This window comes from Hyperolius riggenbachi, chromosome 6 (genome assembly GCF_040937935.1).
Source record: "Hyperolius riggenbachi isolate aHypRig1 chromosome 6, aHypRig1.pri, whole genome shotgun sequence".
NCBI lineage: Eukaryota > Metazoa > Chordata > Amphibia > Anura > Hyperoliidae > Hyperolius > Hyperolius riggenbachi.
Window position 1 is genome coordinate 56,597,647 of NC_090651.1, and position 121,896 is coordinate 56,719,542.

At 45.3% G+C, this 121,896-nt stretch overlaps 1 protein-coding gene and 1 long non-coding RNA gene across 3 annotated transcripts in view; one reads left to right on the forward strand and one right to left on the reverse strand.

Moving 5' to 3' along the window:
- LOC137520852 (uncharacterized) overlaps positions 1-3,165 on the forward strand; it is a 66,663-nt gene extending 63,498 nt beyond the window's left edge. The window contains exon 3 of the long non-coding RNA XR_011021952.1: positions 2,999-3,165. This is a non-coding gene — a long non-coding RNA (uncharacterized lncRNA). The remainder of the gene's footprint in view (positions 1-2,998) is intronic.
- A 25,640-nt stretch (positions 3,166-28,805) lies between these two features.
- PGM1 (phosphoglucomutase 1) lies at positions 28,806-121,400 on the reverse strand. 2 transcript variants are annotated; one of them, XM_068239327.1, is made up of 11 exons: positions 121,027-121,400; positions 65,355-65,517; positions 59,591-59,737; positions 56,238-56,363; positions 53,284-53,474; positions 50,963-51,117; positions 48,225-48,340; positions 42,477-42,612; positions 38,312-38,495; positions 35,338-35,472; positions 28,806-29,052 (listed from the first exon to the last, which is right to left on the reverse strand). In XM_068239327.1, the coding sequence occupies exons 1-11, from the start codon at positions 121,273-121,275 to the stop codon at positions 28,963-28,965; spliced, it is 1,692 nt and encodes a 563-aa protein (XP_068095428.1). In that variant the 5' UTR covers positions 121,276-121,400; the 3' UTR covers positions 28,806-28,962. The 2 variants fall into 2 exon arrangements, with proteins under 2 accessions (XP_068095428.1, XP_068095427.1); XM_068239326.1 differs by lacking the exon at positions 121,027-121,400 and adding an exon at positions 70,634-71,243.
- Positions 121,401-121,896: the final 496 nt, after the last annotated feature.

A 121,896-nucleotide genomic window follows, 5' to 3' on the forward strand; every position in this document is an offset into this window, starting at 1 on the left:
CGGCCGCTGTGATGACGCAAGGCGGCCGGCGTGTGACGTAATCCGCGTCATATGCGGAAGGAGCAGCCCGACACTCGGGAGAGTGTCGCCCGGGCTGCGGCCTGTCAGCAATTCCGGAGCGGGGAGAAGGAGAGGAGCCAGGACGCCGGCGTGGGACCTCCCGACCAGCACTGGGCTGGAGAAAGCCCCTGGTGAGTACAACTTTTATTTTTTAGTTGAGCTCGGAGTCACTTTAAATAATAATATGTATTTTGTACCTACCAGACATTAAACCTGAACCGATGAAAACCCCTTAAAAAGGTTATTTCCCCAGAAGATGAGCCTCTTACAAGCAGAATTATGTACCTGTTTAGTAAACTTTAATATTCGACTGATTAAAAAAATTAAAAGCAACATTTTTTAAAGTATGGTTTTAGAACTGACAGTAATAAATAAATATGTAAAGCTCAGCTAGTTTGAATTTCAAAATCATATTTTTCAATACTGTGAAAAGGGTTAGATACTAAGTTTGATTTCTATTGCTGTCTGTGCCTCCAGTGAGGAGATCTTTCTGTCCTTGGGAGCTTCATGGCTTGACACATGCTGGAATTAAAATATCTGTCAGGAATATTAACAATCCGAGAAATTATATCACTCTGATGGCTGAAACTGAGGAAGAATTAAAGAGCTTAATCATGAATGTCAAACAAGAAAGTGCTAAAGCTGGTCTTCTGTTTAACATCAAAAAAACTTAAAGAGGAACTGTCGCGAAAATCTTACATTTTAAAACGCATACAAATAAGAAGTACATTTCTTCCAGAGTAAAATGAGCCATACCATGCTGTCACTTACAGTAAGTAGTAGAAATCTGACATTACTGACAGGTTTTGGGTTAGTCCATCTCTTCATAGGGGATGCTCAGCATGGCCTTTATCCTTTATAAAGATATTCCCTGAAAAAGATTTATACAAAGATGCTGGCCAGCCTCCCTGTTTGCCGCACACTTTTATGGCAGTTGGACGGAGCAACTGCTATTTATTTATTTAATTTATTTATTTAGGTATTTATATAGCACCGACATATTACGCAGCGCTGTACAGAGTATATTGTCTTGTCACTAACTGTCCCTCAGAGGGGCTCACAATCTAGTCCCTACCATAGTGATATGTCTATAAAGTATGTATCGTGTAGCGCATGTATCATAGTCTAGGGCCAATTTTAGGGGGAAGCCAATTAACTTATCTGTATGTTTTTGGAATGTGGGAGGAAACCAGAGTGCCTGGAGGAAACCCACACAGACACAGGGAGAACATACAACTCCTTGCAGATGTTGACCTTGCTAGGATTTGAACCGGGAACCCAGAGTTGCGAGGCAAGAGCGCTAACCACTATGCCACTGTGATGCATTTAAAAATAAAGAAAACCCTGAGAATCTTACTACTTACTGTAAGTGACTTTTACTCTGGAGGAAACGTACGTCTTATTTGTATATGTTTACATGTATTTTAAATTTGAAGATTTTTGCGACAGAGGTCCTTTAAGTCATGTCATCTGCTCCAGTGAACAATCTACAAATAGATGGAGAAAAAGTAGACGTAACAGATCGTGTCTTCCTGGGATTGAAAATATCTGTAGATGGTGACAGCAGCCATACGATTGGGAGGAAAGCTATGGCTCTATGGACAAGATACTAAAGGATAGAGATGTCACTTTACAAAGATCAGGATAGTTTAAGCTATGGTCTTAACAGTAGTAACATATGGCTTTGAAAGTTGAACTATAAATAAGGCCATGCACAGAAAAATGGATGCTTTTGAATTGTGGATTTGGAGAAAGCTACTGAGAGTTCCCTGGACTGCCGGAAGATCCAACCAGTCAATACTTAAAGAAATAAGGCCAGAGTTTTCAGTAGAAGGGCTTATACTACTATTAATACTCAAATACTTTGGACACATAGGCCCATATCCAATTTACTTTTTCACCTGAGTTTTCTCCTTGGTGATAATTTTAAACTTGTCAATAAAATGCCTTTTAAGCCACCAGAAACCAAGAAAATACTTAAAATAATTTTGAAAGTACTTTTTCACCTACTTTTTGGTACTCTTTTAGTTGAAAAGTGCTGGAAAGTTATTTTAAATCGAAGAAGAAAAATTATCTCCTAGGAGAAAACTCAGGTGAAAAAGTGAATTGCATATGGCCCATAATGAGAAAGCCAAGTTCTTTGGAGAAATCCTTCATGCTTTGAAAAATGTAGGGCAAAAGCAGAAGAGGACAACAGAGGCTAGATGGATAGATAGTATATGTACTATAAAGCTATGAACATGCCTATGCAACACCTGATAGAAGCCGTAATTGGCAGGCACATCTGGCATGCAGAAGTACATATGGTCATGAAGAGTTGGAGTTGACTAAATGAATGAGGAGAAGGAAAGTAGCTATTGTTCTCTAATTCGCCTTCAAAATCTTGGTGTTCACCATTTTTGAAATGTGTGGCACATGTCCAAACAGTGGGAGATTCCTCAGGCCAAAAACTGTTTCAAAAGTATGGCAAAAGTAACTCTCTCTCTTTAGGGTCGGTTCACAAAGGCAATTACGGGACATTTACCGCTGGCCATGGTGCTCCTTGTTAAAGTGCTGCCCATTCAAGTGAATGGACAGTGTGTGTACTGTCATTTACCACTGTTTGTGTGAATGCTACATTCCGATCCTGATTCTTCCCAACTTTTAGCTGATCCTGGAAGCAGCACGTTGCTTCCAGGGTTGACTATTGCAGTTTTTCCGTGCCCCCCTGCGACGGTGAAAAAGGATGAAAGCCACCGGAAGCTGTCAAATGCTTTTCTGCACTCCTGCAGAAAAGCAATTGACCAACAAGCCACCAGTAGCCTGTTTGAACCAACCCTTATCTGGACAGCAATTTACAATGCTTTTACATACACATAAACATTGTCTTTAATGTACCTAGTATTGGTTCCTTCATTCATTTTTTTTTCAGACCTCATGTTGTTTCTCCTCTTTCTAGACCCCTCGAAGCACTTTAAGTGATTATGAAGTTGATGCCATTAGTGAGGACTTGTAGCCAGCAGAGGAAAATCATCAACAGACAACACCGTCATTTACAGGAAATACAATTTTAAAAAGTCATTTTATCCAAAATTCAGCTGTTCTCCACAAAAAATGTAACTTAGTCTCGCTGGCTGTTATATTTTTAACCATAAATTTAAATCATATTTCATTGACCGTAATGTTTAAAACTTTTTCTGCACCGCACTGACGTCTGTGATAAATAAAGTTAGTGTGCCATTTACGTTGATCAGAACCAGAGGCAGAAAAGCGACCGCCATCTGATAACCGGGATGAAGTCACTACGAAGACGCATTATTTTATTTCCATTTTTATTTTTGAAGGATTTCTCTTGCTTGAGATCCTCGCCGCCCCGGGGAGTTCATGTGTTCGACGACGCAACTTTCTATGCAGAACGCTCTACTCGCTGGTCTGGGTTTGATTACTTCAGTCCGACAGACTGGCAGAGGGGAAAAGTGCAGCCTTGCTGGGTCACTGTGTGTAACCTGAGATCCCTCAAACTTTCTGAAGTTTTATGGGAACGAGAATGAAACTTTATCCAGTTCAAAAGATGGATTTAGCGTTGCATCATGTGAAAACAATTGAGGGCCCTTAATCCTCCGCTCTGGATTTTAATAACCGGCCTCGCCATCTATCATAGGCCGAAAATGAATTTAATTTGGCTGATTGGAAACTCAATTATTTTGACAATGCCCCAGTTTTAGGGCGGCACAATATGGGATAATATTTGCTGGTGTGCCAAACAGGAAGGCTCGTTCGTTGAAACAGCGTTTTTATGGCACAGGGCATGAAATTTACGGACTGCAGATCTCACTAATATTATAAATGAGAACGTTTGGATGTTTGTTACTCAATCATGCAACAATGGCTGAATGGATTTGAATGAAATTTGGCTCACACATAGTACATTACTTGGAATAACATATAGGATAATTTTTATCCCCATAAACTAAAAGTGGGTGGAGACAAATACAAATTTCACTGGGAAAATGTAAACTGCAGCCATTCTTACACTGTTTATTGTAGAGTTCTCAAACTTTGCACAATTGGTCACTGGGTGACTGGGATTAATATTCAGAAAAGTGGGTGGAGCCTACAAAAGCCAATCAAAATTCACCTATTTATTTTCAATGGGAATATTTAATTGCTGCCATTCTTGCACTGTTATTGGCACAAGCCTCAAACCTGGTACAGTTGGCCATTGGGTGACTGTCTGGGGTTCAAAATCAGAAATGAGGGTGGCGCCACAGCCAATCAGATTTGTTTCATTTTAATGCAAATTATTGATGCCAAAAACAGCAAAGCTCACAAACTATGTAATTGAGTAATTGTGTGTTAGGGTTAGGTCGGAGGACAGGGCCAACACCAGCCAAATACATACCTGGCGTAACGATTGGTGTCAACAAGTAACAGAATTCTGATTATTAGGTGATCTGCAGTATCACCTATAATGCAGATATATACCTGATTATATGATGATCTGCAGAATCACCAATAATACAAGTATACCAACAGCTAATGTGATAGCAAAGTATAATCAGAATCAGAATCAGTTTATTTCGCCAAGCATGAGCGATCATGCCCGGAATTATTTTTGGCACATACCAATAGCTCAGGAAGAAGACAGAGAAGAATGCATAGCAACAGAGGTAACATTACATTGTGCATTTAACATCATACAAACATCAGAGTTCATATAGTGGCCTGAAGATGACCAGCAGTTAGCCTTGTGAGGTGGTTGCTTCAGTTGACTGATCGGGCGTGGCGCCGCCCGCCCCCCAGCTTGTTTGGGCTTGCACTGATGGGAGTATGTGGAGGGAATTCAGGTGGCTGACAGCCGATGGGAAGAAGGAGTTTCTGTGTCTCGCAGTCTTTGTGGGGATGGCTCGAAGTCTCCGGCCCAGAGGGAACAAACTGAAGTAACGGTGGCCTGGGTGCGAGGGATCATTGGCGATCCTCAATGCCCTGGATTTCAATCTCTTGCTGTGCAGTAGTGCAAGTGAGGGAAGGGGGCACCCGATGACCCTCTCCGCCGACCTGATAATGCTTGGTGCAACAGTAGTACTGATAGGTTTAGCTATGCCACACCAGCTAACACGAACATTCCAGGTGTCCCCATTTGGGGCATTTATGGGTTTTGCCCAGAGAGAAGAATTTGGCTATTCTCTACCTCATGTAGCCAGCTCTTCCTGCACAGATGTGTGTGGGTGGCTGATTGTTCTATAGACACATTAATATCACACTGAATAGATACATGAGGCACAGACTTAGATACATGTATGCTTGTATATGAAATTGATCTATATACTAATATATATACATACATATATATATATATATACATATATACCTACATATCCTTTCAATAATGCTTGGTGCAACAGTAGTACTGATAGGTTTAGCTATGCCACACCAGCTAACACGAAGTATTCGCAACAGCAGACAAGTTGCGAGTGATTCAGGAAAGCTTAAGAAGCAGAGGAAACCCCTCCGGCACGCACCCTCTCATCAACCAATGAGGAGCGGCGAGCATCTTCTCTGACGTCAGCCGACCGGCCGGTCAGCTGGCGCGCCTCCTCCCCGCATAAAGGTCTCGTCTGTGCACACGCGACAATGCAACCCTATGTGCTGCTGACAAACCCGTCCTCGGCGTGCTAACGCCCGAGGACCGGATAGATCGCTAGGCAGGGAGATGGAGGCAGCTGCGGTGGTATCGCTGTTCACCGCAGCTGTCTCTTCCGTGTTTGTTACACCTGGGCAACGCCGGGCCATCAGCTAGTAAAAAATAACCAAAAAAAAATAAATGAAAAGGGTTGTACTGAAAGTAATGCCATTTTTTCAACACTATTAACCCAAATATGAAGTTTTTAAACCATCAGATAAAGTAACCCTTACTGCAAGGGTGGCATCATTTCTGTATTTCTAGATATTACTCATACCCACTAGAAGATTTTTGCACTGAATCGCTAACGACGAACGATATTGCATAACATCGCTTAACGAAAGTTTTTGAAGCAAAAGGCTGATTACCCACCTCAATCGTTCGTTTTTCTTTTAAAGTTAGACAATAAATGGTATCATCCTGATTCAAACTTCCTGCTTCTGCTGTAATGTCCCTTTGTAACATGCGGACCTGACCTCTTGCACAGGACAAATGGAAAACGGAGAGAAACGCACCAAGTATGTACTTAGAGAGTTTAGCCTGTCTGATCTGTGACTAATCACAACTGTAATTTGATCTCTCAACTGTGTCAGCCAGCTGCCTCTGCAGACCAGCTGATTTGTAAACACAGGAGGCGCTCGACTGAGACATAGACACTTGTTACTGTTACTGATGAAGTGGGGCCACACCTGCGAAACGCGTTGCAACTGTTTTCTGGAGTATATTAATAAATCTAAACCTTTGAAAATTGACAGTTTCATGTCTGCTTAGAGGAGGTAAGTCCACCACTGCCTCATCATCAATTTTAACGTTTTTAGCATATTTCATCCTGTTGGTGCCTCTGTTTAATTCCTGTAAAAACAGGATGTTCACCCTATGCCTGCTTCCATGAAAGCAGGAAGTAAACACACTGTAACAATGAAATGTTTTTTTTCTTTAAAGGTTATTATGCTATTGCTTATCTTTTAGAGCAGAGAGGTGTTCTGAGTTCAGGTCCCCTTTAATATTGTAATCTCTCTCTGTCTATTGTACGGCCTTGTGTTATTTGTTAGCACTTTATAAATACAGTTTATCAATAATAATAACTGTCACAGATTAGCGGTGGATGGTGGGGAATGGAATACAGGAAGTCCCAGGAATTCAGTTTGAACCACCATGTTTATTACATCTTCTTCAGCGTTGACAAACTTGGAACTCTGGCTTGGAGCACAAAACGTTTTTGCTTTTTTTTGCCCAACAAAGGACTCCACTAAAGACTTTAGGCAAAGATAAATAATTAATTGGACAGTTTGTCCAAAGCCAGCGAGTGAAAACACAGATGTCTCTCCTGGATGAAAACTTTGCCCGTTAATCAGCAAATTCATTTTTTACCGCATTCATCTGCAGGATGTTTTGCCTGGCTCAATAAACACGGGCCCATCGATCACTTTTAAAAACGACATCGCTGCACATGCTCAGCCCTTGTTTACTAGCCTGGGAGCTGGGATATATTGAATTAAACTGAATTAAACATCTACAATGGACTCTGGTAACTGAACAGTGAAAGCGATGCTGCCGCTGTTTGACGGGGTTTTGTGATGTGTGTTGTGTGTGTGTGATTATATGTGTGTGTATGATGTGTGTGTGCATGTGTGAGTGTGCGTGTGTGAGTGTGTGTGTGTGTAATTGCGTGTGTATGTGTGTGTGTTGTATGTGTGTATTGCGTGTGTGTGTGTGTGTGTTATATGTGTGTGTTATATGTGTGTATTGCGAGTGTGTGTGTGTTATATTGTGTGTGTGTAATTGTGTGTGTATGTGCAGGGCCGGCGCTACCATAGAGGCAAAGGAGGCAATTGCCCCAGGGCCCCAGAGCTTTTAGGGGCCCCCAGTGGCTACAAACGGAAAAACATTTTTCAAATCGACCTTATCGTTTTTGAGAAAATCGATTTTAAAGTTTCAAAGGAAAAAAAAATACACATTTAAAAACCCGCTGACTGTAATGGTTCTTGTGCTGGGCAGCGGAGCCTCTGCGAAACTTGACTGCTCAGTGCGCCATCTTGGCCACGCCCCCTGACTGTAATGGTTAATAGCAAATACACCTTAAATGCTAGAAACCCTAAATCTGCAGGATGTGTTAAGGAGATCATTGGGAATAAGAGGAAAACATTTTTTTTCAAAAAGACCTTATAGTTTTTGAGAAAATCGATTTTAAAGTTTCGAAGGAAAAAAGTATACTTTTAAATGCGGTAAATGTCACTTTTAGTAGCAAACCTAACAGTAGTGTAATTTTACAGGCATCAAAAGAAAGAGCAATAAATTTCCTGACGGGGTTTCCAGGGCAGGGGGTCCATACGCAGCTGCAGCGCTTTGGCCAGGGATCACTATACAGCCGCAATATGGCTGTATGAAGATCCCTGGCATTTTTTCCTATTTTCCCAAAAAATTTTTATGTTTAGAGTGTGGGAATTTTTTTTTTTTAAATTATGTGGGGCCCCCCCTCCTGAAACTTTTTAACCCCTTGTCCCCCATGCAGACTGGGGTAGCTAGAATGTGGAGCTCCGACCGATTGGGGCTTCACACCCTGACTATACCAGCTGCAAAAAAGGTCCCTTAATGCCGATTTTTGTTTCGGGGTATCTGTTGGGGGGGGGGCAGGTTTATTTTGCCCTGGGGCCCTATTGTTGCTTAAACCGAGTGTGTGTGTGTGTGTGTGCGTGCGTGCGTGCGTGCGTGCGTGCGTGCGTGTGTGTGTGTGTGTGTGTATGTTATATGTGTGTGTGTGAGAGAGCTGTGTTGGATTCAAAGAGACAAAGTGCAGCTGATGTGAGGGACTGCTAGCAGCATCTGGCAGTTAAATACTTTTATGGTGATGTGCTCCTTTTAAACAAACACTTTGCTTAATTAGGAGGAAACCGCTCATAAAAAAGTATTCTTTAAAGAATAATTACAGCTATTGCCAGTGGTTAACCAACTAGCGCTAATTGTCAATTTTACCATCGGTTTAAGGTGTTTACAAGTTAATTGAGGAATTTAGGGGAGGTGAGACAGTATAAAAAAGCCATAGGTTTCAGGACATTGGAGTGCTGGCTAATCCTTGCTGTGCATTTTATGGGTTACAGGCCACCCCGTATCTATGTGCATGTGGCTGTACCTAGTGCTGCTACTAGTAGCCGATTGCAGACAAGGGCCTTTGTGAGGGCTGGGACCCACTACAAATCGCACAGCGCTATCGCAATCACTAGCGTTTTGTGTATAACACTTTATAAGCCATTTTAGAAACGATTTCCCTGCTCCTATATAATAGATTAGAGCACAAACATTCTGAGGCCTGGAACCCACTACAAATCGCAAATTGCTAGCATTTTTAAGTAGCGTTTTGTAAGCGATTTCATGAGCGTTTTCCGGCGCTTTTGGGAGCGATTTTAAAAAGTGTAAGCTTTTTGCCAGCGATTGTGTCGCGATTTGCGATTTTAATTCTGATTGGTCCTTTCAATGTATCAGATTTTTTCTACAGTTTACAATCATTTAAAATTTCACTCAAATTGCTATGTGTAGTGATTCATGAGCAATTTGCCAGCGCTTCAATACTTTACATTGAAGCGCAAACGCTACCAAAATGATGCATGTTCTGCAATTGCAATTTTGCTAATCGCGATCACTACTGTGGAATTTGTTACATGTATTAACATTGGCAGAGCGTTTAGGGAAATCGTTAGCGATTTAAAGCGCTTCCTAAACGCTAAAAAAAAAAATCGCTCTAGTGGGTTGCAGCCCTAAATTTTGCATGTCCTGCGATTATAATTCCCCTAATCGCAATCGTTTCAGTGGGTTCCACTCCATCCACTGACATTGCTGTATTACTGCATGCTTCATGCTGTGTTGCTTTGTGCTGTATTACTGCATGCTTCATGCTGTGTTGCTTTGTGCTGTATTACTGCATGCTTCATGCTGTGTTGCTTTGTGCTGCATTACTGCATGCTTCATGCTGTGTTGCTTTGTGCTGTATTACTGCTTGCTTCATGCTGTGTTGCTTTGTGCTGTATTACTGCATGCTTCATGCTGTGTTGCTTTGTGCTGTATTACTGCATGCTTTGTGCTGGATTGTTCTGTGCTGCATTACTGCATGCTTTGTGCTGTATTACTGCATGCTTCATGCTGTGTTGCTTTGTGCTGTATTACTGCATGCTTCATGCTGTGTTGCTATGTGCTGTATTACTGCATGCTTCATGCTGTGTTGATTTGTGCTGTATTACTGCATGCTCTGTGCTGTGTTGTTTTGTGCTGTATGCATGCTTCATGTTGTGTTGCTTTGTGCTGTATTACTGCGTGCTTCATGCTGTGTTTCTTTGTGCTGCATTACTGCATGCTTCATGCTGTGCTGCATTACTGCATGCTTTGTGCTGGATTGCTCTGTGCTGTATTACTGCATGCTTTGTGCTGTGTTGCTTTGTGCTGTATTACTGCATGCTTCATGCTGTGTTGCTTTGTGCTGTATTACTGCATGCTTTGTGCTGGATTGCTCTGTGCTGCATTACTGCATGCTTTGTGCTGTGTTGCTTTGTGCTGTATTACTGCATGCTTCATGCTGTGTTGCTTTGTGCTATATTACTGCATGCTTTGTGCGGTTTTGCTTTGTGCTGCATTACTGCATGCTTCATGCTGTGTTGCTTTGTGCTGTATTACTGCATGCTTCATGCTGTGTTGCTTTGTGCTGTATTACTGCATGCTTCATGCTGTGTTGATTTGTGCTGTATTACTGCATGCTCTGTGCTGTGTTGTTTTGTGCTGTATGCATGCTTCATGTTGTGTTGCTTTGTGCTGTATTACTGCGTGCTTCATGCTGTGTTGCTTTGTGCTGCATTACTGCATGCTTCATGCTGTGCTGCATTACTGCATGCTTTGTGCTGGATTTCTCTGTGCTGTATTACTGCATGCTTTGTGCTGTGTTGCTTTGTGCTGTATTACTGCATGCTTCATGCTGTGTTGCTTTGTGCTGTATTACTGCATGCTTTGTGCTGGATTGCTCTGTGCTGCATTACTGCATGCTTTGTGCTGTGTTGCTTTGTGCTGTATTACTGCATGCTTCATGCTGTGTTGCTTTGTGCTGTATTACTGCATGCTTCATGCTGTGTTGCTTTGTGCTATATTACTGCATGCTTTGTGCGGTTTTGCTTTGTGCTGCATTACTGCATGCTTCATGCTGTGCTGCTTTGTGCTGTATTACTCCTTGCTTCATGCTGTGTTGCTTTGTGCTGTATTACTGCATGCTTCATGCTGTGTTGCTTTGTGCTGTATTACTGCATGCTTCATGCTGTGTTGCTTTGTGCTGTATTACTGCATGCTTCATGCTGTGTTGCTTTGTGCTGTATTACTGCATGCTTCATGCTGTTTTGCTTTGTGCTGTATTACTGCATGCTTCATGCTGTTTTGCTTTGTGCTGTATTACCACATGCTTCATGCTGTGTTGCTTTGTGCTGCATTACTGCATGCTTTGTGCTGGGTTGCTCTGTGCTGTATTACTGAATGCTTTGTGCTGGATTGCTTTGTGCTGCATTACTGCATGCTTCATGCTGTTTTGCTTTGTGCTGCATTATTGCATGCTTCATGCTGTTTTGCTTTGTGCTGTATTACTGCATGCTTCATGCTGTGTTGCTTTGTGCTGTATTACTGCATGCTTCATGCTGTGTTACTTTGTGCTGCATTACTGCATGCTTTGTGCTGGATTGCTCTGTGCTGCATTACTGCATGCTTTGTGCTGAATTGCTCTGTGCTGCATTACTGCATGCTTTGTGCTGAATTGCTCTGTGCTGCATTACAGCATACTTTGTGCTGGATTGCTTTGTGCTGCATTACTGCATGCTTTGTGCTGGATTGCTCTGTACTGCGTTGTTTTATGTTGCATTGCTGCAAGTGAACGCACTGCCCATACAATTGTATGTGCATGTACGCATCTGTGAATTGTAACGGACCATAAACACACATTCTACAATATGTTTCTGGATAACTGTAACGATAGGTGTCAGCAACCAGAGAGAGAATCTGATTCTTGGCGATCTGCAGTATCCCCAAGAATACAGATATATCTGATTATTGGGGATCTGCAGAATCGCCAATAATCAGATATGACTAACCTCTAGACACCTGAGAGTGTAAGTGTTTTGGTGCAACAGTAACCTTTGGACCACCGGGGTAGCAGGTGGTCCAATAAGTAGAGAAGACTCTACAGCAGTCAAGGACACCTGGAGAGGGAGTCCCTGACTGATAAGAAACAGTGTCCCCTCTGTAGAGCCGAGGACCCCTGCGGAAAGGCTGGACACCCTGCGGGGGGGGTGACAGCCAGAAGGTCAGGCAGGCCGGGTCGGCAACAGAGAATCAGATATGCAAGGTACCAAATCAGAGATCAGAAGAATAGTCAGGAACGCTATAGGTCATAACAGATAACAGAACAAGGCCTAGTCTGAGGTGTGAGGTCCGTGATCTCAACATCCTGGAACTATGCTAGAGAATAACACAGATGATATACAGTATTCCTAGTCTGGGGTGTGAGGACCATGATCTCAACACCCTGGAACTATGCTAGAGAATAACACAGATGATATACAGTATTCCTAGTCTGGGGTGTGAGGGCCGTGATCTCAACACCCTGGAACTATGCTAGAGAATAATACAGATGATATACAGTAACTGGCTAAGTGTGGATTCCCAGGTCCACCTGGTTCCACCACACTGAAGGATCTGACTAAGGTCTGAGTGCTAACACGTAAGCATTCGCAACGCCAGACAACCAGCAACTGAACAGCAGGAGATATATATAGTAAAAGCGCCCCACAGCGCCGCCCAGTTCCCATCAACCAATCACTGACTGAGCAGGAATCAGCTGACCGCCCTGATCAGCTGATCTTTCTCCTATTGGTATAAAGAGCTTGTCTTGCAGCGCACGTGCGCGTAGCTCTCCATCTGTGTGCACTACTAGTTCCAGACAGCCCAGACACATGTTGCTGCGGGGAAACCACCGCACTGGACGCGGAATCCGCCGCCTTACCGTCAGAACACGCGGCGGCCCCCACGCCATCCTTCCCTTGTGCACCAGTAGTTCCAGAAAACCCAGACGCATGCCGACGCGGACAAACCGCCGCGTCAGACGCGGAATCAGCCGCCTTACTGTCAGAAAACGCAGCGGCTTTTCCGCTATTCATCACAATAACGTTTATGGTAATTACCATGTAACCACAGCAATTCTATATGCTATGAAAAATAATGTGCTATACGGTATGTTATGGCCATATTCATTTTTCACTTCCTGATGTCAGTCAGGAAGTCAACTTTTGTACCCAGAAATGAATAAATACAATGGGCTTGATTCACAAAAGGGTGCTAACTTAGTTAGCATGCCTAAAAGCCTCTTAGCACTCTGAAGCTCTTTAAAACGCGATAAGCTTTGCATGCTAAGTTAGCGCGTGTAAAGTTTAGCACTGCGCGAAACGTCGCGCACCCGGTGCGGTGCAACGTTTTAGGGGCACACGGTGCAACGGTTTAGTCGCACCCGGTGCAACGGTTTAGTCGCACCCGGTGCAACGTTTTAGGGACACACGGTGTGACGTTTCGCACGCACCGGACAACGCTAAACTTTGCGCTTGATCAATAAAAGCTTTTGGCGTGCTAATGCTAACTGCTTAGCAACCTAGTTAGCAGGCCCAAAGCTTTTAGGGCTCTTTTCCACTATGAAATGCAATCGCAATCGCATTTCGATTTCCACTATGCGATTGCGATTTAGCTACTATACTCATAGTACAGCTCAATCGCATACAAAACGCGGCAGGACGACGATTGCGCTTTGACCAAAATCGGATCGCAATCGGATCGCACTAATGGAAAATGCTGCTGCAGTTTCCATTAGTTTAATGTACCTTGCGATTTGCAATCAGAATCAAATCGCAAATCGCAGGGTAGTGGGAAAAGGCCCTTAGGCGTGCTAACTGAGTTAGCACCCTTTTTGTGAATCGAGCCCAATTTATTTATGAAAGCCCTGGGGCAATCGCGATACAAATCGCTTTTTCAAGCGCTTTGCGATTTCCCTATACCTTCCATTGAGACAAATCGAACCGAAAATGGTACAGGCAGCGCTTTGCCGAGCGGATGTGAATCGAACTGCTCATATGTGAACACTCTCATAGGGAATCATTTCACTAGCGCTTTTATGCTCCTTGCACACTGCAAATCCGTTTTGCGATTCCGTTTCCAATTCCGATTTGCAATTCCAATTTTCCCTGAATACAATCGACAGAAAAACGGAGGAAAAAATGCATCGGAATTGGAATCTGAATCGCATGCAGTGTGCAGGGAGCCTTAGGGCGATTTACAAAATCGCTGTTGCTTAAAAAAACAAAACGAAAGCGTGAACAAGCCCCCTTAGAGTTTTTGGAGGCAAGTTTCTTTTTTAATTAATAATGGGGGGAAAATAAATACTGGGTCATCCACTCAGTCTAACATTCCTTCCCCTCAACTGCTAAATAACAGCAAATACACCTCACTAATCACAGGCAGGGAACACAGTTGTCCTAGCATTTTTTTTGCGTTTCTTTGCGATATACCTTATTGCCTTGTGCATCAAAATGCCCACGGATCTAATAAGTGTGTTCCCTGCCTTAATCTGAGTACTCGCCTGATGACGCAGGAAGATGGATCCCAGCGATGTCCCCCAACGACGAGCATTCCCCGATCCACCTTTCTGCCGATGGACACACACAAGAGCACACGATGGGCGCGAAAGAGAGTTCAAACGATTGCGGCACTTTGTGTGGAGGTTGTCAAGAATCTTGAAGAGACACTGTAAAGTTAAAAACATCCCCTGGGGGGTACTTGGGAGGGGGAGCCCTTGGATCCTATCGAGGCTTCCCGCATCCTTCTCCATCCCACAGTGGCAGCGCTGGCCCCCCTGAAACCATAGCAGCCAGAGTCGGTGGTGGCGCAGTAGTGCCTGCAATTTACACAGTAGCGACTCCCCGATGGGCTCAGGCAGAAATAGCTGAGCCAGTTCGGTTTCGCTCTACTGTGCAGTGCAGGTGCAGGCGACTCGCGCCATTGTGCAGTAGAGTGGACCTGATCGAGCTCGGCTATTTCTGCTGAGCCCGAGGGGATTGCCGCTACTGTGCCTGCACTGGAGCTGGGAAGGTAAATGTTTACATGCCCGCTGTTTGGAGACCTCCAGTGCTGCCACTGCGGAGGACAGGGGAAGCCACGGTTGGATCCAGAGCCTTCCTCCTCCCGAGGCAAGTACCCCCCGGGGACGTTTTTAACTTTACAGATTCTCTTTAAAGATCAGATCCGTCGTGACATTTGTAATCACTGCGCCTTGCTAAATGTTAGCACACGCCCGTAACCATGCTGCAAGATTGTGGAAACAAAGGCTCGTCGCGCAAAAAAAAAACATAAGTCGTCGTAAAATTTGTCGTAGAAATCACATAGTGGTTACGGGCCTTTAGACCTCTGATGTTTTGTAAAATATGCCAGATGGCAGCCTCCATGTTCCTCTGTCCACTCTCCTTGCATACCGCTTGCATTCCCAGCTAATTACAGTGGCGGACGCAGGTACACACAGTGTGCTGAGGGAGGTGGGGTGATTAGTCAGGTGAGCACACACTGCAGTGTTTGTGCATTGCTCCTGCTGTTCACCAGTAAATATCACACAATGGGAAGAATGGCCTTGTTTGTGGAGGTGTTCCCTCCACAACCCAACATTTGTGTAAAGCCAAATTATACATAATTAACATGCAGACGAAAGTGCTTCAGGGTTCCCTGCAGAGGAGCTGTAGTGCAAAGAACATAATTAATAAAATGGCTTATTTTTTTTACTATATTCATTTATAAATTATTTAGGCAGTGTTTTGCCAATTATAACATCTTTCCTCTCCCTGATTTACATTCTGAGATTTATCACAGGTAGTGACATCTTCAGTCCTGTCAGGTGATCTGTACAGAATGTTCGTTACTGAGAGTTCTATGCACAGAGGGAGATATTGCTTGCTTGGCCGATGAAACAGCCATTATTTCCCACAATGCAATGAGGTTCACAGACAGCAAATTATCAGGACCTTGGTCATGACATCACACTGTGGGAGGGGTTTCACCATAATATCAGCCATACAGCCCATCTGATGATCTAGTTGAGAAAAGGTAAAGACTTCTCATGGGAAAGGGGGTATCAGCTATTGATTGGGATGGAGTTCAATTCATGGTTAAAGTGCCCAGCTTCATACTTGGCTTGATATAGGTCCATTTTCCGCAGCGCACCACAATGGACGTGTTGACAAGTCCTGTAAGAAATATCCGTTCAGACATGTTCTGACATTTACTAATGTCCCATTTCACAAAACCCATAAGGATCCACTCCATCAAGATTCAGATGGGTAAAAAGTATACAGTATATTGTGTAATTCAGACTTTCCCACATCCTAGATTATCAATCAGTGAAATAAAGGGGACAGAAGAGAGGGGCATTAAAGGGGAATTTTTTTAATTGCTTTCGGACCTTGCTAATTGAATTCTATGCCGTTTGGGATCTGTTATCCCTGCCAGGGCGTAGATTTCAATTAGCGTGCCGCACAGACCCGCCGCTACTGCAAATTGTGCTGCTCTCCTGCCACATTGGCTCGCAGTACTCACAGAATCCGGAGCCAATGAAATTGGCTCCTGACTGGCTCACGGAGCTCTGCTGTCATAATGACGGCAGGGCGAGTGGGCTTAAGCGACGGGAGAGTTGCGTGAATGACAAGAGCGATGTGTCCATGCAGCAAGCCATCGCGAGCCCAGTTTTTTGTACTAGCAGTCTCCGGTCCATGAAGCAGGGTCGTCACCGTAAAAAACAACAGCAACAGGTCTAAGTGTATTAAGTGATAAAGATGCTAATCCTGCATTCAAAACTTTTTCTGCTGTTATGGTTTAGAGTTATCACCTACCTTAGGAGCACTGGCCCTTTAATAGCCATTGCCATTCAGTTGCATGCTGGGGGTTCTTTTTATCTATAATATATGCCTCCTCTTCCTTTTATTTACCTGCCTAGTTGCCTAGTTGAAACATGATCCTCTGCTCACTTGTGTTTACAAGCAAGGCTGAGGTGATTCAATGATTGGAGGAGAAAATAAAAAAAGTTCAGGGAAGAGATGACATCAGTATTTAGCATCAAACTGTGGGCAAAAGACATGGTTCCCACCAGGAACAGAATTCTCTTCATTTACTATATAAAAGTCACTGAAATCAAAATGTGGACAGTACAATAGATGTGTTATGTAAGTAGATCAAGTATTTATCTACTTATATATGTTTTTTTTCCCTGGCCTAGTATGGCTGTCCCTGCTGCTTTAAGGGGCCAGAGACTGCTGGTACTGAAGTGGTTTAATGAATTAAATCTGTCCAAGAGATGTCATTTGTTTACATATGTCCTTTTATTCAAAAGAGACAACCCTATAAATAACATACAAATGTGAAAAGCACTGGACAGTGTACATACTTATATACTTATATGTATCCCTTTACCTACCAAAACAAACAAAGAGATATTAACCCATATTTGATTCACTTTTTCTCCTAAGTTTTCTCCTAGGTGATATTTTCCCACCTTATCAATAAAAGGTCTTTTAACCTACCAGCATGCAAGAAAACACTTAAGGAAAATACTTAATACTTAAACTGAAGATGAAAAATTATCTACTTTGTTCTGTCATTTAAGTGTCATCGGTACGATCACTTAGGCCCAGTGCACACCGAGCGGATCCGCCTGAAAATCCGCTTGGCTAATGTATTTGAATGGGCTGGTGCACACTGGTGGTTTGAGGTTTTTAGCAAACCGCAAACGTGCCCCCCTGCTGCACGTTTGCGGTTTGCTAAAAACCTCAAACCGCCAGTGTGCACCAGCCCTTTGAAATACAACAGCCACGCGGATTAACAGGCGGATGCGGCCGGCGGATCGCATCCAAATCCGCTCGGTGTGCACTGCGCCTTTATCTCATACTCCGCACCCAAAACAGCTAGCGCTTTGTGGATCTGCTAGCGGTTTTGGTGTGCACTGGGCCTTACTGTCATTTTTGCAAGAGCCGCAGTTGATCCCATCGTTTTTTGTTGTCTCTGTTTTTTTTCTGGATGCAATCTGTAGCATCCAGGATCGGTAACTGTGGCCAAATGCTATTCTACACGCTTGCTAGTGGCTTGCAAAGCTTCCCTGGTGTTCTAGTGGTTCCCTCTTCCCCCCCCAATAGAGCTTCCTTGTGACCTAGTAGTTCTCCTGCTACCCCAATAAAGGTTCAGTGATGATCTATTAGTTTCTCCCCTCCTCCAATACAGCTTCCCTGGTGGTCTAGTGGTTTCTCCTGCCACCCCCAATAAAGATTCCCTGGTGGTCTAGTGGTTTCCCCCCTCCCTCCATAAAGCTTTCCTGGTGGTCTAGTGGTTTCCCACCCACCTGTGGTGTTGTTAGTGGCCCCTGTTCTGTTCTGTTTCTGTGCTGTCCCCAGCATATATTGTGGAGTATGCGCGTGCGGAACCAGTGCACATGCCCCGCTGAAGTCCAGCAATGTCCAACCTCCTTTCGCCACTCAGCTCTCCTCCTAGTGCCACCTTCTCTTCCTGCATTGCGTGTAACATGAGGAGGTGGAGATGCCGGGCACTAGGGAGAGAGCTGAGCGGTGACATGAGCACACACACTGCTGGACTCTGGCGGAGCAGGTGAGATAACAGCACGGCTTCTGCATGCGCATACTCTGCAATATATGCTGGAGGGAGCACAGGATGGTGGAGGGGTGCGTGATGGGACACAGGACCATATCTCCCAACCCGGGACAGTCCTGAGCAAATCGGGATGGTTGGAAGGTATGATGTAAGTGGTAAAATTGGCCAATCATAATTGGATGTCTGTAACAGGTTTAAGGACTGATTTATCAAGATCAGTGCATAGACTTTTAGGGCAGTTGTCCAAAGCAACCAATAAGAATCCTGTAACAGATGAAGCCTTAATGGGTAATCTGTTCCAACTTTTCTCCCTATTCTAATGCACCTGTCTTGATAAATCCTCCCCTCTGTATCTTAATGACAATTAGAGACAGGACAGGTCCTCTTGCTGGCTTTATGCGGTACTAAAAAATGAACATCCCATGGACCAGATGCTGCCTTGGCAGGCCTTCACGCAAAATGCTTCTTTGAAGAAAATAAAATGTCATTTTTTTTCATTGCAGTTTATATCCACTCCAGTGCAGTCCTTTTTATTAGCTGTGGCTATAGAGAGAAATGGCTCACGATTAAGCTTTTAACGAGTCAACATCATATTGTTTAGTGAAATTAATCATGCGTTCGGAGCATTAACGTGTTTAATAGACTTCCAGCCTCTTCCTCCAGGCGAATGAGTGTAATTACCAGCCAGTTGCTCTCTCTCAGGCACGATGCTGATTGGGTTACAAGTATTGGCCTGTGCAGAACTCAATCACACATTTCCATTAGGGCTGGTTCACACGAACGACAGGCAGCGTTGAGGCGGCTGGGAAGCCGCGTCATCCTGTGACGTTTCGTTTGGGGCGGCGGTACGGCGATCGTCGGCTTCCCGTCGCGAGCGGCGTTTCTCGTCCCCACAAGGGGACATGAAGCCGTGGCGGCTAGCCGACCCTAGATGCCGCATGCTGCTTCTAGGGTCGAGCGAACAGACGCGTTAAATCGGATTCGGGAACGCCGCGTTTGCGCAATCGACGGCAATCGCCAGTAACCGCATGACGTTAAACGCTCCCATTCATTTAAATGGGAGCGTTTACCCAACGAGTCCCAAACGCTTGGCGGTAAACGCTGCCAAGCGTCCGCGTGAACCAGCCATTAAGAAGTCACTGTGAGTTATTATTGTATATGGTAAAGGAAAGGTGAGCTCATGACATGAATACGCTAAACTGCTACCAAACTTCCCATTATCAAAATGCAACTATAAGAACTGGGACCCACTAAGGCATTTTTGGCAACGTTTTAGGATCGCCGACAACTCCCAAAAATGTTGCCAATATATTTGAATGGGACTGAACCCAACAGTGCGATTGCGATTAGGAGTAAATGCAATCGCAGGACATGCAGCATTTTCAGTGCGCTTGATGCTAAGTATAGAAGCGCTGCAAAATCACTTTGAAAAACGATTTTGCAGCGATTTGGGGGGCTGAGCGAGTATTTTTAAATAAACTTCATTATACTCACAAGGTGTCCGGATTTCTGAGTTCCAACCATAGCCCCACCCCTAAAGGAAGGTCGCAGGCGCTTCTCTGATTGGTCCTACAATACCATCTATGACCTCTTCCTTTAGGGGACAGGGCTACGGACAGAAGCCAGACACCTGGTGAGAATGATGGAGTTTATTTAAAAAAAAAAAAAAACTAAACAAAACCCTGAATCGCTAATCGCAGGGAAAGCACAAGTGCAATCTCCTAGGAATTGTTGCACACAGCTCTGCAGCGATTCCTAGTGGGTCCCAGCCCTTAAGGCATATTATGTTCTCAATTATTATCCATTTATATAGCGCCAGCACCTTCTGTAGTGATTTGTCCCCTCTTGTCACCCATTCTGTTTTCCACTGCTACAGGTCAATGCTGAGGTTATGTTAGGCTCCAAATACATGTTTTTGCTTTATTGTCCAGCTGCAGTGTTTATGTACTATTCTATGCATTCGCAATGCAAGGCCGTTTCTAGCCTTTTTTGTCACCCCAGGCAAGAGGTTCTGTGTAGGGCTGCTCAAATCCGATCCGGATGTCATTCGGATAGTAGCTATCCGGATTTCTCCCAGTAACTCTTTGAGGGCTGGGCGGGGGGTTTAATCTTACCTATCATGACGTCTTCTTCGTCCGTCCCTCGGCGCCCCCCACGATGCGGTCCAATCCGGCGTCACGTGACTATACACTTTCTCCTTCAACCCGGAAGGAGTGTTTTTAGTCACGTGACGCCAGATTGGAGCGCATCGTGGGAGGCGCAGAGGCACGGACGAAGAAGACATCATGTTAGGTAAGATTAAACCCCCCGCCCAGCCCTCAAAGATTTACTGGGAGAAATCCGGATAGCTACTATCCGAATGGCATCCAGATCGGATTTGACTAGCCCTAGTTCTGTGTCACCCTTTCCCCTTAAAAAAAAAAAAAATCCCCACAAACGCAAACCCTAGAGTATATAGACCATGTGCCATATATGGTGGATGAATAATACAGAGAGTTCCTGAGATACAAACAACCCATCACATTTCGCTGTACACCCCCTTCCTCCACTCCCTCCGCACTGTGTGTAAATGAAGAGTATAGCACAGAAGAAGCTTTGCTCACCTCTCTGGCAGAGTCCAGTGCTGCGCTTCCGCCTGTCCGCTCACTGCTCGGTCTAGTGCCCGGCGTCTACTACCACATTTTAGGGTAGATTCACAAACGCGTGATAACTGCTATCACAGCAGTTATCACACGTGATAAGCGAAGGTTATCGCGCAATCACGTGTGCTTTTCACATAAAGCGCGCACGTGATCGCGCAATAACCTTTGCTTATCGTGTGAACTAATGCTGTGCGCGTGATAAGCACTGTGTGTGGTAGAGCGTGTGATAACGGCTGTGATAGCAGTTATCACTCGTTTGTGAATCTACCCCGTTGTGCGAGTACGTGTACATGAGGAAAGTGAGATGCCAGCACTAGAGGGAGCAGGAGACAGACAGAATGGTCTGTGCATCACTTCTGCTGGACTATTTAGTGCATTTGCACCCTGGACTGGGGGAGCACAGGGAGTGAATGGAAGGAACCACAGGGGAATGGAGGGAGGCACAAAGGGGGACACAGAAGGAAGCACAGGGGCCAGAAGGAGTCACAAAGGGGGACAGAAAGAGGCACAAAGGGGAGGCACAGGGAGACCACAGAAGGCACAAAGGTGGGACAGAAGAAGTGTTTATGTACGGGCAGATTAGTGTAGGTAGGGAAGGGTTAGTGTGAGGCATAGGTAAGGGAAGCTGATAACATTTCAGACATTCAAACCATTGGCAATACTTAAAGAGACTCCGTAACAAAAATTTCATCCGGTTTTCTTCCATCCGACAAGTTCCAAAATTATTCTAATGTGCTCTGGCTTACTGCAGCACGTTCTACTATCACCATCTCTGTAATAAATCAACTTATCTCTCCTGTCAGACTTGTCGGCCTGTGTCTGGAAGGCTGCCAAGTTCTTAAGTGTTGTGGTTCTGTGATGCATCTCCCCCCTCCAGGCCCCACTCTGCACACTGCCTGTGTGTTATTTAGATTAGTGCAGCTTCTCTCTGCTCTATTATCTTTTACAAGCTGGATAAATCCTCCTCCGAGCTGGCTGGGCTTTCACATACTGAGGAATTACATACAGGCAGAGCTGTCTGCACTCTGCAGTAAGAAACAGCCTGATACTTCAGTGGAAGATAGCTGCAGGGGGAAAGAAACACACAAATGATCTGATGAGATTAAAAAGGAAGGCTGTATACAGCCTGCTTGTGTATGGATGTATTTTCTATGGCCTGGTGCACACCAAAAACCGCTAGCAGATCCGCAAAACGCTAGCAGATTTTGAAACGCTTTTTCTTATTTTTCTGCAGCGTTTCAGCTAGCGTTTTGCGGTTTTGTGTAGCGGTTTTGGTATAGTAGATTTCATGTATTGTTACAGTAAAGCTGTTACTGAACAGCTACTGTAACAAAAACCGCCTGGCAAACCGCTCTGAAGTGCCGTTTTTCAGAGCGGTTTGCGGTTTTTCCTATACTTAACATTGAGGCAGAAACGCATCCGCAATCCAAAATCTGCAGCAGCCCGGGAGTATGCGTTTCTTCAAAACGCCTCCCGCTCTGGTGTGCACCAGCCCATTGAAATACATTACCCTAGCGGATCCGCACCCGCAAGCGGATCGCAAACTGCAGCCGAACCGCTCTGGTGTGCACTAGGCCTATCTGTGGACATACTGTACATCAACCTACTTCCTGTTTTGGTGGCCATTTTGTTTGTTTATAAACAAACTTTTTTAAACTGTTTTTAACCACTTTTAATGCGGCGAGGAGCGGCAAAATTGTGTCAGAGGGTAATAGGAGATGTCCCCTAACACACTGGTATGTTTACTTTTGTGCGATTTTAACAATACAGATTCTCTTTAACTGCACGAGCCGGCGTCCAAATCACCAAACGCCTCTTCCATGAACGCATCATGGAATGCCTGCGACACAGCCCAAGGAGTATGCAAGTGCCGCTTACCAAATGTGATTTCAATGTCTGACATCAGTGCGAATGCTGATATTGAAACCCCATGTATGTATTTTTGCTTACCCAGCAATGGTGACCACACAACCTCGTGTGCATGCTTGTTAAGACTTAAAACTGCACATGTGCAAAACGCAATCGAGAGAGCATGCAGCTGGGGTCACACATACACAGGTGGCAACCGTTCACAAGGGTACAGCGGCACAAAGGAGGGGACTGGTGGACTGCAAGGGACCTGATAGACTGGGGGGGGGATGGACGAAGCTCCAGGTAAGTAAAACTACACCCCCTCCCCCACCACCTCAGGTTTCCTTTCACCGTGAATGAAAACATACATATACTGCATTTGTCTTGTCCAGTCACAGTGGATGGAGGGGCGCCTATTTTCAGGGCCGTTTTGTTGGAAAACCTCAGTTCTGCTATAATGATAATTTATGATCGCTCTCCTTGAAACAGTCTGTGTGCCAAGACATGGGAGACAAATCTGCGTTCCCTCATTATCACCACAAGGAAAGAAAAGTTTGATGAGTTCCTCCATTACGTCCTGGCAGAACTCTACATCTGAAAGAGCTTACCTGACATCAAACAAGGCCATAAAACGTACGCAGGGCAGATTTCAGATCTCTGAGCCGCTAAGATAAAACCAGACTGAGCGCCTGATAACGAGAAGCATTTGGTATGGAGACATCTCACTGCAGCACAACACGTAGAAGGATGGAAATTCCCTTCTGTGATCGGGTTGCAGTGAAGCTCCATGCTGACAGCTAGAATATTTAGTGGATAAATGTACTTATAGCACCAATAGGCTCTTTCCCAGGATTACTCTAGAATCTAGAGTAACTCGCGGCCCGCGGGCCATTTGTGGCCCTCAATACAATATTTTGTGGCCCTCGCTGGCAAAAACTTCCTTATAGTTCGCTTCAGTGCTCCCAAGTAATCCGCTGCATCCCCGCCGCTAAACGAGGGCTGCAGAGCCCCCAAATTGCCCGTGGGGCAATCCGCTGGCATTACCTGGAAGGGGCAGAGCTTTCAGCTTCAGCTCTGCCCCTCCTGACGTCAATCGCCTCACGGATCGCCGCCTCTCCCCTCTCTGTGAAGGAAGAGTGAGAGGGGCGGGCAGAGGCGGCGATGTGCCGCGATTGTGAAATTCCTTATGCGGCCCAGCCTCATCCTGACTTTGCCTCCTGTGGCCCCCAGGTAAATTGAGTTTGAGGCTCCTGCTCTAGATCAATAATGCACTTACGATGCTCCCTGAGGAGATTGGACACACCCTCTTCCTGCCTGATGCCAGCAGCCAAGTCCATTGTTCCCCTCCTTGCCCCACCCATGAAAGTCACATGGCATTCCCAACATCATCATCGCTCCTCCCCCTCCATAAAAACAGAATTTATCCCTAGGCAATTGGCTTGTATTGCTTCGGCAGGCAACATAAATTTGGCTAAAATTGAACGTGTATGCTCCTTTGTGCCTGGATAGATGGGTCAAATTGATTATTTTCAACAGGTCCGATCTGATTTCCTGCTGTAATATGTACGAACAGAGGCGCCAAGCAGAGTAAAACAATGTTCTAAAAATGATAAAAAGAGAGAAGTCGAGGTGGACTTACCTCCCTCTGGTAGTGGACATATACTCGAATGCAGAGTAAAAAATATACAATTTATTCACAGCTCCATAAAATCGCAACGTGTTTCGCGGTCAACAGTCCCGCTTCATCAGGCAGTACAGGAGCATATAAAACTGGTTCAGGTCCATAAAGCGTGTGAGCGCCTCTGTGAAACTGCATGACATTAGAGCTTTGATTTGATATCAGGTCTGTTGTAGCGAAACAGGTTATTTCAGAGAGCGGCGTAGAGCACCGGAGCTGAGCACCATCATAGCAGCAATGCTATGCTATGCACCCCACGTAATGGTAATTCGGGGCTCCGGCGTTTTGCCAGACTCCAAATCAAACCTCCCTCTGAGTTTAGACAGCAAGTCCGGCTGCAAAACTCCAGCGTTGACAGGCAGAGCAGGGCTACGGGAAAATGGCACCTGAAGCCCTGCACTGGAAACTACAGCTACACTGGAGGCCTTGAGAGAAGTGTTCTGCCAGGTGTGTAAATGTTTTTTCTTTACAGGTGCACCACTAGCAACAGGGCTATTAGGGGGCACTAATGGGGGGGGGGGGCATAAAAGACGAGCCCCGCCTACGTGTATTTTCTAGTGAAACACTGCCGCATTACATGTTTTTTATTTCTGTTGAAACGCTGCCACATTACCTTTGTTTTCTGGTGAAACGCTGCCATATTAAGTGTATTTTCTGGTGAAACAGTGCCGCATTACCTTTATTTTCTGGTGAAACCCTGCTGCATTATCTGTATTTTCTGGGGAATTTTATCGCCATTATGTGTATTTTCTGGTGTAACGCTGCTGCATTATGTTTCTTGCTGTCTGAGGGCGTCTACTTGCTTTCCTGGGACTTTGTTGTTTGTGTGCATGTCGGGGGGGGAGAGATACACGTTGTCCAATTACTTTTAGGGTCACTTTGCTTGTGTTTTGTGAGAAAATGGGGGCCCACTGTCTGTGTTATATTACAGTTAGGCCTCGTTCACATTATCACACGCAGATGGCCATACGATCGCACACCATCTGCATTTGCATGCGTCACGTGGCTGATCCCATTCACTGCAGTGAATGGGTCAGCCACGCTTTTGCCAAAAAATGCGTGCAGCATGCGTTCGCACCGCACTGTTACGCAATGCATGCAGTGTGAACATCATCTATGAACAATGTTTGTGCGTGTGTGCTTCCTACACGCATTGCCGAAATATGGACAGCAACATGTGTAATGTGAATGAGGCCTTAGATTACCCACATCCTGTCATGGCCACACCCATTTATTGTTGCGGCACACTGCACTCCTGTTCTGTTCCCACGCACAGCCTGTCATTGGGCACACCCATTTTTGCCGTGGAGCGCAAAGCACACCGTACTCCTGTTCTGGTCTGGCCCTCCCAGTCAAATTTGAGAACCCAATGTGGCCCTTGAGTCAAAAAATGTGCCTAACCCTGGTCTAGGCTAAACGTATTAGAGGCAGAGGCTCAGCAGGACAGCAAAGCAATGTGCATTGTTTAAAAGTAAATTAATATGGCAGCCTCCATACCCCCCTCACTTCAGGTGTACTGTTTGGAGTTCTGCTGTAAATTTTCATTTGGCATCAGTTGCGTTTCATCATTTTAGATTTTTACAATGGTCTCCTGCTTTGTTGTCAGACGGGGGTCCCTTTCAATTTTGTTTTTCGAACTCCTCAAAAACAGCATCACTATTAATAGAGGTCTTTCACCGTCGCTAATTCTCAACCCCTGAGAAAAAGCTGATATTTGACTCTGAGTCCCACAAGCAGCGGTGGAAGGCGAGAGGGCAGATTAGGGCACGTTCTCCACAAGGTGGCCTCTCTCCGTCACTAAATAGGACCTTGTTTAATAACTTTTCACTGGAGGCCAAAAATGTACGGAGAAGTTTTTTTCGGGAACATGACATTTTAAATGACTGGGCTCTGCGCTGCTACAGAACGGCACTGTTAGATGTGCCGATGATGTCATCAGTCAGGGGGATTAGGTTTGCTCCGAGAGCTTTCATTACTCCCTGGAGTGCGGCCAAAGCATTTTCATTTGGTGTCTGCCGGGGAAAAAACTGGGTAGTTTTCGTACTCTGATAAAAGGATCCAGAAACTGAAACTCTTGAAAAGACAATTGATGTATCTACTCATTTTCATAATAGCTGGTGGAATGCCAGGGATGCTAAAGTATCTTTTTTTGGAAAGTCAAGATAGAATTGGAATTATTTTGCACTTTGTTTGGATATGGCGCCATCTAGTGTGAAACTGAAGTATTACGCAGTGGCCTGTCTGCTCCTCCCAAGGATCTGCTGGACATAATAGAAGGGGCAGTGGGATGGCCGAGACATGCAAAAAGTGCTCAAGAAATCTGGGCGCACCTTGCAAAGCCATAGGCCGTAATGTGAATTACAGCTATAGCGGTGCTCAGACAGACAGTAATTTGGGCACTGTCAAAAGACTGAGCCCAAATTACTATAAAAACAGCATAATCCAGCCGACAGCAATGGCTGGCAGCCGAATTACAGATTTCTCCAGCCCTGGAGGGGGAACACTAATTAACCCCACCGGGACCTTTGCAGGAGCAGGGTGAGCAGTTTTTGACCCTGCGCCCAAACCCTGCCATTGCACCTGTTCCTATGGAGCGAACATGTTATATTTAGCAATTTTCTGTCCTAGTTTGATAAAAATAAATAAGACTGCAGCATAAGAGCCAACTAGGACTTGAGCCACGTACACACATCCAATCTTGGTTGGCCGCTTTTACTTTCTAGGTGCAGTACAAGAGCTAACCTACACAATGTGTTTTTAGTATTCAAAATTTGTTACTACATGGAAGAGCTAAAATTGACCACTCAATCAAGGTTGGACAGGTGTACCAGGCTTGAGGGTGCATACACACATCCAATTTTGATTGGCCAATTTTAAGACCCCAATGTAGTATGGGAGCTTACTTCCACAATCTGTTCACTCTAAAGCTTTGTACACACCTTTAGTTTTGATTGGCCTTCATATATTATGAGTTCAACAGATTTTGAATACTATGAACAGATTGTGTAGGTTAACACTCATACTAGATGGAGGTGGTAATTGGTCTGTGATTGGCCAATCAAAATTGAAGGTGTCTGGTACCAGTCTTAAAGCCTGGTACACACATCCAATTTTAATTGACCAATTGTACCAACTCCATCTAGTATGAGGGCAAACCACTTTTGAATACCGCAAATTTTTAATAATGCAATTTACTCTGGGAGGAATGTGTATTTTAAATTTTACAATTTTTCAGAGTAGCAGTGTTTGATATTAACCACCCTGGCGTTCTATTGATTGCGCCAGGGTGGCTGCGCAGCAGTATTTTTTGTTTTTTAAATCATGTAGCTAGCCCCCCTCCCTGCGGCATCCCTCCCACCCCTCCGATCGTCGCCGGCGATCAAGCCCATCCGGAAATCCCGTTCTGAACGGGATTTCCTTTAGGGCTTCCCCCGTCGCCATGGCGATGAACGGAATGACATCATCAACGTCGTGACATCACAGGGAGTCCCGATCCACCCCTCAGTGCTGCCTGGCACTGATTGGCCAGGCTGCGCACAGGGTCTCGAGGGGGGGTGTTACGCGGCGGGTAGCGGCGCATTGGGGGCGATCGTCCCCAACACGCAGCTAGCAAAGTGCTAGCTGCGCGTTTAAAAAAAAAATACGAAAATTGGCCCACCAGGGCCTCAGCGGTGCCCTGCGGTGGTTATGGACGAGCTCAGCTCGTCCATACCGCCAAGGAGGTTAAAGTGGTGTGAAATTCAGCATTTCCTCTTTTTTCTAAGAGATAGGAATAAAATCTACTACTACTAAAAAAATGTTATCTCATTTTTTTTTATGTGTACATTATTTTGTCAGATACATTTAGTAAACATTAGCAAACTGCTGAAACTGAGCTGCACTTAGCTGAGAAGCAGACAGAGCTGAGAAGGGTTCACTAGATAGATTTTAATATATAAATACAGCAGCGATGCACTAAAATGCAATGTCAGCTTTCAGGGCAGATAAACTGTACTTTGGGAATTTGTAAACGGATAACATTACTTGTGCACAAAAAGCAATTAAGATAACTGTATGGGTAATAAAAAGTAATAAAAATGTTTTTAATTGAATGTTATGTCAGGGTTTTATCCCACTTTAAATACTTGCAATGTATAGAGCTGGACTAAAGGGATTGCCTTTTTTCCTCCATAAAAGTGAAATTTTAAAAACGTAAAGAAAACAAAACTCCCGATTATAGTTTCCAAATAAATTTACTTTCTTTAGCTTCCATCTCCACCTCAGACATAATGGAGATAGGACACTACATGGACAGACACAGTACAGGACAGGGGTCTATGGGGACAGGTAAACAGAAATGCATTTGCCAGTGGTGATGCACTCTCCTCCTCTTATGTAATGACTGTGGGCGCTGTGCGGCCTGTCCTCTCTTCAAGCTTGGACAGTTTAAGTGCTATTGTGACCAGAGGAGCCAGCATGACCTGCAAGGAAGAAGAAAACACAGTGTTAGGGTGGCCAGGGTGAGACCTACAAGTGGTAATTTTGTCCAGAGCTATATAGACACCATACAAACAATAATTAACTCTCTGCACTCAAACACTCAAAGCAAGCTGGCCTGGGACTCTAGTAATGATTGAAACCACTACAAACTTGCAGTTTGTATTGGGTTGCACAAATGGAGGATATGCGCTTCCAAAATGGACTGCATCCAATAGCATTCTGTACTAAACCTTTTCATCAGCGTTGAGGTTCCCTCTGTTCCAGAGAGTCCTTATTCTACCCACACCAGTCAGAAAGCAAGCAATTCAAGCTCTTCTGCTCCTATGCCAGCACAGCCCATTTATGTAATGGTGTGAGTAGTGAAGATTGTCGCTCGCTGGAGATTTTAGGCTGATTCATGTTCATGCATATGTTCCGTTTTAGGCCGGTTTTACATCTGTTACTTGCGATTGTGGTGCGACACTCCGCCTACATTGCATAAAACATCATTCATATGACCCTGTGGCAGAGTGCACCATCCGGGTCACACACACACACCTCCGCCCTTTGCTGCCCCTCGCCTAGTGACATACCCCTGCTACACAGGAAGTCCGTCACTGGGCTTCCCAGTCGTATTCACGTCGTTCTGCACGTGCCCACCGCCAACATGTTTTAAAATTTCTGTGCTGCCCATTGACTGTCATTACTTCCGCTGCATGGCCACGGAAGTCTGACGAGAATGCGCTGTCGACCTTCCAACGTGGAAAGTGTGCTAGGCCCTATTGCCTTGCGTTGTCATTGCGTTAACCTGCAGTAAAACACTTGCAAGGAAAGTGTAAAAGGGGCGGCAAGGTAAAACCGGACAGGCCTGAGATTGCATTTCAGGTTCAAGAGCATTAAATGTCTGCTTGCTTGCTGACAGGTAAGGGTTGAGTAGGGACCCTTTCGAATGGAGGGAACCTCAACGCTGGTGAAAGGGTTTAGCACAGAATGCTTTTGCATGCATTTCATTTTTGAAAATGAGGCACAGTAGTCTCACTAGAGAGCCCAGACTCAGGGAGAGGAAACACTGGAGTCTCACTAGAGAGCCCAGTCTCAGGAAGAGGAGGCACTGGAGTCTCCCAAGAGAGCCCAGTCTCAGGAAGAGGAGGCACTGGAGTCTCCCAAGAGAGCCCAGTCTCAGGGAGAGGAGGCACTGGAGTCTCCCAAGAGAGCCCAGTCTCAGGGAGAGGAGGCACTGGAGTCTCCCAAGAGAGCCCAGTCTCAGGGAGAGGAGGCACTGGAGTCTCCCAAGAGAGCCCAGTCTCAGGGAGAGGAGGCACTGGAGTCTCCCAAGAGAGCCCAGTCTCAGGGAGAGGAGGCACTGGAGTCTCCCAAGAGAGCCCAGTCTCAGGGAGAGGAGGCACTGGAGTCTCCCAAGAGAGCCCAGTCTCAGGGAGAGGAGGCACTGGAGTCTCCCAAGAGAGCCCAGTCTCAGGGAGAGGAGGCACTGGAGTCTCCCAAGAGAGCCCAGTCTCAGGGAGAGGAGGCACTGGAGTCTCCCAAGAGAGCCCAGTCTCAGGGAGAGGAGGCACTGGAGTCTCCCAAGAGAGCCCAGTCTCAGGGAGAGGAGGCACTGGAGTCTCCCAAGAGAGCCCAGTCTCAGGGAGAGGAGGCACTGGGGTCTCACAAGAGAGCCCAGTCTCAGGGAGAGGAGGCACTGGAGTCTCACAAAAGAGCCCAGTCTCAGGGAGAGGAAACACTGGAGTCTCACAAGAGAGCCCAGTCTCAGGGAGAGGAGGCAGAAGACAATTCAGTCTCAGTGAGAGCAGGCACAGGTCAGAAAAGCTGTTAATGGCGTAAGATTTTACTGATTATTACAACAACACTGACACTGATATTAAACGCACTTAATTAGAGTAATAAGAAAGCAAGATCCACATGCTGCTCTTATAACTGAGCCTGGTATTCTATTTTAAGGCCATGTCCCTTGTGGTCTATTTCCAGTAACCTGTGTCAGAGCCACCTGCAGACGACAGAAACAGCAGCCTTGGCCAAAAACCGCAGAGGAGAAGAGGGAGGAATTCAGCTCTGGCAACCAGTAGGAGACAGTAACTTGGAAACACACGGAAGAAATTAGGAATTAAGGGCTCATTAAGAGTTCAGGCCAAAAACAGTCTCTGCTTAAGCATCCTGCAGCATTCACCTAAGGCCAGGGTGAGAGCAGGGCGGGTTGGGATGAGGTCAGCTGTGCTTAAGCCATCGATGTAGGCGGTAAATGTGATTTAAATGGCAATCATATTGTAAAGAAATAAAATGAAGGAAAAACTCTGTCACATGTGGGCTTCAAAATGACATTTTTTTTTAATACAGAGTAATTTTCCAGATGAAGGCTGAACTCAAGGCTAATATTAAAAAAAAAAAAAAAAAAAAGACACAACTTAATCCAGTTATATATAAGAAGGCAAATTGAAGTGATTTTTTTTTTTTCACTCACTTGGTTTATTATGAAAATAACATTTTGTAGTTTTTTTTTTAATTCTGATATTTGTACTGAGCGCCACCTGCTGGTTTGGCTGGTAAGCTTTGCAAGCAGAAAAGAGTCTTGCTCTACCACTGCAGTTAACAGATCTTCAGCATTATAGATGCCAAGTATCTTGACTTATGGTGACTGTCAATTATATTCTTCTATTCACTGTGTACTTCTTGTATCTTAAGCTAAGTACCCACGGCCAGATGGATCAGGGTCTCTGCCGAATGAGGTTTCCCGATGCATCCGGCAGAATCTGCAAGCCTCATTGGCCCAGTTTTAAACAAATGATCGCGTAAATGTTTACACAGTCGTGGCAAAACCGTCAAAAGTCAATGGGGGTCTGAACAATCCGCCGCAATTTAATCTAAACGATTGCCACGGGTGCCATGCGTTGTGAAATATCTTTTAACATATTTTTGTTAGACGATGTTGCGTGATATCGTGGGGAAAAAAAAATAGTTTGCTGCAAAAAAAAAAAATACAAACAAACACGACGTGTGTATGGGCCTCTACACTTACTACTTAGCAATAGAAAATGAAACAAGGATTAATAGATAGCTCGAGAGTCAGGATACATCTGCATAGTGGTAGGAAATCCCCCGGTATGAGACAGTCATGCAGTATGTACCAGCAGAGGATGTAGCTCCTGCAACTGCACAATTAGGCCACTCTCTCAGCCACTGCGTGAGCCCTTCACTGGTGGTAGTGATTTCTGCCATGTGCACTATGAATAATAGCGATCATTCAAAAACAGAAAAACTCTGTCCCGTTCTCCTTTGCTTCCATCTGGCTCACTCTACTGTAGGCGGGATGAACTTTACAGGGGGGCGGGGCATGGCACAAGAAAGGTGCAAAGGATTCTAGGACTTATCCTGTAACCAATTGCCTAGTAATCATTTATACAGCAGACTGCACAAAATTCCTGACAAGTGGAAAAAGCCCCATCCACTTGTATTAATTATGCGAATTTGCATGCGGACAATGCATGCGAATTCGCGTTAGTGGAAACAGGCCCTTGGTGTCGCAGTGATGTTTGGGAGAAGTGAGGAGGACTTGTCATGGAAGGTAGCTAAAATACAGCTCAGGGGTAGCAGCTAAATTCTGAATAAAGTTCAGTGAAGTAGCAAGCTGTGCTAAACCCTGCTTGCTCACATTTACTTAGCATCCTGCACTACAAACCCATGGCAGTAAGCCAGGCTAATGTACTACAGGGTGTTCTCCTGACAGTCTCCGTTGTGGAAGATGTCCCACAAACAGATAAAGGTTGCTGTTACTGGTTCTCCTCCCCCTCCTCTCCCAGTGAAAGCAGAGCCCCTCTGACTCGCTATCAGTGAGGAACGTGAGCATCCCCCTTTCTCCTCCCTCTCACCTCCACTGCTCCTGGAAAGTGTCCCAGCACTGTCCCGTGACAAGGACTGTCCATGAAGGATGCAGGGGAGCTCAGTCCTGCCACCTGTGTAGAAGGAGAGCGACGGAAGTCGCTGGCCTGCCTCACTGTTTTTTCTTTTACCAACAGTGCTGGCTCATCTGCAGCAACAGCGGCTCCCTATCACATACAGAGCTGGAAGGAAGGAGCCGCTGCACACCAGCCCTCACTGCCGCTATAAACATACACCTTTATCCCACTCTCGAACACTTCCTGGTCACAGGAGGCGGGATCTGCAGAGCGTACCACACAACTTCAATGCACGAGGGGGAGAAGGGACATTCCAGCAGCTAGTAAGCCGCCTATCAGATGCCACCCGCCTGTAGGCACGTGCCTAGGGTGCCTAATGGTAAATCCAGCCCTGCATCCTTGTTCAGCAGGACAGCCAGGCAATGGGCTCTATTCACAATCACACATGCGGTAAGAGATTTTTGACCGCTACATTACCGCCAGTGATAATTTCCACATTTTTTCCACATTCCACATTATTCTACACAAAAAAGAAACTTATATAAAAAAAAAAAAGTCCAGCAAACAGCGATCAAGGCTCCAGACTACATTTAGGTCAATAGGAAGCAAATTATATCACCAAGTACTAGTAGGCGATACAAAATCGGAAGTTAAGTCAAAAATAATGTGCGCCTTTTTGTTTGTGAATTTATTTTTTGCGGGAATTACGGACTTTTGCGGACTTTTACCGCACGCCGCACCTTTTACGCATGCGGGTAAACAATGTGTACAATTTTACGCATGCGGTAAATAAACATGCATAAAATGTTGTGAATGCCAAGATTTGCAGATTTCAGCATGCGGAAAAGGATTGTGAATAGAGCCCGATGTGCATTACTGAGAAGGAAGTAAACATGTCAGCCTCCATGTCCCTCTCACCTCGGGTTCCCTTTAAAGAGATGCTGTAGTGACAACAAACAGTTAACTATCGGTAACCCCAGGTAGAGAGGGACAGGCACTTGCGCTCTAGGAGATATTTTCTCCTATCCTCATTAGTACAGTAAGCAGAATGCAAGAGGAAAGTCGGCACATGCAAATGCGTAGCAGTAAAAAAGCTTTATTCTTGCGGCTTCATGCGATTAGCATAACGACACACAGTTGATAAAAATTGTCCTACCCGTTACTCCATGTGGCTGTGGGGTGAGGTGGGAGCAGTGGGGGCCGCCTTACGACCGTTTCGCTCTCTTGAGTGTCTTCAGAGGCAATGCGCATTTGCATGTGCCGACTTTCCTCTTGCATTCTGCTTACCATGACCTGCTGTTTTCAAGTCTGAGCACGCTATTTGTAGCATGACCCGTTACTAATCCTCTAAGAGGCACCCTACTTTAGTCCCAGTGCATGTTGATTGACAGTTGCAGTGCCGGTTTTGTGTATCTACTTAAGTGTTCTCATTAGTACAGTGGTAGCATTAATTTTAGTAATAAGTGTTTCAAGTGAGAAAATATTTGGGTGCAATACCAATACCAGCCTCCTCATTCTGAATGCTGTAAATCCTGCACACCTTTATTTCCTGGTAAGGGGAAGGAGCACTTGCTTTATGTCACTTGGGAGGAGGAGGGTGGTGCTGTCTGATCATGCTGCCCTAAAATGTACGCATGAGCAGTACGATTCTGTGCTGTGAGATTTCCTATTCTATAATGCTGAGCGCGATATCTCCTCAGCCACGCCTCCTACACGCCCCAAATTTTAAGGGTATGAAGTGAAGGGGACCCCCAAACTCCATCTGTGAAATTGCAGCTCCTCAGGTCCGCGCATGCGCAGAAGGCTGAGCCAGTTACTGGGGCTGATTGTCACTGAGCGGCAGACTGCGGGAGGACAGGACTCGCATGTGCTTACGGGGCTGGAGGAAGCCCCGGGTATCGATTCGTTCTATTTCTTAGTCTCTGGTACACTTTAAGATTTTTGTTTGAATTACCTGGTCTCTTTTTCCCGCTTCATCAGGCTCAGCCCGGCTCTCAGTCTTCAAGGACAACAATTACACAATAAAGCAAAATGGAGGCGTGTTCTCATGGCAAAGCACCGGTATAGCTGTTGCCAGAGATGGATTAACATGAAATGGGGCCCTAGGCAAGGTAGTAAGCTTCGACTCCCGCTAATGGTCCTTTTGGGTAATCTGAAATTGGGGAGGAGACAGAGAGTGGCAGTTGGGCGTTCTGACACCCACTATGCCCCAGACACCTGCCTAGGGTGCCTTGTGAATGATCCGGCTCTGGCTGTAGAATATGGCAATGTTACGTTACAACAGTTGTAAAGACCACAGTTATGTGACTGCTTGAGACATCCATATTTATAAGAGATCAGCAATGCTGGACAGCGGTAAACTCCGTTCTGGTCACTCACCTGAGGATCTTCATATATTTTGGGTGCGTCCTTCTCATAGCTGTCTATATATAACCTGACAGTTGCTCCGGCACTGCCGGTACCACTCAGGCGGAAGATAATACGGGAGCCATCAGTGAAGATGATCCTTAATCCCTGGGGGAAAAAAAAGAAATAAATTGTTATGCATTTACTGGCTTTGCAATCCACTAATAATACCCCAATGGCTGGTTTCCTCCCAGGTGTATACATGTGTCCCCCATGCCTGTGTGCAGTATTCAATGCTCACCTGTCACACCACTATAAATCCTGGCCGTGTCCGGTGTCACCGTGAGTACATGTACCACTGCATGCGCTAGAGTCACATAGTACAGGTGCTCACGGTGACACCCGACACTGAGGGGTGGGGAGGGCAAGATTTGTGCTGGAGTGTGACAGGCGAGCCTTCAACACTGCACATAAGCACAGGGAAGCAGGGCCAATTCAGTAACAATTGGGCCCTAGGGCAAAATTAGCCTGGGGAGCAACAGTTAAGATGGGGAGGGACACCTTAGGGGCCCCTACAGGCTCTGGGGCAATTGCCCATTTTTTCCTATGGTAGCTCCGGCCCTGCAAGGAAGGGAGGGGTACACATATACACTTGGTGAGGGCGGGGCAGCAACTGTTCCATCAGAGAGGGATCTATCTAATGGTTGATCTGGTGGTGGCACACTGAGTGATGTATGGCCACCTTAAAGTGTAACTGTCGGGCATAAAATCAAAATTCTTTATTTTTATCTGGTAAACCAGTAATAAGGATGCTAACCAGGCAATCCAAAAGTTAAAATCACTATTATTTTTCTTGTTGATAAATGATCATTCCCCAGTTTACCTGACTTATTTGGTACACACACAATTTGGTACGCAAAAAGGAAGTTGCAAACCATGCTGGGTTGTCCTTTTTTGCTTCTTTACTTCCCCTCATACTTAACTAATGCAGCCTGAGTAGCTGAAGCCTCTTACCCTCCCATTTTCCCCTCCCACACCTCTGTTCCTCTCTGATTGGCCAGTATTTTTCATGCTGAGACAATGCACTTTCGATTGTGTATGCATTGCCCACCCTTCACTATCAGGCAGTGGAGAGTAAGGGAGGAAATGACATCAGTATTGGCTTCAAAATAGCCACAGTTAAATTGGGAAATGCTAAGAAGGATTTTCTCTTTTTTATATGTAGAAAAATCACTAAAATCAAACGTGGACAGTGCAATACATATGTTACGTAAATAGAGCAGGTATTTATTATCTTATATATGTGTTGTTTTTTTCTGAGATAGTATGGCTGACAGCTCCTCTTTAACTAATAGCCTATAAATAAACCTGAAGTAAAAGTAAACTATGGTGTTCTCCCCAGGCTCTTTTAACTGGCTAATTTTGGTGAGCACCCGGCTGTCATCAGCTCACCTCCTCATCCTCCTCCTATGCTGTAAGCAAAGTTGCACCGCCCCCTGCATTTCCCCAGGTGTGCCCCACCTGGCTACTTTTTCATGCCACCTAGCTGGAAAAAAATTCAGGAGAACTAATAAGATGAACAATGGGATCTATAGAATAATTCCAAATCTGACTTTTCTAGAGTCTAAAGGCTCATACACACATCAGACCATAGTCTTTGGAAAATGAAAGATCACAGACCAATTTTACCCCCTTCCATGTAGTATGAGAGCCATACCTACACAGTCTTTTCTATGGAGCTGAACTCCCCATCAGACAGAAATCTTTGCAAGATGCTGCACATTAAGATGCTGTACACCAGGGGTCCCCAAACGTTTTGGGTCGAGGGCCGGGTCAACGTACTTCAGACTGCTGGGGGGCCGGAGCAGATGAAAGTCAGTTAAACAAGGTGTGTATGAGGATCTGCAGATCTCAAGACTATGAATGCAATTTGCAGGAACGGCTCTTTGGCAGGAACAGATCTTTTGCAGATACTGATCTTTTGTGTCTGTACAGCATCTGTGTGTGCAGCATCTTGCAAAGATTTTTTTCTGATGTGGAGTTCAGCTCCATAGAAAAGACTGTGTAGAGTATGGCTCTCATACTACATGGAAGGGTGGTAAGATTGGTCTGTGATCTTTTATTTTCCAAAGACTATAGTCCGATGTGTGTATGAGCCTTTATACTCTTATTTTGGTTAAAAATAATTTTTTTTTTTAAAAGTCACATTATGGCCTATGGCGGCACATGGTGTGCCCAAATTGGTGTGCCCAAAATTGTTGTACAGTTTTGCACAGTTTCGTTTTTATTGACGTCTAATGACTTATCGGGAGAACTGTGCTGTTGTCTCTGCAGAGAAACAGCGATTTATAGCCCTGCGTTATTTACAGAGAAAATATTCACTCCCGTTGGGTGGCTCAACTCCTTTTTTACCCATGCACTAGCTGAATTTGCAGTAGAGTGGAAACAAGCTATAGTAAGCTGGGCAAGCTATAGTGATACATGGGCTTTTATTTAAACCAAATTTAATGGAAAGCAGCCCGAGTTGGTTGGGAACACCCGAAACTGCAGTCGTCAACTATGTCAGGAATACCTCTTGTAGCGACCAAAAGCTGTAATTAAGCCCATTGGGCTACAGAATACACATTTGACTGGATAAGCCCATTAAACTTATTTATTTTTATTTAGTATTTATATAGCACTGACCTCTTCCACAGTGCTTTAGACAGCATAAAGCCTTGTCACTAGCTGTCCCTCAGAGGGGGCTCACAATCTGATCCCTACCACAGGCACGTGTCCATCATGGTCTAAGGTCAATCTGGGGCAAGCCAATTAACCAATCAATATATTTTTGGGATGTGGGAGGAAACCAAAGTGCCTAAAGAAAACCTACACAAACATGGTGTCCTGGCCCAGAGTGTTCTTGCCATGCACTGCAATCCAAGCAAGCTATCCACTACGCCCATGTGAATTTGAATAACTTTGAATCAAAACCTCTCTCATTTTACAGCAATAAAAAGAGCCAAACCTGGTTTCTTGAAATGCTCCCGTCAACAGGGTCGCTGTATTCAAAGTTATCAGCTTTCTCAACAGTGTAAACTTTGTCGCCAACTGCCAAATTCTGTCCTATAAAGCTGCGGTCGAACATGATTGTTTCCAGGTCCTTCATCATCTTGTTGGCCCCATCTGAGTCCACTTCCTCATAGTCATACCTGCAGGACAGGAGAAGGTCAGAAACTGGTGATGGCCTTTCTCAGTTCAAATACTGTAACTATGAATCTGTGGGACCCCTTGTAGTCTAGGGAAGAGTTTTTTTCAACATAATTATGGCATGAACAGCTTTATGAAAGATGGTGTTTGACAAGTACTCATACTTATATAGCGTACTTGAGGAAAGTTAATGTACATGTTCCCAACAAAGGACAGGCCCCTAAGCGTACTTAAAGCATAACTTCTATTGGTTCGTTAAATTATAAAAGAGCAGTCACACATATCAATAGCACCAACAAGTAGATACAAATAACCGTGTCCATAGATCGTGACATAGTTCAGGTGTGAGCTACACAATGGATATAGAGGGAACCCCTCATACACCTGTATCAACCTCCTAGGAGACCAGTCTCTCTATCGCTCACACCTCAGCAGACAGATAGATACAGAATATATATATATATATATATATACACACACACACACACACACACACACACACACATATATATATATATATATACACACACACACACACACACACACACACACACACACACACACACACACACACACACACACACACACACACACACACACACAGTGAAAGTGCAAACAAAGTAACAACCCCCCCCCCCCCCCCCCACCACCAAAATTCTAACATAATGACTGTCAGCACATCAGCCCCTGCCAGAGCGACACAGTTATTTGTGTCTACCTATCAGTGCTATTGATATGCATGGCTGCTCGGATATATTTAAAGGAGTTATCAGGCATTCTAAAAGAAAATAAGTGCTATTTACCCGGGGCTTCCTCCAGCCCCAAGCTCCCAGCATGTCCCTCGCCGCAGCTCTGCAGTCAGCCGTTCGGCGCCACTGCTTCCCGGTCCCCCGGCGATGACGTCAAGCCGACCTAGAGGTCGGCCTGTACTGCACCCGCGCGAGCGGCGCTGTCAATCACCGCCAAGTGGATCGGAGCGGACTGCGCAGTACAGGAGGTCGGCTTGACGTCATCGCCGGGGACCGGGAGGCAGCGGCGGCGAACGGTTGACGGCGGAGCTGCGGTGAGGGACATGCTGGGTAAGTAGCACTTATTTTCTTTTAAATTGCCTTGATAACTCCTTTAAACAAACCAATAAAAGTTAAGTTTTAAGGCCTCTTGCACACTGCATGCATTTCAGATTCCGATTCCGCTTTTTAATCTGTTTTTACATCCGATTCCGATTTTTAATCTTAACTGAATGCTGCGTTTTTTGATCCGTTTTTCTGTTGAATGTATTCAGGGAAAATCGGAAACAGAATCGGAAACGGAATCGGAAAACGGATTTGCAGTGTGCAGGGAGCCTTAGTTACGTTTTTAAGTTTTTGCCATTTATCTAAAAAAGGGTTCACTACCGTAAGAGTGATTAAAATGTGGAATGTATTACCAGAGGTAGGGTACTTTTGGCAAATTCAATATCTGTGTTTAAAATAAACCTAAACTCTTGCACAGGACAGAAGGAAAGCATAGATAAATGCACCCTGTATGCATTTAGAGAATTTAGCTATGTTAGCTAGCTATTTAGCTGATGTTAACCGTATGTCTGCTTCCATGAAAGCAGAAACACTGAAGCAGACACACTGCAGATTTATTACAGAATTTGTATCAGCTGTAAGAAATAAGTGTTTTCTTTAAAGGTTATTATTCTGTTGCTTATCTTTTAGTGCTGAGAGGTAGTTCTGAGGTCAGGTCCACTTTAAAGCGACTCCGAGCACCTCTCATGGGCATGCCTTTAAGACTCTGACCAGTACTGCAAAGTACTTAAAGATGCATACCTTTCTGTAGCTTGTGCTCTCCTCTTTCATTTGATACATGAATCGCTGTTCTACACCAAATAGTTTTCAATTTAAAAATCGCGGCTGCCATCTTATCTATGTTATCACTTCCAGGTCATCCCTGTCTTCTCTGATAGAGAAGTGCATCACTGAATGAAGCAGGAAGAGGAAGTGACACGCATGGCCATTGCAAGAGGCTCCTCCCAAGGGGGTCATAGTATGACTTTGTTGGAAGTCATCTGGCTTAAAGGCATGTCCATGAGAGGTGGTTGGAGTCCTCGGAGCCTCTTAATGGCTCCAGGACGTTTTTATAAGTTAAAGAGACACTGAAGCGAAAAAAAAATTATGATATTATGATTTGTATGTGTAGTACAGCTAAGAAATAAAACATTAAGATCAGATACATCAGTCTAATTGTTTTCAGTACAGGAAGAGTTGAGAAACTCCAGTTGTTATCTCTATGCAAACAAGCCATTAAGCTCTCCGACTAAGTTAGTCGTGGAGAGGGCTGTTATCTGACTTTTATTATCTCAACTGTAAGTGAACTGTTTACTTTTTCTCTGCTAGAGGAGAGGTCATTACTTCACAGACTGCTCTGAAAGACTCATTTTGAATGCTGAGTGTTGTGTAATCTGCACATATTATAGAATGAGGCAATGTTAGAAAAAACACTATATACCTGAAAATAAAAGTATGAGAATATTTTCTTTGCTGCTAATTCTTCTAGTAGCTCCTCTGTTGAGCTACTCCTGCCGCCTGTCCCCCCCCCCCGTATACATTACCTGACGCTGGCTCCCGGGCATCTTCTCCACGCTGCACGGCTCTGTTCTGGCTCCATCCTGGCGCTTCCTGAGCGCCCTCTATTTGAACTTCCTGGTCACTGCAGTGACACAGGAAGCGCCGGGATGGAGCCAGCGTCAGGTAATGTATACCTGATCGGATCGGCCGCCGCTAGCGACGCGCTCCCTACCCGCGGGCGATCGAGGGTAATTTCCCGCACGGCGCGATCGACGGACCGATCCGATTTCGGGAAAAAATCGGATCGACGGGTGCGTTTACCGCGAACGATTGGCAGCAGATTCGATCCCAGGATCGAATCTGCTGTCGAAACGGCCGCAAATCGGGCCAGTGTATGGCCACCTTTAGTCATGGAGAGGGCTGTTATCTGACTTTTATTATCTCAACTGTTCCTGGACTATTTACTTTTCCTCTGCTAGAGGAGAGGTCATTACTTCACAGACTGCTCTGAAAGACTCATTTTGAATGCTGAGTGTTGTGTAATCTGCACATATTATAGAATGATGCAATGTTTGAAAAAACACTATATACCTGAAAATAAAAGTATGAGAATATTTTCTTTGCTGCTAATCTTCTAGTAATTATTCATAGTACACAACTAATTCACTATATCATATTTTTTTTTTCGCTTTAGTGTCTCTTTAAGCAGCGCTGCTGCCGCTGTGCGCGTTCCTGCACGTGTGCACGTGAGATCAGTAAAACAAAAAACACAACATAGAAAAAATACACCTTTATTTCCAAATAATATTTTGTCACCATACTTTGTACTAGGGACAGAATTAAAATCTTGTGATAACCAGGACAAATAAGCAGATACAATGCGTGGGTTTTATGTACAGTAGCAGTGTTTATATTCAAACTATAGGGGATGAAATTTGAGAAATAGTGTATTTTTTAATTTTTTCCTTGTTTTTCCCTTTAAAATGCATAGAAAAAGTAATTACTGAAAACAAATAACCCCAAAAAGCCTAATTGGTGGTGAAAAAAAAAATAGATCATTTCATTGTGATTAGTAGTGATTAAGCTATAGGCAAATGAAAGGGATGAGCACTGAAAGGTGAAAAATCGCTCTTTGTCAGTTAGGGTAAAAACCGCTTTGGGGTGAAGTGGTTAATAAAATTTAAAGATTTACATATTCTCTATGGCACTTTAAATACTTGACCAACACATTACACATTTTATTTTACTTCCATTATTTTGGGACTGCTCTCCATTAACATTGCCCCAAGGAGTTTCTGATGATGACCTGGGCTGGCCTCTAGCAGGACCGACTGCTGTAACATCCCACAATCTTCCCAACGGGACATAACTTGAAGATATTGTACATATGAATGGTGTATTAATACTTATCGAGTATGCAGAATTTCTTACCGTGTGAAGAAATTGCGCCCAAATTTCTGCCAATGATCTTTCATGATGTCTTCTACGCTCTGCTTGCGTGTGGCGATAATGGATAACCAGGCCAGGACTGCCCAGAGTCCATCTTTTTCCCTAATGTGATCGGAACCTGTTTGAACAGGTAATTAAACAAAAGTTTATACTAAAATTATTGCAAACAGCACACAATGAAAATCAAACTAAACATTTCAGTGTACAGCTCATTGAATTAAACATCTCAGGAAAAGCTACTTAATGTGGCCATACACTTAAAGATTTGCAGCAGATTCGACCATCACATAGATTTCTGTCAGATGCCTGTCAAGTCGAATCTGACAGGAATCTGATGCGTGCCACACACTAGAAAAAGATTTCCAGTAGATTTCAGAATGAAATCTATTGGAAATCTACTGTATCTAAATGCATTATTGGACCATTAGATCCAATGCAACTCTATGTGACAGCAGCAGATCGACCTAGATTTTCCATCCTGTCAGATAGATCAAATCCATCAAAAGCGGCCGCAAATCGATCAATAGATTTGATAGAATAGATTTGTGATCGATGCTATAGAATCGATCGATGGCTGAAAACAACCAGTGTATGGGCCCCTTTAGACATGCAAGGAGGAAGGCACAGGCATAATCATTCTGAGAAGATTGCAGTCTATAGTAATCACAGTCATTGGTACAGAAAGTGGCCATGGTCTGATCAAGGAACTGGCAGAGAAATTAAAAAACAAGCACTAAAGCGAGATGTTTAGACAGATCTAGAATACCATGGGTGCCCAGAGTTAAGGTGGCCATACATCAGGCAATTTGGAGGCCGATTGACCACAGATTTTCCAACATGCACGTTCGATACATGCGAATACTTTTGGCCCAAAATCAATACCATCGTCGACTGGGCATGCTTTTGGCGGCACCAATTTTTATCAAATTCGATAATTATCTAATCGGATGGTCAATCGGCTGCCAAATTATAGAACCTGCGCAGTACGTGTTCAATGACGTGAAGGCGTACGAGGATATGTGTGGCGAGGGCCACACAGGCCAGGTGGACCGCCAACTGATCAGCTGGCAGAAACTAAGTAAGCCGTGGCGGGGGAACGGAGGATCGGTTCAGCACACTGCAAGCACAAGATGGCTGCGGGGAGCTGGTCGAAGCCCCAGGTAAGTGAAACTCTTGCCTTTTTTTCAGTCAAGGATCACTTGGAGGCCCAGTGCACACCAAAAACCTCTAGCAGATCTGCAAAAAACGCTAGAGGTTTTTGAAGCAGATTTCAGAGCGATTCTAGGCAGGTTTAGAGACGTTTTCTAAACATGCCTAGCGTTTTTTGGAGCGTTTTTGTGTAACAGATTACAAATATTGTTAACAGCAAAAGCTGTTACTGAACAGCTTCTGTAACAAACGCCTAGAAAACCGATCTGATCTAGCGTTTTTCAGAGCCGTTTTCCACTTTCCTATACTTATAACATTGAGGCAGAAACGCCTCTGAAATCTAAAAAAATGCTGCAGCCCCCGAGTTTGCGTTTGTGGAAAAAACGCCCTGCTCTGGTGTGCACCAGCCCATTCACTTTCATTAGCCAAGCGGTTTTCCCCCAGCAAACGTTTCAAAAAACGCTTCAGAACCGCTTTGGTATGCACCAGCCCTAACTCTGTGTTAAATCAGTGGCTTTTTAGTCTTTAATAACCAACAAAGTCCAAATAAATGGGAGGGGGGGTTGGAAATCACAGCTAAAAAGGCATTACCCCCCTCCCAATAACTGAACCATAATTTCACCGCTCCTTTCCTTCACAAGAGGGCATTGCCTGTCGCTTGCGATTTTTGGCTCGCACACACATTTCAAAATAAAACGGTGACTTTAATTTGTACATCTGTAAAATAAAAAATAAAGACTACACCATTCAAAACGTCAGCAGCCATATAAAATGTTTACATAAAACAATAAGCCTGAAATTTATGCCTGGGCAGGATGAGAGGCGTGCGGTTAGTCACTCGCCGGGTCTCATCAATTCTCCAGCAAAACTTGAATGTTACAATTATAAAAAGAAAAAAAATATAAAGTCAGAGTTTGTGCCAATTCCGAAGAATGCATTGTTAAAAAAAAAGAAAAAAAATGTTTTCTCTGATTCAAAGCCAGACCTTAAGTACGAGTGTTCTGCTGTAACTCTGCTATAAATATAATTTTACGTTACTTCAATGTTTATGCAATTTTACATGAGGAAGACTGAAAGAATGAACCGGGGAGTTGGATGGGGGGAGGATTACACAGGCAATTAGCACGGATGGCTCGGGCTCATAAAAGCTGCGGCTATATTCAGACGCACGTTTTCCGAGACATATTGTGCATAGATTACATTTCTCTGAGAACGCTGTGCATAAAAACAGTTCAGTGTTCTCGGAAGGGCGCCACAAACAGAACAAAATCGCAAATACATATTTGTAAATTTGTTGAGGCTTCGTTCTTAAATTTCTTCTGTTATTTAATTGTATTGTTTTTTAATCTTCGGTTCCGGTTAGACTGGAAGTATCCCAGAAAATAGGTTTGTTAAAGCGGAACTAAAGAGGATTTAAAAACAAACTGTTTCACTTACCAGGGGCTTCTGCAAGCCCCCAACAGCCGTCCTGTTCCACACCGGTGCTCCACGATCCTCCGTTCTCCCGCTGCCAGCCACTTTACGTTTCGCCGCCACTGCGCCTACGCGGCTCTGGCCACACATATCCTTCGCATTCCAGTCTGCAATAGGGCTATTGCAGATGGCAACGCGTAAAAAGGATACGCTTGTGGCTCCTCGACAGTCCTTACAAGTTCAGGAACGAAACAGAGCAGCAGCGGGAGAATAGAGGATCGTGCAGGGCTGTGGAGTCGGTACAAAAATCAGACTCCAACTCCGACTTCTCAGTTTATGAAACCACCGACTCAGACTCCAGGTACCCAAATTGGCCCTGTCTCCGACTCCTTAGTCAGAAGCTCAACACACACCATACAATCTTGGTTGTACAGATTTACCAAATCTATGTAGTATAAGGGCCAACAGATTGAAAATACCTTGAATGATTGATTGGATAAGCTCTTATACTACATGAAAGTGGTAAGATTGAACAACCAAGATTGTATGGTGTGTGTTGAGCCTAAGGCAGAGTTCCTTAACCTTGTCCTCAAGGCCCACCAACAGTACATGTTTTGCAGAAAACCACAAACATACACAGGTGGAGTAATCAGTGTCTCAGCAGAGCTGATTAACTACCTCTGTGCATTTCCACAAAACATGCACTGTTGGTGGGCCTTGAGGACAGGGTTGGGGAACACTGGTCTAAGGGACTGTTTCCACTACATGCAGATTGGATGCAGAAATGACTCCAATGAATGTCTATGGTCCTGTTTCCACTAAACGCGATTTTTCTGTTGCAGATTTTCCCATAGGCATTCATTGGAGTCAGTTTTTTTTCATCCATTCTGCATCCAATCTGCGTGTAGTGGAAACAGGCCCTAATACTTACCAGGGCTGTGGATTTGGTACAAAACCATCAGACTGACTCCTCAGTTTATGAAACCTCAGACTCCAAGTACCCAAAATTGTTCCGGCTCCAACTCCACAGCCCTGGAATCGTGGAGGACCGGCGTGGGACAGGACAGCTGCTGGGGGCTTGCAGAAGCCCCAGGTAAGTTAAACAGTTTGTTTTAAAATCCTCTTCAGTTCCGCTTTAAGCTGCCAGGTCCTAGACAGCAGCTGTAATACTGGGTACACACGATGCAATTTCCCGCCTGATCGACAGGAATCGAGCGATTATTTCCGACTTGTCCGATCGGCTCCCGATTGATAAAGTGATCGATTTTGTGCACTTATAATTGGGAAATCGACCACTGTATTGATCGGGGACACTTTGGACATGTACACACGATGCAACTTCCCGTTCGATCACGCGTCAATCGGGCATGAACTTGCATCGTGTGTACCCAGCATAAGGGTACAAAAACCTTATGGTGTCAATACATCTGTGGATTTTTTGCATCGATACCTGGCTGAATCGATCATTTGATCAAATCTGCTAGAAATGAAGGGCTGGTTTACACGGACGTGTTGCTGGCATTAAACGCGGCATTTTAAAAATAAGGGCTGGTTCAGATGGATGTCTGCCGAGCTTTTGCTTGGCACCGCGGTCAAACGCCAGCGTTTAGATGCTAGCTTTTGAAGGCTTTTGGGAAGCCTTCAAGGCTAGTGGTTTGGGTCCCTACAGTGGTCTCCCAGCATTTACCGCCTCTGAAAGACTAATCTAAATCTACCACCAGGCTTTCATGAAATCCTGCAAAAGCTTGTCCCAAAAGCTCCCATTTACTTGAGCGGGACGACGGTAGATCCCAAAAAATGTTGTGTCTAAAACATTCATGGTAAACGCCGGGAAAGCGTCTGTGTGAACCAGCCCTAATATATTTAGGGATCTACTGCCGTCCCATGCGAGCAAATGGGGGCGTTCAATAGGAGCTTTTGCAGGCTTTCATGAAAGCCTGTCAGTAGATTCCAGCGTCTCGTCTCAAAAGCAACATTCAGCTTTTAGAAGGCATTTGCAGCTGCTGGTGTTGTGTTTGAAAGTCAGCAAAAGCCAATGAAAGCCACTGAAAGCCCAGCCCTTTCCCTATACTCCCTGCAAAAGCCACCAAAAGCCCAGGAAATGCAACGCTTTCCTGAAAGCCATTAAAAGCCTTCAAAATCTTAGCTGTTAAACGCTGGCATTCTTTAAAATAAAAAACCCACAGCGTGGGTTGAACAAGAAGCTGAGCAGCTCAGCAGAAGCCTGTGTGAACCAGCCCTAAGGCAGCAAATGATAACCGATTGTTTGATTTTCGACCCCAAATCGGCCAATTCAGTTGATCGCATCAGATGGGAGATTTTACTTGATTGGCGGCTGATCAGGAACACTTGACTTGTGGTGTTCAAATTTATGATGACCAACGCATGAGACACTCTCGTCTGTCCGCCGGGCTCTCCTTCCTTGTCTCTTCTCTCCTGGGCGCCTGTGTCACAGCAGAAATGCTAAAGGTCAAACACTACGGGGCTCTAGTGGTCATGTAAGGTACATGCCATACTGCCTGTAGTGTTTGGCCTCTAGTTTGATCAAATGACACAGGTCTCCAGGAGAAAAGAGACAGGTGGTGGATAAAAGTCTTGAAGCAGACTGGTTAGAGCTAACTAACGGTATGTGATAATCATGAACAACGAACACACCTGCCTGTCACTAGACTCTGCCAATCATCACCTGCCTGTCACTTGAAGCTGCCAATCATCACCTGCTTGTCACTAGGAACTGCCAATCATCACCTGCCTGTCACTAGAATCTGCCAATCACCTGCCTGTCATTAGGAACTGCCAATCATCACCTGCCTGTCACTAGGAACTGCCAATCATCACCTGCCTGTCACTAGGAACTGCCAATCATCACCTGCCTTTCACTACAGTCTAACAATCATCACCTACCTGCTACTAGAATCAGCTTGTAGTGACAGGTAAGTAATGATTGGCAGATTGTAGTGACAGCCAGGTGATTGTCAGATTCTAGTGACATCCAAATAGTGATCAATAGATTGTGGACTCTTCAGCAAAGATAATTCAATAATTTATACTAACTGTATAATTGTAGAATCTGGAGTTGATCTGGCATATTTATATTTTCATTACACTTTTCCTACAAACAAAAGAAAATCATTTTCTGTGCCCAGGTTAAGCACTGTTCATACTGACCAGTTCCGAAGCTCTCCTCGCCACACAACGATAGCTTATTTGCGTCCATCAAGTTCCCGAAGAATTTCCACCCGGTTGGGGTCTCGTATAAAGCAATCTTTGTAGCTTTTGCCACTCTTAGCAGAAAAAAAAAAAGAGAAAAGAAAAAAAATGCCATAAAACACAGGATTATGGAGTTCACAGCTTCACTCGACATTTTAAGAGCACCTTGTCTCTATAAAGGAGTAGTTTTTTATTTTTCCAAGGGATTTTTCCTTCATATAGGCTCCATAAAAGAGCTGGACTCACACCGCTACACAGCAGGCAATTAACAGGTCCACTTTTTAAAATTTTATAGAGTTGCAGATCCCAGCATTGGTCTGCTAAGGACTCTGGCTTTTGCTGTCCGTTGCCATGGCGACCGGGAGTCTGGGGTGCGACATAAGAGCGAAGTTTATTTAATATACTTTTTAATCTAGATTTTAATATTTTATGGAACGAGCCATCTGACATCATGTGTTTTTAGTGGCTTGGAAACATTGTTTAATTTCGATGTGGGGGAGCAGCTCTCATTAGAAGTGCTTTTACTGAGTCTCTGGGGACGGTTACAGCACATGAAGAGAACCAGCAACGATCTTGTATAAAGAACCACTGACTCTGCTGAACTCGCTTCAAGCTATACCATCATTTACCATGGTAATGTTCCTCTTCTATTATGGGCGCTAATCTTGTTTAGGGAATCTAGCAGGAAACCTCCTAAGGAAATTCCGGTAAAGTGACTGGGTTGATGGCACCCTCTCAAACTGCTAGGTTTCCGATAGGTTGAATTAAACTACGCCCACACTATTCAACCAATAACAACACTTCATGATGTAGAAGGTGCTGTGATTGGAGAACTGTTCCCATTGAGGTTTCCTCCTGGGTCCCCTAAACTAGACTAGCGCCATATTAACAAAGTCTCTCATAAGCCTGAGAAGGGTCGTTAAATTATGCACATCAATCAGCAAAACCTCAGCCTGGGGTGCCAAAAGCTTTGAAGGTGGATGCCGATTCTTCATACATTTTATGAACTGGAGGGGGGGGGGGGGTGTAATAAGCCTTAAGCATTAGGTGGGGTGTTTCGCTTTAGGTACTACATGAGGGTTCAGTGGAGAATGGTAGTGCCTAGTAAAATATCAGTAATGTAAATTACAGATAGTTTACTACTAGTGGCATCACCCGCTGCCCAACTCAAGCAGTGTCACCACAATACATACTCCTCTATAGCACTCAGCTGTGAACTGTTGCTCATGGGAGTTCTGATCCCTTCAAATTGACAGTAAGTGTGTCTGCACACCCTAAATCAGAATTTATTCCAAAAGAACAGAGAACTTTGTGGCATAATTAAAAGTTTCGGACCTACAGTAGATTCCTTTTTCAAGACAAATGAAAATATGGGATGACCGCTATACCACCATTTTCAGGCTAGGTGATGTGGGCACTTTGCGGCAGCCAGCTGTGATGGACACGTCGCCTAGATTTTAAGCGTGACTGCTTGGATGGGATAACTGCTGTTTGCTATACTATTGGCCTTCAAAAAGGAATCCTCTGTATTTCAGAAACATTAGAAATATGCCATAAAGCTGGAATATGTTTGGGGGACTGTTTCTATGTAGTCCTGGCCAGTTACTTGAATTTATTCAAGTAAATCTGAAGGGGTGCAAAAAAAAAAAAAAAAAAGCTAGATACTTGCCTATGGAGAGGGAAGGCTCTGGATTCCACAGATCCTTCCCGGTACTTGTTCAGTGCAATTGCTCCAGTGCTGAGCTCCGGTGAAGTTTCTTTTCCAACTTGGACAAATCAGTCTTCGGCCCTCCTTGGGCTGTCTTCCGGAAGTAGTCACATCCGAGTACATCCAAAGACGAGTGGATCCGTACTGTTCATGCATGAGTCTGGGCTTGCACATGCACAGTAAGGTTCTGTCCATCTTTGGAAGTACTTGGGGATGTGAGTACTTCTGAGAAGTCCCAAAGACATGGCACTTCTCCGGGGACAACGTTAGAACATAAAGGACTGTGAGAAGAATGGGAAGGCTCTATGGGATTCAGAACCATCCCTGATCATAGGCAAGTATTATTTTTTTTTTTAAACACTGTTTTAGAGTGTACCTGAGATGGAATAAACTAAAGAAAAGATACTTACCTGGGGGCTTCCTCCAGTCCCACAAACTCTGTTGCTTTCCTCTCCAGTGACTCCGTTCCTCTGTAATGTCCCCCAGTAATAGGGCTTCAGTTGTGCCAGTCGGGCCGCTCTGCATATCTACGGCCAGGCCGCGCGCCCTCATTGCTAGCTGGGCCATGCCTGCGCAGAGTGGTCCAGCTGAAGCCTTATTACTGGGGGCCAATAGAGAGAAAGGGAGCCACCGGGGAGGACAGAGAGGGAGGCAACAGAGTTCATGGGGCTGGAGGAAGCCCCAGGTGAGTATCGATTCTTTACTTTACTACATCTCAGGTTTCTTTTAAGCCCCCCAAACCAAATAAAGCCACAATACTGTTCACTTTAGTATTTTCCCATTCAGCAAAACTGCCTGATGTCTAGTGCTCCAAATATCCTCCCAGCCAGACTCTTCTTTGCATTCCACATTGGGTCATTTATAGACTAATCTGTTGTGAATTTTTTTTAATGTGGATTACTTGTGTTGTTTATGACATCTGGTGTAAATTTCATGTCAATAACCCCATTAGAAATCTATTTACAGAGAAACAAATTGTTCCATTTACCGATCTAGGGCCCCACTGGTGGGCATGCTCCTTGCCAGCCCCCGGACGCCCGTCTGCTGGAAGTAGGGGATGCTGAATATATTGGCTGCGATGACCGCCACCGAGTCGGATGGATTAACAAAGAAACCGTTCTTCCCGAGGATCATGTTCCTGTCCTGACAAAACAGCATTCGGGAGATGTAAGCACCAGACGACAACATAAGTAAATGTATATTTCAGTTTATTTGTTATTATAAATTATCTTTTTACTTAACCTTTTCAGGACCAAGCTGACTGAAATCTAGGCCCTGTTTGGGAGCGGTTATTCCTGCCAGGGTGTAGATTTCAATTTCCGTGGTCCATCCTCCCACCAACTCACCCTGCTCTCTGACACAGAGCTCTGTGAGCCGGTCAGGGGCAAATTTCATTGGCTCACAGTGATCACAGGGTCAGGAACCAATGAAATTGGCTCCTGGCCGGCTTTCAGAGCTCTGCTGTCATAGCGACGGCAGGGGAAGTGAGCTGCAGCAACGGGTCCATGTATTGTGACGTCAGTGAGCCTTGTTTTTTTGTACCAGCAGTCTCTGGTCCTTAAAGGACTTCCAAGGTGACGATTTTCATCTATTTTTACTCCCCTGGGGCTTCTTCCAGCCCCTAGAAGCCATTTCAGTCCCTCGCCACAGCTCAGGTCCTCCTCGGTGTACAGATGGCTGCCCGTAAAGATCACTGACCTGCCAGCGGGTTAGCGCTTCTGCGCCTGCACGTCATCGGGCACGTACTGCCCAGTAACATGGATGGGTAGGCTTGATCTCTACGGGCGGCCAGCGGGACACTGAGAAGGACCAGAGCTGCTGTGAGGGACTGAAATGGCTTCTAGAGGCTGGAAGAAGCCCCGGGTGAGTAAAAATAGATGAAAATGGTCACCTTAGAAGTCCTTTAAAGGGCCATAGACTGCTGGTACTAAAGTGGTTAAAGGACTGCTATTGTAAAATGTAAAGTACATGTGTACATATATAAGGGTATTTTTCGGAAATGCAAGCACAAATTCTCGTATGTGTCCTTTTTATATGCGATTTCGCAAATGCACTTAAAAATCTGACAACCAGGGGTGCCAAAAGCTGGATGGCACCACCCGGTGAGAACATAACTAAAGCCTTGTACACACGCTAGAGGGTTCTTTGTCGAGGTGTACAGTCGGGGCTATCCCTGAAATTTTTTTCATTAAATTTTTTTTGAGTTTTCACTTTGCAGGGAGCACTGAATGGGTTAAGCCTCAGAGTCTACTGTATGGGGTGAGAGCCTTGTCAGTGCTCCTGCAGTCTATTCACAGCAGCTGCTAAAAACTAACTAGACACTGATCTGGGTAAATTGAACACAGAAACAGCAGTGGATTTCTTCAGCAACTATATATGGAATAAAGACTTTTTTAATTTTTGGACAAGTCCACCACCTCATGGGGAATTCCCTTTAATACCCTGGTAGTCTAGTGGTGCATTCCCTGGCAACCTAGTGGTATCCCCTCCCCTTTAAGGATCCTCCCACCTTAATATCCCAGTAGTCTCATGGTACCCCTGTTTGCTTGGCAGTCCATTGTTTGCCCCTGCTACCTGGTTCGCTGCTCCCTGGTCTAGTGGTTGCCGGCGTTCAACTCATCAGATGCTGCAGAGTAATAGTCACATGCTTCTGCTAGAACTGGTGACAGATGGGACGAGATTATACTGTAACATGAGCACCCGTGGTTAAATATATAACGCTACATATTGTTTAACATTCTGATTTGCAGCCAGCTCTGATTTCCTAAAAGTGACAGAATTTTCATTTTTTTCCATTTTGATTTCATTCATTGAAGATTGGACAAAAATACACTGTTTGGTGTACAGAACAGCCTCAAATCCCCAACTTCTTGCATGGAATGTGCTGTACAGAGCAGAAAGTAAATTCATGGCATCCATTGGGTTAGCAGGGATCGGACTCATCCACAAAAGATAGACAGATGCCTTTTGCAAACCTTTCCTAACATCATTGTAACGGACTGGCTTGTTTATAGATCTGATTTGTGGTGGGTTTTTAGTGCTAGCCTACTTTAGGGGACCCAGCAGGAAACCACATAGGGAAATTCAGCTAACGTGATTGGGTGGACAGCACCCTCTCGTACTGCTAGGTTTCAGCTAGGCTATAGTAAAATACGCCTACACTAGTCAGCCAATCACAACACTTCATGCTGTAGAGGGTGCTGTGATTGGAGAACTGGTGAGGTTTCCGTCTGGGTCTCTCGAAACTGAATTTTTACACACACACACAGACACACACACACACACACGCTTCTTAGTAAACAAACCTACCCCATCACCATCGAATGCCGCTCCAAAGTCGTGCTCTCCTGTCTTCATCGTGTCTACAAGCTCTGATGCATAGGTTAAATTTGGGTCTGGGTGGTGACCCCCAAAGTCTTCCAGAGGGATGCAGTTGACGGCCGAGTTGGCCGGGGCCCCCAACTCTTCACACAGGATCTTCTTTACATACGGCCCGACAACTGATAGAGGGAAACACAAATGTTAAAAGGACAGCTAAAGTGAGAGGGATATGGAGGCTGCCATATTTATTTTCTTTTGAGCAATACAAGTTGCCAGGCAGTCCTGCTGATCCTCTTCCTCCAATACTGGCAAGATTAGCCCCATGCTTGTTTCTGGTGCTTTGGACCCGCGAAACGCGTTGCACACTGTATTTTTTGGAGTACCAATTACATTTATTTGTACCATACAAAATTGGCTGTGTTAATTGTTGGGTTGGCAAGTCCACCCTGGCCAACCACGTTTTTTATTTGGTTTTAAAATGTGTGGCTTTTTTATTCTGCTGGTGCCTCTGTACTCCTCCCATACATTAACCTCCCTGCCGTTATAAAAAATTGCTGCGCACGGCAGGGAGGGTGTTTTTTGGCATTATTTTTTTTTTTTTAGCATGTAGCTAGCCTAGCGCTAGCTACATGCTTCCCCCCTCCCTGCGGCGTCCCCCCGAATGCGCCGATCGCCGCCGCGCATATACCCATCCGGAAATCCCGTTCTGAACGGGATTTCCAGGAGGGCTTCCCCCGTCGCCATGGCGACGGGCGCGATGACGTCATCGACGTCGTAGGGAGTCCCGAACCACCCCTCGACACTGCCTGGCACTGATTGGCCAGGCAGCGCACAGGTCTCGGGGGGGGCACCCTCTGATGCGGCGGGTTGCGGCGAATCGGCGGCGATCGTAAGTTACACGCAGCTAGCAAAGTGCTAGCTGTGTGTAACAAAAAAAAATTATGCAAATCGGCCCAGCAGGGCCTGAGAAATCCTCCGCGGCAGGTTACCCCGAGCTGAGCTCGGGATAACCGGCAGGGAGGTTAATATCCACCTGGTGGATGGGTGTGAACACCCTTTCTTTTCTACAGAAAGAGACTTTTTATCCTGAGTGGGGAGAGGTTGATTTTCCCCATAGGCGAAAAGAGTGGTTGCCTATGTCCGGCAACCCAGACTTGTGAGTATAACCTTTATCTGCATCCTACACCAATTGTACTATCAATAATACAGTATTGGGGGCTCCCGATTAGATCTCCTTCTCTCTACATAAGTGTAGCCATAGTCAGATGTTGGTATACAACAACGATATTTTACTATCGGAATCCAGCAGTAGAATATTGCTAATGTCAGCTTTATTTTACTAGTGGAAATCCTGTGCCCTTTATTACAGGTATGCATTGATCAATTTCCAGTCCCTTCCACTCGCCCTTTGCAATACAAGCAGAATTAATGACCATAATACTGATGATGTACTGGAGTACTGTAAGAGGAGTTATAGACTTAACCTCCCTGGCGTTATGATTATTTACAGATTTAGGGTCTAGAAGCCATGCAATTTTTAGATTGTAGATCCTAAAAACAAGAAGAAGAAAAACAAAAAACATACCACAGAGATCTGCAGCAGCTCCTGCATAAACCTCACTCAGGCTCGGGATTACCACTCTGAGCTGCGGATTTGTGTTGTGAGCCTGACTCTGGATTACCGCTAATGAGGTTAAAGAGGATTTGTAATGCAAAATTTGTGTATACTTAACAGTCAGCTTCAATGAAGGACAGCAAACCTGGGGAAGAAATTTGGCGCCAGAAAGTTTCATTTCACTTAAAGCGGAACTAAACTGAGAACTTCACTTCCTCTCTGCTACAAAAGATTAGCCATAACCTTTATGGAAAAAAAAATGGAAAAGAACCCTTCATTACAAGTTATAGGAATCCTAAAAACAAAACAAACAAAAAAAAAAAACACCCAAAAACACTTTACTTGGTTTCACTTTTGCAGGGAGGACTGACAAGGGTAAGCCTCAGTATTTACTTTTTGAGGAGCGCTGCCTTGGCAGAACTCCTGTAGTCTATTCACAGCTGCTGATGAGAACTAATTAAACATGTTGATCTGCCTAAACATACAGAACACAGAAAAGCTAATTTCTCCACCAGCTAAATGTGGAATAAGACTTTTCACTGTGTGCTGTGCAAGAGTTCAGATCCGCTTTAAATAAATAAAAATCAGACTTAGGCCCGGTTCACACTTGCGGTTCTCTGCCAAACGGACCGGATGACCTGACCGGATCCGGACCGGAACCGTACGGTTCTGATCCGGATCCGATCAGTTTGCATCAGGTGTACATCAGGATGCGATCCGGATCCGTTTGGCAAAAGAGTAGAAATAAAATAAAAATGTTGGGGTCTGGGAGGTCAGCAGAAGGTGGACCTGTGGAATCAGGCCCTCCGCTGTTTAGAACTCACCTCCACCTCCGACATACTGGCAACATCTCCAGCACGTTTAAAGTCACTGCTGCTCCACTCCAAAATGCTTGCCCATGTGTCCCCATCCAAAATCGCCGCTACAATACGCATAGGAAGTGGGGTAGAACGTCCGGTTTTTATAGCCAGTGTGTTGTGCGCTCTCCGCTTCTCATTGGTTTGTATTGGCCGGATGCAACAGTCCGTCTCCGCTCCGGATACGTCAGCCGGAGGAGCCGGACCAAAAAATAGCGCATGTTGGGTCTTACGCCGGAGTCCGGATCCGGTCCGGCTCCGGTCCGGACGAAACGGACGCATGTGAACGGACGCATAGACTTTCATTGCTATGCCGTGTGTCCGTTCCGCATGCGGTCCGGCTCGGCGATTCCGGACGGCGACCGCCAATGTGAACCGGGCCTAAGTGGGGTGTCTTAGTGGGGTGTCTTGTGTTCAGTTTAAATGAGTGCTGTGTGTAGAGTGTATCTGGAACCTTAGACAAAAATTACCTCCATGCATAGCATCAATCCGGATATGCAGTCTGTTGGGCCCTGAAAGCAGCTCTTTTAAGGCACTGAAGTCGAAGATGTTCCGCAGCATGTTTCCATAGGCCTCCACAGAGTCCACGATCTCCACTGTAATCAGCACACAGTCAAGTCTTTAGAGCAAATTAATATAAAATGGCAACAGAATTACAATTCCACTCCCAGAAATATACAAGTCAGTCAGGGAGCTTACAATGCATTCTGAGTTCTCATTCTGTATTACAGTAAAACAAAGTATAATTTGTACAGGTTAGCTTATCCATGTTTCATGATCATACATCCTATACAGTTTTGTAGAAGCTGCTTGTCCTAAACCCCAAGTTCCTACTTTTTCATTGAGAATGCTTATTTCACTATTTGAGAAAGACAAGTGTGCCCTCTAGTGGCTCCGGGTCAGTAAAAGGAATGAAAATGAAATCACAACAAAGCAAACAAACAGCAAAGGATTGTAAATGAGAGGATGTTAGTGGCAGACACATTCATTGCACATTTGAAGTTAGAGAGGACAGCAGCATCACAAGGACGATTCCTGGTAGATTTCAGCATGAAATGGATCAGGAATCGGCCTGTGGTGTATGGGCAGCCGACAGATCTCTCTATATAATCAGATTTGATAAGAGAGAGTTTAGTCTCTTGGTCAAATCTGCCCATCATAGTTAGATGTATGGCTGCCTTAAAAGGATACCTTGGGTCCTTAATTGAATCGGAAATTGACGTCCTGTGTATGTGGGGAGGTGCACATAGGCTTACTGCACCTCCCGTGGCCTGGCGTCTTTCTCAGTTCATCTGTAACCGGCCTCATTCCAAAACCCTGATCGGCGCAGGATGTCAGATGTAGCCAGGTGCCATAGCAGACATACTGCGCAAGTGTACTGTAAGTAGTATGTCCAGGTCAGGTGACCGTGCACGCCGGTCTTACCACGTGTGTGCATACGCTCGCAAACATACCACGCCAACCAGGGCTTTGAAGCAGGGCCGTTAACAGATGGACTAAGCCTATGCGCACCTACACACGCGCACAGGGCATACATTTCCAATTCAATTAAGGACTAAGCTATACTTTAAGTTGCTTTAGGCATAATTCACACGGACAGTATTGAGAGCCTTTCATTGCAGCCATTTAACCTCACTTGAAACACGGTCAGTGTAAAGTGAATCAAAAGCAATAGCATAGGCATCCCATTACATAAAAAAAAATAAACAAAAATGCATAACAGCAAATTTGCATAAAATTACCCACCTGCATTATATACTGCATATCTGTACCTTTTGTAATCACTATATTTGACTACCTTGAGACTGCTCCATGCCGAATGGTGTGCGCAGCGAAGCAGCCCCAGGACCACTCCACGCCGATTGGCGTGAATGGCTGTGGGCGGAGATAGCAGGGGATGCGCGCGCATTCCTGCTAGAATGACGGAGCTCCGCCCCGCCATCAGTCTCCCAGCTGCGATCGCCGGTAGGAGACTGTTAAGACAGCGAAACCGCCATCTCTTTACACAGTAAAGAAAAGTAAAGAAATGTATTAGTAAAATAAAGTAATAAACATATATAAAAAAAATAAACATTGGGGGAGCGATCAGACCCCACTAACAGAAAGCTCTGTTGGTGGGGAGAAAGGGAGGAGGGGGGGATCACTTGTGTGCTGAGTTGTGCGGCCCTGCAACAAGGCCTTAAAGCTGCAGTGGCCATTTTAGTAAAAAATGGCCTGGTCACTGCGGTCCTTAAGTGGTTAAAATATGAGGTTAACTGGCTCCTACTTTGGTTCTCTAGCTCCTTATTGCCAGTAGAGTGGAAGTTCTTTCCCCAGCATTGAGCATATCACCTGACTCCACCCACCACCTCATGCTAAAAGATATTAACTCTTCATGACCAGTATTGCAGCTAAAGTTCCTACCTACTCGGTGTGAGATAAAGCATTTGAACTTTTTAAACTTTCCAACTGCCTACTCTGTGGGTTTATACAGTGCTGGATTTGTACTTTTTGCCGCCCAAGGCCCACTATCACAAGCTGCCCTGGACCAACAAGACCCCCCCCCCCAACACGGTAGGGATTAGATTGTAGGTTAGTTAGTGACATGATGGCAGGGATTATATCGTAAGATCCTTGGTGAGTGTCCATTCGCTTTATTATTCTGAAATTAAACCCTTTTTAAATTATAAGGTTAGGAAAGGGGTTTTTAAGGTTAGGCGTCAAGAAAGGATGATAGGGTTAGGTGTCAAGAAAGGGGGGGGGGGGGGGTGGTCTAAGATCAGGCATTCAGAGGGGGCAGGGATCTGTGTGAGAGTAGGGTTAGGTTTAGTTGTAGCGAAATATCAGTAACATTTACAAATGTTCTACTATAGTCACCACTGTAAATATTTTTTTTATTTGGTGCCTAATTCAATAAAACGGTATTTATTGTTTAGACTTAAAATCGGCTTCACCCAGCGCCCATATTTCCACGCCCCTGTATTTCATGCACGCGTTAAAACAGCCACAGCATTCTGCCTTCCTGATCGCCATTGTAAGCCAACTCAGAGCAAGCTGCTGAAATCCTTCCAATGCCTACAAAGGACTTAAAGAGAATCTGTATTGTTAAAATCGCTCAAAAGTAAACATACCAGTGCGTTAGGGGACATCTCCTATTACCCTCTGTCACAATTTCGCCGCTCCTCGCCGCATTAAAAGTGGTTAAAAACAGTTTTAAAAAGTTTGTTTGTAAACAAACAAAATGGCCACCAAAACAGGAAGTAGGTTGATGTACAGTATGTCCACACATAGAAAATACATCCATACATAAGCAGGCTGTATACAGCATTCCTTTTGAATCTCAAGAGATCATTTGTGTGTTTCTTTCCCCCATGCACTGAAGTTTCAGGCTGCTCTTTTCTTCTTGCAAACAGCTTTGCCCTTGTTTGTAATTCCTCAGTATGTGAAAGCCCAGCCAGCTCAGAGGACGATTTATCCAGCTGATTAGAGCAGCTTCTCTCTTCTCTCTTATCTAAATAACACACAGGCAGTGTGCATAGAGGGGCCAGAAAGGGTGAGTTCATAGCAGAACCACAACACTGAAGAACTTGGCAGCCTTCCAGACACAGGCGACAAGTCTGACAGGGGAAAGATACATTGATTTATTACAGAGACTGTCATAGTAGAAAGTGCTGCAGTTAGCCAGAACACATTAGAATAGCTTTTGGAACATGTAGGATGATAAAAAACAGGATGCAATTTTTGTTACGGAGTCTCTTTAAGGGAAGATTGGTTTTGTCACCACCCAGTGGAATTAAACTTTAAGATAAATATTAGCTCATCACAGAAACCATTTTGAAGTTACCTGTAAATGGTTTGAATTTGTTCTCCAGATCAAACTGCTGCTTGCCGATGGTCGATAAGTCCACCTTAAGGTCCGGACAGATGGCATACTCCTCTATAGTTTTACTGAGCTGGAAGATCTTGTCTGTGATGCCCTCGGGGGCTGGACCTGCAGGAAGAGGGAACAGCTTTATGGGCTGTCTTTTCAAACATATATTCTGCCCTGCTTTCAAGTACCTTCAGAACTTTCTGACATACAAAGCATTTCTGACATCAGACTGTGGAATGGATAAGGCAAACCTTATGAAAAAAAACAAAAAAAAAACACCAGACACCGGGAGCCTGGATGGTGTAATTGTAATAAGTCCACAGTTAGTGAAGAACAGTTTAAATTGGAGGTTGTTGTACTCACAAAGGTGGGTTGCAACTGCAAGTCTGGACAACCATCCAACAAATGCTTTTGGAGAATAACTGTCTCCAATTGGTATGGGATTACCGTGTATGTCGGCCACTCTCTGAGAGAAACGGGACCAAGAATCCAAAAGCTAGGGGAGGTCAGCTTTCTGGAGGAGGGGTGTATAAGACAACAAGGGATAAGATGCGCCCAAAAGGATAAATTATTTAAAAATGCTAAAATGGAAAAAATACAGGTGGCTTACCGCAATGACGACACCACTGTGGTAAAGGACAAAAAGTTTAATAGCACAAGGCAACGAGTTTCGTGAGCCCCAACATCTCACTTCATCAGGCCGAGAATCTGTGATGGGTGTGGCTAGATCAAACATTGAGCACCTCGATTGATAGCCCAAACATTGTGCTATTAAACTTTTCGACCTGTAATATAGTGGTGTCGTCATTGAGGTACGCCACTTCAAATTTGGTTTGATAAATAAAATGTTTGTTTGACCAATTTTTTTTTATAGATACTGCGAGGAAGGTCTAGAACCCGTCAGGTTTTTATTTCAGAGTGTCCATGTTGGGAGGTTTGACCTCACTTCCTGTCCCTTTTGCGATTGTATATCATGGTAGGAAGTAAGGAGGGTATGGGGATCCTATACCTACTAGCTGTTACCAGGAAGGAAGCTTGGCGTAAAGCTCCAATGGCATCCCTTATTTAAGATGACAGCTGTCAAAATAATTTCTTTTCAGTAACATCCTTATCAGTTTCTGGGATATGAAGGGAGGGCAATCTCCCAGTGATGATACAGAATGCAATAAGCACCTATAATAGGAGATTATATATATATATAAAAAAAATATCTATATATCTATCTATCTATCTATCTATCTATCTATCTATCTCTATCTATCTATCTCTATCTATCTCTATCTATCTCTATCTATGTATGTATGTATGTATGATGTACATTTGTCCCAGAGTAAAGTGAGCTATAACATTTTCTCCTATGTTGCTGTCATTTACATTAAGCAGTTAAAATCCGACAGATGTTCTATCTCCTTATGGGGGATTCTCAGTATTTCCTTTATTCTTTACAAAAGAACACTCGCTGGAAAGGATGCATAAAAATGGCAGTTGGGCTGCGCAACTGCCATTCATTAAAGTGAATCTGTAGCCATAACCAAACAAAGAAAAGATAGGCTCTGGGTCCTACAGAGCCTTCCCGTTCCTCTCCTCGTCCTCTCATTCCCCCGCAGGCTCGTCTGTTCAAATCTCCTGCCGTGGGAGGTTTCGGCAGTGTGAGTGCTCCCGCAGACGGGCGGCTCCGCACTGGGCACATGTGAGAGAGGGTGCTTGCATGTGCGCAGTATAGAGGGACCTGTCTTCGGGAGCCCAAATACTCCCGAAGTCTTCCAAAACCCACCCGCAGCGGAACCGAGCAGTCTACGACCCATGGGTCAGAGACTGCTAATGGGGGAGCTGGCACAGAAACAACGAGATGAGAGGAGCAGGAAGGCTCTATAGGACCCAAAGCCTTCCTTCTCCTAAGGTAAGAATCTGTTTTTGTTTTGTTTGGTTTTGGCTTCAGGCTCCCTTTAAGTGTTTTTGAAAAACAAAGAAAGCCCTGAGAATCTTCCGATGAGGAGATGGACTAATTCAAAATCTGTCAGATCTATCAGACTTTTGCTGATTACTGTAAGCGACAACAACAAAGGAGAAAATACATTTTATACATATTCATACACTTTTTACATTTTAAAAATTGTCACAACAGTGGTCCTTAAACGATTACTAACAAGAACAGATTTGTTAGTGTGAAATTTACGATTATAGGATTTCCCATTGGGTTGAAATTTCTTTCTTCCCATTTGTGACAACCATGGCTTTAAGGGCCTCAGCACACTTTTGCATTGCTCTGCAGTGTGTTTTTATAAAAACGCATAGCTCAGTGTTGTGGTGCTAACTCTATATACAGATATGCAGAATGGGACAGATCTGTGTTGCGCTCAGAATGCATACAGCACAGTGTTGTCGGAACGCAACAATGCCTAACACATAAGCAGAGCTACCAACTGTCCCTCTTTTGGAGGGACAGTCCCTCTTTGGGAATCCAGCCTCTGTCCCTCATGTAAATGTATATATTTCAATGTTAATATGAAGGAACATGAACCAGGATAGAAAGGACCAGTGTGGTTTGAATTCTAAAACATTTTTCTTATTAAATCTTTATGGTATGAGTGATTAGGGGTGTGGCGGGGGCATGGCTAGAGGTGTGGCAAGGGTGTGGCTTAAGTGACCCCCTTTCTTATCTCAAAAAGTATGCATCAGTGAGCACATCACACATTACCGTGTATGCATCGTCGGACGTCCCTGCGGATCACACACTGAAATCAGCTCAGCAATGCAGTGGTCTGCCAAACTGAGTCACAGAAATAAAGTGATAGCGAGGAATTAAAATCAAATAAAGTTGGAGTTCCCCCTTTTTCTTGTTGCAGTATCTCTCACTGTTGGAGAATTTCCTCCACTGAAATGGGGGCACAGGCATCGGTAACAATCTTCTACATTCCATCCAAATTAAAATAAGAGTTGTGGTTGGCGTTAAAGTGGCCATACACTAGTAGATTGCCACCTGACGTGCCCAAAAGGTAGATCCCTCTCTCTGATCACAATATAATCAGAGACGGATCTATTTCTCCCACACACCTCAAATAGATTAAGAGATTTCAGCTTAAAGGACAACTGAAGTGAGAGGAATCAGGGAGGCTGCCATTTATATTTCCTTTTAATGGGAAGGTCCGAGGTGATTAAAAAGCAAAAATCTACTTACCTGTGGCTTCCTCCAGCCCCTGGCAGCCGTCCTGTGCCCTCGCCGCTGCTCCACTCCCCGCCAGTGGGCCGGGGTCCCCTCCAGTACAAAATGCCTTCTGCGTTTCAGTGTGCGGCTCGCGGAGTCACACTGTTGTCATCCGGATTGTACTGCGTAGTAGATGCTGATCTGGCGAGGTCGGCATCTGCATCGGAGAGGAGCCACCGGAGCTTTGGTGAGAGCACAGGACGGCTGCCAGCGGCTGGAGGAAGCCCCAGGTAGCTAGATTTGAGTACATATTTCGGCGCCACTCAGTTCAGCGCGGGGAGAGCCGAATGACGGCTCTCCCTACTGCCGCTAAACTCACAGGCGGCGTTAAATACTATTCCCCCCTTTCGAGTTGGAGGGAGATGTAATTCGGGCTCTGGCAGCCGCAAGAGCCCCGAATTACTGCTACGCGGGGCGCGCATCATAACATTGCTGCTATGACAGAGCCGCGAACCGAGATGAACCGATTCGGTACATTTTTGCTTTTTAATCATCTCGGACCTTCCCTTTAAACAATACCAGTTACCTGGCAGTCCTGCTAATCTATTTGGCTGCAGTAGTATCTGAATAACACCAGAAATAAGCTGATCGCACAATAATGTCAGAAACACCAGATCCGCTGCATGCTTGTTCAGGGTCTATGGTTTAAAGCAGGGGTCCTCAAACATTTTGGGTTGAGGGCCGGGTCAACCTACTTCAGACTGCTGGGGGGCCGGAATATACATAAAATGTAGATGTCTTTGCGGGCCAGACAGTGAAGCATACCCAGGTGACAACCTGCAGTCCAATTGGACAGCAGTGCCACCTGATGTGGAATTTGATTGGAAATCAGCGAATTACTGCTTTCTGGCTTCCATGTGGATGGGTGGTGCCAGCACTGCTATTCCATATATTAAAGATGTAGCTGACCGCATCTATAAGTAATACATTTTGTGTGTGGGGGGCCGGTAAAAAAGCCTCAGGGGGCCACATTCAGCCCGCAGGCCTCAGTTTGAGGACCACTGGTTTAAAGTATCAGAGGCAGAGAATCAGGGGGACAGCCAGGTAACGGGTATTGCTTAAAGAGGAACTCCAGTGAAATTAAAAAAAGTGCTTCCTTTTTACAATAATTATGTATAAATGATTTAGTCAGTGTTTGCCCATTGTAAAATCTTTTAAATCCCTGATTTATATTCTGACATTTATCACATGGTGACATTTTTACTGCTGGCAGGTGATGTAGCTGCTGTATGCCGTTTTGGCAGTTGGAAACAACTGTAAACAGCTGTTTCCCACAATGCAACAAGGTTCACAGACAGGAAACTGCCAGAAGTACCTCGGTACTCAGAGTTTCTTGTGGTAGGGGTTTCACCACAATATCAGTCATACAGCAACCCCCTGATAAAAACAGGGAACACCAAGAGCCCCAATAGTGTAATTCGTACTGGACAAGGTGGCAATAAGTTTGTATTGCTAAAAACTCACAAGTCAGGGTCACCAGCAGGCAACCACTGTAAAGGCAGGTGGGGAGATTGCCCTGACCCCACTCAGGATTAAGAAGTCGCTCTCTGTAGACAGGAAGAAAGGGTAGCAACCCTCCACCAAGGGTGGACTCAAAATTGTATACAATGAACAGAGGCGCCAAAAGTATAAGATTAGATTAAATGAGCTTAAAAACCAACTTAAATGGCAAAATTGAAGGAGGAAGTGGTGGTCTTACCTCCCTCAAGCAGACACGACAACGACTGCGATTCAGACAGTCAAACACATTTATTAGGAACTCCAAAAAGAAATGCAACGCGTTTCGCAGGTTCAACCCCGCTTCATCAGGCAATATAGGGAGGAGTATCAAACAATCTGCACAAGGATTCAAATTAAGCATCTCTGTGTAACCTCCCTCTTGCTTCAGTTGTCCTTTAAAATCTATGGAACCGTTGCAGAGCCAGCTGATAGGCCCACCAGGTCTGCCCTCTTAATAGTGCTCCTCCTAGGGGCCCCTGCAGAATACTTGCAGTGGAGTGTACTCACCTGTCTGGCTGGCGCACTCCCTCCGGTGTTCTTCCAACTCCACCCCTGAACACCGCCGCCTGCTATCTACGTACTCGCATAACATGCCGCAGGGTCATGAAGAACCAGTGATCAGGTTAAAAAATAAAAAAAGACAGAAGGACAGAGACTGGAGGGAGAGCGTTAGGCGAGCGCACTCTGCTGCTGAGTACTCTTCAGGGAGCCCCACTTCTAGATATGAGGCTCTAAGCAATTGACTACCGATGCGCCCCCTTTCAAGCAAAATATTCCTTCTTGGGCAATCGATAATTTTGATCGGTTAAGACTGTAGATTGATCGAAATTACAATTGGGTGACTAGGTTAGGGCACAGATATCGAGCAGAATCGATCACAGTGATGGAATCTGCCAGGCAAAAATCAATTAGTGTAGCTTTAGTCTTTAACAACCGTTATAACTCAAGTAGGTGATTAAAAAGGTACATTAGTCAATGTCTGAATTGCAAAATTTAAGATAATCATTTGACAATGAGCTGGTTTCTCCTCACCTCCATTGGAAGTATTGAATTTAATCCCAAAGTCTCCGTTGGGACCACCGGGGTTGTGGCTGGCTGTCAGGATGATGCCACCGATGGCGTTGATCTTCCGGATGATGCAAGACACAGCCGGGGTGGAGAGGATGCCATTCTGCCCGATGACCAGCCGACCAATCTGAAGACACAACAGGTACAATATAACATCCATAGTAACTGCTGCCTGCCTTCTGAGCTTACTGGTCAGTGTGGAATCCTCCTTGTGGAAACAAGGAAAGGATGGTAAATGCATAGAGCACCTTTCTAGGTTACAAGTAGGCCCGACGTATTCAGCGGTGTCCCACAAGGCCACAAAAAGGATACCTGTAGCCACCTAAATAAAAAAAAATTCCATACTCGCCTAAAAAGAAAGAAGGCTTTGGATCCTATAGAGCCTTCCCAGTCTTCTCTTGGTCTCCTCATTCCTCCACTGCCCCTCGTTCAAATTTCCTGCCGGCTGCATCTTGTCTCCTCAGAAAGTCCGAGTACTTCCGAAGACTATCGGCTCCGTGCTGGGCATGTGCGAGTCCACGCTTGCGCAGTACAGAGCCATTCGTCTTTCTGACGTAAACAGAGACCTGAGTGCTTCCGAAGCCTTCATAGGAGACCCAAAGGCTTCTTTAGCAAGTCGGATCACAGCAATGGTGTTCCCAGCGGGGGAATGAGAGGACGCAGAGAGGACCAGGGAGGCTCTAATGGATCTAGAGCTTTCCCTTTTCTTAGGAGAGTATGTAACTTTTTTTCCCGTGGCTACAGGTATCCTTTATATATACGGTACCCCAGATTTGTAAAGCTGTGGCCATGTCAGACTTTTTCAATGCCCTCAAACTCTGGCCCTCAATCGACTGGCCTCCCCTTTGTCTTGGAGCTGTTTCACTTACGTGCACACACACACACACACACACACACACACACACACACACACACACACACACACACACACACACACACACACACACACACACACACACACACACACACACACCATGGGTGTGCACCCTTTTTTACACTGCAATTTCCACCATCTAACACAAATAACGCATCTTCTCCCCTCGTAACCTGCATCACAGTACATTTAGCCAAGTTTGATGGCCAAGAAAAGGGGTAGTAGGCAAATACTGTACAATTTCTTCAGACAGTGCTCTGCAAGGTTTATAGGCTAGTCTGCAGATGATTGACCTAGACATGACTATTTTATGGCCAGCTTTAATTTTTACAACGCCCAAACAGGCACAACAATGCCAGTGTTTTCTGCTTTTCTATGAGCCATCACATTGCATGTAGCTAAAACCATGCTAGTGTTAGATAAAGACGACACACTAATTTCATTCTTTTTTTTTGTAGAGTGCAATTTGATCCGAATGTTGGAAAACCGGTGATCTGCTGATCAGAAGGACCAGGGCTATGGAGTCGGAGTTGGAGCAATTTTGGGGACCCGGAGTCGGGGTTAAAGTCGGAAGTCGGAGATTTCATAAACTGAGAAGTCGGAGTTGGAAGATTTTTGTACCGACTCCACAGCCCTGAGAAGGACGCTTACTTTATCAAGAAAAATTAGAAAAATCACAGTGCTCCCTTTCCACTGCTTGTGTTGCAGTGTGATTCTGGTTTAGTCCCAACTACAACATTTCTGGTTTCATTCAGTGAAATTTAACAATCAAGCTACAATCAGCGCAAAAAATGCAGAGCAAGTGCTGAGGGAAAACAATTGGGCTCTCACCTCTGCACTTGCGATGAGTAGTGTGAAAAAATATATAATACATATAAAAATACTAAACATTCCTTTGAACTTTTTGAATTCCATACATTGCTATCTAAAAAGAGGCAAAAGAGCAGCTCATTACTGCTAAAAAGATAGATCAAACAAAACAAGCCATGGTCTCCCTTGCTGGTCTGATACGGAGCCCATATATTACTGGAATATGCAGCACAATAATAGGAAAGGGGGGGGGGGGGGGGGGGGTTGCGCATCCCTAAAAACATGCTGCTGCTATTAGGCTGAAAATACATGCCCTGCGTCCAAAACAAATGCTACACTTATTATGCTATGGAGGAACTTTAGCTTCCACTATAGTTTGCATGCAAAGTATAATATACTGGACACTTGCACCACGGCGAGGTAGACCTCCAGGCAAGTGGCCTAAACTAAGTTAAAAACAACATATACTGTATATAACCTTGGGAGCAGCTAAGCAAAAATGTGTAAGGCCTAGTGCACGCCAAAAACCGCTAGCAGATCCGCAACACGCTAGCGGTTTTTGAAGCGGTTTTTCTTATTATGAAGAGTTTTGCTAGCTTTTTTCGGTTTTGTGGAGCATTTTTTGTGTAGCAGATTACAGATATTGTTACAGTAAAGCTGTTACTGAACAGCTACTGTAACAAAAACGCCTGGAAAACCGCTCTGATCTGGCGTTTTATCAAGTGTTTTGCGTTTTTCCTATACTTAAAATTGGAGACAGAAACGCCTCCGAAATCCAAAAAATGCTGCAGCCCGGTAGTATGCGTTTCTGCAAAACGCCTACCGCTCTGGTGTGCACCAGCCCATTGAAATACATTACCAAAACATTTCCACATCCGCAAGCGGTTCTAAAAATGCTACCAAAACCGCTCAGTGTGCACTAGGCCCAACTTACAATTTTAATGGACAGCACGGAAAGGGCCAGCGCATACCACAAAGGTTACATCTGAAATGACCAACAGCTCACATGTACAGCACCTCTAATAAGCTATCTGCACACTTTGCATTCAAATCAGATGCAAAACATATGCATAACTACTATTCCTTACCATGCAAACAGGAATCTCAGGAATACGGGCTGGGAGCAGCTAACCTGGTAGTTACATACTAGCAACATACTTGCTAGTATGTAACTACCGGGTTAGCTGCTCCCAGCCCGTATTCCTGAGCTTCCTGTTTGCATGGCAAGTAATAGTAGTTATGCATATGTTTTGTATCTGATTTTAATGCAATATTAGAGGTGCTGCACATGTGAGCGTTTAGTCATTTCAGATGCAGCCTGTTGTGCTATGCGCTGGCCCTCTCCTCGCTATGCGGCACAATAGACCTTCCTTTTCTATAAAATTTATCGAATAATTTTATCAGAAGAGAATCAGTGCGGTAACATTGCCATCCGATCGATCTTTTGATCAATTTCTGTCCGAAATCAGTGAAATGGATCGATCAGTAATGCGGGTAAAATCTTAGTTGCAAGGGCTTGGCTGGGTGCATGGCAATAACAGCGTTAGATATCACGACGATTGACGAACCCAACAGAGTGTATGGTGACCTTAAAAGGGAATATCTGAGCTCTTGAAAAAAACAAAAACATCTACTTGCCCAGGGTTTCCTCCAGCCCCTTGCAGCAGACATGTCCCAAGCGCAACTCCGATCTCAACCGCCGGCCCGGGGTCCCCACCGGTGCAGAGGCCAACTTTGTGAGGTAGTCCTCTACTGGGCCTGCACGAGCGCCTCTGTCAATCAAGTCCACGTTGTCCGGAATGTACTGCGCAAGCCCAGTAGTTCTGGTAAGTAGATTTTTTTTCCAAGAGCTCGGACATTACCTTTAAGGCAGGGGTGGTTAATTTCTGGGTAAGAGATATCCCGCTGCACTGATAATTTGATAAAAATCCAATCTTTATTGCTCACGCATATCGGGCTTGCTCCGATTTGGGTTAGCCATTTTGCTTTGAATGACCACATGTGTGGTGGTTGCAGCAGCCCCTCTTTCCTCCTATTCCTGGGTATCATACTACCCCACTCTACCCGTCCTCCAATCCAAAGACAAAAAAAACACAAACACAAAAAGAAAGTTGCCTCAAGATTGTGGAAACCACCACATAACACATAATTTTCACAAGTCCATGAAGCAGGTCCTCACCGCCATCTGAAGAACCACAAACTCTGAGACTCTGAGAGGCATCAAAGAATTTCTTCAGAAATCTCTCACGCACTAAAAACTTCCTAACAGCTGAAGAAACATTTCAAGAGCAACATATCTATCAACTTCCCTCTTCACATCATGCTTTGCCCCGATGTCATAGATCAACACACTGCTCTCCTAAAATACTCTGTGCTGCTACAAGATCCCTCTCCTTCCACTATCTCTTCCTTGCCTTCAAGGTTACATAGTTAATCACATTGAAAAGATGTGTCCTATCAGGTCTGTATGCGTAAATATTTTTGCCTAACATTAACACGGACATATTCAACCCATCATCTTCAAGGACATAGCATTTTGGTTGAGACTTTTCCCACATCCTAAAAATGCACACCTGAACTGAGACGGATATAGGAGGTTGACATATTTATTCTTTTTAAAAAGTGCAAATTGCCTGGCTGTCCTGCTGATCCTTTGCCTGTAATACTTCTAGCCATAGACCCTGAACAAGCATGCAGCAGATCAGGTGTCTCGGTCTTAAGTCTGTGTCACACACCTGTAACAAGTATGTGGCTAATCTATTCAGGCACTACTGCAGCCAACGAGATCAGCAGAACTGCCAGGTAACTGGAATTGATTAAAAACAAAATACGGCAGCCTCCATATGTCTCTCACTTCAGGTTCCCTTTAAGAGAGAGATAGCATGCAAGCATTTGCCAAAACTAAGCACACATAGATACAACACTACAGAACAGTGCGCTGTATACATTTCTTCTGTCAGATAGAATAAACTAGGAATAGGAACTTTCCAAAAATATTTTCAGAATCTCATAAACACCAAAAAAAAAAAAAAAAAGACCAAACAGCAAAACAACTACACATCAATAATACAAATAAAAAAAACCTATCAGGAGAGGAATAAAAAAGCAAACACAATTCAGCTTTTCTCTTCATTCCTTATAGTCTCCAACCAATACTTTGATATTGAAAAGAAGAAAAATAAATACACCGAAATTTAGAGCCAATCCACACAACATAATATTTCATTGCAGCTACTAAGGAGGCGATAGGCAACCTCTCAATCAACCCTGACTAGTCAGAAGCAGAAGTCTCACTCATTCGAGGAATCCTAGAAGCCTGTGAGTGGTGTTAGCCTGTTGGATGGGCAATGTTACACGAAATGTCCCCATGTAGCAAGACAGCTCAGAAAAGCTCAATGCCAACGTGTAGAGAACATAAAAATAACATAGGAGCATACTGTAAATACACAATATAAACACAGCACAAGCTAAAAAACACGCTGAGCAATAGGTTTACCTAAAAACACACAAAACAATATTTTAAATTTTAATTCTGATTGGATCAACAAGTTTTACAAACCCCATTTGCAGCAGCCATTTGAGCAATTGTCTCCACGGCAAATGTATTGAAGTATCTTCCATCCCCACCCACCACCATCGTGGACCCTTGTCGGTCTCGCAGGTCGATTGAGAAGAAAATGCTCTGCACAAAGTTCTGGAGGTAGTTCGGTCTGTTCTTGAAATAATAAGTCTTCTTTCTCAGTCCACTTGTCCCCGGCCTCTGGTCATAGTAGGCTGCAGTCGGCACCGTCACCAACGGCAGAGGGCTATCATCCATGGCTTCAAGTCATAAAAATCCACCCAGAGAAACCGATACAAAAAAATGCACAAAAAGAAAATAAATCCCAAGGTAGTAAAATGGAAGAAATTAATTTCAGGAGCAGCAATGTCAAATCCGCCAGTTAAGACATTCAGGCGGAGGAGACCAAAAATAGCTCGGCTTCCCAAGTCGAAGCGGTTTCTGAGTGTAACCGAAGAAGATTTCTTACACATGTGCAGAGCCATCACTGTCACAGGAGAGGTGAATTCAAACATATACACGGCTTTTTTACTTTACACCTCCTCAGGAGCCCTCCGATGTTCTTCTCTGAGGAGATTCCTCGCTTCTGGTGCCCCTGGGCTGCAGGAAGGAAGCCCCGAACACACAGGCACCTCTGCCCTGAACGCCAACCCAGAAGGAAGTCCGAAAACGATGGGTATTTTGGGATTCACCCGGTAGTCCTGGTGGGATGCCAGACTTGATCTAACCAGGGCGAGGCAGAAATTGTTTAAGAGTGACAAATACATAACAGCTTAATCTGCCCCGCGCCGAGGGCTACACAAAGCTCAGGAACGGCAACAATCTACGCACAGGGGAACGGAAACCCCCGTGTGAACTCTTACTGGGGGAAGAAAAAAAAGTTAAGGCTTATCAGCAGTAATAATAAAGGTTTTAGTTTTGAATCGTGTGCACAGGGGTCAGAGGATTTTGTGGGGGCTTTGTTACTGTTCTGAGAGGGATATGGTGGCTGCCATATTTATTTCCCTTTAGGCCTGGAACCCACTATGAATCGCAAAATGCTATTGCAATCAGTAGCGTTTTTATTCAGAGTTTTGTAAGCGATATCATGAGCGTTTTCCGGCGCTTTTGGGAGCGATTTTAAAAAGTGTAAGCTTTTTGCCAGCGATTGTGTAGCGATTTGCAATTTTAATTCTGATTGGTCCTTTCAATGTATCAGAATTTTATTACAGCTTGCAATCACACTCAAATCGCTATATTGTAGCGATTCATGAGCGATTTGCCAGCGCTTCAATACATTACATTAAAGCGCAAACGCTCCCAAAATGCTGCACATCCTGCGATTGCGATTTTGCTAATCGCAATTGCTACTTTGGAATTTGTTACATTTATTTACATTGGCAGAGCAATTAGGGAAAGCGCTAGCGATTTAAAGCGCTCCCTAAATGGGAAAAAAAATTAAAAAAAATTTTTTCGCTCTAGTGGGTTCCAGACCTCGAACAATACCAGTTGCCTGCTATCCGGGTGATTTTTCATGCATTAGTAGTATCTGAATAATACACCTGAAGCATGTGGCAAATGCAGCCATACTTTAGCCAAACATCTGATCTGGATGCTTGTTCCGGGTCTAGGACTTAAAGTATAAGCGGCAGAGACAGCCAGGCAATGTGCATTGTTTAAAATGAAACCTCTTGCTTCATTTGTCTTTTAAGAGTTTCCCACAGTTCCGGGCCTAAATAGAAGTTAGTAAATCTCACCAACAGCTATTTTTGTTTTTTGGGTGGTTAAGCTGGCCATGCACACACAGATTTTTGTCCAATGTGGCAAACAGATCAATCCCTCCCTGATCTTAATCCACCCCCTCCCAACCACCAACACAAATTTTCAACAGATTTCACCATGAAATAATATCTATCGAACTGCACTACAATGTAACGCTATGGGCCATCAGTCTACAGCCAAGTCTGATCGACTAAAATTTACTGTTCAATCTTAATTTCGATAGATTATTGCCACAAATCGAAATTACCATTGACATTGCTAATTAGGTCACAGATAACATTTGATGCATAAATGGCCATCTTTAGAGTTAAAGGGAACCAGAGACGAAGCACCCTCGTGTATTTTACCATATATATCAGTAAGAACATTAGAGAAAACACTTACCATACTCTCTGTTTCATCCTCACTGCTAAAAGTGTCTGTTATCAGCTGTGAAAAGAATCCCGGACTGAGCATTCAGTCTGGCTTTGCAAGGAATAATTATAGCTGAGTCATTATAGCAGAGCCACAAGGGGGCAGGCTTGGGCTTAAGAAGACACCAGAGAAGACAGACTCAGCTATAATCTTTCCGTAGCAAAGCTAGGCTGAGTGCTCAGTCGGGGATTCTTATCCCAGGTGATAACAGTCAGATTAAACAGAGAACAATGAAAGAGCAGATTAGGCGTTTACTGTCATGTTCCCACTGATTTATAAGGTAAAATACAAGAGTGTGCTTCATCTCTGGTTCTCTTTAAGGCTAAGTTTCCACTGTAGCATTCCTTTTTCACACCAGGAAAATCACAAATATTTTTCTGAAAATGAAAAAAACAAAAAACACACAAAAAAGAAAGCCGCATGGCATTTTATGCGAATTCTCCCCAATGGTCTCATTTTACATGTTCTGTTTAGTAACAACATGACAAGTTCCTTTTTCTGGTAAGAATAGGAATTCGAAAATTCGAATTTTAATGAGATTTTTCAAATTATCTACGAAAAATTACATAAAACATGCGAAAATATAGAACATTGTAAGGAGAACAGAGGTGCCAAAAGAATAAAATGTATTAAAAGCTTTAAAATTCCTCGGGAGGCGGTGGTGGACTCATCTCCCGGAAGTAGACATAATACCGTCAATTTTAATACAAACAAGTTTATTTATATACTCCAATAAACAGTGCAACGCGTTTCGCAGGTATATTCCCGCTTCTTCAAGTGGGAATATAGAAAATATAGAACAGGCTGTCAGTTATTTTCCTGCATACAATCACATGCTATTTGCATGAGTGGAAACCTAGCCTGAAACTTGATCAACATTTTTATTGCTGTCCCCAATTTTTCTGCCCCAAGAGCAGAAACATACAATATATACTTGCAAGTGCAATCGCACATGTGCTTGCAAAAGCTTCTTTTTCCACTTCCTGCGATTGTGATGTGAACCATCGTGATTAAAACACAATCACATTAATAATTATGAATAATCGTGAAGCCCAACAACTGCAATTTTTTTCGAAAATTAAAATGTGCTAATGGAAACGTGCATAGCGATTTACATGTAAATCACAGTGCACTAGCAATCGGCAAAACACCGGCGATTCGTTTTTTTTTTAAGTGGATCGTGGCTATTGGAAAAGGGCCCTGAGTGACAGATCATCCCATCAGTGTGCACTGATTTTTCATTGCTGTGAGTTATTCTGCGTTACATGTTGTTTTAACGTGCGACTTTAACGTCGCACTTTGAAAGAGGCCTAAAGTATACCAGACCCAAGGCTAGCTACCTAAGGTAAGCACAGAGGTAAGTTCATACTGGATTCACATACTTCCGTGGGTTATCAATTCCTCTCTCACTGCAGCAAGCCCATCTATTCCTGCCTGAAAATGGGAGTTTAACCAAAAAGGAAGGAAGGGAAGGACAATGCACAGCGGTATGTGGATTCAGCATAAACGCACCTCTGTGCTCACCTCAGGAAGCTTTGCCTGAGGTCAGGTGTGCTTTAAGGCTGCTTTCACAGTGGGACGTTACACAGGCGCACGTTAGTGCAGCCTGTAACGCTCCCCCAACGCACAGCAATGTAACACAAGTGGGCTGTTCACAGTGCCCACGTTGCATTACATGTAACACTGCACGTTGTAGTGAAAGTGCAGCATGCTGTGCGTTAGACTGTTTGCACATGCTCAGTGGGGGCGGAGAGGTGGGGAGATGCCGCTACAGTAGCCGCGCACATGGCTACTTAATATGCACTGCACTGGCGGCCGCTGATTGGCCGGCGGGACCACGTGATGCGCAGTGTCTCGCTCCGCATCACGTGGTCCCGCCGGCCAATCAGCGCCACTCTGGGAGACCTTATGCGGATAACTCTAACGTCCTCTCCCGCACCAGCAGGCGTTGCGTTAGGGGCACGTTATGCGACCATAACGTCCCCTAAAACGCAACGTCTTAGTGTGTAAGTAGCCTGAAGGATACCCAAACTGACATGTGACATGATGAGACAGACATGTGTATGTACAGTGCCTAGCACACAAATAACTATGCTGTGTTCCTTTTTTTCCTTTCTCTGCCTGAAAGAGTTAAATATCAGGTATGTAAGTGGCTGACTCAGTCCTGACAGACAGGAAGTGACTACATTGTGACCCTTACTGATAAGAAATTCCCCTTTTTACCTCTTTCTTGCTCTCAGAAGTCATTTTCTGCTAGGAAAGTGTTTTATAGTTGGAATTTCTTATCAGTAAGGGTCACACTGTAGCCACTCCCTGTCTGAGTCAGGACTGAGTCAGCCACTTACATACCTGATATTTAACGCTTTCAGGCAGAGAAAGAAAAAAAGGAACACAGCATAGTTATTTGTGTGCTAGGCACTGTACATACACATGTCTATCTCATCATGTCACATGTCAGTTCGGGTATCCTTTAAAGGACTACTGTAGGGGGGTAGGGAAAAAAAAAAAAAAAGGAGTTGAACTTACCCGGGGCTTCTAATGGTCTACTGCAGACGTCCTGCGCCTGTGCAGCCACTCACCGATGCTCCGGTTCCCACGTTTGGTTCACTTCTGGAGTTTCCAATTTTAAAGTCGGAAAACCACTGCACCTGCGCAGCCACGCCCTCCCTCCCGCTGACATCACCAGGAGTGTATTCCGCAGACCCAGTATGGTCTGTGACTGCGCAGTACGCTCCTGGTGATGTCAGCGGGAGCGAGGACCCGGCCGCGCAGGCGCAGTGGTTTTCCGACTTTAAAGACTGAAATTCCAGAAGTGGACTGGAAGCGGGGCCGGAGCATCGGTGAGTGGCTGCGTGGGCACAGGATGTCTGCGGGGGACCATTAAAAGCCCCGGATAAGTTCAACTCTTTTTTCCCCCTGACCCCCCTACACTAGCCCTTTAAATCACTTTCCAAACTATAAAAACTGTTTTTGATTTTTCTTTAAGAATTTCTTTTTTAAGAATACCAAAAATGGTCTTGCAAAAACCTACTATTTATGCAACATTTATGCGCAAACAAAGAAAGCAAAACTGGGAGTAGCAGTGTAGAGTGGCCAATCAGAATCCTCATTTCATTTAAAGTGGACCCAAACTAAAAATACAAGATTTCAGAAATAGCAGCCTTTTTTCAGCTGCATGATGACAAATATAAAATATTTTACATTTATTGGAGGAACCCCTCCCTTCCTTTCATATTGCCGGCAAATAACCCGGCAAACTGGTGGAGTAGATGGTGTCCAGCAAAGGAGGAATTGCTAAGGGCTTCCACCTGTATAACCCTAGTAATGCAAAGAGGAGAGTGAAAAGCATGCACTGAAATGCTCATAGGCTTGAAGGAGTGTTTATTTATATTTGTATGTGTCAGAGTGCTGCAACTAAATATTTTGAATTAAAAAAAAAGTTTGGTTTGGGTCAGCTTTAACAGCTGAAATGTAATAACTGGATGCACCAGTAGCCTCACCCACTATCCCAGAGAGAATGAGGGATTTCTTTCTCTGCCATGTGCCTGGCATATCTAGCATTTTATCGCTTTTTAGGCAAGTATCCTGGGCACTGCCCTGCTCCCCAGAGTACTGTATCAGGTATTTAGGGTACTGCCCCCGCAGTGCTAACATTTCAGTAAACAAAATAGTTACCAGCTGCAGGTAAATGGCTGTGCCATGCAGGAAGACACTGTCTCTAGGGCACAGTAAAAGTTGGCACTGCCTCACTGTAGAGGATTACTGAACAATGCAATAAGTGTCGCCGACACCTCTGGCATTGTCAGTCTGCTGGGAGACTCATGCCAGCAGTCTGAACAGTCTCCCTCTGTAGCTCTCCCATGCCTCATGCCAGCTATCTGGCACACTGCCGTGTCCCGCCGTGCTATGCCAGGGATCCCGGGAAAGGCACTGATGTCACCCGACAGCCCACAAATTCCTTGGCATCTTCTTTTGACTTTTTTATGTACTTGGCAGCCGGCTGTAAAACAAGGCACTTCCTCTTCCTGTCTAACCGATGCCTGTCTTCTAGTGGAGTTCATTTTAACTGCAGACAATTCTAAATATACCGGCATAGAGCACTGAGCACGCAGAGTGTTCTGGAAATTATGTTGTGGGAGTTGCACAAGGCTAAAATTCCTGTTTTAAAATTTTAGTCATGTGACCTGAGGCGGGGTCAGGTGAAGGACTTAAAGCAGACCTGAACAACTGATACATATCCTGCAATAAATCTGCAGTGTTTGTACTTCCTGCTTTCATGGAAGCAAACATGATACTTACATATTAGCTGCTCAACCAAATATCCGGTAAATCGGAAATCAGCATTTCCAACCATCCCCGGTGGACAGTGAGAGGACGGGAACAGTAAATTCGGGCGCCTGAGGCTAGTGGACAAATCGGGCGCCGCCATTCACTCCTATAATAAATATCGTTTAATGGGCGCCCGATAGGAAAAAAGGGCGCCGGAGAAAAATAACGTTTTAAAAGCGGCGCCCGGAGACTTAATGTTTTATTACTGTTTCTCATGATTACACATTATTTAACCACTTGAGGACCTAGGGCTTTCTACCCCTTAAGGGCCGGCCACTTTTTTTCCATTCAGACCACTGCAGCTTTCACGGTTTATTGCTCGCTCATACAACCTACCACCTAAATGAATTTTGGCTCCTTTTCTTGTCACTAATACAGCTTTCTTTTGGGGCTATTTGATTGCTCCTGCGATTTTTACTTTTTATTATATTCATCAAAAAAGACATGAATTTTGGCAAAAAAAATGATTTTTTTAACTTTCTGTGCTGACATTTTTCAAATAAAGTAAAATTTCTGTATACATGCAGCGCGAAAAATGTGGACAAACATGTTTTTGATAAAAAAAAACCCATTCAGTGTATATTTATTGGTTTGGGTAAAAGTTATAGCGTTTACAAACTATGGTGCAAAAAGTGAATTTTCCCATTTTCAAGCATCTCTGACTTTTCTGACCCCCTGTCATGTTTCATGAGGGGCTAGAATTCCAGGATAGTATAAATACCCCCCAAATGACCCCATTTTGGAAAGAAGACATCCCAAAGTATTCACTGAGAGGCATAGTGAGTTCATAGAAGATATTATTTTTTGTCACAAGTAAGCGGAAAATGACACTTTGTGAGAAAAAAAAAAAAAAAAAGTTTCCATTTCTTCTAACTTGCGACAAAAAAAAAAGAAATCTGCCACGGACTCACCATGCCCCTCTCTGAATACCTTGAAGGGTCTACTTTCCAAAATGGGATCATTTGTGGGGTGTGTTTACTGTCCTGACATTTTGGGGGGTGCTAAATTGTAAGCACCCCTGTAAAGCCTAAAGGTGCTCATTGGACTTTGGACCCCTTAGCGCAGTTAGGCTGCAAAAAAGTGCCACACATGTGGTATTGCCATACTCAGGAGAAGTAGTATAATGTGTTTTGGGGTGTATTTTTACACATACCCATGCTGGGTGGGAGAAATATCTCTGTAAATGACAATTTGTTAATTTTTTTTTACACACAATTGTCCATTTACAGAGATATTTCTCCCACTCAGCATGAATATGTGTAAAAATACACCACAAAACACATTATACTACTTCTCCTGAGTACGGCGATACCACATGTGTGGCACTTTTTTGCACCCTAACTGCGCTAAAGGGCCCAAAGTCCAATGAGTACCTTTAAGATTTCACAGGTCATTTTGAGAAATTTCGTTTCAAGACTACTCCTCACGGTTTAGGGCCCCTAAAATGCCAGGGCAGTATAGGAACCCCACTAATGACCCCATTTTAGAAAGAAGACACCCCAAGGTATTCCGTTAGGAGTATGGTGAGTTCATAGAAGTTTTTATTTTTTTGTCACAAGTTAGCGGAAATTGATTTTAATAGTTTTTTTTCACAAAGTGTCATTTTCCGCTAACTTGTGACAAAAAATAAAATCTTCTATGAACTCACCATACTCCGTACGGAATACCTTTGGGTGTCTTCTTTCTAGAATGGGGTCATTTGTGGGGTTCCTATACTGCCCTGGCATTTTAGGGGCCCTAAACCGTGAGGAGTAGTCTTGAAACCAAATGTCGCAAAATGACCTGTGAAATCCTAAAGGTACTCATTGGACTTTGGGCCCCTTAGCGTACTTAGGGTGTAAAAAAGTGCCACACATGTGGTACCGCTGTACTCAGGAGAAGTAGTATAATGCGTTTTGGGGTGTATTTTTACACATACCCATGCTAAGTGGGAGAAATATCTCTGTAAATGACAATTGTTTGATTTTTTTACACACAATTGTCCATTTACATAGAAATTTCTCCCACCCAGCATGGGTATGTGTAAAAATACACCCCAAAACACATTATACTACTTTTCCTGAGTACGGCGGTACCACATGTGTGACACTTTTTTGCAGCCTAGGTGCGCTAAGGGGCCCAACGTCCTATTCACAGGTCATTTTGAAGCATTTGTTTTCTAGACTACTCCTCGCGGTTTAGGGCCCCTAAAATGCCAGGGCAGTATAGGAACCCCACAAGTGACCCCATTTTAGAAAGAAGACACCCCAAGGTATTCCGTTAGGTGTATGGCAAGTTCATAGAAGATTTTATTTTTTGTCACAAGTTAGTGAAAAATGACACTTTGTGAAAAAAAACCAATAAAAATTATTTTCCGCTAACTTTTGACAAAAAATAAAATCTTCTATGAACTCGTCATACACCTAACATAATACCTTGGGGTGTCTTTTTTTTCTAAAATGGGGTCACTTGTGGGGTTCCTATACCGCCCTGGCATTTTACAGGCCCAAAACCGTGAGTAGTCTGGAAACCAAATGTCTCAAAATGACTGTTCAGGGGTATAAGCATCTGCAAATTTTGATGACAGGTGGTCTATGAGGGGGTGAATTTTGTGGAACCGGTCATAAGCAGGGTGGCCTTTTAGATGACAGGTTGTATTGGGCCTGATCTGATGGATAGGAGTGCTAGGGGGGTGACAGGAGGTGATTGATGGGTGTCTCAGGGGGTGGTTAGAGGGGAAAATAGATGCAATCAATGCACTGGGGAGGTGATCGGAAGGGGGTCTGAGGGTTTGGCCGAGTGATCAGGAGCCCACACGGGGCAAATTGGGGCCTGATCTGATGGGTAGGTGTGCTAGGGGGTGACAGGAGGTGATTGATGGGTGTCTCAAGGTGTGATTAGAGGGGAGAATAGATGCAAGCAATGCACTGGCGAGGTGATCAGGGCTGGGGTCTGAGGGCATTCTGAGGGTGTGGGCGGGTGATTGAGTGCCCTAGGGGCAGATAGGGGTCTAATCTGATAGGTAGCAGTGACAGGGGGTGATTGATGGGTAATTAGTGGGTGTTTAGGGTAGAGAATAGATGGAAACACTGCGCTTGGGTGGTGATCTGTTGTCGGATCTGCGGGCGATCTATTGGTGTGGGTGGGTGATCAGTTTGCCCACAAGGGGCAGGTTAGGGGCTGATTGATGGGTGTCAGTGACAGCGGGTGATTGATGGGTGTCAGTGACAGGGGGTGATTGATGGGTGATTGATAGGTGATTGACAGGTAATCAGTGGGTTATTACAGGGGAGAACAGATGTAAATATTGCACTGGCGAATTGATAAGGGGGGGTCTGAGGGCAATCTGAGATTGTAGGCGGGCGATTGGGTGCCTGCAAGGGGCAGATTAGGGTCTGATCTGATGGGTAACAGTGACAGGTGGTGATAGGGGGTGATTGATGGGTGATTGATGGGTAATTAGTGGGTGTTTAGAGGAGAGAATAGATGGAAACACTGCGCTTGGGTGGTGATCTGATGTCGGATCTGCGGGCGATCTATTGGTGTGGGTGGGTGATCAGTTTGCCCGCAAGGGGCAGGTTAGGGGCTGATTGTTGGGTGGCAGTGACAGGGGGTGATTGATGGGTGATAGGTGATTGGCAGGTGATTGACAGGTGATCAGTGGGTTATTACAGGGAAGGACAGATGTAATTAATGCACTGGCGAATTGATAAGGGGGGGGGGGGTCAGAGGGCAATCTGAGCGTGTGGGCGGGTGATTGGGTGCCCGCAAGGGGCAGATTAGGGTCTGATCTGATAGGTAAAAGTGACAGGTGGTGATAGGGGGTGATTGATGGGTGATTGATGGGTAATTAGTGGGTGTTTAGAGAAGATAACAGATGTAAACGATACATTTGGGAGGTAATCTGACGGCGGGTTTGCGGGCGATCTAATGGTGTGGGTGGGTGATCAGATTGCCCGCAAGGGGCAGGTTAGGGGCTGATTGATGGGTGGCAGTGACAGGGGGTGATTGATGGGTGATAGGTGATTGGCAGGTGATTGACAGGTGATCAGTGGGTTATTACAGGGAAGAACAGATGTAATTAATGCACTGGCGAATTGATAAGGAGGGGGTCTGAGGGCAATCTGAGCGTGTAGGCAGGTGATTGGGTGCCCGCAAGGGGCAGATTAGGGTCTGATCTGATAGGTAACAGTGACAGGTGGTGATAGGGGGTGATTGATGGGTGATTGATGGGTAATTAGTGGGTGTTTAGAGGAGAGAATAGATGTAAACAATGGATTTGGGAGGTGATCTGATGTCGGATCTGTGGGCGATCTATTGGTGTGGGGGGGGTGATCAGATTGCCCGCAAGGGGCAGGTTAGGGGCTGATTGATGGGTGGCAGTGACAGGGGGTGATTGACGGGTGATTGACAGGTGATTGACAGGTGATCAGGGGGATAGATGCATACAGTAAACAGGGGGGGGTGGTCTGGGGGGGGGGGGGTCTGGGGAGAATCTGAGGGGTGGGGGGTGATCAGGAGGGGGCAGGGAGCAGGGGGGGGGGGGGGATAAAAAAAAAAATAGCGTTGACAGATAGTGACAGGGAGTGATTGATGGGTGATTAGGGGGGTGATTGGGTGCAAACAGGGGTCTGGGGGTGGGCAGGGGGGGGGGTCTGATGGGTGCTGTGGGCGATCTGGGGCAGGGGAGGGAGAAATCAGTGTGCTTGGGTGCAGACTAGGGTGGCTGCAGCCTGCCCTGGTGGTCCCTCGGACACTGGGACCACCAGGGCAGGAGGCAGCCTGTATAATACACTTTGTAAACATTACAAAGTGTATTATACACTTTGTATGCGGCGATCGCGGGGTTAACATCCCGCCGGCGCTTCCGTATAGCCGGCGGGATGTTGCGGCGAGCGAGCGGTGACAGGCGCCGGCGGAGGATCGCGTCACGGATGACGCGATCGCTCCGCCCATGCCCTTAAATGGACCGCCGCCTCTGTGGGTGAGGCCGTCCTGCAGGGCTCCACTTCCCCGCCGCCCCTGTGTAGTGGGCGGTCGGGAAGTGGTTAATGATTTATACATTTTTAAATTTTATTTTTAAACGAAAAACAGTACAATATTTTTTTTAAACATTATTTTTAAACGAAAAACAGTACATTTTTTTTTTTTAACATTTTTAAACGAAAAAACTAACAGGGGGGTCTTAGGTTTAGGCACCAACAGGGGGGTCTTAGGTTTAGGCACCAACAGGGGGGGTCTTAGGTTTAGGCACCAAAAGGGGGGTCTTAGGTTTAGGCACCAAAAGGGGGGTCTTAGGTTTAGGCACCAACAGGGGGGTCTTCGGTTTAGGCACCAACAGGGGGGTCTTAGGTTTAGGCACCAACAGGGGGGTCTTAGGTTTAGGCACCAACAGGGGGGTCTAGGGGTTAGGGGTAGGTACAGGGAGGGTTACTTAGGCACCAACAGGGGGGGGTCTTAGGTTTAGGCATCAACAGGGGGGTCTAGGGGTTAGGGGTAGGTACAGGGAGGGTTACTTAGTATTTTTTTTTTTAAACGTTATTATACGTTTCACTATTTAAACGAAAGATTAACGTTTTTACAATTGCCGATTTAATGCACATTATTTAATGATTTATAACTTTATAAAACATTAATTTTAAACGAAATACAGTACAATACATTTTTAAACGTTATCCATGCTTATCGTTAAAAACCCGGCGCCCTTTTTTCCCAGCGCCCCTTTTTAACGTACGCGTGAGAGGACAACTGGAGGTTGCTGAGAATATATGAACTGGTACAGCGTAAATCTCCCTTTTTTATATTTTTCCTTAACTTCTGCTTTGTTTTACAAACTTATTATAATAATAACAATAATGAATTAATAAACCTATATTGCCTGAATTATGGCTTTAAAATGCTGGACAATAGAATAGTTTGGTTCTGCCTGTAAGCAATGTCATTTAGGGGAGTTGTAAACCCATTAATGCTGGGACTACACGATTCATTATTTCGGCAGATTTACTGGCTGATCGATTTTCCGATCAATTTCTATCTATGAGAAAACCGATCAGACAAAAATGATGGAAATCAGATCAGACCTGTCGAAAAATTATCCATCGAGCCATCTATCTGCCCAAAAATCTACTCATGTATTCCAAGCATATAGCATGAAACTCTCGCCACAGTACAAATCCAGAACAAGCTGCTTTTAGCCATCTTACAAAGCAAATCATATAAAAATAAAGAAATTGCTATAACTTAACCACTTATTGTTCCAGCAGTCTCTGGTCCTCAAGGAGGCAGAGACCGCTGGCACTTAACGACGGAATCCCGATGAATTGCCACGCATACCCGGCATCAACGCCACACGCCGGGATCCTCCTGACATAGACTCTGCTGTCTCTATGACGGCAGAGTCATGTGAGCCGGTCAGGACCCACTTTCATTTGCTCCTGACCGTGTCTATCAATGTAAGCCAATGGGAGCGGCTTACATTGATAGACACGGCCAGGAGCAAATGAAATCAGCTCCTGACCGGCTCACATGGCTCTGCTGTCATAGAGACAGGCAGAGCCAGTGAGCTGCGGTGAGAGTCGTCGGGTTTGAGCGGCGCGATCAGCGGGGCGGCGACGGAAACAGCAGATGCGCGCTGCGGCGGTGAGTGAAATCTATGCCCTGCCAGCCAGAAGCCCACCAAAACAGGGTGTAGATTTCAATCACCGTGGTCCTAAAGTAGTTAAAGAGGAACTGGCACAAAAAAATATTACAATTTAAAAAACACAAAAATAAGAAGTACAGTAAAATGAGCCATAGATTACTTCTCTCCTATGTTGCTGTCACTTACAGTAGGTAGGAGAAATCTGACATTACCGACAGGTTTTGGGTTAGTCCATCTCTCCATGGGGGATTTTCAGCATGGCCTTTATTCTTTATAAAGACATTCCCTGAAAAAGATTTATACAATAATGTTGGCCAGCCTCCCTGCACACTGTACACTTCTTTGGCAGTTGGACGGAGAAAATGACATTCACTAAGTGGTTTTAAAAATAAAGAAAACCCTGAAAACGCCCCATGAAAAGATGGGCTAGTCCCAAATCTGTCAGTAACATAGGAGAAAAGTAATTTATGGCTTATTTTACTCTGGAAGAAATGTACTTCTTATTTGTAGGTTTACATGTATTTTACATTTTAAGATTTTCGTGACAGAGGTCCTTTAAGTATAACAAGTGAAGTTCAGAGAGATATGGAGGCTGCCATATTTAATTCCTTTTTAACCACTTACTTCACCTTGTGCAGTATATCTACGCCCTGGGAAACCTCATCTGAAGTCACAGGGACATAGATACTCTTATTGCGGGCAGATGGCCGCCACACAACCCCGCGCGGGTACTCGCGGCAGCCACTTAGAGGGGAGATCAATGAATGGAGATGCAGTTTCCATTCATTGATCTAAAGGTGCGTACACACATGCGACTATAGTCGTTTGTAACGATCGTTCCCCGATCTTTACCAACGACGATCGTTACAAAAAACGAACCACCGACTATTAAGGCAAACGACGAACGAGCCAAATCGCTACAAAAGAAAGTTCTGTCTCGGCGGATTTAAACCAACGACGATCGTTTGCAAAAGTAGTACATCGTTGGAAACGATCGTTCGTACTAGGCTTGACATGCGCATTTCACTATTTCTCCATGGAACTTCTCATTTTTATGCGCAGGCGCAATAGTTGCTTTCTGTGATGTAACGTTCGTTCTAACGATCAGATCGTTACACACATTTTAAAACTACCTTTACTTAGGTCGTTCTTTCATCAATTAAAAGTTCGTTCGTCGTTCTTAACGAACGATCGTTGTCGCATGTGTGTACGTAGCATAAGTCCCCGTGTCAATGATTGCCAACACCAATGAGATGCCTGCATTCATTGTAACTACAAAGTAACATGCCCACACATTACTTTCAAATAGGAAAATAATGTGCGAGGCTATCTTGTGGCCAAATAGTTAAAATTACACCTACATACATTTTAAATAGACCTACAATTACATTTCAAATTAACTCCTTAACTCCTACACGCTCCCATAGTAGCCAAATAAAATGTTTACATTTAAAAAAAAAAAAAATGTAATAATTACCATAGGGACTGGGCTTTTTTTAATATGTATGTGAAGAGGGTATATTACTGTTATTTTTGAAAATATGGGGTTGTAAATAGTGATGGACGCAAAACTGAGAAAATGCACCTTTATTTCCAAATAAAATATTGGTGCAATACATAGTACTAGGGAAATATTTTAAACGCTGCAATAACCGGGACAAATAGGCAAATAAAACATGTCGGTTTTATGCACAGTAGAACGCTTGATTTTGAAACTATAATGGCTGAAAACTGAGAAATAATTATTTTTTTTTCTTATTATTCCCATTAAAATGCATTTAGAAAAAAAAATTTAGCAAAAAAGTACCACCCAAAGAAAGCCTAATTGGTGGCCAAAAAACAAGATATAGATAATTTCGTTGTCATAAGTAGTGATTAAGTTATTGGGGAAAGAAAAGGAGGAATGCTGACAGGTGAAAATTACTTTGGTCCTAAAGGGAAAAACCCCTCAGTGGTCAAGTTATAAAACAATTCCAATTGCCTGACATCCTGCTGAGCTTTCTGACTTTTGTAGTATGTAAATTATACACCTGAAACAAGGATCTGATCTGCATGCTTGTTCAGGGCATATGGCTAAAAAGGATTACAGGCAGTGAATTAGCAGGACTGCCAGGCAATATGTATTGATTAAAAAGGAAATAAAATATTGTCTTTTAAGCGATCATTTTATTTCACACATCACAGCATTCTTTATTAGCCATGCACAGAATCCCATTCTTCCCTGCCTCCAGCTCTGGCCTCCAGCATTTCTCAGAGGTAACCACTTCATTTATAGAAGCAAAGCTGTAACCAGATCCACATGCAGCACCTGCTTCCCTCCCCCGCTGACCTTTGCTGGCAGCCCCTCATTGCAGGAGAGATGGAGGGTCCAGTATTCCGTTCCCCCAGCGCAGTAACTTAATCCTGTCTTATAAAGTCACACTGAAGTCTGCTCATGGGAGACACGCAGTGGAGACAATGCAGTGCTGCACCTTTGTAACAACCACACTAAACAGTTTTTGTCAAATAGCATATTTTTTATCAGTAAAGACTGGGACCCACAGGAGCTTTGTCAGGTGGGCTTTGGAATCCCCAACAAAACCAAAAGCGCTAGGCTAAATCAAAGCCAATGACGGCAATGCCACAAGAGTGATTGCGATTTCCCCAAATCCCGGGTCCTGCAGTATTTTTGGAGTGACAGCGCATCATTTAATATAAAAGAAAAGGATCATTGCAAACAGGGCAGTTTCTACGCTAAATTTCACCCAGGGCGAGGGTATAAAAATGCCCCCCCCACCCCCCACCGTGGAGCCAGGTATAGGTGCCAGTTTAGGTTAGCTATGAGGTGCCACCAGTATGAATTAGATAGGTAGGTGCCCGCAGTATAGGTTAGATAGGTAGGTGCCTGCAGTATAGGTTGGGTAGGTAGGTGCTGCAGTATAGATTAGGTAGGTAGGTGCTGCAGTATAGATTAGGTAGGTAGGTGCTGCAGTATAAATTAGGTTGGTAGGTAGGTGCTGCAGTACAGATTAGGTAGGTAGGTGCTGCAGTACAGATTAGGTAGATAGGTGCTGCAGTACAGATTAGGTAGATAGGTGCTGCAGTACAGATTAGGTAGATAGGTGCCCCCAGTATAGGTTAGATAGGTAAGGTGCTGCAGTATAGATTAGGTAGGCAGGTGCTGCAGTATAGATTAGGTAGGTAGGTAGGTGCTGCAGTATAGATTAGGTAGGTGCTACAGTATAGATTAGGTAGGTAGGTTGGTGCTGCAGTATAGATTAGGTAGGTAGGTGGGTGCTGCAGTATAGATTAGGTAGGTAGGTAGGTGCTGCAGTATAGATCAGGTAGGTAGGTGCTGCAGTATAGACTAGGTAGGTGCTGCAGTATAGATTAGGTAGGTAGGTGCTGCAGCATAGATTAGGTAGGTAGGTGCTGCAGCATAGATTAGGTAGGTAGGTGCTGCAGCATAGATTAGGTAGGTAGGTGCTGCAGCATAGATTAGGTAGGTAGGTAGGTGCTGCAGTATAGATTAGGTAGGTAGGTGCTGCAGTATAGACTAGGTAGGTGCTGCAGTATAGACTAGGTAGGTAGGTGCTGCAGCATAGATTAGGTAGGTAGGTGCTGCAGCATAGATTAGGTAGGTAGGTGCTGCAGTATAGATTAGGTAGGTAGGTGCTGCAGTATAGATTAGGTAGGTAGGTGCTGCAGTATAGATTAGGTAGGTAGGTGCTGCAGTATAGATTAGGTAGGTAGGTGCTGCAGTATAGATTAGGTAGGTAGGTGCTGCAGTATAGACTAGGTAGGTAGGTGCTGCAGTATAGACTAGGTAGGTAGGTGCTGCAGTATAGACTAGGTAGGTAGGTGCTGCAGTATAGATTAGGTAGGTGCTGCAGTATAAATTAGGTAGGTAGGTAGGTGCTGCAGTACAGATTAGGTAGGTAGGTGCTGCAGTACAGATTAGGTAGATAGGTGCTGCAGTACAGATTAGGTAGATAGGTGCCCCCAGTATAGGTTAGATAGGTAAGGTGCTGCAGTATAGATTAGGTAGGCAGGTGCTGCAGTATAGATTAGGTAGGTAGGTAGGTAGGTGCTGCAGTATAGATTAGGTAGGTGCTACAGTATAGATTAGGTAGGTAGGTTGGTGCTGCAGTATAGATTAGGTAGGTAGGCGCTGCAGTATAGATTAGGTAGGTAGGTAGGTGCTGCAGTATAGATCAGGTAGGTAGGTGCTGCAGTATAGATTAGGTAGGTGCTACAGTATAGATTAGGTAGGTAGGTTGGTGCTGCAGTATAGATTAGGTAGGTAGGTGGGTGGGTGCTGCAGTATAGATTAGGTAGGTAGGTAGGTGCTGCAGTATAGATCAGGTAGGTAGGTGCTGCAGTATAGACTAGGTAGGTGCTGCAGCATAGATTAGGTAGGTAGGTGCTGCAGCATAGATTAGGTAGGTAGGTGCTGCAGTACAGATTAGGTAGATAGGTGCTGCAGTACAGATTAGGTAGATAGGTGCCCCCAGTATAGGTTAGATAGGTAAGGTGCTGCAGTATAGATTAGGTAGGCAGGTGCTGCAGTATAGATTAGGTAGGTAGGTAGGTGCTACAGTATAGATTAGGTAGGTAGGTTGGTGCTGCAGTATAGATTAGGTAGGTAGGTGCTGCAGTATAGATTAGGTAGGTAGGTAGGTGCTGCAGTATAGATCAGGTAGGTAGGTGCTGCAGTATAGATTAGGTAGGTGCTACAGTATAGATTAGGTAGGTAGGTTGGTGCTGCAGTATAGATTAGGTAGGTAGGTGGGTGCTGCAGTATAGATTAGGTAGGTAGGTAGGTGCTGCAGTATAGATCAGGTAGGTAGGTGCTGCAGTATAGACTAGGTAGGTGCTGCAGCATAGATTAGGTAGGTAGGTGCTGCAGCATAGATTAGGTAGGTAGGTGCTGCAGTACAGATTAGGTAGATAGGTGCTGCAGTACAGATTAGGTAGATAGGTGCCCCCAGTATAGGTTAGATAGGTAAGGTGCTGCAGTATAGATTAGGTAGGCAGGTGCTGCAGTATAGATTAGGTAGGTAGGTAGGTGCTGCAGTATAGATTAGGTAGGTGCTACAGTATAGATTAGGTAGGTAGGTTGGTGCTGCAGTATAGATTAGGTAGGTAGGTGGGTGCTGCAATATAGACTAGGTAGGTAGGTGCTGCAGCATAGATTAGGTAGGTAGGTGCTGCAGTATAGACTAGGTAGGTAGGTGCTGCAGTATAGACTAGGTAGGTAGGTGCTGCAGTATAGATTAGGTAGGTAGGTAGGTGCTGCAGTATAGATCAGGTAGGTAGGTGCTGCAGTATAGACTAGGTAGGTGCTGCAGCATAGATTAGGTAGGTAGGTGCTGCAGCATAGATTAGGTAGGTAGGTGCTGCAGTACAGATTAGGTAGATAGGTGCTGCAGTACAGATTAGGTAGATAGGTGCTGCAGTACAGATTAGGTAGATAGGTGCCCCCAGTATAGGTTAGATAGGTAAGGTGCTGCAGTATAGATTAGGTAGGCAGGTGCTGCAGTATAGATTAGGTAGGTAGGTAGGTGCTGCAGTATAGATTAGGTAGGTGCTACAGTATAGATTAGGTAGGTAGGTTGGTGCTGCAGTATAGATTAGGTAGGTAGGTGGGTGCTGCAATATAGACTAGGTAGGTAGGTGCTGCAGCATAGATTAGGTAGGTAGGTGCTGCAGTATAGACTAGGTAGGTAGGTGCTGCAGTATAGACTAGGTAGGTAGGTGCTGCAGTATAGATTAGGTAGGTAGGTAGGTGCTGCAGTATAGAGTAGGTAGGTGCTGCAGCATAGAGTAGGTAGGTAGGTGCTGCAGCATAGAGTAGGTAGGTGCTGCAGCATAGATTAGGTAGGTAGGTGCTGCAGCATAGATTAGGTAGGTAGGTGCTGCAGCATAGATTAGGTAGGTAGGTGCTGCAGCATAGATTAGGTAGGTAGGTGCTGCAGTATAGATTAGGTAGGTAGGTGCTGCAGTATAGATTAGGTAGGTAGAAGCTGCAGTATATGTTAGGTAGGTGACTACAGTATAGAGTAGATAGGTAGGTGCTGCAGCGGTGGTGGGAGCAGGCATAATAGTAATAACTTACCTTTCTTCATCTTCAGCCGAATAGCCGATCCCACGCCGCTTCAATGTCTTTCCTGTCCCAGCATCTGTCTCAGTAACAGCGCCCCCTGTGATGACATGCGGTACGTCATCACAGGGGGCGCTGTTACTGAGACAGATGCCGAGACAGGAAAGACATTGAAGCTGCGGGAGATCGGGAGATCGGCTATCCGGCTGAACATGGAGAAAGGGGAGTTCTTACTATTATGCCCGCTCACAACACCACAGCGCCCCCTCCAGCCGCAACAATCCAGCGCCCGGGCGATTGCACGCATCGCACGCCCGTAGAAACCGGGCTGGTTGCAAAATGACTTTTGAATTGTTGTCCAAGGCAATTTTGCAGAAATTTTACTACCCACAGTGAAAAAAAGTTGCAAATCACTGTACAGAATTGCTAGCATTAAATAATAACAGTAGTGAGAAGAATATGGAGGCTGCCATATTTATTTATTTTTAAACAATACCAGCTGCCTGGCAGCCCAGCTAATGTATTTGGCTGCAGTAGTGAATGTATCACACCTGAAACAAGCATGCAGCTAATATTGTCAGATCTGACAATGTCAGAAATACCTGATCTGCTGCATGCTTATTTAAGTACTTATATAGCGCCGACATATTACGCAGCGCTGTACAGAGTATATATTGTCTTGTCACTAACTGTCCCTCAGAGGGGCTCACACTCTAATCCCTACCATAGTCCTAGGTCTATGTATGTATGTATGTATGTATGTATGTATGTATGTATGTATGTATGTATGTATGTATGTATGTATGTATGTATGTATGTATGTATGTATGTATGTATGTATTGCATAGTGCATGTATCATAGTCTAGGGACAATTTTGAGGGAAGTCAAAATTAACTTATCTGTATGTTTTTGGGATGTGGGAGGAAACTGGAGTGCCTGGAGGAAACCCACACAGAGACGGGGAGACCATACCAACTCCTTGCAGATGTTGACCTGGCTGGGATTCGAACCAGGGACCCAGCACTGCAAGGCGAGATTGCTAACCACTACACCACCATGCTGCCCAGGGTTGTTCAGGGTCTATGGCTAAATGTATTATAGGCAAAGGATCAGCAGGACAGCCAGGCAACTGGTATTGCTTAAAAGATAATAAATATGGCAGTCTCCATATCCCTCTCGCCTGCGCAGTAGAGCGAACCAGACAGAGATCGGCTATTATCGCCCATCTCCGTGAGGAGAGCCGCAACAGCGCCCCCGCTGGAGCCAGGAAAGGTAAATAAATCAGAGCTTATCAGGCTTGTCGAGGGAGGATTCCGGGACACTTCGGGGGAGCCAGCGCTGGACTGCCTGCAGCTAAAGGGGAGGGGGAAGCCTCATTGGGACCCTCATCCCCACCCGAGGTGAGTACCCCCCAGGGGAACTTTTTTTTTTTGTTACAGGTTCTCTTTAATGCCAGAAGGCCTAACAAATCTTTTCTATAAAAAGAGCAGAGAACTAAAATCATTTTCAGGAAGTTGTCGCCCCCTTGTGGTGAACACTGAATTAACCTTAAAGAGAACCCGAGGTGTGTTTGAAGAATATTATCTGCATACAGAGGCTGGATCTGCCTATACAGCCCAGCCTCTGTTGCTATCCCAAACCCCCCTAAGGTCCCCCTGCACTCTGCAATCCCTCATAAATCACAGCCACGCTGCTGACAAACAGCTTGTCAGAGCTGGCTGTGTTTATCTCTATAGTGTCAGTCTGCTGCTCTCCCCGCCTCCTGCAGAACTCCAGTCCCCGCCTGCATTCCTTCCCTCCCTGCTGATTGGAGGGAAGGGACGGGGGCAGGGACCGGAGCTATGCAGGAGGCGGGGGAGCAGCTGAGACTGACACTACAGATGTAAACACAGCCTCACAGCATGGCTGTGATTTATGAGGGATTGCAGAGTGCAGGGGGACCTTAGTGGGGTTTGGGATAGCAACAGAGGCTGAGCTGTTTAGGCAGATCCAGCCTCTGTATGCAGATAACATTCTTTAAACACACCTCGGGTTCTCTTTAAATCACTGGAACTGTAATTAGCCCTAGAAGTGACCGCAGAGACCTACATGTGCAAACAAGTTGCCATACCCGGCTGGTTTGCACTCCTACACAGGTATTCTGACAGGTTTCTCCAGCATTTGTTTATGGGTAATCAGGAAGCCGTGTTACAGGACTGCAAATAGATACAAATATGGTCTCTGTCACAGGTCAGCTCAGAAGCGACTTGTGAGAATTGTATCAGCCCCTGCCTGGCTTCAGCTATGCTGAAGATGACTGATGAGGCATTCAATGGTACCTAGTAAAGTCATCACTGATATTCAACAGAATGAATACCCAAGCAGCTCGGGGTGACCCAAAGTCACTAGGAAAGTATACGGGACTAAAAGAGACTGAAACACCCTCCTACTAAAAAGCAATGTTAAGTGTAATTCGCCTTCTTAAAACTGAAGCGTCAGCTTTAAAGAACATCCGAGGTGAAAATAAACTGATGAGAAAAAACATTTTATCTATCCTTCTCCTAAAAATGACTTTTTTTTTTTTTTTTTTTTTTTAGATATCCCACAGTTTTATTTTAGATTTAATTTTTAGGTTTTTACTGTTTCATTGTCTCTGCTCAATGACACCTTCAATGAAGTATGCCAGAGCTCAAATCTATGAACTATTGATCCTTTTTATCTCTTTTCTGCTCTCAGAAGTCATTTACTGACAAAAAAAAAGTGTTTAATTGCTGTAATTACTGATCAGTGAGGGTTATGCTATAATCTGACCCAGTCAGCCCTGGTCCCGACCTAGACAGAAACTGTCACTTGCATACTTGATGTTTAAAGTGAACCTCCGGACTAAAAATCGACTCAGCAGCACTGAAAAGGCTTGTTGTTTCTTTAACAGTTTCACAGCATCAGAACTTTGTTTCTCTTATACAAGCCTCATGTGTAGCTGCACAGAAGAAAACTGCCCGGGCTTTTTTCCCCTGATGCTGTGCAAAGCATGATGGGATTTCTGATGTTGTTGTTCTCGTTCTGCTGTTTTGGTGCAATTTTTTTATTTTTACATTTTGAATTTGACATTTGAAGCCTAGCGTGCGCAGCTGGGAGGGGTAATCAGGACACAGGACAGTTGGAACTGTGTCTCCTGCTCCTTGTCACCTCCTTTCAACCAAAAAGATGGCTGCCCCATGACAAAGATGGCAGCCCCCATGAATCACAAACATTTGCCTGTTCCTTTAAAACAGGGTGGGCAAGAGATTATATTACCTATCTATTCTAATTAATATAACTAATGTAACTTAATGACAGTATGTTTGTTTAGGCTGAAGTTCCCCTTTAACTCTTTCAGGCAGAGAAAGAAAGAAAAAAGGAACACAGCCTAGTTATCTGTGTGCTAGGCGCTGTACATACACATGTCTATCTCATCATGTCACCTCGGTTGTGCTTTAAGGGCCCATTCACACTGGAGCGATTTTTGGGCGTTTTCCGCACATTTCAGAATTTCCGGCGATCAGTAATGCTTTGAAAAGCACTAGAGTAATTAATAATATATGGCAGTGATCTCACTGCAGCGATCTCCAGCAATTTGTGAAAAACGAAGTGCATGCAGCATTTTTTTCACGATTTTAGAGCGATCGCGATTGAAAGGTTAATAAAAATGCAAATAGCAAATCGCTCAAAAATCACGAAATTGTTCAGTAAAAAATATGCAACATAAATCCCAGTTGCAAAAGTCTAGAGATTTTGCTAGAGTTTGGCGAACCCCAGTGTGAATAGGGACTAAGTCAACAATTGTGGTTTCCCACGATACACCTCTACTGAATATGAAAATTATCTCTTCCTGCCAATTAAGCCATTCTTACCCAGAGGCGTATCTAGAGGGGTGCAGGCATAGCTTGTGCCATGGGCGCCACAGCACCATGGGCACTATGCATGCCCTTGTACTGCACCACAATACCTGACCCCATGCCTCCCAGTCACTCAGACCTCACATCAGATTAATTCTGTTATCTAGGGAACGTGGCAAATTTATTTATGTATGCAGGGTGAAATTGGCTTGGTGTTAGAGAAAAGGACAGAGAGGAAATAAGAAGATATTTCCAAAAAAGTAACTTCAGCCATCTCAAAAGCCAAAAAACACAGGAAAACATATCACATGTACACTAGAAATTATGCTGTTTTTAGAGGGGAAGGGGGCTTTGAGCAGGAGGACGGGGAGAGGGGAGGCGCAATTTCAGTGTTTGCCATAGGCTCTATATTACCCAGATACGCCCCTGCTTACATCCAGCACCGCTGGTGTACAGCAAGCCTATAGCTCATAAAATTTACAGAGCCACATCACCGCAACATGCAGTGATGCAGACAGCCCGTTTTGGACTGTTGGTCCTCATCAGTGCATAGCAGGGATTGATAGGACTCTAGGCCTTAGAGCATAGTTGTTTTTTTTTTCATCGACTAAGGTTAGGAGGTCACATATTATGTAGGGGGTTTTCTCATTAATGGGCTCATGATTAAATAGGGAAGGGCCGAGCTACAGATCAGGAGGGGGTTAATATTATGGGGAGATTAGGCCTCAGGAAGGGAATTACGTAGAGGCGGAGTTATTACTGAGGTTCTGCATCAGGAAGGGAATAATGATGGAAGGAGGTAGGTGTCAAGAAGTGGTTAATGTTGGGGGTGAATGAGAATTAGGTGTAAAGAAGGAGTTAACTTTAAAATGGTTCAAGGAGGATTGTTACAAGGACTAACACACCTAGCACAACAATGGGGGAGGAACAAGAAAATCCTCACTAAATGTTGCAAAGCCGAATAAATCACCAGTTCCCAAACATAATGTACCCCATCCCAGAGTGGCTTACAGGCAAAGATGCTGTGTAACTGTAACATGAGGTCCTTTTACACTTAATCAGTTGCTCTTATTTATAACTGAAAGGACAACTGATAATTAAAGTAATGTCCACGTTTTCCTATGGCTCAGTTCCCACTATACACGTTTTAAACAGAAAACTTTTTCACAATGCACTGCTATGGAGAAAAAAAGAAAAAGGAGGGGTACCAACGCATGCTAACGCATATTAACACATTAACCTCTTGACGACCAGCTAACGCCGATTGGCGTAAACTGGTCGTCTGCGGGATTCCATGGAAACGGCCGCTCCATGTCCGTTCATGGAGGGTGTCTCCGTGAACAGCCGGAGAGCCGCTGATCGCGGCTCGCCAGCAAAATGTAAACACGCGGGGAAGAAATCCCCGCTGTTTACATCATACGGCGCTGCTGCGCAGCAGCGCCGTAAGGCAGATCGGCGATCCCCGGCCTCTGATTGGCCGGGATCGCCGGCCTATGATAGGCTGAAGCCTATCCTTCAATGCGCAGGACGGATATCCGTCCTGCGCAGCCCACGGGGGGAGGGAGAGGGATGGAGCGCAGAGACCGCTGCGGAGGGGGGCTTTGAAGAGCCCCCCCCCCTGCAAAGCGCAGCAAGCCGGCGGCGATCAGACCCCCCCAGCAGGACATCCCCCTAGTGGGGAAAAAAGGGAGTAAGTCTGATCGCCCTGCTGCACTCCTGATCGGTGCTGCGGGCTGGAGAGTCCACGCAGCACCGATCAGCCATAAATCCCCTGGTCGTCAAGTGGTTAAGAGTAAAAGGGCACGAAGACATCGAAAGGTCAACTCAGATAGCAATCGCAGAAAAATACAGTATAGTCCTCTCTAAATTCCCCTTATAAACTGCATTACAGTAAAAAGATTTAGCCTCAAGAGTTTAGAAAAAACAACAACATTTAATGTATATTGCAAACACCCAATCTTTTAATAAGAGAGCCCCCCCCCCCTCTTTATATAGATCTCATATCCTGTAAAGATGTCCGATAGTTATTTTTAGATGTATATGAAAGGGTGGAGAGAGTCTAATTTATCAGCCGCATCCGACAAGGTCACAGAAACAACAGGGGAGAAGCAAGAAGCAATCAGCAGGAGACACCATTCAAAAATGTACCACAGAGCTAAAACTATGGGGACACAAGAACCTCACTGCTATATCTGCCTGTGGAATAGCTCAATTAAAGTGTACCTGAGGCGACGTGACAAACATGAGTATGTACAGTGCAAAACATATTAATAACCAGGCTCTTTTTATTTTGCTGCCTGAAAGAGTTAATTTTCAGGCTTGCAAGTGACCGCTTCTGTCTTGTCGGGAATATAGTAAACCTCACTGACAAGCAAATTACAGCCATAAACGTTTTCCTGGCAGAATACAACTTCTGAGGGCAGCGAAGATATAGAAAAAAGACACATACTAGACTGCCATTGAGCAGAGACAATAAAACGTTCAATGTACTTTGTAAATGTTACATTTAAAATAAAAACCATGGGATATCTAAAGAAAAAAAAAGTAATTTTTATCAAAGTCAATTGTTTATCCCATCAGTTTATTTTCACCTCCACAGGCTGTAATACAGCTCTGCAGTTCTAACAGCCTCCTCTCTCCTGGGAAAATGTTCCTCTAGATGTTGGAACAGGCCAGCCTTGGATTCCATTCAGACATCAGAGCACTGATGGGGAAGAGGAGACCTGACTCGACTTCCAAGTGCCAATCAGTATTCCAGTAGTTCTACTAAGATATTTCATAGCAAACATTAAGTAAAAAAAAAAAAAAAAACTTCAGAGAGAAAGGATTTGTCAAACTATTCTCTCTGAACTTGGAGGAAGTGAAGTTGAATTCCATAAATTCTGGGGAGTAGCTATGGAGCCCTGCTAACCAATGTTGCATACATTAAAGCATCCCCAAACTCCCTCACAATAATCAGGTCCTGGTCTCTCCCAACCAAAAGGAAGCTCGACAGGAAGTAGGACCTTTGGGATTCCCAGGCTCCTCCATCTTATTCCCGTTGTTCCACGCATGTGCGCGGCCAGCAACATATTTAAATTTCCTGCGTCGCTACTGACTTGCATTACTTCTGCCACAGAAGTCAAACAGTAATGCGCTGTTGACTTGGCGGCACTTCCGAAGCAAAATAACGTGGTAAGTGTGCTAGGCCCCATTGCCTTGCTGTTGCGTTACCCTGTGGAAAAACCATCGTAACACAATGCAGATTTCCAATGCAAATGTAAAAGGGGCATTTAACACACTACAATATTTTTCTAATTTATGATTACAGTTTAAATTTATTAAGGGTCGGAGCATTTTTTCCAGACTCTAGGTAAAAAAATTGTCCTGACTCCACGGCCCTGCAGGAAACTGGTATTATTTAGATGGAAATAAATTCTGGCAGCCTCCATACAGGTCATGCACATTATTCATAATAACAAATCCTTTAGAAATGGTGTCCAGTTACGTTTAGCTTTGCAGTGTATATAGTGTATGCTCTGTACATAGCAGCGATGGCGAACCTATGGCACGCGTGCCAGACCCGACACGCGTAGCTTCATCTGCAGGCACGCCATAGCTGCTTATCTGGCCACTGTATGATTGCATTGAACTGGCTGCAGCATCTAATAGACGCGGCGCCAGTTCATAGCCCGGCAGTCTTGCTCCAGCCTGCATAGTCTTCCGGCAGGCAGAGCAGGGCTATGGGAAGATGGCGTCCGAAGCCCTGCACTGGAGACTATTTGTGTCTCCAGTACAAGGCTTTGGGCGCCATCTTCCCGTAGCCCTGCTATTCCATTCAGCGCGGGAGATATGCAGGAGGATCGTCCGGGGAGCTGCACACCAGACGCATGCTGGGTGAGGAGACTTCTGCCAGGTGAGTAAATTCTCATCTCATTGCATTTATTTTCTGGTGAAATGCTCCCCACATTGCATTTATTTTCTGGTGTCTGGGGTAACTGTTGCTGCATTATTTAACCACTTGCGGACCAGGTACGTTGAATCAACGTCCAGCAGGTGGTGCTACCGTTCTGACCGGACCTTGATTCAACGTCTGCGCTAAAACTGTCCCGACGCGATCGTGCGCACCCGGAGGGGGAGATTAAGCTGTCATAAGACAGCTGGCATCTCCCCCGAGTGATCAGCAGCCATCGGGTATGGCTGCTGATCACATGATCACTACGATCGCCGGCGGATATATAGTGATCACTTTGATAGCTGCGGCGGCAGGGGGAAAGAAGAGGATCCACTCACCTCCCTGCCATTCCAGCGACGATCGGCACCCCCCTCTGCTTTGGCCGGCATCTCTGCTCCGTCGGACGTCAGCGCCGGGTCCCGGCTTGATGACGTCATCAAGCCGCGACCCGGACCTGAGCGTCATTTGGAGCGGAGATGCCGGCTGGAGAAGAGGTGGCTACTGCGGCTCATCGCTGGAGCCTGGAAGGTGAGTAAAAGCTGCCAGCTACAGGGGGGACACCTGCCTCCATGGGGGACACCATGCCCAGCCAGCCACAGACGGGATCCCGCCACCCAACCCCCCAAACGCGCCCCCCCCATGCAAATTGCCCTGGTCCTTAAGGGGGGGGGGGGGGGGCGGCCGGTCCCAAAGTGGTTAATGGTCATAGTTGGCTATATTTGCTGCTTTGGTGTTACGGTATACTAATAATAGCATCACACAGTTTCTGCACACTAGGTTTGAGGGCCTGGTATTTGTCATCGTGTGTGTGTGTGTGTGTGTGTGTGTGTGTGTGTGTGTGTGTGTGTGTGTGTGTGTGTGTGTGTGTGTGTGTGTGTGTGTGTGTGTGTGTGTGTGTGTGTGTGTGTGTGTGGTGTGTGTGGTGTGTGTGTGTGTGTGGTGTGTGTGTGTGGTGTGTGGTGTGTGGTGTGTAGTTTATACAGGTAGTCCCCGACTTATGAACGACCCGCCGATATGAACAGCATGGATTCTGTGTTTCCATGGGTCAAAAAAAGTCAAAACATTTTTTTTGCAAATCGGACTTGTAGTTTTTGAGAAAATCGATTTTAAAAAATTCAAAGAAATAATGGCTTTTAAACTTGTATAAGCAGGTACAGAGGGCAGATGTGAAAAGGGGGGACACTGGAGGCACAGGGGGGGGGGGGGGGGCACAGAGGAGGTACAGGGGACAGAGATGACACAGTGTTCCGACTTAAGAACTGGTTCAGGTTAAGAACGAACCTACAGTCCCTATCTCTTTCGTTAACCGGGGACTACCTGTATAGTGTCTCCAGCTTATGCAGTGTATATAGTGTGTGTGTGTGTGGTGAATATAGTGTATGCTCTGTATATAGTGTGTCCAGTGTATATAATGTGTGTAAGTATGTTCTACCAGAGTTATACCAGGGAATGCTTTATGTTGGTTTAGTAGTGTGTGAAGGTGTGGCAATCAAACACAGGCAATTCATAGAGAAATTCTGTATAGGAGCCAGAGACTAATCCCTAATCCTACTGACTCAGTGAACACACAGGGAATACACATGCTGGTTCTGGAACACAGTCAAGGATTGCTGCCATTACCTGTGCATTATGCACACAGCACAGTGACTATGCAGAGAGAGGGAACCCTGTGTCAGGACGCTACTTGTCACTGGAACACAAACTTAAAGGATTACTCCACATCGGTACATACAAAATCTATGTAACATGTTATCATTACACAAGTCATTCTGGAACAGAAAGCCAATAACGTTCCTGACAAGCTGTGGGAAGAAATACAGCTCTGTGCAAGATAAGAATGTATATGCCCCTGTGATGCCCACATTATGAACCAGGAAGACAAAAGGGGAGATCAGGGGTGCACACGCTTTTCTCAACTCAAGTCATTTAAAAATGGAAAAAAAAAAATCTCCAAGGCAGAGTGGTCCACACCCTCACCCACCCCCAAAAAACCCAACACAGAGGTAGCCCTTTCCCCAACCCAGCATAGACAGCCAAATGTGCCCCCAGTATTAAGTAGTCTCCCCCCATATTGATGGAGCAGAGTGTTCTGTACACACAGATAGGCACCCAGTACAAGTTAGAACTCTTTACTGAAGAAACACATGCAGAAATAAAGCATACACCACCATCAGGAAATGCAACCGACTTAGAACAGAGAGGAACACAGAATGAATACAGGAAATCACAATACCATAGAGATCACCTCACTTTATACAGACAGTGACATCTTGTGGTTGCTTTACTGTACTACAGTTTAAGTGATTATGTTGCTAAATCCAACACATATTTGGGGTTAATTGTAATATTTTGTCACAAAAGGGACTGTCCACATTTACTGAGGAAGAGGAAAAACAGAGAATTGCATTTGAAGGAAGTTTAGCAAACATCTTTTTCGCCACAATAGTACAGAGCAAGAGGATTTCTACATTAAACCAACAGCACAATTGTTACATGCCTGGGCAACACCATTATTCATCAAATAAACCCTGTAGGGGCTGCCCTTGAGACAAGAGTCAATGCCAGCCTTCACAATGTCAGTCTGCCTGTGGACAGCAGCCATCAGCACTCCGCAGCAGCCAGCATAGGCGGATTTAACTAAAACCACAGATCTCCAGGCAGACGTACTCACCAAGCACACATCACCTTCCTGGCATATGGGGACTCACTTTATCCATCTTAGATAGTGACTTGTATACCTTCAAGGATAAGGGTACTTCTAAAGGCATGTACACACGCTAGATTAATATTGGATGAGAAGGCCGAAAATGACCGCCGCTGCTGATAATCCAACGTGTGTACAGCCGCCCCCAACCACCAATCTGCCGGGCCCATTAACTTGGCTGAACAACGGCTGATGATCTTGTCCGGTCTGCGGCGCTTTGTCACACTCACCCCCCACCAACGCATTGCAACAGAATGCATCGTCACCCTAAAGGACACATGGGGTCAGAAGGGGACGACGGAGGATACATGAAGTACAAGAGGGACACAATTTGGGGAGAACATTTACAAGTTGCTCTTGGACCATGGATGCACTAGGTTTAGGATGTATTGTTTCCCCTGGGTTCTGCCCTCTAAACTTAGGTGCGCCTTATAGTCCGAAGCATCTTATATGCCGAAAAAAATACAGTACTATACCCTGGGAGCAGCTATAGCAGCAACTGACATTTGTGTCTAAGCGTCGCCTATTTTATCAGAGTGCTGCACCTGCTTTGCTCCTATTCACCCCCTCTTCCCCCCCCCCCCCCCAAAGTAGTGCCCCCACGACAAGTGTAGCCCTCAGCAAATAAACACATCCTCCCTGACCCCCATTACAAGTGTAGCCATTTTGCCTCAGTCAGTATGGCCATAATCTCTCCACCTCATCAACATCCAACATCCCCCCCTTTTTCCAAAGCAAAGCCAATGCAGCTATAATGTCCCCTTCCAGGCAGGGCCACACTCTACCTACATGCAGCGAGGCAGTACAGACAGGACATCTGAAGTGAGAAGTATATGGAATCTGCAATATTTATTTCCTACTAAACAATACCAGTTGCCTGGCAGCCCTGTTGATCTATTTGGCTGCGGTAGTGTCCGAATCTACCACAAGTGCTTGACACAGTGTGGTCACCGCCTGGAGTAAAAAAAAAAAAAAAAAAAAAAAAAAAAAAAAAAAAAAAAAGCTGCATGTAGCGCGTTCAGGGCTGGCCACAAGCTTCCTTAAAGGAAACCAGCGCTGTTAGAATACAAAATTTACATACTTACCCGGTGATTCCTCCAGCCCCATTAGCACGTTTGAGTCGCTCGCCATCCTCCCGCGGTCTGCCGTTCAGCCCTAATCAGCCCCGATAACTGCTTCAGTCGCGTCGGTCGGGGTCGAGGTCCAGGCACGCGCATAACACCCCGACTGACAGGACTGAAGCAGTTACTGGGGCTGATTGCGGCTGAATGACAGACCGCGGGAGGACGGCAAGCGACTCAGGTGTGCTTATGGGGCTGGAGGAAGCCCCGGGTAAGTATCAAATCTTTGTATTCTAACATCTAGAAGTTTTAACACCTCTGGTACACTTTAAAGTGTTAGAGGCAGAGGATTAGCAGGATAGCCAGGCAAGTGTTATCACTCAACTGTCCTTTAAATGCTCAGGCTGTTGATTGTCCATACTGATCCAGGATCCATGTGACCGAGGCAGCCTTCACAGGCACCATCTTGGAGGGTCATCTTGTGATGTCAGATGGCAGAAGGGGATTGGTTAAGCCTGTGTACTGCTTTCCTGCTTGGTTTGCACACAAATGGGGTGTATGGAGAATGCAGCACCATTTGAATAGAGGAGAGATGAAAAGCATGGCAGAGCAGAGCAGGGCCCTTGTGCCACTGCATATTCCTGAGTGCAAGCAAAACAGACAAATGATAAGCGCTCAAGGATGCACCTGAATTGTAAGCCATCAGCGGCAATGCAGAGCCCCCTAGGGCTGAATACATGCCTCTAATGCAAAACAGATGCAAAATTATGTGCTAACTCTAATCTAAAAATTTGAAAGTGAATTTAAAACAGTGAAGGCAGCTAGCCACTAGTATACTTACATTTAAGTTTGCACAGTGGGAGACATGGCAGCGCTTTCAAACAACCTCATACCTGAATGATTTAACTGCAATGGTGAGCAGAGCTCCAGAAACTGGACTAAATTACACACCCAGCATACACTGCAGGCAAAGAGAGGGAGGGGGAATTAGTGATTAACCACCCTGGCGTTCTGATTAAATCGCCAGGGTGGCTGCGGGAGGGTTTTTTTTAAATAAAAAAAAAACTATTTCATGCAGCCAACTGAAAGTTGGCTGCATGAAAGCCCACTAGAGGGCGCTCCGGAGGCGATCTTCCGATCGCCTCCGGCGCCCATAATAAACAAGGAAGGCCGCAATGAGCGGCCTTCCTTGTTTTGCTTATATCGTCGCCATAGCGACGAGCGGAGTGACGTCATCGACGTCAGCCGACGTCCTGACGTCAGCCGCCTCCGATCCAGCCCTTAGCGCTGGCCGGAACTTTTTGTTCCGGCTGCGCAGGGCTCAGGCGGCTAGGGGGGCCCTCTTTCGCCGCTGCTCGCGGCGAATCGCCGCAGAGCGGCGGCGATCAGGCAGCACACGCGGCTGGCAAAGTGCCGGCTGCGTGTGCTGCACTTTATTTGATAAAAATCGGCCCAGCAGGGCCTGAGCGGCGACCTCCGGCGGTGTTGGACGAGCTGAGCTCGTCCAGACCGCTCAGGTGGTTAAGCTGCATCAGTGGGCAGAGCTCCAGAAACTGGACTATATTACACACCCTGCATCACTATAGACCAAGGGGGGGTGTTAGCTTCAGTGATAATTAGTGCACAAATTATGACCTAATAGACTTCCCCACGGCGGTGACGTACCCCCTTGGGGAAGACCTACCTCTAACCTAGCAATAAAAACATAATTCCTCGTGCTGCTATTCATAAATGGTATACACATTTCATAAGACAAGCAAAACAGACAAATGATAAGCGCTCAAGGATGCACCTGAATTGTAAGCCATCAGCGGCAATGCAGAGCCCCCTAGGGCTGAATACATGCCTCTAATGCAAAACAGATGCAAAATTATGTGCTAACTCTAATCTAAAAATTTGAAAGTGAATTTAAAACAGTGAAGGCAGCTAGCCACTAGTATACTTACATTTAAGTTTGCACAGTGGGAGACATGGCAGCGCTTTCAAACAACCTCATACCTGAATGATTTAACTGCAATGGTGAGCAGAGCTCCAGAAACTGGACTAAATTACACACCCAGCATACACTGCAGGCAAAGAGAGGGAGGGGGAATTAGTGATTAAGCTGCATCAGTGGGCAGAGCTCCAGAAACTGGACTATATTACACACCCTGCATCACTATAGACCAAGGGGGGGTGTTAGCTTCAGTGATAATTAGTGCACAAATTATGACCTAATAGAATAGAATATTCCTGAGTGCACCTCTGTGGAGACCTTTATTTCTAGAAAAGCCATATGAACACCTCACCAATCAATAATAATGTTCTAGTGAGTTTGAGGGCAGCAGGGTTGGAGAGAAGCGTGACCTCACACACACACAAGGCCTGTTCACTGGGAGTTCAGAGTTTACAGGCAAATGATCTGAAGAATAAACATGAAGGGTATCTGCACTGAAAACTTTGTGACAGTTTAAAAAAAAAAAAAAAATCTAGCAGTTTCACTTTTAAAAAAGCCACAACAGCCTGTGCAGTGATCCTAATATCTGTGAGGGCGTCATGACTCAGCATCCACAGGGCATGTCGTTACCTCAGCTGTGAGCACGGACAATCCACAGGGAGTGTCAGCAGTGCTGTACCCCAGCTGCATGCACAGCACACACTGTAACTAAGTGACAACAGTACGGTAACAGTTCAGGCAGCTAGAAGGACATGTAATACAGGACCACTAAGCTACAATAATTGCACTGTACAGGTGCAAAAAAAAAAAAAAAAAAAAAAGAAGATAAACTATTCCCCCCCCCCCCCCCCCCCCCTCAAACTGAACTAAAAATAAATGTATGCGTAGTGCCAAATGGTACACAGAGCTTTCCTGTAGTCTCCTATTTTATTTTAATGGCAGATTTTCTAAACCTGAAATCTAAACAGCAGCCATGCCACTGACTTAAAATCAGCTTAATTCAGCTGGGAATCAGCATGTTTTGGCTTCTGTTTACTTTCCCTGCCTTGCTTGCATAGGTAAAAGCACCCTCGCAATGGGGAAAAAAAAATTAAAAAGGAACCTCAGATAAGTTCTTAGTAGGTCTAGTACTATATGTACCCATGTTTATCTCCTCATCATGTCACATGTCAGTTTAAGCACGCTTTAAAGTGGAACTACACTTAGAACTTCCTTTCTTCTTTAAAAGATTAGCCACAGCATGATAACTTTTACAGGACAAAAAAGTGTATTACAATTTATGGAAATCCTAAAAAACAAACAAACAATACTAAAGTTACTTGGATTCACTTTTGCAGAGGACACTAAAAGGATTAAGCCTTATAATTATTATTTATTGTATTTATAAAGCACCAACATATTACGCAGCGCTGGACATTAGTTTAGGTTACAGACAATATTTAGGGGGCGACATACAGCAATATGACAATACAAGAAAAACCAGATCACGCGGCACAGTATGAGTACAAGGTAATGCTTAGACAGTCACTGGATGGGAGCATGGAGATTAGGCAATTTGAGTTCACTCAAATGCATAGCATGAGTGCACAGTAATTGAGGTGCATGATCAGGTAGGACACAAAAGGAGGAGGACCCTGCCCAAAGGCTTACAAATCTAGAGGGAGAGGTAGGGACACGAAACGTAGGGGACCAGAGTTCAGCTGTGGGTTTAGAGCACTTGTGAGGGGGGGGGGGGGGGGGGGTAGGCCAGAGTGAAAAGGTGAGTTTGAGGGCCTTCTTGAAGATGTTGAAGGAGGGGGCTGCCCTAATGGGTGGAGGTAGGGAGTTCCATAGGGTTGGAGCACAGCTCTTGAGTAGTCCTGGAGGCATGCATGGGACTGGGTAACTGCCCCGGTCAGGCGAAGTTCATTGGAAGAGCGGAGTGAGCAGCTAGGTGTGTACCTCTGAGTAAGATCGGAAATGTAGGTTGGACAGGTTTTGTAGGTCAGACACATTATCTTAAATCTGGACTGGATAGGGAGCCAGTGGAGGGATTCACAGCAGTGAGCCGCCGTGGTGGAGCGATGGGAGGAGGGGATAATTCTGGTTGCCGCATTCATGAAGGACTGCAGCGGCGCTATTCAGGTCATAGGGAGACCAGACAGAAGGGCATTGCAGTAGTCAAGGTGGGAAATTATGGAGGGCATGGGTGAGGGGTTTGGTGGTGGCAGAGGTCAAGAAAGGGCGGATCTTACAGATGTTACAAAGGTGGAAGTTGCAGGACTTTGTGAAGTTTTGGATGTGGGGAGTGAAGGAGAGTGCGGAGTCCAGGGTTACACCCAGACAGCGGGCTTGAGAGGTAGGGTGAATGGTAGTGTGGTTAACAGCCACATGCACATCTGGGAGGTTCAGGGATGGTCGGGGTGGGAAGATCATAAATTGGGCTGGCTACCATATTATGATAGTGTTGGGGTCTCTTCGCCCTAATGTTAAAGGACAATTGTAGTGGGAAGAATATGGTAACTGCCGTAGTTAGTTCCTTTTAAACGATACCAGTTGCTCATATCTGTCAATAATGTCAGAAACATCTGAACTGCTGCACGCTTGTTCAGGGTCTATGGCTGTAAGTATTAGAAGTAAAAGGATCACCAGGCTAACCAGGCATCTGGTATTGCTTAAAATGAAATTTAACTGTATGGAGAACTGCCTTGGTAGAGCTCTCCTGCAGCCTATTCACAGCCTTTTTCTCACCCCAGGCAAGAAGTCCTGTGTCACCCAAACACACTCCTACACACACACACACACACACACAAATATAAACTATATGCCATATAAGGTATATGCATAATACAGGGAGTACCCAAGATACAAATAACCCGTCTGTTGCATATCATTCCCTTCCCGCTCTCCCCCAACTGTGTAAATGCAGAGTATAGAGCAGCAAGAGCTGTGCTCTCACCTCTCTGCCAATGTCCAGTGTGTGCCTCCGCCTGTTTGCTCGCTGCGCGGCCTAGTGCATCTCCTACTACATGCTGTGCGATTACATGGGTCATGAGGAGAGTGAGGTGCCAGCCCTAGAGGGAGGAGGCATAAAGTTGGACAAAAGGAAGCACAAAAGGGGGACGGAGAGATTGGCAAAAGGTAGCACAGAGGGACAGGAGTCACAAAGGGGGACATAAAAAGGCACAAAGGGACAGACGGAGGCACAGAGGGATGCAAAGACTTGCCAATGGAGGAAGTATGTATTGAGAACAGAAGGGGGCCCAGAGGACCCTGGGACTGAGAAGGGACAGGGGTTGAGGAGAAACCATTAAATATTTGCTACGTAGGAGTACAGTCCTGGCCAAAAGTTTTGAGACACTCAAAAATATTAGTTTTCACAAAGTTTGCTGCTAAACTGCTTTTAGATCTTTGTTTCAGATGTTTATGTGATGTACTGAAATATAATTATAAGCTATAGGCTTTTATTGACAATTATATGAGATTTATGGAAAGAGTCAGCATTTGCAGTTTTGGCCCTTCTTTTTCAGGACCTCTGCAATTCGACTGGGCATGCTCTCAATCAACTTCTGGGCCAAATCCTGACTGATAGCAACCCATTCTTTTATAAGCACTTCTTTGAGTTTCTCGGAATTAGTTTTTTGTTTGTCCACCCGCCTCGAGGAATGACCACAAGTTCTCAATGGGATTAAGATCTGGGGAGTTAAATTTCAACGTTTTGGTCCCCGAGCCACTTAGTTATCACTTTTGCCTTAAGACACGGTGCTCTATCGTGCTGGAGAATGCATTGTTCTTCACCAAACTGTTGTTGGATTGTTGGAAGAAGTAGCTGTTGGAGGATGTTTTGGTACTATTCTTTATTCATGGCGGTGTTTTTTGGCAAAAATTGTGAGTGAGCCCACTCCCTTGGATGAGAAGAAACCCCAGACATGAATGGTCTCAGGATGCTTTACTGTTGGCATGACACAGGACTGATGGTAGCACTCACCTTTTCTTCTCCTGACAAACCCTTTTCCAGATGCCCCAAACAATCGGAAAGGGGCTTCATCGGAGATTATGGACTTTGCCCCAGTCCTCAGCAGTCCATTCACCATACTTTCTGCAGATCACTCTGTCCCTGATTTTTTGGGGAGAGACGTGGCTTCTTTGCTGCCCTTCTTGACACCAGGCCATCTTCCAAAAGTCTTCGCCTCACTGTGCGTGCAGATGCGCTCACACCTGCCTGCTGCCATTCCTGAGCAACCTCTGCACTGGTTGCACTCCGATCCCGCAGCTGAATCCTCTGTAGGAGACGATCCTGGCGCTTGCTGGACTTTCTTGGACGCCCTGAAGCCTTCTTAACAAGAATTGAAGCTCTTTCCTTGAAGTTCTTGATGATCCTATAAATTGTTGATTTAGGTGCAATCTTAGTAGCCACAATATCCTTGCCTGTGAAGCCATTTTTATGCAACAAATCTGCCATTCTAACCCAATCAGCCTGACATGATGATCTCCAGCCTTGTGCTCGTCAACATTCTCACCCGAGTTAACAAGACGATTACCGAAATGATCTCTCCTTTAATGACAGCAATGAAATGCAGTGGAAAGGGTTTTTTAGAGATTCACTTAAGCACCAACTTTTCTCATTTCCAATATTTTTGACAGTCTCAAAACTTTTGGCCAGGACTGTAGGTTCATGTCAGGCATAGGTTGGAGGGGGGGCAGTGTTAGACATAGAAAAGGGGGGGGGAGGGGTTTAGCATCAGGTGGGTTTTATTTTAAGGAACAGCAGGCAACAGCTTTTGTACTCCTCTCATTGCATTCATTGGACATGGAAAAAAAACCCAAAACAAAAAAAAAACAAAAATAAAAACACACATTTCTAGGCTGTTTTAAATCAACTGCTGAACGGCTGTGGGGGTAACTTTATTAAGCTTGTTTATAACGCCGGAATTCAGTTTTAAGGTCGCCGACGTCTTGCTGGCCGGCTAATGTAATCGCACACAGGGGAGCAGCAGAGCCCAGAGGCAGCTGAAATTCTATTCTGGATGCCTGCAAGGTCACTATAAATGGCAAAGGTCACACAAGTGCCATCCACAAGGTTATGGCAAGATCAAGTCATGTCCCAGCCATCAGCTGTCTGCAGCACTTGTGAGGCCTGTGAATAGCTGTGGGGGTGTCTGCAGGAGTCCAGAGCTGTCCCTAAACTGCCTCCGATAGTCACACATCAAACCCTCCGAAGTCACTCGAATGTGCCTCACAGCAAATGTGACATACGTTTACTAGCAATATTTAGAAAATGTTTCACTGCAAATATTGCATTACTGAAATGATGTTTTCTTACAGTGCAAGACACCAGCAAAACTTAAACTTCTGTAAAAATACAGATCTCATATTCACCCACTCTCTGCTGACTATTTATGAAAGTGGGGGAACGGTCTGCAAGAATAAAGGCATTTTTCAGGATGCCAGATTTATAAAAAGCGGTTATCCGCTGAAAAGATCACTACTTTTTTGCTGGATCACTGCTTTGTTTTTTACCAGCATGTAATGACGATGGCCATATTTATGTCACACAAGCTGACTGACACTTTATGCACGGTGGCGTAGTGGTTCGCAGTGATGGGTCCCTGAGCCAAATTCCACCCAGTGCACTACAGTGTTCTCCCCAGGCTCTTTTAGGCGGGTGCTCCACCTGGCTAAATTTGGTGAGCACCCGGGTGTCATCAGCTCACCTCCTTCTCTGCTGTAAGCAGAGTTGTGTAGAGAAGCGCCGGCCCTGCATTCTCTCATCTCGCCCCACCCAGCTACTTTTTCATGCCACCCGGCTGGAGAAAATTTCTGGGGAGAACACTGCACTATCTGCACGGAGTTTGTATGTTCTCCCTGGGGTTCCTCCCTTATCCCAAAACATATAGATAAATTAATTGGCTTCCCCCTAATATATGATATGATCTGATACATGCACTACACAATACATACATAGACATATGACTATGGTAGTGATTAGAGTGTGAGCCCCTCTGAGGGACAGTTAAGTGACAAGACAATATACTCTGTACAACGCTGCGAAAGATGTCGGCGCTATATAAATACTAAATAATAATAATAAAACAACAATAACAGTGTTGTCCGTTTCACATGCCCGGTTCACAGTTTCCCAATCGTTACAATTACTTTCTTGCTGGAAAAGAGTACCCATCTCTAAGAGGCCCGTTACAATATCTTCCTGAAATCACATCTTTACGATCAAATTGTACAGACAACCACACAGTATTTGGAGAAAACTGACGAGAAACTATTCAATGACCGTTTGGAATACAGAATTTTGCCGATCGGAAAGTTGCATTTTACAATCGTATCTGAAGAGAGAAAGGTCCGGCAATTTCGCTGCCAACGCCGAGGGAGCACCTCACGTTAACCCTTTAGCGCCTAAGGCATTACCATGGTAACGTTGCATTGCTATGGTACCGCACTGTTGTCAAGGGCCCATGATGCCATTGACCAGTTTATGGGAACAATCGATAATTACCTTCTAATTACTTACAATCCCACAAATCGAATCTAATGATCAAATCTTAGATATTAGATAATTAGTATTAATACTGTACCATTAATGTGCACCTTCAAATGCAAACGTAAAAAAAGCTGTGCGGAAAAAAGGGCTTGCCAGTAGTAGAATCACACTAAAATTAATGGTATTCTACTACTAAATTTCCATAATAGACTATCCATATATACACCATTATGTACCAATATTATACTATTGATAAACCTAACCCTACTCTCACACAGAGCCCTCCCTTAACCCTAATACCCCCCCCCCCCCCGGTGGTGCCTAACCCTAAAACCCCCCCTGGTGGTGCCTAAACCTAATCCAACCCCCCAACCCCCCCCCCCCCCCCCGTCAGCCGCAAAGCAGCGGTATGCAGCTATGAAGGTAAATTCATGCCGCAATTCAATGCCGCACTATAGGCACCTGCAAGACATTTTTTTTTCTCTGCAAGCCTGTAATCGGGCGCCCAAATTTACCCAAAGGCACCTGCTGTGCCTTAAAGAATTGAACTTTATCCCTATCAGTAGCTGATACCCCCTTTTACATGAGAAATCTATTCCTTTTCACAAACAGACCATCAGGGGGCGCTGTATGGCTGATATTGTGGTGAAACCCCTCCCACAAAGAAATTCTGAGTACGTACTCTTGGCAATTTCCTGTCTGTGAACCAGGTTGCATTGTGGGAAATAGCTGTTTACAGTCACACGTTATAAAAATGTATATTGCAGACTAACGCACAGCAATACAAAGTCTGTGCGACATTCACAGTGCACATGTTGCGTTATGTGCAACGTGTAGCAATATTTAGAAAGTGCTGCATGCTGTGCGTTTAGCAATACATTTGCTGCGTTGTGTGTTGCACATGCTTAGTCTTTTTTTTTTTAAATGTAACGCATGCGCTGTTTTCGTTCCATCAGTATGCAACGAAAACAGCCCACCAAGAGACACAACGCAGTGCAAAATAACATCCAATTTCATAACCTACATGCGCTGCGTTAGGGGCACGTTGTGCGACTTTAACGTCGCATCAAATGCAACGTCCCAATGTGAAAGAGGCCTAAATCACACGCCTGAAACAAGCATGCAGCTAATCTTGTCAAATTTGTCATAGACATCTGATTTGCATGCTTGTTCAGGGTCTATGGCTTAACCACTGAAGGACCGCGGTGTTAAACCCCCCTAGTGACAAGGCCTTTTTTCACAAATTGGGCCACTGCAGCTTTAAGGCCTCCCTGCAGGGCCATACAACTCAGCACACAAGTGACTCGCCCCCCCCCCCCCCCCTTTTCTAACCACCAGGAATGTCATTATTTTTTTATAAATATTTATTTTATTATTTTTTATTAAATGTTTTTTTGTTGTTTTTTTTAACAGTATTTTTCCCTCCTTCCCTCTCTCCCCTGTCAGCCTATCACAGCAATCGGCTGTGAAAGGCTTCAGCCTATCACAGCAGATCGCTCCTGTGTCCACCAGGGGGACAGCTGTGTCACACGGCTGTCCCCAGAACAGCGTTGCCTCAGATCTCAGAGCTGTACAATGTTAATAGACGGAAGTTTCGCCGTCGAATACTCCCCGAGAGACGATCGCTGCTGGGAGACTAAAAGCAGAGCGGAGCTCTGTCATCAGAGCGGAGATATCTCCTGCAAACCTCATAGGAAGTGGTCCAGGGGCTGCCGCACTGCTCACGCCAATCAGCGTGGAGCAGTCGGCAAGAGGTTAAAGTATTAGAGGCAGAGGATCAGCAGGACAGCCAGGCAATGTGCATTGTTTAACAATAAATAAACATGTCAGCCTCCATATCCCTCTCACCTCGGGTTCCCTTTGATGGGACCTTGCAATCTCAGCAAAATGTTGGCAATAACACGGTGGCAGGTTGCTTTTTCATGCAAATGGCACTACAGTACTCTTTCCACTCCTTGCGCTGCAGTGCAAAGCGATCCTAATTTTTCTGCAACACACTACCTGCAGCATGTGTGATGAGATTGCCATTCCGTACAATTAAGCGGGACTTTTCATTCACACTACAATCAAAACAAAAAGCGCAGAGCCAATGTGCAGGGAATAGGATAGCGTTGTCCTCTTTACACTTGTGATTGGCAGTAGAAAAAAAAAGGCCCTTTTTCAATTTGCCAATTCTCAGTTTAGAGTAATTACTGTAAAACGATCAAAGCCATTATTGCCACCCTACAAAATCTGGCTGAACTTTTTATAAATAAGCAATCAGATTTAAATATAAAAAAATAAAAAGTGGGGAACAAAAAAATGGCAGTCGGTTATTAGATTGTTGCTTCTTCAATCAATGTCCCCCAACGGGATTCAGGACCTGATCCCTCAAGCGTTATCGCAGGGCTGAGGCAATGTACTGTTCTATATGGAGCGGCATGGGAGTGATGTCACACGGTGGGTGGGGTAAGTGGGGAGAACAATGCTCTCAGCTGTAGCTTGGCCAAAATGATCCGCCAGGATAGTCTTGGCTCCTGTAGACACCCTGGATTCTCAGTGATCTATTATGGGTGATAGTATGTGGCTATTAATACTGTATTATCCATTTTTCACATCCCATTATGTCATGCAGTATAATCCCTTTTTAGTTAACTCCAAGGGACCAGGCCAAGTAGTTTACTATATCAGTATTGGTCATACATTGTATATTCATACAGGCGCATGGACAGGACATGGGGACTGAGTTTACTATAACAAGAGGTTCACTATATCGGCGTTTACTATAAATAGATTCTACTGTATTAAAATTAGGACATATTATTCCACCAGCCAGTGTTCTACCCAGGCTCCTATTGCCGGGGGCTCCACCGGCTAATTTTGGTGAGCACCCGGCTGTCATCACCTTTCCTCCTCATCCTCTTCCTATGCTGTAAGCAGAGTTGCACAAACCTTGCATTCCCACACCCACAGTTGCGCCCACCCGGCTACTTTTTCATGCCACCCAGCTGGAAACAAATTCTGGGGAGAACACTGCCACCAGCATCACAATTTTTTGCATCCTGCCATCATCAAAACTGTGAAGCCTTCAAGCAAATCTCCAGCCTGCAATTAAAATCCAGCAAACTTCCTGTAAAAGGAAGGTAAGTTGCCTGCGCTGCCTTCTCCCTCAAAGCCGTCCCAAAGCCCCCGAATCAACTGACTTCCGGCACGGGGCTCTGCCTCCCCGAACAGAAATGCCAAGATGTTTACTGGAATAAACATCTTGGCGTTTTTCTCTGGGTAGGAAGGGGAGGCGGAGCCACGCTCTGGAAGTCGAGCGATTCGGAGGTCCTCAGGACGGCTTTGAGGGAGAAGGCAGTGCAGGTAACTATTCCTTCCTTTTACAGGAAGGCTGCTTGATTTTAAAATTGCAGGCTGGAGATCTGCTTTAACATGTGGTTGAGCACCGTAGAACATTTTAGCAGAGGTGCAGTGGACTGTGTAGGCCAAAGCTTTAAGTACAGTTATGGACAAAGAATAAAATTGAATACTTACCTAAGGAGAGGGAAAGCTCTGGATCCTAACTAGGCTTTCCTCAGCATCCTCTGGTCCCCCATGTGGGCTGCGCCCCTGTTCAAGCACGTGCACGGCTGTACTGCACCTCGGCAAGTATGGCCACTACTCTGCAGTAAGCCGGTCCAATCAGCAGGAGGGCCCCAGCGAGTGGCAGGGGACACAGAGGGAAGCTTCATTAGGATCCAGAGGCATTCCATCCTGCCCACTCACTCGGCTCTCTAAGTTCAGCGGAAGTGACATCAGTACAGTTCCAGGATGGTAAGCGTGGGCATGCCAGGCAGGAGAAGGTAGAGGTGACAGCTAGGCCTACCAGGAAATGGAGCAGCCAGCAATTTTCTGGCGCAGATTTGAGAGCAAACCCATGTTGGCATTGGGATTTGTGAATTTGGCAAAGGGCAGAGTTTAGGTTGCCAGAACTACTGTGCCTCCCGAGATGTAAATCCAGCCGTGGGTTTAATCTAGCTCAGGGTGGGTGTTACTTTATGCATAAAGACGGCGGTTATTCTTGGGCCTCTTCCACACAGGAGGCTGAAGGCGGTGGATTCACCACGTCAGCTGCTCCTTTGCACCGGCCAGGCACTTCCTAGCACTCAGTGCTGGCATGGAGCCACATCTAAGGGCCCTTCCCCCTAAAGCTGCACAAAATCAGGTTCATGCACGTTATGACGCACGGCATGACGACAGGAAGTTGCGCTTCACCACATATCAATGGAACTAGTTTTATTCACCCGACAGGAAATCACTTCTGTCATGCGAATAAATGTTCCAGGAGGCATTACAACGTAACGCTCTGGAGCGCTTTAATGTGAACGGTAGCAAGAAAGTCAATAGACTCTCATGTTACCTTGCTTGTCGCATCCTAGGTTTGGTCCGTCAGAACGGACTGCATGTTGCATCTGAGCACAATGACTGCCGTGCTCAGATGCAACATGTCACTTTTTTTCACAGAGTAAAGATGGCCACACTCCATATAATTTTTAAAATATCTTTTCAATTCAAGAATTGCAATAAATTTTTCTGACCGATTGTAACATTTAAAAATATGACCAATGTACCACACACACACACTTGTGTTTAATTTGTACCCTATTATGAAAAAACTGATTGAAAACTGAGAAAAGTGTGTGTGTGTGTGCGCGTGTGTTTTTCATCAGTCCACAGAACACTATCCCAAAACTTTTGTGGTAGTGTTCTATGGACTGATGAAACAAAATTAGAACTGTTTGAGCCCATGGATCAACGCTATGTTTGGAGGAGGAAGAACAAGGCCTAGGAAAAAAAGAACACCTTGCCTACTGTGAAGCATGGCGGGGGGGGGGGGGGGGGGGGGGGTCAATCATGCTTTGGGGCTGTTTTGCTTCTGCAGGTACAGGAAAGCTTCAGCGTATGCAAGGTACCATGAATTCTCTTCAGTACCAGGAGATATTGGATGTAAATGTGATGCAGTCCGTCGGCTTGGGAGACGTTGGACCTTTCAACAGGACAATGATCCCAAGCATACCTCCAAGTCCACTAGAGCATGGTTGCAGATTACAGGCTGGAACATTTTGGAGTGGCCATCACAGTCACCAGACTTAAATCCGATTGAGAACCTCTGGTGGAACTTAAAGCAGTTGCAGCACGCAAGCCTAAGAATGTGACTAATCTGGAGGCATTTGCCCATGAAGAATGGGCTAAGATACCCGTAGATTGCTGCAAGACACTTGTGTCAAGCTAGGCTTCACATTGCGTTGAAAGACATCCATGGCTACAATTACTAGGTAATGCCTAATGATGTTGATCCAGGAATTTTATCTGATTGCCATCTGGAGTCGGGAAGGAATTTTTCCCTTTAGGGGCTAATTGGACCATGCCTTGTAAGGGTTTTTTCGACTTCCTCTGGATCAACAGGGATATGTGAGGGAGCAGGCTGGTGTTGTACTTTGTACTGGTTGAACTCGATGGACGTATGTCTTTTTTCAACCAAAATAACTATGTAATTTAAAAGCTGTTATAACTGGAAAAGGATGTTGTACTAAGAATGAATGTCACTTGGGGGTTGAATAAAACTGATGATGTGAGCACAGAAAAGACATTTGTGGTTATTTCATTATAAATGTTATGTTATATTTATCTGACTTGTTACAAGTGCCTCTTTGATTCAATTGTAAACAAGATGACTGAAATGATCAAAATCAATGTCAAACTGGCCAAAACACTCAATTTCAGTGGGGGTTGAATAATTTTGTACACAACTGTAGATACACACACACACACACACACACACACACATATATACATGCATACATACTTACAATCTACCCGACACCATTAAATTTTCATAAAAATTGATCAGAAAAATCCAGCACTCCTGAGAAACGGTTATTGAATAAAAACAGGAAATCTGATCAGATGTCTTGCTCGAATTAAAAAAAAAAAAAAAAAAAAAGGGAGCTTTTGATTTTTTTCGGAGAATCTGATAGTTTTTATCGAATTGCCGTAAAATCGGATAATTTTTTGTATGGTGTGTGGCTACCTTAAGGGCTCGTTTCCACTCGAGCGAATCTGCATGCGTTTCCTGCATGCAGATTCGCTCAACCAATACAAGTGGATGGCGCTGTTTCTACTTGTCAGGAATTATGTGCGGCTCGCTATGCAGAAAAAAACTGCACAGCAGAGCCGTCAGAATTCGCACGCCGCACACGAATCGTCGATAATGTAACTAAATAGGAAAACCGCAAGCTCTTTAGTCTTGCGGTTTTCCAGGCGTTTCCGCGTGCGATTTCGTCTAAAAACCCATGTCAATGCTTGCCGGCGTTGACATGGTTAAAATCGCATCGTTAAAACCACGGGCGATTCCGCGTGAAAATCCCCATGGAAACGTCAACGAATCCGCAACCTCATGCGGATTCGTTGACGCAGTTTCCGCGAGCAAATCGCGCCACTCAAGTGGAAACGTACCCTAACACAAGCACTGATACATGTGCTTCTACAGCTGCTGACATTCCACTGCTTTCTAATTGCAACCGAATAGCGCTCGTGGTCGGGATAAGCAGGCAGCTCAGCCTTCTTTGTGGAGTAAGGTTGGGTGTTTGGCTTGGGCATCAATGGGTTTGATGAACAAGTATAAATTCTGACACTTCCATTGATAATTGCATCACATAGCGGAGTTACAAAGATAAGGAATTAAAGGGTATGCAAGATCAATGTAAAGGGTATAGTTATACTTACCTGAGGCTTCCTCCAGCACCATGAGGTGCGTGGGCTCCCTCGCCATCCTCTCCATTATCTTCTAATCAGCCCCAGTAATCTGGCCAGTTGTGGCCTTCTGTGCAATCATGCCCCTGCTGCGCTGCCATACCCGGGAGTGTTCTGCATGGGTGCACAACACTCCCAGCTGCAGGAGCACCATGTCGGGTACGCGCAGTTGAGGGCTGATTAGAAGATAACTGAGTGGCCAGAGAGGACAGTGAGGCAGCCCACGCACCTTGTGTGACTGCAGGAAGCCTCAGGTAAGGGAAAATATACCCTTTATGTTGAGCTCAAGTACCCTTTAAGTAGCCAAAAACTAGCGCAGATGTAAAATACTACTAGACAGACTTCAAATGTAGCAATCATAGGCCCCAGTAAATGGATTGTCAGGAGACAAACATTAGTATCCCTTATCCAGATTATTGGAACATTACTAAACTTAAACTCTGTAGTTATAAGGAGCTACTACAATGATGTATACACACACACACACACACACACACACACACACACACACACACACACACACACGAAATCTTATAAACATCTATATAATGTGCGGATCCTGTGTAAATCCTCCTATAGATATTACGATCACCTGAACTGATCATTAGATCAGGTTGCGGTGTAACAGTTGTGCAGGCATTCCTATCTTCTGCAGCAACACAGAAACTGCACAAATTCGAGCCAATGGGAATCATATTTTCATCACAACAGTAGACCTTCGGCCCATCCTCCCCTGAGTAAATCAGCAAATATCAGTACAGGCATTACGGTACTAGTAGAATCATGCTTTACACAGCCTGTTATGTAAGATCTACGAAATGTTACTGTTGGCAGATTGCTCAAAGTTTGCTCAGTGCTGGCTACATGACAAGCAGAAGTTAACATGTTGTCTAATATCCTTTCAGGGCACTTTTATACCGCATGCATTGGAATTGCGATTTGCAGTATAAAGGAAGCCTCAGGCTGCTTTAACACATGTGCTGTGATCACCGCATGAATTAGTCTTCATATGACGCTGCGGCAGAGTGCACTAAAAGAGACATATGTATAGGCTCAGTGACGTACTCCATGGTGGACAGGAAGTACATCACTGGGATTCCCAGTGGTCCAGGCACGTGCGCCACACCCCTGTTGTTTCCACATACTGCAGCGACATAGACTTCAGTGTTCTCCCCAGAAATATTTTCCAGCCGGGTGGCATGAAAAAGTAGCCGGGTGGGGCAAGATGAGAGAATGCAGGGCTGGTGCTTCTCTGCACAACTCTGCTTACAGCAGAGGAGGAGAGGAGCTGATGACAGCCGGGTACTCACCAAAACTAGTCGGGTGGAGCACCTGGCTAAAAGGACCTGGGGAAAACACTGGACTTGCATTACTGCATAATATCTGCGGTAAGCACAGATCATACAGTTACGCACAGCTGACTTTGCAATGGAATTGCGGCAGTTTTATTACATTCAGTACAGCACAATGCATCACACAAGTATTAAAGTCTCCATGGACTATGCTTGCCTTTGTGACAAGAGGTAGTACCGTATGGCGACGCAACACTGTATGTGTAAAAGGGGCCTCAGTCTACCGAATAAGCATGACACAGGAATGCACACAGTATGTCCTACAATTACTGCACTACCTGTCAAGATGCATTACTAAACACACCATCGTGCCCCATACATTACTGCACCACCTACCATGAACCACACATTACATCGCCAATCACGCAGGTCCCATGCATTACTGCAACCCCGATCAAGTCCCACACATTACAGCGCCAACTGTCATGTACCACACATTACTAAACGCACCATCATGCCTCATACATTATTGCACTGCCTACCACAACCTACACATTATTGCACCCTCTACCATAAACTATACAGTATCACATTGCCAATCATGAATGCACATTACTACACCCACCATCAGATCCCATGCATTACTGCATCCCATAACTACCTACCATGACCTATGCAGCCCCTATCACACCCCATGCATCCCTGCACCCTCTACCAAGTCTTATGCATTCCTGCACCCCTACAATGTCCCATGCGTCCCTGCACCCCCTACCACGTCCTATGCATCCCTGCACCCCCTATCACGTCCCATGCATCCCTGCACCCCCTACACCGTCCTATGCAACCTGCACCCCATACCACATCCCTTGCGTCCCTGCACCCCTATCCCATACCTTGCGTCCCTGCACACCTATCACATCCCTTGCGTCCATGCACCCCCTACCACGTCCCATGCAACCTGCACCCCCTATCACGTCCCATGCAACCTGTACCCCCTATCACGTCCCGTGCAACCTGTACCCCCTATCACGTCCCATGCAACCTGTACCCCCTATCACGTCCCATGCAACCTGCACCCCTTACCACATCTCATGCGTCCCTGCACCCTCTACCAAGTCTTATGCATTCCTGCACCCTCTACCAAGTCTTATGCATTCCTGCACCTTCTACCAAGTCTTATGCATTCCTGCACCCTCTACCAAGTCTTATGCACCCCTGCACCCCCTACCACGTCCCATGCGCCCCTGCACCCCCTACCACGTCCCATGCACCCCTGCACCCCCTATCACGTCCCATGCGTCCCTGCACCCCCTATCACGTCCCATGCGTCCCTGCACCCCCTACCACGTCCCATGCGTCCCTGCACCCCCTACCACGTCCCATGCGTCCCTGCACCCCCTACCATGTCCCATGCAACCTGCACCCCCTATCACGTCCCATGCATCCCTGCACCCCCTACCACGTCCTATGTAACCTGCACCCCCTATCACGTCCCATGCAACCTGCACCCCCTATCATGTCCCATGCAACCTGCACCCCCTATCATGTCCCATGCAACCTGCACCCCCTATCATGTCCCATGCAACCAGCACCCCCTATCACGTCCCATGCAACCTGCACCTCCTATCACGTCCCATGCAACCTGCACCCTCTACCAAGTCTTATGCACCCCTGCACCCCCTACCACGTCCCCTGCACCCCCTATTGCGTCCCATGCAACCTGCACCCCCTATCACGTCCCATGCGTTCCTGCACCCCTATCACGTCCCATGCGTTCCTGCACCCCTATCACATCCCATGTGTCCCTGCACCCCCTATCACGTCCCATGCATCCCTGCACCCCCTATCACGTCCCATGCACCCCTGCACCCCCTATCATGTCCCATGCACCCCTGCACCCCCTATCATGTCCCATGCACCCCTGCACCCCCTATCACGTCCCATGCACCCCTGCACCCCCTATCACGTCCCATGCGTTCCTGCACCCCTATCTCATCCCATGTGTCCCTGCACCCCCTATCACGTCCATGCATCCCTGCACCCCCTATCACGTCCCATGCAACCTGTAACCCCTATCACGTCCCATGCACCCCTGCACCCCCTATCACGTCCCATGCAACCTGCACCCCCTATCACGTCCCATGCATCCTTGCACCCCCTATCACACCCTATGCAACCTGCACCCCCTATCACACCCCATGCAACCTGCAACCCCCATCACACCCCATGCAACCTGCACCCCCTATCACATCCCATGCACCCCCTATCACGTCCCATGCACCCCTATCACATCCCATGCAACCTGCACCCCCTATCACGTTCCATGCGTCCCTGCACCCCCTATCACGTCCCATGCGTCCCTGCACTCCCTATCACGTCCCATGCGTCCCTGCACCCCCCTATCACGTCCCATGCGTCCCTGCACCCCCCCTATCACGTCCCATGCGTCCCTGCACCCCCTATCACGTCCCATGCGTCCCTGCACCCCCTATCACGTCCCATGCGTCCCTGCACCCCCTATCACGTCCCATGCGTCCCTGCACCCCCTATCACGTCCCATGCGTCCCTGCACCTCCTATCACGTCCCATGCATCCCTGCACCCCCTATCACGTCCCATGCAACCTGCACCCCCTATCACGTCCCATGCAACCTGCACCCCCTATCACGTCCCATGCAACCTGCACCCCCTATGCATCCCTGTACCCTCTACCACGTCCCTGCATCCCCTATCATGTCCCATGCATTCCCCCGGTACCCCTGATTAGCACTTTTTTTTAGCACTGTTAAAATGTGGAAAAATGCTGCATGTAGCGCATTTTGCGAAAGTGCGATTGCAGCAGTGAATTCACTGCCATATAGCTAATATTGTGCTACGTTAGCGATTGCCAAGCGATTAGCGGTAATCGCCCACTAATTGCCCCAATATGAATGGGCCCTCAGACTCCATAGCTTATCAGTGATTACATGCATCCCATCCTCCTACTTACATTGCAGCCCACACATTAGTACAACCATTCTATTTATAAACACAAACATTGTATACCACTATGATTGTTACACCCTGCAGTACACCCTGATCCAGTGTGCTTGCACTCTAATATCACCTCCCCCTCCCTTTAACCTTCCCCAATGTCACCCCCTCCCCCAGCTCACCCCATTGGCAGCTGCGATCTGGATGATGAGCTGGATGGCTTCCTTCATGTAGAAGCGCCCGTCCCCGCCGACCACCAGCACCCCTTCCTGCCGCTCCGCGGGCTCCGTGCACCCCAGGATGCTCTGGATGAAGTTCTCCGCGTAGTGGGGCTTCTGCTGGAACACGGTGACCCGCTTCCTCAGCCCGCTGGTGCCCGGCTTCTGGTCCTGGTACGGCTGGGTCTTTACAGTGACGATCTTCAGAGCCATGGTCGGCTGCGAGGAGAGCACAGACAGGAGACTGGATCGGCTGCAGCCCAGGGGGAGCACTGGCCAGGCCGCTCTACGGACCGGGGGAAGTACTGGAGGGGACTGGGCGGGACTGGAGGATGTGCTGGGAGGGACTGGTGGAAGACCTGGGCGGTCATGGGAGGGACTGGAGGTCGGACTGGCAGGGACTGGGATATAAACGGAAGATCTGCTACCCTGAAGAAGTTTAGAACCACAACACCCAGAATGCCTTGGCAGATAGACTGTCCTGTCTGATCTACCTTGTCAAGTGCCCACTAATGATACAGTCTTGCCTGTACAATCTTACAACGTTTGTGTAATATAAGGGATTACCTAAATTATACAATCAAAGTAGATTCAGTAAGTTTACCATTCTACTACATAGATTTGGTACAATCAAGATTGTATAATTAGTGGGCACCTCTAAGGGAATACTTAAAGGGGTTTTGTGGCTTGTTTATAAAAAGAAAAACTGACACTTACCAGGGGCTTCTATCGGCCCCCTGCAGCTGTCATGGTCCCGTGCCGTCCTCCTACGATCCGCCATTCCCCGCCGTCGGTCCCGGTGTAACTATTCATCTAACTAGACGAATAATGCTC

What these genes read in the sequence shown, in the direction of transcription:
- PGM1 (XM_068239326.1), bottom strand. Translation starts at nt 70,891, where the DNA reads ATGGATGATAGCCCTCTGCCGTTGGTGACGGTGCCGACTGCAGCCTAC. An exon ending in CGGCATTCGATGGTGATGGG is followed by an intron (nt 51,118 to 53,283) that starts GTAGGTTTGTTT and finishes CTGTTTTGTCAG; the next exon opens with GACAGGAACATGATCCTCGG. An exon ending in GGGCGCAATTTCTTCACACG is followed by an intron (nt 38,496 to 42,476) that starts GTAAGAAATTCT and finishes CCTGTCCTGCAG; the next exon opens with GTATGACTATGAGGAAGTGG.